General features: G+C 42.0%; 2 protein-coding genes and 1 long non-coding RNA gene across 3 annotated transcripts in view; 1 reads left to right on the top strand and 2 right to left on the bottom strand.

Moving 5' to 3' along the window:
- Nucleotides 1-19,657, bottom strand: part of ccm2l (CCM2 like scaffold protein) — a 36,221-nt gene extending 16,564 nt beyond the window's left edge. Inside the window, exons 1-4 of the mRNA XM_028582012.1 lie at nucleotides 19,421-19,657; nucleotides 2,714-2,881; nucleotides 1,040-1,123; nucleotides 22-205 (exon numbers count right to left, since the gene is read on the bottom strand). Coding sequence (XP_028437813.1) covers nucleotides 22-205; nucleotides 1,040-1,123; nucleotides 2,714-2,881; nucleotides 19,421-19,450 — 466 coding nt within the window. The 5' untranslated portion in view covers nucleotides 19,451-19,657. The remainder of the gene's footprint in view (nucleotides 1-21; nucleotides 206-1,039; nucleotides 1,124-2,713; nucleotides 2,882-19,420) is intronic.
- Nucleotides 4,682-6,206, top strand: LOC114559040 (uncharacterized). Its single transcript, XR_003693005.1, has 3 exons — nucleotides 4,682-4,763; nucleotides 5,926-5,983; nucleotides 6,167-6,206. It is a non-coding gene; the product is annotated as an uncharacterized LOC114559040 (long non-coding RNA).
- Nucleotides 19,658-33,109: 13,452 nt separating the features above from the next.
- On the bottom strand, nucleotides 33,110-132,621 carry xkr7b (XK, Kell blood group complex subunit-related family, member 7b). The gene is made up of 5 exons (XM_028583883.1): nucleotides 132,014-132,621; nucleotides 42,140-42,339; nucleotides 35,331-35,550; nucleotides 33,544-33,917; nucleotides 33,110-33,492 (listed from the first exon to the last, which is right to left on the bottom strand). Exons 1-5 carry the CDS (start codon nucleotides 132,619-132,621, stop codon nucleotides 33,110-33,112), a joined length of 1,785 nt encoding a protein of 594 aa, XP_028439684.1.
- Nucleotides 132,622-144,179: the final 11,558 nt, after the last annotated feature.

Below are 144,179 nucleotides of genomic sequence, written 5' to 3'. Positions count from 1 at the left end.
CCTGGGGGGCCCGGTCCTCACCTGTCTTGAGGACCAGCAGGTGCAGCGCGTCGTCTCTCAGGTAGGAGGCAGCAGCGATCTCGTGTGTGGGAATCCTCACCAGCAGCTTCTCGTTGTCTCGCCACGTCAGCAGCAGACAGCGAGCGGACAGACTCAGAATGCAGTCCTGATCCACGCTGGTCTTCAACGGCAGCACCTTCAACTGCTGCTGACCGATTCAACATGAGGGATTATTGGTTAGCAGTTATAGAATGTAATTAACCCTTGTGTTGTCTTCCTGTCGACCATGCAACCTTTTGGTTTTTCTGGGTCAAAATTTTAGTAGTTCTTTTTTTCGACATTTGTCACTTTTCCCAGCCTTTTTTGCGTTTTTTTTTTCCAAGTTTATTGTCACTTTTTACGATGTTTTTTTCGCCACTTTATTTATGTTTTTCGCTGCGTTTCTGGAGCTTTTTCTGGAGCTTTTTCTGGAATCTTTGACACTTTTTTCAATGTTCTTTTGTCATTTATTTTTCAAATGCTAAAAACTTTTACAGCCAAATTCTATGAAAGTGGTGAACTGATCATTTATTTTACTTGTGAACAGCGTTGTATGGAAGCATCCACGTTATTTTCTATTTTCTACAATTTGGTTGAAAGAAACACACATTTCTGATGTAGAAACCTTTTGAAAATGGGTCAAATTAGACCCGAGGACAAAAGGAATGTTAAGTACATCTACTCAAGAACTGTACTTAAATGTTGAGGTACTTTTACTTTACTTAAGACTTTTTTTTTCATGCCACTTTCTACTTTTACTCCGCTACATTTCAGGCATATCAAAATGTTAGTTTAAATGTTTACTAGCCGTAAAAAGACATTTTTGAATGAGGCTGCTCGCAACATGTGCGAAAAAAAGGGAGCAGCATTCTACACTAAAAATAATAGCCTAAATAATAAATATCTAATAGAAAAAGGTGTCTAACCTCAGCGTTATTAGTTACAGTGAATGCTTATTACAAATGACGTGTGATGTGAATGCTAGTTATTGATCACTAACCCTGGCTGTGTCCAGCAGCTGCAGCAGCTCGTCTCGGCTGGAGGGGTTCAGGGAAACCGACACCCAGGTCAGGTGACCGAGGAACTGGGGGGAGAGGTGAAAGGTCAAACAACTGCTGTCATCAGGTCACTGGTGACTTTTGTACAGAGATCTTCAACAGGGGGTCCGGGACCCCTCAGAGTTACATTTTTTTCTCAAAATTCGAACTGTCTAAGTGGTAAAAACCCCAAGAAGGGTAAAGGACTGTCTTGGAGGGGGATAGCAAAAGGGCAATTCTTTTTTTTTTCTTCTCGTATTTATGCGTATTATTGGCTTTGCTGGAGGTGCCATTGTTCTGTACAAGTGATACTGTCATATCGTTTGCTTTTTGTTTTTCTAGCTCTTATAGTGTAACAGATGTTGAGAGAAAAACAGTGGGAAACTGTTGTGGGTTGGGGGGGGAGGGGGAGTTGTTAAATACAAGTTGTAATGTGCTACCTATAAGTAAAAAAAAATCAATAAAGAAATTGTAAGAAAAAGAGAAATAAATGTCGGTAACACTTTACTTGAAGGTATCTACAAAAGAGACACTGTCATGACACATGATCCCTAACCCTAACCATAACCATAACCATAACTTGTCATGACAAAAACCAAATGACATTGTCATGTCACTGTCGTAAACATTTATGACTTGTTTATAATGGTTATGACACGTTCATGACAGTGTCATGTCACTCTTATGTAGATACCTTCAAGTAAAGTGTAACCAGAATGTCTTTACATGAATCCAGAATATTATTCAGTCCTTCCAGAGTTTTTTTGTGATTGTTGCGGGCAAAAATCCTTGATTATGCGGCACGTTTTCTTAAAAAATGCGATGGAATATGCAGGATATTTATGCAATTTTATGCGATGAAATTGCGGGAACTTGCAAAAACTGCAGTTTGATAAAAGATTTTAAAAAAAGTGTTCCCCCCCCAACACCCTGCTTTTCGATGATGTTCACGTCGCGTAATTACGTCACTTCATAACTTCACTTCATAACGTCACTTCATAACGTTCCCATGGCAACAGGGGAAAATGGCTGCTCTTGTGAGAAGTAAACGCAACATTTTTCAACTTTCTGCTAAGATATATTTGACTTTTTGGCAACGAAAATGCGGGGATTATGAAATCATGCAAGCCCCGCATATTATTATATCGGCAAGCCATGCGGCGAAAGTGCAGCGTATTTGAAAAAATGCGGCCCCCGCATAAATATGCGGACTTCGGCTGATTATGCATTGAATTATGCAATCGCATAATCGCGTTTTTCTGGAGGGACTGATAATTAGCAAATATAAACGAGCCTACTTTGTGAAAAGACATTGATGTTTGCTGGCCCTTTAGGTGACGTGGTCACTAAGGTAGCAATCCACACATACAGTTCATCCTAAGGATTCCCTGTGCCACGTGTAACATTAAAACTGAATTTTTTTAAAATCATGCCAACAATTATTGTTTTTTTTTTTACGCACTAAAAAGGTTACCTTATTGTAGGCCCAGTTTAAAATGCCACTTAATTTCAGAAATATATGTACTAGGGGGTCCCTGCTCCGTCTCTCTTTCAGATAAGGGGTCCTCGGCTTAAATAACGTTGAAGGCCCCTGGTTTAGTATATTTGGTTGCATTATTGTGTATTTCAGGTTCTACCTTGACCTCCTTCTCTACGTAGTCGAAGATGAGTCTCTCCGGGTGGATGAGGTAGTCGGGGGGGTAGAGAGGGACGGTGTGCAGCGGGCGCCGGTAAACGCTGCCTCGATCCACCGGCCTGCGACTCGATTTGGACCACACCAGCCGCTTGATAGGAGAGACAAAACTCTGAGGAGGAGGAGGCACAGGGGGTTGGCATGGGGCCGGAAGATATACGACATTAATAATAAGACATCTTTTTATTGTTCCCCGCACAGGACATTTTCAGGTGACCCATCTGTCGATCCAATTCTTTGGTTCATAAAAAGGTATCTGAAGGTTTTAATGTTGTGTGTATATTTATGGCTCCGAGAGGATGAAGAGTAAAACGTTTGCTGCCTATAGCCCCACCATTGGGCCAAAAAAGGGACCATATATCTCAACATTGTCAGTCGATCTTTTGAGCACATTCTTACTCCCGAAGGATGAAACCCAATGATCTTTCTACTAGCCACATGGCAAACTTTAAACTTTAAAGAGATAGTTCAGATGTTTTAAAGTGTGGTTGTATGAGCTACTTCTCCATAGTCACTGTAGCTATCACACTGACCTCATACAACCCCACTTCAAAATATCCAAAATATGCCTTTAAGCTCCATTAATGGAACATCTCTAAGAATGACCATAGCCGGTCTACGGAAAGCCATTCCACTCCCTATCCAGCCCCATTGTAACGAATTTGGTTGCAGTTCCACCAGAGTTCCACTGGGGGTGATCGTGGTCCAGTGCAAACTGAATGGGACTCTATGGAGCTAGACGGCTACATTTGTCTCTTTTGCCTGATTGTCGTTGAGAAACCTCAGATTTGATTGTAGTTTTTGCAAGTTGCAACATGGATTATAGGTCGAAAGTTGAATGAACGAGTACTTATGTCCTTTTGATTTCTTAAAGGGTGAGTCCCATAACACGCTAGCATTCTGCTAATGAATGCTGATTGGTCAGTGAAGGACTGATTACAACCAGAGATCCCGCTTGATGGCATCCGAAGCAGAACCAGAATAGAGTGAATATTTCGGCGTGGTCTTTAAAACATTAGCAAACCTCTTTCTAGCATGTGTATTAACAGGGAGAGCCTAACCTGTCAGCTGTGTTGTCGATGCCTCGAGAGAACAAAGGAAGCGACTCAAAGCTCGCCATAAAGCAGTATCTCTGGCCTTATATCTGTATGACGTCACTGACATTTTAAAAGACTTTTTAGAACAAAAAAGCCACTTTAAAAAAAAATCTAACACCCAGCAGTGTGTCTTTTCTTAGCCTCCCCTTTCGAATGCAACATTCAAATTACTAGACAAAAAATGATATCCTGAGAAAAGTGGATTTTGAGGGGTATAGCTCCATACACTCAAAAAACAAACTTGGGCATGTGTTTGATTAACAAATTAGGAGTTTGCTTGAATTACATGAATGAATGGTGTTCTTCATTATCTTCATTAAATGATTCATTCTTGTCTGTAAAACGTGATTAAAAGAAAATTCAGATGAATTTTTATCATACAGATCAATGCAATGAGAAGTGGATTAATCGAAACAACGGCCGCTTATACTGTCAGCTTGACCGGCAGCTGATTGGACGAACGCATCACGTGGATCTGGCTACTCCCGAATTTGAAAAGAACCTTAATGGCGGCTCGATCGGAGTATACAATCTCGTATTTTACGAAAATAGTCCACCGAAACGTTTTTCTGAAAACATTTTAAGCGAGAAATAGGCCATACAGTTGCTGAATCTGTCTTCATTTCAGATCGACAAAGGTCAGTTTGAAAGATTTTCGTCAGATTTTGAGAGGCGGCAAGCTGAGCCGGCCACTACTCATTTGCACAACGTTGGTTGGATTCAACTGATTCAACTACATGAGAATGAGCGGGCGACTCGACGCCCTGTTTCCCGCGATGCTACATGAATGAAATGAATGGGAAGCTGGGACATGACGCTGACGTTGGACAGGACACAGCTTTAACGGACACAGAATGACCAGCTACAGCTCCGTTGTTTCCCATCCTCCATCCAAGTGTAAGTAATACATACACTATATTTAAACATGAATTTATTTAATTTAACTTGGTGAGTAATAATAGTCATTGGCCCTTGTGAGACGTTTCTCAGTGCAGTTGTTTTCTCTAGGCCTAACGTTACAATATAATGTGTGTCACTCTTTCTCAGTTAGCTAGCTAACGTTAGGTAGTTGACGTTAGCTCAACTGCGCCTTACTAGGTTTCAATAATTTACACCCCGGGTACATTATTTCTCGTAATAGTTTTTTGGCTGCATGTAAAAAGAAATGGCGATAAAAAAATAAAACGTACAACCAAGTTTGTGTGCGGGGCAGGAAGAGTGCCAGCAACTAGTTGTAGCCACAGTCAAATGTATTTTGAACATGGTTTTGAGCGGTTAACGTTAGCTAGGCTTAAGTGACCATATCTTTTAATGCCATGATAAGCTCAAGCTATAGCGCAAGGCTGTAGCTAATACGTTTGCGGACTCGTTTTTAATTGTAACTTTTTATGTTTGTTTTTTTTTACAACAGAGTGTGACGACTACCATGCTACTCTAGCAGTGTGTGTGTGTGTGTGTGTGTGTGTGTGTGTGTGTGTGTGACTTTCGGTTAGGGGTCTGGCTAAATACTGTACAATTTAAACTGGAGGGCAACAGGTCTGTCGCAGCAACTCTGGCAAGGTAGCTAACAACAGAAGCAAGTTAAAGATAAATCTGTAGCTTCAAAATTAATTACATGTGATTTGTCTGCCTCTAACCTAAGATTAGATCATAAGTATGATTGTTTCCTTGGTATTACGTTTTCACTGGTCAGTCATGGAATTCATTTGGCCATTCTTGAAATTATTGATTTCATTATCTCTATTTGGGTTAATATAATTAGCTTTTTTCTTAATCTCAGACTATACTGACTGATATTGCACTATTCCTTCCCTCTATTTTGTTTCAAATTGTATTGTTATACTGTACACTTAACAGTATTCTTTTTTACCGTCATTTCTGTTTTTATATGTTAAGTGAGTGTTGTACTTTGAGAGCAAAGATTACGCTTGAGTAACGTCTGTTATGTGTAACTACAGATACTGAAATGCCTATTTGAAACATAAATATTGCTTATGTTTTCAACATTTAAGTGTTTATATTTTGTAACCAAAAATTCATTCACCTTTTATTTCTACAGGCAAGTAATTTAGAACAAGTTCTGTCCCCATGCTCTGAGACGTACACAAAATACATTGGTAAGTTAATATTTTTTATCACATTGTTTGTTTATCTGGTGCCATATGTACACACACCAACATTAGAGGATTAGTGATTTAGCTGAAATGCAGTGTTTAATTATTTTTGCAAACTGAAATCACTTTCATTCTGCGTGAAGATGAAGGATATTGCCTAAAGGAGTTTCCTTTTTCCCCCCTCAGGATGACACAATTCATACGAGACGAGCACGTGTCCTCAAGTCCTTGTGATTCTACTTGAACGAAGACCACGAGAAAATTGTCAAGGATTATATGGTGAGTTACGTATGTTTAGCAAAGAAGCTGTTAACCAGTTGGAAAGAGCACATATTTACTTGCTTGTAAGGACGATTCATCATGAATCAGTTAAAAATCAATTTAAATGTGTTAAGATTACAACCTGTTGAGATAGAAAAAAAAAAGAATCAATCTATCTCACACACGATGCAACCGCCTAGGGCTTGACTCTTAACATTACTTAACATACAGCAAGTAACCTTAGCTTGCTTAAACACAGTTAAATGCTGGCAGCTAAATGGTCTTTCCTGTGGCTGTATTTCACTGGAAAGGATTCCAACACCGGGACGTTTAAAAGTCTGGGCCTAAAGAGACAGAAGAGATTGCTGCGCTTTGAGACACCATAGCCATAGTTGGATAAGGGACTTTGTGTTGCATTTGGGTCCTGCTCCGTAAACTTGTGTTGCGTTCAATATTATTATGAAATATCCTTCTGTTTCTTCTTTTTGTCGTTAAAAAAGCAAATGAGTGGTGAGAAATTGTTATAAGTTAATTTTAAATCATGTAAATGTAATCATATGGCCTCAGCAAAAAAAAACAGGCCTTTCTTTAATTTTTTTTTTTTTTTTAAGATAAAATACTATTTCAGTTGCACTTTTGGTAAGAGGACACATCTCTTTGTTTTGCACAATTTATATAAAAGTAATGTTTTTCAGTCATTTCATTCTGTTAAAAAAATAGTGAGGAAATCATATCGTAAACTTTAAATCGTCAATTCGTTCGAGTGTATTGTTACATCCCTACCTGGTATGATAAATTCAGAGGAGAAATTAATGGTGATAAAGTTGAGGTATTTAAGGTGCAGTGTGTAAAAGGAATTTGTGGGGGGGTCAGAACAGACTTGGTATAAATTAATTATAATATTCGTAAGTGTTTTATTAGTTTGTATGTAAGTTTGGACTGACCATTTTAATCTATGAGCTGAAATGACGTCATAGCTTCAAGCAAACATAAAACATTTTACCTACAGTGGGGGAAATAAGTATTTGACCCCTTGCTGATTTTGCAGGTTTGCCCACTTACAAAGAATGCAAAAATCTACAATTTTAATCATATGTACATTCTAACAGTGAAAGACAGAATCCCAAAGAAAATTCCAGAAAATCACATCATATGAATTTATTAAAATTGATAACCATCTGATGAGGAAAAACAAGTATTTGACCCCCTGGACAAACAGCATGTTAATATTTTGTAGAAAAGCCATTATTGGCCAGCACAGATGTCAAACGGTTTTTATAGTTGGTGACAAGGTTTGTGCACATTTCGGCAGGGATGTTGGCCCACTCCTCCCTGCAGACAGCCTCCAAATCATTCAGGTTCCGAGGTTGTCGCCTGGCAACTCAATTTTAAGCTCCTCCAAAGATTTTCAATCGATTCAGGTCTGGAGACTGGCTAGGCCACTCCAGAACCTTGATGTGCTTCTTCTTCAGCCACTCTTTTGTTGCTTTGGCGGTGTGCTTAGGGTCGTTGTCGTGCTGAAACACCCATCCTCGACCCATCTTCAGCTCTCTCACTGAGGGAAGGAGATGTCGGTCCAGAATTCCACGATACATGGCCCCGTCCATCCTCCCCTCAATACGATGGAGTTGTCCCGTTCCCTTGGCTGAAAAGCACCCCCAAAGCATGATGTTGCCACCACCATGCTTGACGGTGGGGATGGTGTTCTTTGGGTTGTACTCGGTGTTCTTTGCCCTCCAAACACGACGAGTTGAGTTGAGGCCAGAAAGTTCTATTTTGGTCTCATCTGACCACATCACCTTCTTCCAGGCCTCTTCTGAGTTGTCCAGGTGGTGAATGGCGAACTTCATGCGGGCCTGTACATGTTTCTTCTTGAGCAGGGGGACCTTGCGTGTGCTGCAGGATTTCAATCCATGACGGCGTAGTGTGTTACCAACCGTTTCTTTTGTAACTGTGGTCCCAGCTGCCTTCAGTTGATTCATCAGTTCCCCCCTTGTGGTTTTGGGATGATTCCTCACCGTTCGCATGATCAGGGACACCCCACGAGGCAAGATCTTGTGTGGAGGCCCAGACCGAGGGAGGTTGGCAGTGGTGTGGTGCTTCTTCCATTTCCTGATAACTGCACCGACAGTTGATCTTTTCTCTCCAAGTTTTCTCTCCAAGTTGCTTTCCGATTCTAGCCCATGCCAGCCTTGTGCAGATCAACAATCTTGTCCCTGATGTCCGTAGAAAGCTCTTTGGTCTTGCCCATGGTGGTGATGTTGGATGCTGGTTGTTTGGGTGTTGACAGGTGTCTTTTATACAGGTAATGAGGTGAGGCAGGTGTATTTGATGTAGATAATTGGTTCGGATTGGGGCTGTGTCTTAAAGAAAGACTAACTGGCTTGTAGGAGCCAGAATACTTGCTGTTTGTCCAGGGGGTCAAATACTTGTTTTTCCTCATCAGATGGTTATCAATTTTAATAAATTCATATGATGTGATTTTCTGGAATTTTCTTTGGGATTCTGTCTTTCACTGTTAGAATGTACATATGATTAAAATTGTAGATTTTTGCATTCTTTGTAAGTGGGCAAACCTGCAAAATCAGCAAGGGGTCAAATACTTATTTCCCCCACTGTATTACATCCCACAGAACACAGACCTCAAGGCCAGTGCTTTCATGGAGCAAAATGATGGGTGTATGTCATACTGAAGGAGGGCGCGGAGCCTGAAGATAACCCAGCATCGGTGTCCTGATCAAAGGTGTGAAGGTCCTTGGGGAGTTAGGAAACATTGGGGACACCTGTGCTTTCTTATTAGTGGGAATGCTGTTCAACAGCATTCCAACTATTGTTATCCTGTTCTTTATTTTTCTTTTTATTATTCCGTACGTTTTTTGGCTCTGCGTAACTTCTGCATACTTTCACCTATTTAAACCATTCAACTTTTCAAATGTTCAGCTCTTTCAGCTAATGATGGGACTTCTTCAACTTTCTTTCTACTATTTATACTTTTTAAAATTTTAAGCGTTTTATAACTTTTTTTTTAACATTAAAGTCAATGAGAGCAGGCTTCAACTCCTTAAAATCTTCTTCTGCTTTAAAATGTATCTCCTCCTACATTCTTCCACCTACAGACGTGATTCAAACTTTAAAATATTCACAAAATATTCAGCTATCCGGGGTCTGCTTTTCAGGTTGATATATTTTACAGTTTTTGTGAAAAAGCTGTTTAATTTTAGTGATTATTTCAGGAAAGTTTATCGATTAAACATAGTGTGTATTGCGCTGCTTAGAGTGGTGATGTCATCGCTCAGAGGGTGAAGCTTCAAAAAAATAATCTTTGTCTCTTCTCCAAAAACTGCTCTCACGCCCACAATATCTACTTGTCATACACAATTTATACATCAAAACGTAGGTATTTTTGTCTAGTTTTGAAAAATATGCTCAGTTATGTGATACGTCTCATACTTTTGGCTCAGCGAGCTTCCAAATGATGAGAATAACAAATTTGCCTCCATCCGCTCCAATGATAAAAGAGGTCCATCTTTTCCAGCGAAGAGCAGAACGAACCACTTTTTTAAATCACTGATATGCCCACATTTTTATGTTTATCCATATAAATTTTAGACCGATATGTTCACAAAGGCCGTGTGTCTCTAACGGTCAAGTTGCTGTTTCAATAGCATGTACTGTTGTGGATTTATTAAGTCTTGTTAGAAGAGTTCTCCCACACTGTCTCTCACTAATCAGGTGTGGGGATTAATGATCAAAGAGAGGCTTTATAAGTGCTGAAGGAACATTGTTTGTCTGTTCTGAAGATAGCGCAGTGGTTATGGCACATGGCTAGGGTGTGGGGGGTCCAGGTTCAAGTCCCACTGTGGCACATCTGTCATGTTCCTGGCAAAGGTGTTATTTGACTATTTCAACTACTCTCACTACTTCAACTTATACTCTCACTACTTCAACTTATTTTTACGGTTTTAAGCTATTCATCCAGTTTAGCTTTAGCAATTCAGCTATTCATGTTTTATTCTGCAAACACACACATGCACACACGCAAGCACACACGCAAACACATATACACACACAGACATCAAAGGGAGGCTTTATAAGTACTCAAGGAACATTGTTTACCTGTCCTGACTATAGCACAGTGGTCATGGTGCGTAGCTGTGGTGTGGACGGACTGGGTTCAAATCCCACTGTGGCGCATTAGCCAATGTGTCCTTGGCCAGGATGGCAATTGACTTCTTCAACTTATTCTTATGGATTTAAGCTATTCATCCAGTTCAGCTTTAGCTATTCATGTTTTATTTTGCAAACACAATCACACACACACACACACACACACACACACACAGACCCACACTCAAAGACAGACAAAGTCACACACACACACACACACACAGTGTGTGACTAACTATGATCATCAGGCTATATCATTTGCGTTCCACTTCTGTCTGTCTGTCTGTCTCCTTATGTCTGTATCCCTCCCTCCCTCCTTCTTTTTCTTTTCTGTCTCCCTCACTCCCTCTCTATCTCCTTCCCTCCCTCTCTGTCTCTCTCCCTCCCTCCCTCCATCTCTCTCTTTCCCTCTCTCTCTCTCTCTCTCTCTCTCTCTTTTCTTTATCTCTGCCTCTCTCTCTCTCTTTCTCTCTCCCTGTCTCTGTCTCTCTCTCCTTCTCTCTTCATCCCTCCTCCTCCCTCCCTCTCTTACCCCCTCTCTTCCTTTCTCTCTCCATCTCTTTCTTTCCCTCTCTCTCTCCCTCTCTCTCTTTCTCTCTCTTTCCATCTCTCTCTCTCTCTCTCTCTCTCTATCCCCCCTCTCTCTCTTTCCTTCTCTTTCTCTCTTTGTCTCTCCCTCTCAGACCTCACAATAATCTACATAATTTGTCATTTTTCAACTTTTGAAGCCAACAGTTCAGTTTAGCGTCAACTTTTAGCTTTTTAATGAAATTCATACTTCTTAAAAAGATTTCCACTTTTTCTACTACTCTCACTACTTCAACTACTACAAACATTCACTGGCCAGTCGTTACCATGACAACAGATACACACCCAGATACTACAGGCAGGAATATGAACTTTAGTCTGCCGTCTCTCTTCTATTCTCTTGTTCTGGTCTGTCTGTCTGTCTTCTCTCGCTCCCCCTCTCTATCTCTCTTTTTCCATCTGCCTCTCTCTCCCTCTCTATCCGTCTCTCTCTTTCTCTCTCTATCCCTCTCTCTCTTTTTCTTTCACTCTCTCCATCCCTCCTCCCTCCCTGTCTCTACCTCCCCCTCTCTTCCTTTCTCTCTCTCTATCACTCTCTTTCCCTCTCTTGCTCTGTCTCTTTCTTTCCCTTTGCCTCTCTCTCTCCCTCCCTATCCTCTTTCTCTCTCTTTCTCTCTCTATCCCTCTCTCTCTTTCCCTCTCTCTCTCTCCTCTTTCTCTCTCTTTGTCTCTCCCTCTCTCTCCTTCTCTTTCTCTCTCTTTGTCTTTCCCTCTCTCTCTCTCTCATCCCCCTCTCTCTCTCCCCCTCTCTCTCTTCCTCTCTCTCTCCTTCTCTCTCCATCCCTCCTCTCTCCCTCTCTCCCTCCCTCCCTCCCCCTCTCTCTATTTCTCTATCTTTCTTTCCCTCTCTCTCTCCTTTCCTCTCTATCCCTCTCTTTCTCTCTTGTTTGTTCTATGCAATGGATATGGCTGATAATAAGTCTTTTTAGTCAATTTATTGAAACTTCCACTTTTGACAGTATTACAGTTTAGCTTACCGCTTTTCTACAAATGTATTTCAAGAAATGATTTTATTATTATATATTATATTATATTTTATTAGTGGTGTTCTTCAACTTTTCAATGAAATTCATATTTATTGAACCAATTTCCACTTTTTCAACTATTCTTCAGCTTCAGCTAAAGACCTCACAATGTTCTACATATTTTGTCATTTTTCAACTTTTATAGCCAACAATTCAGTTTAGCGTCAACGTTGAACTTTTTAACGACTTTTTCAACTATTTTCACTACTTCAACTTCTTCTTACGGATTTGAGCTATTCATCCAGTTTAGCTTTAGCAATTCAGCTATTCAGCATTCCCACGCATTTTCTGCAGGAAATGCATTTTCTAGTTTGGACCTTTTATCCTTTCTGAACCTGAGTTACCCGGCAGACCTCTACTACTATGCGGATTGTTTTTTTGTTTTTTCTTCCTAGTTTTCACAAGGACTTTTAGTTTGCTCAAATGGACGCAGACTGTAAAAACGTGAAGCTACACACCAGACGTCAAATGCACTTTTGAAGTGATGCAGAACATTCTCAGGAATCTGGATGGGCAGAGCTTGTCGTCCAAAGCACAATTCCCAAAAAACAAGCTCATGGAGTTTAGGTTAGGTTTAAGATATTTCTACTGATGCAAAAAATGTGTTTGTACTTTTCCAGAAGAAGCTGTTAAGTTTAGAAATGTTCTGATAAAAAAATGTTCCTTGCCGATTCAGATACCCAAACTTGTGTATCAGCCAATACCAAGTACTGATCCCATACCAGTGTGTGTTACATTTTATTATGTTTTAACAGCTGTACTATCCTTGTACTGGATGTGATAGTATTGCTATCATTGTTGCATGAGGCTCAGGTTAAACTTTTTGTGATCATACACAAACAATGCCATAGAACTTTTTTTTTTTATCTAGTTTGACAGTGAGTGTAACAGAAGAAGAAAAATTAAACTATTTTAAAGTAGATTTTCTTTCTTGGCTAAATTATGTATGGATCGGTGCATCAACTCCAGTATTTGCCGATACCAGCATTTAAGGCACTATTCCGATACTTATATCAGAAGATCTTGTTATGTTATCTGGTAAATTGTTAAGTAGCTAATTGCTAAAATTTGCTACGTGTGTAATGCAGGCAAAATGTTTTATAAAGCTCAATGTTGTATAAATAAAAATGTAAAATGGATTTGCATGTTGTCATTTTGTATGCATGTTTGGTCATATACAATACATTCTTGTCTTAAGAATGAAAACAACACTAATTTAACCAGCAAGATTGACATCAGTTCATTCAACAACACTGACATTACTATAACTGACAAAGCTTATATGAGTTGATTTGTCAAGGTGGAATTTTGTTCTACTGAAGTATTTGACCAGTGTAGAATACACTCAAATTGATTTAACTAAATTAACTAAGAACAAACATATACATTCAACAAGATGTAAATTTGTTGAATGCAAATACTAATATTATGTTTAACCAACACATGTATGCTGTGTTCAAAACACATGATGACGGTTAGTTGATTTAACATGGTTTGTTTAGATGGAATATAGGTGGCATGATAAAATCATGTTCATCCAATGAATAATTTTTTTGAGTGTAGAGTCCCATTCATTCTGCACTGGCCTGTGAGCGCCCCCTGTATGGATCAAGAGTGGAACTGCAACCAGTTCAGAAGCCGGAAGTAACGAGCGAGTGGAACTTCTTCCCTTATTAGAAATTCTTTGGAATGATTAAATCATTAGTATGTCGTGTATTTTGTCCAACGCTGTAGTACGGTGGCTGTAATTATCACAGCAGTCTCTAGCCAGTGGTGGGGTGTTTGGGGTTTGAATTTGAACTAGAGTATTATAGACGGTTCATTTGTGCGTGCATACCTAAGTGTGTGTGTGTGTGTGTGTGTGTGTGTGTGTGTGTGTGTGTGTGTGTGTGTGTGTGTGTGTGTGTGTGTGTGTGTGTGTTAATGCAGTACATCCCCTTGGCTGTTCAAACAGTGATTGACAGGTGAGCAGTGATCTCTGACAGCTCCCTGCTGACACTCACTGTCAACACAGCACACACTGTTAGACACCCACTGACACACACACACACACACACACACGCACGCACGCACGCACGCACGCACACACGCACGCACGCACACTAATATACTGTGGATGGAAGGCATGGCTGTTTTAATGCACACACACACAAACACATACACACACAAACACACACACACACACATGCACACACACACACATGCAGGTACGCAAGCAGGCACGCACATTAGTATAGAAGGCATGGACATTTTAACGCACACACACACGCACGCACACACGCACACTAATATACTGTGGATGGAAGGCATGGCTGTTTTAATGCACACACACACAGGCACCTAAGCACGCACGCACACACACACACAAACACAGTGAATAGAGAGAGGGGAAATGAGCTTTAGATTTACTTTTAGGCTACGTTCACACAAGTCTTAATGCCTGATTCAGATTTTTTGCTCAGATCCGATTTTTTGTTTGGCTGTTCACATGAACTTTTAAAATGTGGCCTATATCAGATTCCAGTGTGAACTGTTTGCGGTTTTGAAATGACCTGCATGCGCAAAAGAACAATAACGATGACATCAGAGTTAGGGGGGGTTATGGAGGAAGTCAGCATTTTTTTATTTTGTATTAAAATGTTTGTTTAATGGCAGCCATAACATCAATGCGCAGGTGCTGAAGAGGAGAAGACTGAAGCAGCCAATTTGCACGTCAGGACCGCTACGGGCCTCCACCACTCTGGCTTCGCCCTCGCACACGCTCCACCTCCCCGGCGGTGCGGCGACTCGGGCCGGTGGTGCGGCCGACCCGGAGGGACCGGGATTCCACAGCCGGCGCACGCCGGCTTTCACTTTCATTGCACCACGGGGCGACCTCGACCTGCGAGCGCGTTAAACTCCTTGGTCCGTGTTTACAGGCGGGGGGGGGGTTGCCGACATCACCTTTTTACGTGAGCCGATCCCCGCCCTGGCGATGCGACGCGCGGTTGGGTAACAATGAGGACAGTCCGCCATGGTTAACAGCCGCACTGGAAGCAGGGGGCCCCGCCCCGCCCCTCCCGGCGGGGAGAGTGGGCGCAGCGAGGGTTTTTGAGGTAAAAGTCACATCAAATCCGCCTTGGCTGTTCACACTGCGGTCGCATTGAAAAAAATCAGATCTGGGTCGGATTCAGGACCACATGTGGAAGTGGCCTGAATCTGATCTGAAAAAATCCGATCTGGGCTAGATTTGAGTGTTCACACTACTTGTGATTTGGGCCACTTTGGCCTGCAGTCTGAACGTAGCCTAAGAGTCAGAATCGTGTCCTTTCTGTCTTTCTGAAGGAAACAAGGAGAGATTTCTCCGGATCAGGATGAAGCCGGTGTCTGATGATCATCTCTGGAGTCAGCTGGAATTAACCGTAAGACAGAGGACGGTTTAATGAGTTTTGGTCTGCGTCTTGTTCCACTGTTTCTTTGAGGAGAAAGAAAGAAATAGGGAAATAACTGGATTTTGTAATGAATGTAACAAGTTGTCCAGGTCAGACCAAGGCAAAGGTGTTTTTCCTTTTGCTTTTATTTTTTTTCTTCTTCTTCTACATTGTCATTTTCTTACCTATATAAGAACTATTTATTTCTTATGGTGTTTTATTCTGAGTTTTAGAATCTATGCAAGCCGTCTAGAATATGCTCCTTATTAGTGAGAGCATGCTTTTAACCCTTGTGTTGTCTTCCCGTTGACCATGCAGCTTTTTCTTTTATTCATTTGTCCCTTTTTCCGACGTTTTTGAAGCTTTTTCCGACGTGCTGTAGCTACCCCTAGGTTTGCCATAGCACCCCCTTAGCACCCCCAAGAAATTGCTGTGGTTGATTTATAAATAAATAAAAAATCGTTAATGTGTAAATAGTAGGCTACAATTTATATTTGAAAGATGAATAAATACATTAATAAAACAAACCGATTATTTTTAGGCTAAAAAACACAGGTGATCGTATTCGGTCAAAGGGTGCAGCACACATTGAACTTTTGACCTTACTTCCGCAGTAACGTATTCACACAGAAGAAGAAGAGCTCAATATTTGGAGCCGTTAGGATTAGAGAAGTGAGTCTAACGCTAGCAATGGATAGTTTTTTACTCCCACAACGTCAAGGTGTGGAGACTTTATCACAACCTGTAAATGAGACTGAGAGATATGGTGAACCTGTCACCAAGCGGGACGAAGAAAAGCAGCCGGAGGAAGATGAGCTGACCGCGGCCGTGATTGCTGCTGAAGATACTTAACGTCACCCTGCTGTACATGACATCAGACCAGGGGATCGCACAGCCAGGCCACAGTGGGGGAGTCAGCTGATAGGGGTCCATGCAAGAACTTTACTCTTATCTCTGTCTCGTAGAAGAACATTACAGTGAACATGGCTTTTACAGAAATGTGAATAAATGGGCCACTGAATGTAAAGTTATACAGCGCTCTAGACATCGGTTTATTTTTATTTTTATTTAGATATATTAAGTCACAACAAATATGACTGCATTATTTTGACCATATCTGCAAGTGTGAAAACTGTGTTAGGATACATGCGCGTGTGTGTTTATGTGTGTGCTTGGCTGTGTGTGGTGTATTTGGCCTGCTGCATTAGGCCGGTTACACACTGGATGCGTCGCGCAGAGCGTGTCAGCCGCGTGGCGTGTCCCTTTATATTTCGGCTCCCATGTTAACAGGTTAGAGCTTACACGCTGCCGGCGTGAGGCGCCGAAAACGCGTGCCTGCTAGATGTCCAACCGACGCCTATTTTTCACGCAACATTCAAGCATGTTGGAAGCGTTTCCAGGCAAAATAGAATAGGAAAAGATGTGTATTTAGACACGAATACATATTAATAAATGACATGTTGATGTTTGAAAGTCTCTAGGTTTTGATATAAATGCAGATATAAATGTAATAAAAAAAATAAATTGATTTTCTAATATTGCACCTGTCAGTACAGAGCGAAATATTCTGGAGCCTATTTTGCCGTCAATACTGCCAATGTTGTCTTTGCTGTAATCAAATCAGTATATATTTATGTTTAACATGGTATTTCATTTTATCAATGGGAAACATACATGTGTCCAGACAAGGCTAGCAGCAGCAGCGCCACCTTTCTGGTGTGTAAAGACATAGAAAAATCCTTGCAGCTGATACGCAACAGAAACGCCACGCTCACGCCACGCTCACGCCACGCAGGCAGTGTGTAACCGGCCTTACTCTTCTGAGCCACTGTATGAGAGCTGCAGTAATGATGGTTTGAACCCAGCATGTTGGCTGGTATTTGGAATATGTTTGGTGGGCTAATCAGAGCTCTATGGAGCTGTTGTATCGGCAACTTTAAATCAATCTCTCTCGTTCGCTCGTTTAGTAAACCGCGGCGGAGGCGGGTGGGCATCTGCGCGAGTGTGTGTAACGTTAGCCTACTTGTGTCAAGGGAAACTCAAAATTTCAGAGCACCCTCACTGAAACTTTTTTTATGACTTTTTTGATGCTTTTATTCAACGTTCTTTTTTCAAATGCTATAAAATTTAATAAAACACCCAAATTCAATGAAAGTAGTCAACCGATCATTTATTCTACTCGTGAAGAGTGTTGCATGGTTATGAGTATTTGTTTGAAAGAAACCCACATTTGTGATAAAGAAACTTATTGAAAATGGGTCAAATTCGACCCGAGGAGAACAGGAGGGTTAAAGAATGAGGTGAATCTGCAGGTGGTTTTGTGTTGGAGCCACGGTCGCCACCAGAAATATGCACAGAGAAGTTTATCAGTGTGTGTCCTCAGGAAATGCAGCTAGCAAAAGCTAATGATTAAGAGACAAACCAGGAACCTACTAGTGCTTATCAGTCACAATAGCTCTGAGGGGTAATTTCTATTTCCCCTTTACTACGCTGCTCACTATATCAACTAAGGGGAAAAAAGCTCTTTAAGCTATAGCCAGACTGCTAACTGTTAGGCCTATAGTTAGTTGGCTCCTTAGCACGGCCACTTTAGGGACAATAAATTCACAGACTATTCCACAGTCATATCATCGTCTCCTGTCTTTCAGCTGACTGGAAACCATTCCTCTTTTGTGGTGGATGAATAAAACTGCATAGTGCAAGTAACGATTGTGTCCTCCAGTTTAGACTCTCTAGTCTCGCTTTGCCAGACCTTCCTTCACAGCACTGCGGAGGAAGGTCTGGCTAGTCCACACAGCATTCCGGGATGGGAGAAAAACGTGCTCTGGTTTATTGGCATTTCTTTAAACCAATCACAATCGTCTCGGGAGGAGCTAAACGGTGCCTCTGCAAAATAGCCTCGGGAAGGAACTTGTTTTGGTGGAACATGTGTACGTTCAAAGGTTGTTTTAGTCGTGCAACAGAAAACTCAGATTGGACAGATAGTCTAGCTAGCTGTCTGGATTTACCCTGCAGAGATCTGAGGACCAGTTAACCACAGTCCTCACAAATCCACCAGAGTTTAAAATTACAACATAAAGAAAAAGGAAGGTAGTGGATATCCTGGCGAAAAGACACGCATCTGGCAGAATTTCCTGCGGCACCGGAGCAATCCCGGAAGTGGACAGCGTGGATGTAGACTATGAACTCTGCAGATCACATGTGTCAAACTTAAGGCCCTTGCAAATTTTGATCCGGGCCACATTTCAATTTAGGTTCACAGCAAATTGTTTGCCCAAATAGTTGTGCTCCACAACAACAAAAAAGTCAGGGAACTGTTTTTCACACAGTAATTATGTGACACGCAAAGCAGATTTTGACAGATTTACCGACTTTGAGCCTCAGAAATCCCCACACAACCAGAGAGTTTACATCTTCAGGCTGGGAAACGAGTTGGCTGCGTGGTAGGCTGCTTTTAAAAACTTAGTTTTTTATGATTTGCTAAATTCTACGATGGCTAACAAACTTTTGTTGCCGACTTTTATAGGGCTTTATGTCGACCAAACTGTATGGGAGAAAGCTATATGAGACATGCAATAATACAAAGATATTTGACTTTTTCAGTTAAATAAAAGCATGTCAATATACATTATACTATCCAGTGCTAGCCCCCTGCTCTAGATCTTGTCTTATTCCTTTTAAAGATCAGCCTGTCAAGAGAGACAGTTTGCTATTGGTTGACAGTGTAAATATGCTTCAAAAGATTCACACTGACTTACACTGACGCTCAAAAGGATCTGCTGTATGACTTCACTCGAGCTTGTCTGGTTTGTCTTTAGGAAACTGAAACAACACTGAAAAGGCCTTCTGCTCCAAAATAATAGAGTCCCAACTCTTATCTCGGATGATGAAATATGACAAAATGTGTTTTGGAGAAAGTTCGGGAACAAACTAATCCCTATCCAAATGTCGAACGTGGAAACTCAGAGACGGAACACAAGCTACTGTACCTTCTTGGATTTCTTGGGTTCATAGTCCATCGTGGGTCAGTCCCCCTCTGTAGTAGTCCTGTTCTGGGTCAGACGGGTCCTTGTCCTGGGCACTCGTTGCTGAATGGGTTTTTAGTTTTGTTTCAGTTTGTCTTTTGTTGTCTTTTTGTCTGTCTTACAGCTGCTTTTCCCATCGTTCCTTCTTTGTCTCCGTCTCTCTCTGTTGGAGTTATTTCAGCTTCTGTCTCGGCTGCTCCATTCTTGTTCCTTTTGTTTCCACACTGATTGTCAGACCTCTCCTGACACACACACACACACACACACACACACACACACACACACACACACACACACACACACACACACACACACACAAACATCTACACACACATACAGAGACGAGAACAGGAAGCAGAGGAAGCCCACTTCCTGTCCAAGAGGAAACTCCACCAGAGAGTGATAAGGCCCATTCTCTGTGCACTGATTAGACAGACCTGTGTTTAAGCCTACACTTTACCCTTCATTTTGAGTGATTTACACTTAAAAAAGTTCTTTTTCACAATCCTGGTTTTCAAATTTGGTTTGGGAGTTCAAGCGTCTTTGATCGACTGTACTTACAATCAACAATCCTTTAACTTGGACTGTTGATTATTTAGTTTTCAACATAAAATTTGAGAACTCGAGAGGAAATACTAAATTTCTCTAACGTGCCAAAGACACCCCGTCACTGAAAACATCGCTTCAAGGAAGACTGGGAATATGCAGATTACCAGTGTGTGGAAGAAGTACTCAAATCTTTTACTGAAGTAGAAGTAGCAATCCCACGGAGTAGAATACTTTGTTAGAGGCAAAAGTCTTCTGAGTATTCTAAAGTTTACTGAACTAAAAGTACTGATTATGCAGAATGGCTCATTTCAGAATATTGAATATTAAATGTCCCACGGCATGAAAATGTCACTTTATGAGGTTTTTTAACATTAATATGAGTTCCCCCAGCCTGCCTATGGTCCCCCAGTGGCTAGAAATGGTGATAGGTGTAAACCGAGCCCTTGGTGGTCCACTAAGGTCTATATAAAAGAGACTTCAGATATAGTATTAGGGGACCATTAAGGTCTATATAAAAGAGACTTCAGATACAGTATTAGGGGACCACTAAGGTCTATATAAAAGAGACTTCAGATACAGTATTAGGGGACCACTAAGGTCTATATAAAAGAGACTTCAGATACAGTATTAGGGGACCACTAAGGTCTATATAAAACAGACTTCAAATACAGTATTAGTGGACCACTAAGGTCTATATAAAAGAGACTTCAGATACAGTATTAGGGGACCACTAAGGTCTATATAAAAGAGACTTCAGATACAGTATTAGGGGACCACTAAGGTCTATATAAAAGAGACTTCAGATACAGTATTAGGGGACCACTAAGGTCTATATAAAAGAGACTTCAGATACAGTATTAGGGGACCACTAAGATCTATATAAAAGAGACTTCAGATACAGTATTAGGGGACCACTAAGGTCTATATAAAAGAGACTTCAGATACAGTATTAGGGGACCACTAAGGTCTATATAAAAGAGACTTCAGATACAGTATTAGGGGACCACTAAGGTCTATATAAAACAGACTTCAAATACAGTATTAGGGGACAACTAAGGACTATATAAAAGAGACTTCAGATACAGTATTAGAGGACCACTAAGGTCTATATAAAAGAGACTTCAGATACAGTATTAGGGGACCACTTAGGTCTATATAAAAGAGACTTCAGATACAGTATTAGGGGACCACTTAGGTCTATATAAAAGCCTCCAAACAGCACCATGTCATGGGACCTTTAAATGTTTTATGCACTGTCGTCTAAACATCATGTTGCAGCTGATAAAGGTGGAGCTTATTTTAATGACTATATACACTGCCAGCTTGTTGTACTTGAGTAAATGTACTTAGTTACTTTCCACCACTGCAGATTACAGTGGTCATCCTCCGTGATTCACAGATGGTTGGTTTACTCTTTGGAATTAACCGAGTCCAAATTATTTAGGACTTGTCTTCTGTTGCAGTAAGCAGGTTGGACCACAGTGAGGCAGCGCTGTTACAAAGACCAACTGGAGGAAGGAGGAGACACACACACACACACACACACACACACACACACACACACACACACAATGCACAAATGCACACACACACACACATGCACGCACACACGTACACACACACGCACACACACACTCTCTCTCACACACACACACACACACACACACACATACACACCTATTGTCAGGGTAACCACTCCATGGTGACCGGAGGACTAATGGCTTAACGATCGTCCAGTTACCTAGGCAACGGGAGACAAAGATGGGGCATTTATCTTTTGATTGCTTTTGTTCTTGTCCTTTCTCTCTCTCTCTCTCTCTCTCTCTCTCTCTCTCTCTCTCGCTCTCGCTCTCTCTTTCTGTGTCTCCCTCTCTCAGCCCTGAGAAACTTGACATAACTGTATCAATATGAACAGAGCATAAATCAAAAGACACACACAAAGTGATTGATCAAAGTGATAGATTTTTCAAAAATCAATTTCATTCTCAAAGTAAAATACATAACTCAGTCACTGGATCCCAAGACTGAGAAAAGTTAGACTTTTTGCAACAATTTCTAAAAAAAAAAAAAAATGAAATAAATGGATCAAACTATTTCTGGGCATCTTTCTGATAACGCTGTCCAAACCTCTGAGCCTCAAGAGGGTGGCGTTTCCCACGGCAACAGTTGACTGACATCTGACAGCCAACGTTGCTAGGAAACGTTCCCGCGGTGCACTACTGACTGGAGAACATGAAAATGTGTAGACTGTTGCTTTTTCTCTTTTACAACAAGTCAAGGTTGCATTTCAGAGAGAGAGAGAGAGAGAGAGAGAGAAAGAGAGAGAGAGAGAGAGAGAGAGAGAGAGAGAGAAGAGAGAGACAGGGAGAGAGAGAGAGAGAGAGACAGAGAGAGAGAGAGAGAGAGAGAGAGAGAGAGAGAGAGAGAGAGAGAGAGTGGAAGCCAGTTAGCCTGGCTTGCTAACCTTTTTGTTAATGGCATTTCAACAGCTGCTGAGTTATAGCAGAGATTAGTCCTGTGTTCATCCTGTGCAGAGGTGGAATGTAACTGTACTCTACTTAAGTACACATTTCAGGTACTTGTACTTTACTTGAGACTTTTCTTGTCATGCCTCTACTACATTTCAGAGAGAAATATTGTACTTTTTACTCCACTACATTCATCTGACAGCTTTAGCTACTAGTTAGCCGACAATATAATTGCCAGCTGAAATGATTAGTCTGTTTGGATCCTTTTCCAGTTTAGAAAATGGAAGGATTTTTCTTTTACTTTTTTTTTAATACTTTACATACATTTTCCTGATGATGCTTACATACTTTTACTTAAGGAGCATTTTCAATGCAAGACTTTGACTTGTAACAGAGTATTTTTACAGTGTGGTATTAGTACTTTTACTTGAGTAAAGGATCTGAATACTTCTTCCACTACTGATCCTGCGTTCTACAAAGGTTCTACCGGCCTGGTCACACAACCATTTCAGATCATGGCAGTGGTATAGCAAAGCACTTCATTTCAAAAAATGTTACCTGTATTTTAATTCACAAACACATGTACGCAAGCAGGCCAGGCAGGGACTTGCGTGTGCAATGACTCACGCACACGCACGCACGCACACGCACGCACACACACACACACACACACACACACACACACACACACACACACACACACACACACACACACACACACACATACTCACCCGCTCTTGATGTTCGCTTTCTCTTTGACACACACTTTCACAAGCACACATCAATCACTGAACTTCAAAGTGCGTTATACTTTGACAGGTTTTGGTGCCGCATCAACTCTATATATGTGTGAATTTATGCATGTACATCCGTGTGTGTGTGTGTGTGAGTGTGTGTCTGCATCAGCGATATCAAAGAATCAGCATCCTTAAAACACCCCACGCTTCAAAATCACACACAAGGTCTGACACAAGACGAGAGGAAAAAAACAAACATTAGGATGAAGGAGAAGACAGGTAGAAGAGGGATGGACAAAAAGGAGAAAGGTGTATCTCAAGGATGTGGAAAGAAAGTGGAAAGTAGAAGAGGGTAGAAGAGGAGATTAAGGTCAAAGATGAAGGCAGGAGGCAGACAGGTGTGAAAGGAAGGAAGGAAAGGAAGGAAAAAGGAGAAAAAAAGGAAACTAAAAGGACTAGAAGAGGAAGACTAGAAAAAGGCAAGGGTGAAAGGAGGGAGCAAGGGTGGCATGCATCAAGAGGAAAAGAAGAGTAGACTACAGAAGAAGTAGAGAAATGAATGAAGAATGGAAAGGCAATAAATCAAAGAAAAGAAGTGTAGAAGAAATGATAGAAAAGAAAGAAAGGCAAAGGGGGAAGGACTGAAAGAGGGAAGGAAAAAAGGAGGCAGAGAAGAAGAAATAAATAAACAATGGATATAATGAAAAGAAGGAAGGAGTGCTATGAAGCAAATAGTGAAAGAACAAGAGAAGAAGGGACGAGGAAGAGGAATAAAGTACAGGACAGGAAGACAGGAGAAAAGGTTTAAAGGAAAGGAGGAAAAGAGTGAAGACAGAAGGAGAAAAGGGTAAGGACAAGACAAGGATGAGGGAAAAATAAACAAATAAAGGGCTGATACATTCAAGGCAGAATACCTACTTTGAGGTGGAAGAGGAAGTGAACGGGAAAAGAGGTTAAAGTTGAAGAAAAATGAGGAAATTAAGAAAGGAAGGAGCGGAGAAATAAATAAAGGCAAGGAGGGAAAGAAGAGGTGGGACGAAAATGAAGAACAAAAGGATGAAAAAGGGGATTACTACTCAGCTCTGTTCTCCTTCTGTCTGCTGTGAAGTAAAAAAAAAAAAAAAGGGAAAGAGTCGGACTGAAAACTCAAAAGCGAAAAAGAAAAGCAAAGAAAAGCGAGACGTGACGAGGAAGGGAGAAGGAGGATGGATTGTTGTTTGGTCGCTGGATCTCCCGAGACGCCGACCAAACAAACAGCAAATCCTCAGGATGGAGGGATGCTGATGCAAGGGAGAGATCAAAGGAAGTTGGTTTTAGGGAGAGAGTTCGTGCCGTCGCCTCGAGAGGGAAGACAGAGGAGAGCTGAGAGGAAACGAGACAAACAGGGAGAGGAGAGGTTGGTAAGAAACAGCCAATCAGATGGCTGAGATTCTGTCCCAGTGGAGCTAATGGCAGACTTAAGGCTACATTTGCATTGCTACTGTAGAGGCTAAGCCCAAGCTTTAAGCCCCTGAGGTGCTGTTCCATGGGTAGAGTAATTGACCCCCTCTTTACCTTTTTCATCAATGAAAGTCCGAGTCGTATTTGCAGTTAAAATCTTTGGTTCCATTTATTTCCATGAGATCTTAGTTGGGTTTCCAGACAAATCACTGCTTGTATGTATGCCTGTGTGGTGTTATGTAGCTCATCGTAAGTTCTTACAGGAAGACTTCAAATTTCTTCTTTCATCACTCCTAAATTGATCGGCTGTTCCGTGGCAGTCGCTTGTCAGCAGACAATCGGATTCAGCGGTGTCATTGTCAGTTAAACCAATCAGACTCAACCATGTATCACAAGCCAATCACAGCATAACATCCTGTTTTAAATCTTTTTGTCAGTTGTCGTTTCAGGAATAGAGTGCGTCCCGCCTCCTCCCCTTCATCCACCCGTCGTCTCACCCACGTACTCAGTGGATCGTCAGCTGAATGGCAATCTTGATTGGTTCCTGGGCGCCTTCATCACCACCACCACCAGTGTCTGGACTCCATCGGGGGATATGTTTGGGTTCACTACCCCTTTTATAACATATGGATTTGATGGAGTCTAACCTCCAGAGACTTTGCGCATTTCATTTTCATATTCTGTCTTGTACAATAAACATGTTCATAATTGCAAGGAAGTCTCTCCTGATTGAAGTGGTGTTGGTGTGCGTGTGGTCAAAAAACTGTATGTGCTTCCGGGCTGCACCCGAGGAACTAAAGATTGGTTCCTATTTATACCAAGGGCACTAATTGGCTGTTACAGTTACCTTTTGGTAAAAAAAACGATTATCTTTTTGCTACGTTTAAACCTCACATTCCCCCTGCTCGGGCGTTTCCGAGCCCCTAAACCGGAGAGACCTTTGGCAACACCAACACTGACGCCAACGTTTCGCAACCTGATTGGGTCTTATCGGGCATGACGTCTCTTTCTCTGAGACTAAGCTACTACCGTTACCTTGGCAACTACCAGCCTCCTGTGAATGCCCAGTATACGAGAATGATTGAGATGAGATGTGCGGTCTGGGCGTGTTAGTTTCAACGGAGATTAGCTCTTCTACTAAAAACCCTTGTGTGGCGAGACACGCGATGGCGGCATAGGAGACAGACGTGTTTGCGGGAGTTCCGCGGGCGCCCAAACATTTTGCAATATTCCGTTAGACATTTCCCTCTTTTTGCAAATGCTGACGCTGTATTATGTCTTTGGAACAATGCCCTCCAGTAGGCGAAAGAACGTCAAATTGGATCAACAGGCTATGGACACCTCGGCTACAGTTTTAGCTCAACATGGCGAGCAAGAAGTCGAGGACAGCAGCAACCCGTCTGAGCCTGGACTGGAGCCCGGATTCGCTAAAGCATTTGAGGAAATGACAAGAAAGATCATGCTGCAAATCAGTGAAAAGCTGGATCCTTTGACGAAGACAGTCGCGTCGCACACAACCGAGCTAATAAGAGCTAATGAGCGCCTGGACGAAGCAGAGGCCAGAATACTACAGCTAGAAAGCTGGATATGAAAGGTGGCCATGTCAAGCTTGAGGGTGCACACCGCTCCCTCGCACCCAAACCCGGGGATGGCCAGCGGCCGCGCCCGGTCATTATCAGGTTCCACTCGTTCCCAGAGAAGCAGAGAGTGATGGCGGCAGCGCGACGGAAAGCGGCGGAGGGCGACATTACTTTGGGCGGCAAGAGGATTTCTTTCTACAATGACCTCTCTGCTGCAGTGCTGCGGAGGCGAAAGGAGTTCGCAGAGGCTAAAAAGCGTCTCAGAGATATCGGCGCACAATACTCCGTGCTCTACCCAGCGAAGCTACAGGTGTCATTCAACGGGATAAAGAAAACCTTCCTTTCGCCGGCCGATGTTCTTTCTTTTGTGTCCAGTGTTGCAAATCAGGATTGAGGAGCATTTATCTGCTACGACGCGGTGGGTTATACGTGTGCTTTCACATATCTAACTTATGAAGACTGGAAGTCAGTCCCTGTTGTGTTTAAGACTTCATTTATGTTTAAAGATTCCACAGCAAATTACCCACCATATTTCGCCAAAAACACTGAGGTTGTGTGATAATATAAGTCCCGTGTGAATCAACATGTCTGTGATTTGGCAGGGTCGTATATCCTTTTTAAGGTTTTTATCATTCTGGTGAAGACGGATATGGGATCGTGGGGGGCTGCGGACACCGCCTTTCATGACCAACCTAGTCTGGACTGCTGTCTCACAGGAGACGGCTCGGAGACCTCCGTCCCCAAGTCTTCGCACTCCCCGTGGCTTCGTCCGAGGGCTGACGGTGATGCTGTGTGGGAGCCGCCGCGGTGGGGATAGGGTATGATAACCTCTACCGGGCCTGGCCCAAAAAGATACGGAACCCCCGACCCAAGTGCATTGCGGCGGCCTATGGCAGTCCTCTGCGCGCCTCTGGGTACACATAAGTCAGTAAAAAAAAAAAGCAGGCTTGGCTTATCCCATGTGAATGCGCCACACAAAACTAAGACGTGTGGGGGGCGGGAATTTTTAACTCACACAAGGTCCCCAGATGATACTAATCCTGTGTGAATAGGGCTTTTGTGATTCAGGGTCGTATTGGCTGCCTTGGCAATTATAAATAAGCCTTGCCAACTTATCTAGGGGATAATTTTGAGTAAAATACAGACTTTTCTTATGCCCTGCAAATGTGCTGTACGGAACAAAGACATGGGGGGGTCACTTCTAAATCACATAGGGTCCCGTGGTAACACTAGTCCCATGCGAATATGGCTGAAGTCAGATGAAATGTTAAATATTTGTAAAACCCACAGACAGACATAAAGGGTGACCAATTAAAAAAAGTTAAAATGACAAAATATGGAGATACTAGATTTCTGCCCGACGTTGTACGTCGTTATACGTTAGTAAATAGTTACTTTCTAGCTCTAATGGCGTAATAGAAAACCCAGACACAGCAGTGTATTTGGCCGGCTGTTCAGCCATGTTTACTACAGTATTGGTTCCATCTACAGTTATCAGCACAGCTTGTTGAGCTCTTTTTTTAAACAGCGTCATAGATATTTTCACCACTGTTTTTATTTTTCTGCTCGTTCACTCAGAGGATGTTTAAGCAGCATTATCAAAAGTTAACCCTTACATACATACTGTACATACAATATACACATACAAACCAAAGCACACATACTCATACATACACGTCCTAGTATAGCGCCACTCTGGTATATACAGATATATAGAATGATTAAAAAAAAAATCTATTTTCAGTTTTTACATCTTAATATAAGAGTCATACCAAAGACATGGCCACCGAGTGAGTAAACAATAGATAAATAGATATAAAACAAATACAAAAATAAATAAACATAAATACTTGCATCAATTAATAAAAGATGATTTGAGTTTTTAAACTCACTTACTTTTTCACTTTTTTGTTCATGTCGATATATAACCAGCGCACCACTTTAAACTGTTATTTTACCTCAATGACAAAGGACTGATTCATTGCCCGAAAAAGCTTCGCCCTTGGCCCACAATTGGGTGCTTGACATATGCATTATCTGTACATATCATGTTTGACATGACATAACCATTGTTGACTTAGAGTTGTTGTTTTCAGCACCATTAACATCGCAGTGACTGACACCACTGTACCGACATCCAGAAGTTCAGGTAGGACAAAACACCGTCAGGCTAATACAACTGTTATTACCAAGTTATTACCAATATTCCTTTTTTCAATTTGTATTCCTGATTTTTGAGCTTCCCATTTCGACCTACCCGAGTAAATTGACACAAGAGTTTCTCTGCAGAGGAGACACACATACGTCCAAAGAGCGCTTATATGGACACTTTTGTGTCCATATAAGTGTTTCTTGTGTTTCTTCATTGGGAATACAACCACAAACCCTATGAAGGTCAGAGTGCTTATATACTTGCTTTTAACAATGAATATGCATGTGCATGATGGCCAGGCCGGGTACCCAGTCAACACATTCTCATACATCGTTTCGTATGATATGCTACGAAAACGTATGTGCAACTTTTCCTACTACATCTTATGAAATAAGAGCATTCTATTGAACTGGTAAGTGACTGTGATGTTTTATGATGAGTAAGATTAGGCACCAAAATTACTTAGAAAAAAAGGATCGTCCCTAGTACGAACAGTGAATGAGGACAGCATGACCCAGTGAGCCTACAGAGTGTTATTGTTCACACCATCAGAAAAAAATGCAACTCATCTGCAAGACACAACTAGAAACATTAACAGGGTGTTGCCTGACACCCTCTTAACAAATGATAGCAACAATGTCGGAAGGTTTTGAAGACAATTTCAAATAACATTAACCATTGAGTAGCTTCCTTGATTGTTGCCATTTAACTTAGACGTTTTCAAAGACAATATTCTGGTGTCAGATTATGCCGTGATCTGCCCCGTAGTGGATACACTTTTTATTCCTCCAGGTAGACACAATGCTGCTTGCATCTCAGCCACTTATCTGCGTGGAAACATTGTTAAAAAGCCAATATATAAGCACTCTTAGTGACTTGCTCTACCCATCGACATAAAGAACACAAGGTTGGAAATGCTTCCCAGAAGTCCATTCAACACTTCAGAATATACACATGCATCACCAGCATAGAGGAGATAATTGCACCCGCACAGGATAATGCAACAACAAACACATTTTTGTTGGACCCAGGTGGCAGCAGGAGAGAACTGTTTGAATTTTTCTACCCAAAAAAGTAAACAGTAGATTGCTCCAATCTACAGTAAATGTTTTCTTCTTAATGTTTGTGAGTGTGGATGGTGAACAGGTTCATACATGTTGAACAGCTTTCTCTGGATGAAAACTTGTTGTTAAGTAGATATTCTTTTTTACACTATTAACATTTTGACGTAAAATGTTGATGTTAATACAACTGCACCCGCTTAAAAAAGGGCAAGGGAGGTGCCAAAATGAAAGTTGAAATGTCATTTTTAGTCACCCAAAGCTGCTGCTTGTCTTGCTTGATAAAAACTAGAATCTAAATATCTTTGAAACTAATTCATAGCAGTTTAATATGAGTTTTACTGTTCAATAATATTTTGGTTTTTGTGCTCGTGTCAGTCAACCATGAATTGGTGACCCCCTGAACATTGGCATCTTCTAAATGCCAATTGGGTTGCAATGTAAAATTCTTGGTTTGGTAAAACAAACAATTAAACTGTATCGTAACCTGGGAGTCTTTATCACTGCACAGTATCTCAAATGCATCTTCAAATGCGTTTGATGAACATGCTTTTTTGAGATGAATCAGGGTCACATAGGGAATTAAATGTGTTTAAGTGCAATGCTAAAAATTCTTATACTGTCTGCTGCCTTTATCTAAAACAATCACAACATTGGTTTAAATGTTTCTGGGATGGACTTAAAGAACTCCCACTTCATAACAAATCACAAGTCACCTTAAATGCACGGACTAACCCTAAAGGCTCTTAACGAAAATAAATGTATTTTAGAAGAACTTCAAAGATAGACTGACGTATGAGAGAGGACAGAAGTTAGCTTTGATGCTAGTGTTTTTTTTTTTTTAAACTGTTCTTCCTTCACGTACTGTTGCTGACCATGCGCGACTTTCTCAGCATCCATCCAGCTGCTCTCTAATTGATAGTTACACATTCACACCTGGGAGCTGCTGCGTTTAAACTTGGACCTCTGAAGTTAGTTCAACTCTGCAGACTTTGTTCAAGTTGTAGGTCCTTGCTTAACGTCATCACAACAGCAGCTTTCAAGAGGCAAAGACCATTTCATTTTTTCTGTCAGTCGACTGATGATGGCACTCAGTCTAAACCTGAAACTGCCAATATCTAATTTGAATCAAAGGCCTGTTCATGGTTTGTAAACAACGCCACCTTTCAAAAAGTCCAAACCCCTGTCAACCTCCTATCTGTGTCAAGAAACAGTAGCTTTTGCTAAGTCGCTAGCCTGCAAAAACATCCTGATATTTTGCATCTTTGAGTTTTGTTATCAGTTTTCTTTGCACATATATTGTTACTTCTATTTACCACTTTCTGGATGCATTCTAGTGTTTTCACATTCCAACAAACTTTCTTTAAGGTCTGTTGACAGGATGAAGAGAGATTTCTCTTTAGCTACTGTTCTCTCCACAAACCCTCAAAAAACACTGCAAAATGTTTTCACAGCATAGTGAACCCCTATTATTTTATGTATTCCAAGACAGGTGGATGACATGTAGACTCATATGAGTAAATGAAGCTTTTTCATCCAAAAGTCATTCATCAACTAACTACAGCTTATTATAATAGCTTATATCGGACATCTGCATTTATTCAGCTGTACATCACAGGCCTGTTTGTGGTGACTTACAGATGCCATATGGTGATAGCCATTGCAGAAGTCGTCCCCCTTACACCCTTACATCCAGTCCTGATTGATTTTTCCAAACAAGTCCGTTTTCAGGTGGAATGTAAAAAGTGGGACTTTAGCTATGGCTGTTTTTGTATCACATATGGATGGGTGACTGTTGTCACTTGTATGTCAGGCTTACATTTCAGAAACCATCTGGACTTGTGAGTCTACATTTGGCGCGTCCTTGTGTTGTCATGAGACTGGAGCCCAATGTATGAGATTATATTTCTCTTTAGACGCCATGGACAGAATGCTTACAGTTACCAAAGTTTGTGAGGGACATGCAATCTTCTGGAAGCATTATAAGTACCTTTTCCACTGTTATCATCACTGTCTCATTGCTAAAACAAATTACCTCATATTTACTGTATGTGTACGCTGCATCATTGCATTTCTTACATTATGAAAAATACTTAATTAGCAGCAAATTGATGATTTGGAGGTAAAAATAAAATCTAGATGTCTTAATTAAAATTGGGTTAAATGTGGTTAAAATTGAGTTGTCTACCTTATAGACATTTTTTCATTGTCCTTCACTGAAATGTATTAATTTAAGTGCTGTTGAAACATCATATTAACCTTTTTATATGTAACCATGGGCGATTTTAGACCCTTTTTAGGGGGGCTCATGTTTGTGCTTCTAGATAGAGTTTTCAAACTTGTCTGTAAGTCTGTTTGACAGAGGACAAACAAGTACAGTTTCAAAGAGCTTGAAACTGGTTTAATATCCTGTGTCACTGTAGCCAATGCTATCCACCTGTAACCCAGTTAAGGAAATGGTTAACAGAAACATAGTTTTGGCCAATTGGAGGTGGTTCTTAGCCTGGATGACACCAGACCCTTCTCAGCTGTAACTGAGAGTGGGTCTGGGCAAGTTTCATTCACAGCCCATTTCCAAAGGGACGTCACCAACAGACCCCGCTCAAATGCCTCTGGGCGCAATTGGTTGGACCTAAAACCAATCAGACTACGGGTGACGTAGCAGTGACAGCGGCATCAACGGGTTGCTGCGCTTCGGTGGCCGTCATGTTGAATGTAAACAAAAAGCTGCTCGCCGTCGCTGCGCTATGGCCATCGTGTAAAGCCTGCCTCAACGATTGTGATTGGTGCCTCCATTTGGAAAAATTGGAAATGGACTTGAATGGGCTCTTGGCCAGACTGACTTTCAGAGCAAATCTCAAATTTGCCGGAAGTTCGTCAGGGTTTTCCCAGGCTAGGGGGTTGGTAGGTGGGGGGATAACACTTTTGCAAGGCACTGTATCCGTGTCACATTCTCATTAGGGGCTGAGCCCCCCTAAAGGTCTGATCCTAGAATCGCCCATGTATGTAACCTAGATTTAAAAACCAACATAAACCAGACATCATTTTTTCAGCCAAATTTAACTCAGTTTTAACTGAGGCATCAAGTTATTTTTTGCCCTCAAAAGAAAATCCCTTATGCAATATTTATTAGATAGTCTCCATTCTCTACAGTGTTTAATTTGCTACCAAACCAAAAGATTGCATGTCCCGTGCAAACTCCAGTCTTTAAAAGTTCCCTTGCAAGTCTTTGTTGAGTCTCCGGGGTCCAAGGCTCAAGTTCATGCAGCAGACTGTTTCTCAATTATCTCAAACTTCCTGTTCTGACCATGCAGGACGAAACTAAATCTAACACTCCTTGGTCCCAGGATGAGAAATTACATTTCTCAGCTCCAAGCTTTTTAGAAAAGACGAAGATTATCCCAGTTCAGTGTTACTCCATTAACTTCCCACGGCTCATTCATGCTACGTACTCCTGGACTGTGCCCTAAGGGGAGAGCTTTGGTCCCAGATTGCGCTTCACATTTTACAATCAAGTTTTGACAACCTCGTTTTTTTTAGAGTTGGCTGACACTCGGTGTCTCCTTTCCATGTTTCTCCTGGCGTAGGTAGTCCTGGGATGAGAACTGATCTCAGGCTGAGCCTTGGTTCCAGACTGCACCTTTAAATTTAAAAGCCCTCTTTGGCTTAGACAGTTGTTTCATATTCTAATACCTCTTTGCTGCCCATCATGCTACTCCTGTACTGTATCCTGGGGCTGACGGCTGACGTGGTCTCCAGAAGCAGAATGGTCTTGCGGAGGCGGCGATCGATAAAGTGCGCATCCCAGGCTGGGTATCTCTTCCTCGGCAGGTCTATCCGGATCACTGGGCCCTCCTGTGCGCGGGATGACGACGAGGTCCTGTGAAGGAATGCAGGTGAGGATGAAGGAGAGGGACGAACCTGGAAGACGGGCAGGCAACTGTCCCTGTCTCTGTCCTTGTCTCGCTCCCCGGGAACCGGCTCCCCCGTGTCTTTAGTCCTGGGGAGAGTCCTCGGAGGGCTGGTAATGACCATGTCCGTTTGGGACCCTTGGGATGGAGTGAGGCAAGCGTCAATCACTCCCGCTACCCCTCCCGCACCCACCACACCCTCATCCACACAGCCTCCCCACTGTGAGCCCAGAACCGGCCCGTCAGGGTGCAGCCAGCAGTAGTACACCAGCATGAAGAAGGTTCCCAGGGCAAAGCTGCAGGCCACCAGGCACACCACCACTACGGCGTAGGAGTCGGAGGTGGGCGGGCCGCGGTAGGTGTACCAGGCGGCGGTCAGCGCCACGTTCTCGGCCAGTGTCACGGAGTAGTAGACGGTCATGCGGAAGCGGCTGGGGCCCTCCTTGACATTGAACCAGCAGAAGATGTAGATGATGCCCACCACCATGTTGTAGATGATCTCCTCCCACTTGGACATGCAGAAGTCGGTCTCACCTTGGATGATCCAGAACGTCATGACACACCTGAAAGACAATACAAAGTTAGTTAGTAACAATACTATGCCTCCTGTGAATTTTATGATGACTTATGAAGAATGTGGTGACTCATAAGGTAACTTTTTTTTTTCAACCTGGACAATATTTCCATGAATGCTATTTGTACCCCGCTGCACACAGCAATGTGTTCTATTAATACCCTGTCTGATACAAATATCAATGTATTCTATTTGCACCCCAGTAACTATCCATACTACTCATGTATTTTATAGGTGTAAATACTTTTTTGGAATATTGCTCTGTGGCCTGAATAAAATTGTTGCAGTGTCCAATATTTATTCATCAGGCAAATGCATGCACACAAAACATGCATTTTTCCTGATCAAGTTCTAGTACCAATATGTTGCCAAAGTCAGACAGTGTGAGGGAGTTTGTTTGCAAATTTTACGTGAGTGTGTGCGCAGTCACGGATAGCTTGTATCACGTGGATGCGCCGACAGTTTTGTTGTCATTACTTAGAATTCCTCATGGGGGAGACAGAGACTACGCACTATAACTTTAAATCAAGGATCTGGCTATAAAGGGATATTTCACTTAAAACATTTTAAAACACGACAAACGGATGCAAAAATGACCCAAAGTCAAATTATGACAAGTTAAGACATCGATATTGAATCTCAGAGACCACGTCCTTTCTGCACAAATGTCATCAATCTATAAATAATCAGAATTAAAAGTGTCCCTCCTTGGTGGAAGTGGTGGAAGTGCAGAGAAAGCTGTTTTTTTTTTTAACCACACGTGATTTAATACAGCTAATGATCGAGAACGGGTTCATGCTGAAAGAGGATATATGTACAGTGTTTACTTACAATTTACTTTAGGAAAGCTGTTTTTCTGCATAGTACTGTCAACAACAATGTATTTCAGTAAATACATGGTTGTATGACTTTCTAAAGGATCGGATTTACTAACCGTATTGTTTAAAACTATAACACGTTCTCACTCCCAGCATGTCAAAAAGCTGTGCTAGGTCAGGGGCCTTTGGTGTTTGTTACTCATGAAGTCTCCTTTAGCGTCTACTCTAGCCCTTTGGCGTCATATTAAGATGTGCTTGGTCGGGACTTGCACTTTTTGACAATGTGGGTCAGGAACGATTTTCCGTTATTTTTCAACGTGCAGGGTTAGTTAGGGTCTTTCATACTACTCTCTACAGTTGTCTCTCTTAAAACTACTTCATCTTACAGCGCTGCTGCTCTGCCTGGTGCGTTCCACACAGACACTGAAGGGGGATTGTTGTTGTGAGAACCACCTGACCAAGCAGCAGTAATAGACAACTTGGGAATAAGAACGGGCTGAAAACTATTATTAAAAAATCTAATTTTCAACTGCTAAGCTTGTGATTGTGGAGCCAGCCTCTTTGCAGCAGGCGACGTGGCGCACCAGTGGCTGACGATGAATATGCCGAAGTAGAGCTGGAAGACGGAGGCGAAGAGGGCGAAGGCCACGGTCCGCGCCCCGATGGTGAAGAAGTGCCACAGCATCTGGGTGATCACGGCCTTGTAGGACATGGGCAGCTTGTCGTCGCGGGAGTCCCGGAGAACCTTCTGGTAGGAGGCGATCATCCAGGCAAGAGAGACCAGGGAGGCCGAGGCCGAGAGACCTGGAGGGACGGAGGAAGAGAGAGAGTCAGAGAGAAAATATAAGAGGAAGGGGAAGGAAGAGGCACAAATAGTAACACATTTGGGTGATGAAAATGAAAGAAAGGGAGATGAGTGGCTACAGTAAAGTCTACTATAACAAACTGACATTAAACACCAATAAAGAGCTCAACAGTGTGGTTCTGAAAGTTAACATCCCGTTCATTTTCTTCATAAGGATTTTGATTATTAGCCATAATGTTTAAAACATCCTGAGCTGAGATTGTGAAAGAAAAGGTTTCTGCCCCTGTAGAAGCCACAAGTCTGTATGAAATCAACCTTATTTTAAGAAAAACATAAAACAAACGTTTTATTCACAATTGTATGGAGAAGTACTACACCACCCACAATCCTAAGCACTCCAGCGACGTCTCTGGTCGCTGGAGCTCGCTGTTACCATAGAAATGTTTACCGAACCCGCAGACGGCTAGTGAGCTGCTACCACTGAAGTCTAGTCTCTGTACGCAGTCTTATACCTTTGCCTGTTTTGCTGTTTTCAAAATGTTCTTATGCGTGGCATCAAATGTTTCGCAGTCACCGTTCATCTTGTAGCTGGTTGGCTTGGTTCCAGGCCCACAACTCTTCATATAAGCATTTAATGAAACGTCAATGGAGACATTGAAAGGGGAAAGTCACTTCCGGAACCAGAGCCCTTCAAAAAGTCACTGTCACTGTTGACTCTATTACAGTCAAATCAACTTGAACTTTGATTTGCACAAGTATCTCCAACGTGGAATCGATTGATGGGCTCTCAACTCACAACAGTGATATTGTAAGACACAATTATAATCTACCCCTCCAACGTTTTGCAGATATATCAGTAAAGAATGTACTGATATATCTACAATATATGTATTCAAAGCTATGTACGTTATTGTCCACTGCATCCTTTGACAGCTTATCCTCCATCAAACATCAATGGGAGAGGGCCTTGGGCATATCTCTGACTAATGTAAAGTGGGAGATGGTTACTAGAAACACAACAGCTTTATCTAAATGTGTAAGATGCAAAATTCTTCAAATTAAAGTACTACACAGAGCGTATGTAACCCCAAGCAGACTTAACAAAATGGACAACTCCCTCTCACATCTATGTTGGCATGGTTTCAGTGAGACAGGGACACTGATACACCTCATGTGACAGTGCCCTCGCAGTGAAGAGGTTTTTTGGAAAGAAGTTATATCTTGATTGTCTTCCATTCTTAATGTAAAAATACCACTCTGCCCACTTATCTGCCTTCTAGGCAGTAAGGTAGATAATATACAGTCAACACGCCCACACAACGCATTATCACTTTGGCCTTTTTGTCTGTAAAGCAAACTATTATGATGAACTGGAAAACTCATAAACCCAATTGCTTTTACACAGACAATTGGTTAAAAGACTTTCTAGACTTGCTGTCAATGGAAGGGGCTGTATTAGCCCTCTATGAATTTGCCCGAGGAGAAGGACCCTGGATCTCTATAAGGCTGTACTTGTATACAGTGGTGCTAATAAGTTTACATACCCATGCTAAAGTTGACTAAAAAGAGGAATAAAAAAATCATCTTTTGGAAATTGATCTTAATGCCTTAATTAAAAAAATGAGGAAAAATCCGACCTTTTAAGGACATATTTTTTTATTGTAAATAAATAAATGTTCTTCCTTAAAATACAGGGGAATTAAAATATCCCCACATCATCACATACCCTTCACCATACCTAGAGATTGGCATGGTTTTATTTCAGTTAGCCTAATAGCTAGTTTGATTTGCATTGAGAGATGATCTTATGGAAAGTACCCCATGCCAATCTCTAGGTATGGTGAAGGGTAAGTGATGATGTGGAAGGGCTATTTTAATTCCAAAGGCCAAGGGAACTTTATCAGGATGCATAGTATCCTGGATCCATGAAATAACTGGCCTTTAAAAACAAAAATCTGCCTGCCTCTATGGGAATTTAGCATAGGGGTGTGTATACTTATGCCCCCTGTATTTTAAGGAAGAACATTTATTTATTTACAATACATTATTCATTCACAAAAAAAATGGTGTCCTTAAAAGGTCAGATTTTTCCTTATTTTTTAATTAAGGCATTAAGATCAATTTCCAAAAGATGCTTTTTTTTATTCCTCTTTTTAGTCAACTTTAGCATGGGTATGTAAACTTATGAGCACCACTGTAAATTAATTTACTAATGGTTCCGCAGCTGCCCCCCTCCTCTCATCCCCCCTGTCTATTGTATGTTGAATTGTAATTTTTGATGAGTTTGTGGTCTTGTGTTGAATGTGTATGTGGTCTCTGAAATAAAATAAATAACAAAAGATTAAGTACTGAAGTACTGTATATGTACCAATTCACCGATTAGGTAATACCTAATTGCAGTGGAATGTATTTTTAAGGTAGAGCATGAAAGGAAAAAGTAGTATGAGAAATAATCTTAACTTCACTTACAGGCTTTTCCCGGAGCTTTTAACCGTACCTCGCAACAAACATTTGGTAGAAAGCTTTAAAAAGAAAGCAAGTAAGTCGCCCTTGACTTCTGTTGTTTTTTTGTCAATTGTTTAAGGTAGTTCAGAAACAGTGATGCCATAACACATGTTGACTATCAAAGAGCACTGACAAGTTCATTTCTAAACTGTACGTCCCACTGAGTACTGTTTACAAGGACCACTAAAAACATAAAGAATAATTTTACATCAAATGTAATGGCCAGTACCAAATTTGGCAGATATTTGTTAAGATGTATTTTTCCTGGACCACAACAAATGAATCAATTGCTAGTGAAAATCACACAATGGGACCATTACTTATGTGATCCTCCAGTGCAGACAATAGATGGTGTCATGTCTCAAAATGACTGAATTACTAAAATGCCATTATGTAGCACCTTTAATTGTTTTTCCCAATAGCTCATTCATGTGGACCAGAATCAGTTTCTTCTGAAGTCAAACTATGTAACTGTGAGGTGCACAGCGAGCCGCCCAGAGCGTAGTTTGAACACATTAAACATTCATGTGTGTTAATCATGCAGTCTTGTCTCAAATTACCCATGAATCACACTGAGAGGGCATTAAAATTTGAGCAGAGAGAGAACTGCACCGAACATTTTAATGGCATCGATGTGACCAACTTGCACATTCCTCTCATGTAAAAAATGTACTGCTGTTTGAGTTAGATGTTTACAAAACTACAGTAATATTACTGCTGTTAGAAAAACCTTTCTGCTTTGTAGATGACTCAGAGTTGCAGTTTTTAGGTCCATACGGTCACTGTTAAAGGGACAGTCTGCTTCAGTATGCTCTGATGAAAACAACACAGGTAACTAGATTTGGGAGGACATCATTCTCCATTGTGGCTATAAATCAGTGGAATTCTCTTCCTACAAAGCTAATTTCATGCACAAACTTGCACTCATTCACACGTTTAGCAAAGCATTGGTTGTTAAAGCAGACTTGCTCCCACCAGTGAATTGATGTGAAAATGACTGTGTGTTTATGGAGGGGGAGGGGAGGGGAGGGGTCTAGTTTAAGCTCTAGATGGGTGGGATAGGGGGAAAATAAAGTCTGTAGATTTGCATGACTATGTATCTGTAATACTTTGGGTTTTTTTGTGCACTGTCCCTGTTCAAATAAATAAATTACAATTACAATTGCAATCCCTCTGCAGCATGGTACAACCCTTTTCATCCTTTTATAAAATCAGAAAACTTGTCATTTTCTTTTCATTTTCCTCTTAAATCAACTATCAATCTCAATTGTATCAAATGGCTTCAAGATAATGCAAGACTTTGTGCTTCATTACATTCACATTGTACTCAGTTGATATGCTGATTGCTGTGTTTTTATTCTAATCCAGTTTTGTGTCTGTTGTAGTTGAAACACCTTGAACGCCATCTCATGGTCTTCGGCATGAATATTGATTACAAGAAAAAATAACAACAATGTTTGTGCCAACAAAACACAAAAGATACAAAGTGAGTTTGAGTGATACAAACTTGAGTTCTTCAGTTGTGGAATTCCCTCAGTGGCGGTTCTAGACCATTTCAAATGGAGGGGCTAGGCTGGAGCCACATGGGATTTTTGGGGGTACCAAATATGTTAAGCCCAAGTGTTACCATAGCACCAACCCTACACTGGTTTGCTTCTACAAAAGACTAGCGATACCCATATAACAAGAAACACAAGAATACTCATTCAGCGTCAACCTACATTTATCTATCACTGCACATGGACAATATCCCCTCTTTGGGGATGAAGGTGGGGTAACGAATATTTGAAAATATTTGCCACAGTTAAGCGTCAGGTAAACTTGAGCGCGCCACCGTGCGCGGGCCGCCGTAGATGGCGCGCACGTTACAAGCACTCATGTATACATGTGCGGTAGTTTGAATGCTTGTCATAAAAGTTTTCTGCTGAGAAGATTCAAGATGGCTAACGCTCGTTTCGCTTCGGAATTCCTCGGAGAAAGACGACAGTCCAACCCCTTGCGGGCGGGTTGAAAACATGCGAAAGTAGCTCCTACTACTGGCTGTAGTCCATGGCCTCTGGGCAAAAAAATCTTCCGATGACGCAAAAATCGTCGTTTTATGTCACCGGAAGATTCGTTTTTCAGAGCCACAATACAGAGATCTCTCGTCTCAGGAGGACATGAGGGAGGGAAGCACGGTCATTCGAAAATACCACCGTGTTTCTACTGCTACAAAGCTTAATGCTAAATCGGTGAAGTGTGTTTTGAGAAGTGTCTTTTCCTTGGTTGCATGTTTTACAGTGCATTTTAGCTGCAGGAGAGGTTTTTCTGAATGTCTTTCATGCCAACATCCTTTACTTGATACATTTTGTCCTTTTATAAAAACAAAATTGAATGCGAGATGAACCCAAGCTGACCACAGCCGTGACCTAAGGAACAACCACCTCGGGTTGATATTGGAGTTTATAAGTCAGACCAATGAAATGGCATTTCCTGGAATGCAGCTTAAGGAAAAAAGACCAAAGCAGCTGCAGAAGAAATGAACCCAAAACAAAGGGGATTATGGGTAGAAAGAGACAGAGGCCGTTTTTTTTGTTTTGGAAAGCCCAGGAAATCCAATACATTTGCGAATGTTCGGGGAGTTGTACTTAACAGATGACTCGAATGATTAATTGGCAGCACTGACAGCTGATCAGTTTGATTGGTTGGCTGATGGATGAATCAATAAGCTCTATCAGAACCAATGTGAGCGGCAGAGTCTGGACTACATAAGTGGCCACATTTAAAAACATGAATGCCTATTAGCAGATGGTAGGTTACCCAAAATAGACAAAGTATGTGTGTGTGTGTGTGTGTGTGTTCTGATATTTGCATCTTTATGAGGACTTTAGACTTTGAGAGAGAAAGAGAGGACATTTTGTCTGCTCCTTTACTTCTTCCAAACACCATGCACAAACACATGTGCGGGACTTGAACCAGCCACCCTTGGGTTCCCTAGACCAGTCGCCACGCACTGAGCTGATGCTGACCAAAAGATAAACTAATTAAGACTGGCTAGGTAACGGAGGCCGGCAGGTAGATGCCGTTGGACATGAATTAGAGATGACTTTCTTGTCTCTGGCATCAAACACAACACAAGATATTCAGACCTTCAGGGTGATGTTGACTTTACCACGATTAACTCTAGCAGCAGGGCTACGACTGTGCGCTGGCTTTCCCCGTCACACATGCCCCGTCACACATGCCCCACACGTCGCAGGCCGCGTCCCAAGATGCAATCGAGTTCTTAATCTTGTCTTTCCAGCAGAGAAACTGAGAGCCAGGCACGTCTTTCACTGTCCTGTGTCCCGTCATAGAATTTGAGTGTGGACTAACTTGCAAATTTGGGAATGTACATCACTCCGTTTGTCATTTTTTTTGGTGGTCACGTGTGTTCTTAGGCTACATGTGTGTCCCACGACTGTGTGTTTTTTCAAACGTCTGACTTCACCTCTGTGTCGCCAGGTGTGTGTGAATGCTGAGAGTGTGCAATGTGTGTGTGTATCGGAGTCTGAGAGTGAGTGTGTGTGTGTGTGTGTGTATATGTGTGCAAGAGAGAGTTTTGTTTTATTCATCAAAGGCCAATCTGCTTCTTGTAAGAGGTGCATGAATAAAGCATAGATTCTCCTATTGATATCTGCCCTCAACACACACACATAGACACACACACACACACACACACACACACACACTTATTTAAACCTTACTCTCTCTCTCTGCAGTAGCCTTTGTGACGATTGATAAAATCCAATGAAATTAAACATCATTTCCAAGTCCAAATGATAATTCCAAATAAAACGTGGTTATTATTTTCATAGATTTCTGTCTTCATTGCATTGTTTCAATCAGTAATAAAAAACTTTGTACTCAAAGTTTACTGTGGTAAATGATCTGGCTTGTTTACAACCCTTCTTGCTCAGTCTTGCTGAGTCATGATAGCGATATTGCTGTGTCCCAAATGTTTTGCATATAACTTGGTGGACTACAATTTTATCATATTAATCAAAGGCAACCTGTCAATCAAACTTTAGAAAAGGGTTGAATGCGGAGGTTGATCTCACTCACCCTGCAGAGGGAGGACGGTGTTTCCGTGAATCATGATGCTCAGCTGGAGGACGAGCTGCGGGGCCGACTTCAGGAAGGCCTCCAGGAGGCGCAGCATGGTGATGTCAGCGCTCTCAAACATCAGCCGCCAGTGGAAGTGGCGACGGGGCCTGTTGCTATGCAAACGGCTCTGGGCGCCCAGGTAGAGGGCGTGGATGTACCTGTAGGTTGAGAGGCACAGCAATTTAGAATATTTATATCTGTTGTTTAATCAATTTTCTTTTTTATTAAAATTGCCATTTGTTCTTGCTCCCACAGTGTTTATTATTTATATTTCCTGTTGCTGTGCGCTATTTCAACCAATCGTATCTTCTTCAGGCACAACATGATATTATACAGTACATATCTCAAAATGATGACAATCTGCAGCAGGCGACCAAACTGAAAAGCCGTTGGCAACCACACATGTATCTTCAGAAAGCAATGAAGTGATCAATCATCGCAGGTTTCAAGACAACATGATAAACAGCCAGATACTGCGTAACCTCTGTGGGGCTTGGCCAACGCCCAAATACAATGGAGGTGAACATGATTCGGTTTCGTACTCTTGAATGATGATGTCCTGCATGGTGTCTATAAACCAACGCTGTCCTGATTACTCTGGATAATCCACAGCAGTGATCTCACATACGCAGATGAAACAACAAACGGTGTGTGAAAGAAAAGAAGAAAGATTTTCTAGCGTTAACATTAAATGTTCTAGGATGTTTAACATTGTTTTTTCTCATTTGGCAAATGCACATCTTACTCTCCTTTAAAAATTACATCAAGTGTGCACACTATACTATAAGTCATCACTCACATTCAAACGTGTAAAACAGGATATCAGTCAGTGAGGCTTTCCGTTCACACTGGGGTGTTTTTTTTGGGGGGGTTGGGGAGGGGGGAGGCAGTAATTGCACCGCTTCCCAGCATTGGACGTTTGATGGGCTTGCTAGAAGTTATACATCTTATTCTTCAATGACCACTGACAGGCAAAGAAAACAGGCTACACCATCTTACAACCGCGATGGCTGCACCTGATTGGACGAATGCTTTAATCGTTGGGCTTGTCTGCTTCCCGATTGCTAACCGGACCAACATGGCGGCTCCTTTGGAAACTTTCTCTTACTTTACGAAAATGTGTTTCTGAAAACATTTAGGCTATAAACTACGCAGCTGCTCAATCTGTCTTCCTTTTAGATTGACAACACTCTGTTGAAAAGATTTTCGGGAATTTCGGGAGTTTCGAGAGGCAGAGATTCGCAGTGAGGCCCCTGATTTGTATTAAAGTAGCATGGACCTCCACTTCATGCAAACGAAGGAGGGTGCAACTCGACACCCTGTCTCTCGAAACTCGCTACCAGAAATGGCTAGAAATGGTGAGAGGTGTAAACTGAGTCCTGGGGATCCTGCTCTGTCTTTGAGAAAATGAAAGCACAGATGGGCCAATCAGGAATCTTCTCCTTATGAGGTCATAAGGAGCAAGGTTACCTCCCTTTTCTCTGATTTGCCCGCCCAGAGAATTTGGCGCACCCATGAGAGAGAGAGACATCATGGCTTTCAAACGAGCAAAGTGGCAGTCGGTCAAGGCCACCCCACTCTCCACCTTGCCCCCCTCTCTCCTCCTCAATAGCTACAGACACAGAAATGGCACATCCTAAGGAAAGCTCATTGTGGGTCTGGCTCTAGTGGCTGTAATTCTGCACCAAGGCTGAATTTCAGGAAATAGACTTCAGATACAGTATTAGGGGACCACTAAGGTCTATATAAAAGAGACTTCAGATACAGTATTAGGGGACCACTAAGGTCTATATAAAAGAGACTTCAGATACAGTATTAGGGGACCACTAAGGCCTATATAAAAAAGAGACTTCAGATACAGTATTAGGGGACCACTAAGGTCTATATAAAAGAGACTTCAGATACAGTATTAGGGGACCACTAAGGTCTATATAAAAGAGACTTCAGATACAGTGTTAGGGGACCACTGAGGTCTATATAACAGAGATGTTCACAAGTCATTTTTTGGAAGTCCAAGTCTTTGAACTCGAGTCCAAGTCAAGTATCAAGTCTTTGAGGGGCAAGTTCAAGTCAAGTCTCAAGTCTTTTGCCACTAGTCCAAGTCAAGTCTCAAGTCTCTGGCCATCTGATCTGTGGTTAACACTGTATTGTTAAAACTTATGAATTCAAAGCATGTCCTGTAGCTACCATCCATACAGTACAGTATACAAATCAGTTGTAGGATAACTTCATGGGGTCTACTTAACACATCCCTCTAACCCTTATTATTAGTATAAATATAAACCTAATTCTGTCACATCACATGGATATAACTAAAGATACAATATGCCTGTTCCCAGCATTAGCACAACACGTTGCAGTGGTTAGCTTGTTACCTGTGGCGATATATGCTAAATGTAACGTCTCTTTCACTCCAAAAAATGTCGAAGTGGAAATCAAGAGAATAGTGGCAGCGCCACACCAGTTACAGAACAACATGCATCTCAGTCTCGGTCCAAATTACGCACAATGAGCAGTTTGAACTGACTGATGTAATGCAATTTATTTATTTTCTAAGTGTTAGTAGGCTCAGTGAAACTGAGTCCAGCGCGAGGGAGACCGGACTAAGAGGAGGAGAGGTTAGTGAGGCCGGCGTCTCCACGGCAGGTGACGGTGCACACGAATCCGCTGCGCCACGCATGGATTAAATAGTTAAATAGTAAATAGGACTACAGTAACAGAAATATGTGCAGAATTAAGAAAGTCAAGACGGCCCAGTGTTTGGTGGACCTGGTACACCTTGTTCACTTAATAGTCTACAAACCATCCAAGGGATCAATACGCATCACATGAGTTTGCCCACCCGACACACAGCGTTTGTTCCTGGAGATGGATCCGTGCGTCCCGCCTCCTGTGCGCCATGGACGTCTGAGCCTCAGCAACTACTAACTAATCAGATACAATATGCCTGTCCCCAGCATTAGCATAACACTTTGTGATGGTTAGCTTGTTACTTGTGACTATATATGCTAAATGTAATGTCTCTTTCACATTACTGTGTGAGTGACTGACCTATTTGGGTGCGTTTGGAGATGTCTGATGAAGTTCGACGTTGTTGATCCGGTGCCACACTGCATGTAACTGTTCGCTTACTGCCACTATTTACAAAGTTATTGAAAGCAAAACTAATGACTAACTCCGGGAGGACTTGGTGTTGCCATCGTCACTGCATTTTTTTTTATGTGAGGGGACATACAGCCATTGACATACAGCTCATCATACGTTTTCCCAACTTATATGCGTCAATAAAAGAAAAAAGAAATACATGAATACATTGAGATTTAAAAAGCATTAATTGCATGAAAACATGTTGTTGACGAGTCTCGAAACCCGAGTCTGAAGCCTTTTGGGACGAGTTGCAAGTCAAGTCTGAATTCTTTTAGGTCGAGTCCGAGTCAAGTCTGAAGTCAGCTGTTTGTGCGACTTAAGTGCGGCTCAAGTCCAAGTCTCAGACTCTAGTCCCCATCTCTGCTATATAAAAGCATCCAAAGAGCACCATGTCATGGGACCTTTACATTTAACAATATATTAACGTTTGAAAGTACTTTCCCAGAAGGAACATATGGCATTTTAAAAGTAGCCTACATTTACGGAAGCTAGCTATGGGTAGACTACCAAGAAAGTGTGATATATTTATGTCCGTTTCGGAGCGATAGAGGGAAAATATTTCAGTCGACACATTAGGTGGAACCGAAATGAGGAACCGAAATTTGCGTTCTAGTCTGTTCCGATTCCTACCGGTTGCGTAGGAACCAGTTCCATAGTGGAACCAGGTTTCGGTACCCAACCCTAACAATGAAGGCAGTCAATAATGCTAAAATAACTCAGTTTTGCTTCCACATTTAAGAGCAGCAGTCTCCATTTAAACACAATCACAGTACAAAGGTATAACAGTATAAAAAAACCTAAATGACATCTTCCAGGAGAAAAATGTGAACCCCTCAGCACGCTGTTCTCCTGGGAGATAGACACCTCCGAGTGTTTACCCTCACCTGTCACTGTTCAACTGAGAATGTGCTTTTGTTTCAGCTGTTTCTCCGTGTCAGTGGCGGTATTGGTCGCCAGGTTGCAGCGGGTCAGCTGACGCACGCTGGAGACTAGCCGAGACATATTGACGTGAGGGGAGGAGGGTGCCGAGCTGTTCAGAGATCTGAAACGCTTCTGTTTGCCGGAGGTTTGATTTTCACCTGCTGGTGCAGCACGAGGTCTGCATTAAAGAGACTGTCAGCCGGGAGCAGGGCTGGAGTGTGATGGAAAAACAGAAAATAACTTTTTGGAAAACTGACGTGGAAAGTTAACACAGAGTGTACTGTATATTGCCGTTGTGCATGCAATGATAAATGCTGACAGCAAAATACAGCATCGTTTATGTACATAAGTGGAAATCCTTATTTTATTTGTGTGTTCAGTTTATAGTGAGTGGTGCTGCTTAAAACAGAACTGTATCTGTTGGCCCCTTATGAAGGGTCCCCGAGACAAACCTGTGGGGTCACTGCAGAGACCAGATTTTTTTTGAGCTTTTAACTTGATACATTACAGTTCTTAAAAATCTGCCAGTGGAGTGAGCATATTTCTTAAAGTTTACAAAATGTAATCGTTGCGGGTTCCTGCACGTGTTTTAGAATAAGATAGAGATTTGCAACACTGACGATTAAAGTTTTATGCTAGAAAATTATGTTTTTTAAAACTCAAAAAGTGGGTACTTTCACATCTTCAGGATTCTAGAAATCACTGAGGTAATAATCTGTGACGAGGGGGTCACATCTTAGATGGATTTTGGGTATGGGAGGAAGGAGTGATGCATCATGGGAGAGAAGCGGATGGCAGACAGTCGTAGTAGTGCAGCAGGACGGACGAGATGTGGAGGAGAAATGGAGCTCGCTTGAGGAAAAGTGAGACGACACTCACTTCCTGCGCTTCTGCATCCCCAAGCAGATTTTAAATAGAGAGGTAAAAATAACCCAGACGTGTATGTGCACGCACGCACGCACACACGCACGCACGCACGCACGCACGCACGCACGCACGCACGCACACACGCAGACACGCCAGCCCATATGATGCTGTTCAAAATATAGACTTGCATGGATACGTGTGTGTGTTAGATGCACACGGCATTTCTACACATGTAAATACAGACACACCTACGATATGTCTCACACACACACACACACACACACACACACACACACACACACACACACACACACAGACAGACAGGCAGACAGGCAGGAAGGCCAACGAGGCAGCCTGCTGGAAATCTGTAGCTCTGCAAATAATTTGCTGTCCAAGCACTGCTGGCACTCTTCCATTCAATCCTTTAGTCTCTCGGTCTCTCTCCCTCCATCTCCACCTCTGTTACTCTCTATTTGTCTGTTTTTTTTTGCATTTCACTCTTTTATCTCTTTTATATCTGATCTCTTTATTGATCTTCTCCTTTCTGCTGTTTCTTTTAGCAGGGTTTGGGACAGCAGTGTTGGTGGCTCAGTGGGGGAATTACAATGCTTTAATGTTTCATCTTGCGCCATTTTCACCTCAAATTTTTCATTTGTCCAACACTTTAGCACCAAACACCTGCAAAAGAATTATTATATAGGCTATTTCACACTGTTCCTTAAGGTCTGAAAATGGCCCGGGTGCTGTTCTATGCGCCCTAATGCAACCCTGTGAATTAGCCCTAGAATGAAACGAGAGATTTTCTCCCTTTTATGGTATGCTCATGAATATTTAGATTAGCTGCGCGCTGATTGGTTGGTTTACGATGAGCGAAGCTGGAGACATTAGGTGTTAAATCGTATATGTTTGAGCCTGAATCAGAGGAAGAATCTGATGTAGAGGAGCAACCAGTCGCCCGTAGATTGGAAAGGACTACGTCAGAGTGGTACGTTTTGTCATTTAGCATTTACTTGCACCACGACCGGCAGCTCGCGGGGCTCTGTACCCAGCGCACAGTCACCTTTTCTGGGCTAACTAGACCACCAACTACCGCTGACCTGACGGAGCTCAAGCTCGCGATGAAATGTGAAAAGTGTCAGCATTCCCTGTACAGCCCGGAACACTGCATTTATGACCATGGTTCAATTTCAATATCCTTAAAAAGACTTCCAAACTTTCTTCTTTGTAATTCCCGTGGAAGTACACAGAGCAGCTAAACTAGTGTCTGAGATCTACGCTGGGCTGTATGTACATTTTTGGGCGTGGCAAAGGTACAGACCAGAGCCAAATAAGGATTTGTTGATTTGCATAGGAATGCAAGTCAATGGGACTTTGAGGTTCTCTGTCCATTTTACCCACCGAACTGTCGTTATTCAACTATGACAAGGTAAACTCGGTTTTGCATTCTATCACCTCTTTAATGAATTATTGCAATTAAGGTATTTCAAACATCATGAGTTCTGATTCATTGATGATGTTCATGTCTTCTTCATTGGTAAGTCTGTAGTTAAAGTGACAGGCTAAAGAAACTGAATTGTAGTTCTGAAATCATGATTTACTAAAGAATTGTAGTTCTGAAAACATGATTTACCCCCCGCCTCTACACCCACCTGCCTCTGGCTATTTATCTGTTTTCTCTTTTTTCCCTCACTTGTCATCAGTCTCAGTGGTTGAGTATCTTTCATCCTCTATCTTTCTTTCAGTGTTTTATTTTTTCTCTCTCTCAATTTATCTTCATCTGTCTGTTTTTCTGCCTCCTTTCCTTTGCTTGTTATCTCTCATTTTGTTTCTCTCTCAATCCAATTTCATGCAGCTATTGTCTCTCTCTTTCTCTCCGTCCAATTTATTTTCCTCTTCCCTCAGGCGTTCTCTCTGCCTCGAGCCTCCAATCTATAAAATCTATATGAATCCTCTCCTCTCCACTCTCTACTCTTTCCTCCGTTACTCCTCTTTACTCCTCCGCTGTATTCTTACTTTATCCTCCTCTCCGGCCCAAAGTCTACTATCTACAAGGCCACAGTTGGACCGTTGAGACCCTGAACGTTTGTGAAAAGAGCTGAAGTGTGTGTGTGTGTGTGTGTGTGTGTGTGTGTGCAGAGAATTGCTGCCAAGTGTGATGGTGTGCCAAGAATTAACCCGAGGAGAGAGAGAGTCACACACAGAAGAAATTAAACTGTTACACACACTGCATTTTAATCCTCTTTTAATGACTATTACAGGTCAACAGTGGAAACGCAGCGATCAGCAGCGAAAAAGGAGACAGAGTCAGAGATTTGTAATTTGACTGAAATCCCCGGAAGTATAGCAGCGCTTTCGCCATCAGCGCAGTCTAATCGAGCAAGCTGTGGGATCATTGTGTCCCTAAAATGAAACTATTTGCAGCGTTATTTCAGAACATCTGAAGATCTGGAGAGTTAACTGTGTACATTTACTCAAGAACTGTACAAATTTAAGCTATACTTGTACTTTACCGGTCTCTTCATTCACTTTCTACTTCTAATCGACCATTCAGAGGAAAGTATTATACTTTTATGTAACTTCCCTACATTAATCTTCAGCTTTAAGTTACTTTGGGAAATAAGATTTTGGCCAACTTTTACATCTGAACATGTAACAAGTACAGCCGTTCATCGATTGACCGAAAATGAATTGCCAACTACTTTGATAATCGTTTGTTGAATACATACATATTTCACGGCTAAAAATTCACAAAATTTGCTGCTTTTCCTTGTATTTAATTTCAATAGATTTTTTAATCATGTTGAGGTTTGGACTGTCGGTTGGACAAAACAAACATTGTGAAGGTGTCACTTTGGGCTCTGGATAGTCTCGCATTGCCAGATCTTCCTCCATAGCGCTGCGTAGGAGGGTCTGGCTAGTCCACACAGCATCTGGGATGGTAGAAAAAAACGTGCTCTGGTTTATTGCTATTTCTTTAAACCAATCACAATCATCTTGGGCGGCTCTAAGCGCCGGACGGAGCAATGGCGCCTCTGAATAGGAAGGAAAGGAACTTGGGGAGGGTCTGGCAATGCGAGACTACCCAGAGCCCAAAGTGACACCTTCACAATGGTGGTTTTATCCAACCGACAGTCCAAACCTCAACACGATTAAAACATAAATTGAAATAAATGCTGTGTGGACTAGCCACAACTTCCTGGGGACACGGCCACGGCCACGGGACACTGTAGTGCAAACCGTGCGACTGACCCAACAGATTCTCACGAACGGATTGACATCGTACGAAAATATATGCACAATAATTCGTATGATATCCTACGAAACTACCGCTACCGTCGGCTGGTCACGTCGGTCACATTTAGATGTCAGATGACAGAAGTGAGCGTCATGCAGCGGCGCCGGTTAAGTTTAGGCAGCAAATGACTAGCTCAGAGTAGAAGGAAATTTGTTGTTTGGATTAAAACACCGATCCCCTTAAATAGTACTCCGGGGGAATGAACACCCGTTTTCTGGGTGAAAGTCTTGTGTTTTTTAACCTTAACTTCTTTCAGGGCATTAAAATCCGTGCCCCCTGCTTGAAAGACCTGTTCTTTATGACTCACCAATCCGCCCTGGCCTGCTCCCTATGCAGACCACAGCCAGTTAGCACAGGCCAACTGTTATACAGCAGCAGGCAATGCGCTGCATGCTTCAATAAATACGTGGAATGCATACGATGATATGATTACAGTGCTTTACTTTTTGTAGCTATATGTATGAATGGTTCCTGAGAACAGCCTGGGCTGTCACCCGAGGGGAGCGCTGCTTGTTTGCTACCAACGGTAAACACGGTTTCCTTTCACCATGACGACAATGATTCACTAGAGCAGGGACTCTGCTGTCCGGTGACCCCCCCCAGGGGGCCGTGAAAAGCTTTCAGATTCATTCATTTAGATGATCTTTTTTGAAAGTCAAAACAACCTAAAAAGAGGCCAGAAGGTATTTGTCGTTGCTGTTAACAGACTTACATTTGAATGACGACTAAGCGTGCGCTTCCGTTTCATAATTACCGTCATTATAATAATAATTATCGTCACTGCTAAGGCATCAATTCACAGGCGGCAGATTTCTCATCATTCCGGCTCATTGACTTGAAATTGATCAGCAGGCGTACACAGCGAGAGGCGGTAAACAGAAGGTCAGGAAACTGATTTTAGAGTCAGGAGTAATTAATGATCCGTTTTTACCTGGAGGAAACAAACCAAACTAATAATAACTATGATGGAAATAGAAGGGGATAGTTGCCACCAGGAGGCTGTAATAACTGTTAATTCACTCTTTTATTCCCTAACGAGTCATTTGATCTGCTGCGAACAAGACGAATGACATCTCCGTAGGGTTACATGACGTCATAACGCTGCGGCCATGACGGAGGGGGAGGGAATAAAAACAGAAGCTGTGGTCGAAACGATTCCCTCATTCACTACTCCCTATGTTCTTTATGATCAGCACGGTGTCCCAATGGTTAGCACTGTGGCCTCACAGCAAGAAGGTTGTCCCAGGCCTTTCTGTGTGGAGTTTGTATGTTCAACCCATGTTTGCGTGGGTTGTCTTCCGGGTGCTCCGGTTTCCCCCACCATAAAAAAAAACATGTACTAATCAATGCCCTTGATCAGATCTGGAGTTGGTCCCCGGGCGTTGGAAATGGCTGCCCACTGCCCCCTTGAGGGATGGGTTAAATGCAGAGAATTAGAATGAATTTCGCTACATATATGTGTATGTGACAATGAAGTACCTTTATCTTACGTGGTGTGTATTATATAGTGAACTATACGACCAAACCAGATTTTGGAAACACTCACTGAAAACATGGAGGCGGGCGCGCCCTAACCTGACTGGATGGATGGATTGCTTCGCATTTGCTCAGCATATCCATCTGGGAACTTTTGGGAAGGGGCGTAAATCCTGGTTAGCTGATTGTATAAACCATCTGTCCATCACCACCTATGTTGGTTTATGATCACCTATTGTTTAGACTGACAAGTCTCTTCTCGTTGCGTCGCACCTAAACCCACCTCAAAACCAACGCTGATTGGCCCGGTCGTTTGGTGAAAGGCTCCAAATTTTCTCTATCTCAAGATGCCAGACTGATCTGCGAATGGAAAACTGGAGCTCGCCAGATCAGGACGGTCTCACGAGGCTACTGGTTTCCCCCACCATCAGAAAAAACAAACAAGTACTAGGTTTTCCAGTCAATGCCCTTGATCTATCAAAAGGTTGTATCTTTGGCTGTGGCTCGGGTGGTAGAGCGGTCGTCTACCAATCGGGAGGTTGGTGGTTCGATCCCTGGCCCTGCAGTCCCGTGTTGAAGTGTCCTTGGGTAAGACACTGAACCCAGAGTTGCTCCTGATGCTGCGTCATCAGAGTGTGAATGTGTGTGAATGTTTATCTGATGAGCAGGTGCAGCACATTGTGCGGCAGCCTCGGCCACAGTGTATGAATGTGTGTCAATGGTTCTTTGAGTAGTCGTTAAGACTTGAAAAGCGCTATATAAATAGAGTCCATTTATATATGTTGTATGTCACATTTCCACCGTTTAGAAACCAAAGCACGCTCCATTTTTCCTTTTCATTTTTCTAGTTTGCTTCTGCTTCTTCTTCTCCTCGGCCACATTGAATTGTGGTATACGGAGTAAAATGTAGGGTACATTGAATGTACACTCAAATTAGCTGTGCATTGTAGGTATTTTATAGTGGACTATATAGTGAATGAAATTAACCGGGGAGAATTGGAACACCACTACAACATGGCGAACACACTACATAGTGGACTATTTCTGTGATAGGGAACGGTTTCCAACACAGCTAGAGAGAGAGAGAGAGAGAGATTGAGAGTTTATTAATAACTCGTCCCTGCAGTTGATCAAAGACTCGACTGGAGTTCTGACCCGCCCCCTCGCCAGTCTCCACGGTGATAAATTGGGACCATCAGCAGGCTTTTAACGAGCCGGCAGCCGCTGATCTATTAGCTCGACTCACACATTCCCCACTTCTCCACATGTCTATTTATCCATCAAATCTTTTCAGCCCAAAACCCTCTGTTCGTGCCAATAAAGCAAATTTGAATTGAATTGAGAATTGACAGAGATAGAGTCATGAGAGAGCATCAACCAAAACAAATTTCCAACAAAATTAAAAGATGAATATGCAGAACAATGGAGAAATGAAAATAAATTACAACACAAACAACTCTGTTATCAATCCCTGAACAGAGATATTCCAATTGGCAGAATAACTCAACAAAAAATCCACATGAAAAGTCAAATTTAACAAAATACAGAGTCAGTGACCAGGAGCTGGAAATTGAAAGATGTCACCATTTCAAATTGGGGAGACCAAGAGAGGAACCTGTCTGTACACACTGCCACTAGGACATCCAAACAGAATTACATTTCTTATGTTCTTGTCTCAGACCAGCACTGCTTTCCAAAATCAGATGAAAGTCAAACAAATTATTAATCAAAGTAAGAAAAAATATCTGGAACATCGGGATGATCAAACAAAATCACAATCCAAATTACTATTAGCATTATTACTACTTGTCACTAAAAATAGATTATGAATTGGCAGAGTACGTCAGTGCTACAAAGCAGAGACAGATTCTTACCAAGTACAGGCTCAGTGACCAAAGCCTCGCCTGGCTTCCAAAAGAGCAGCGGATCTGTGGTCACTGTACGACTGCTGAGGTTGAGACAGAGATGGACTTTCTCCTACGCTGTCCAAAGTTTGAACAGATAAGAAAAGGATATTTTGTGCAAAATTCCAAATTTTGAGCTCCCTTAAAGACGCAGCTTGCCATGACGTGAGGGAGAGCGAGTCGGACACCTTGCCACAATGCCCGACCTAATGTCTGTACGTAATCCAATGAATTGTAAATGCGTAGACTGTCTGTGTGTGTGTATGTGTGTGTGTGTGTGTGTGTGTGTGTGTGTGCAAAAGAGAGAGAGAAAGTGAGTGTGTACACGTAATTTTTGATGTTACCTGTTACTGTTTCCCTTAATGCTGTCAATGTTCTAATTCTTACTGTAAAAAAAACATTGTTATGCTGTTTTTCTTGTGCTTTGGCTGCACTGTACCTACAGTCATGGTAATAAAGCAACATTGGATTGAATTGAGAGAGAAGAGAGAGAGAGAGAGAGAGAGAGAGAGAGAGAGAGAGAGAGAGAGAGAGAGAGAAATAGAGCTTTTTTTAACCTTCATCACTTGTCTGAAGAGGCTCTCAACCTGCCTATTATCATGCCAGCAATCAGAGGCAATTTATTACCTCTCTATATGTGCGTGTATTTATGTGTGTGTGTGTGTGTGTGTGTGTGAGAGTGTGTGTGAGAGTGTGTGTGTTTGTGTGTGTGTGTGTGTGTACACATTTACAAACTCCATGATCAAACGTCTCTTATGAAACACACTGTGCTGGTTCTCACTTCTGATTGGCTGATTCACATTGGAAGCTGTTGCGCAATAGCTAAAAAAGAACCTGTATAAATAAATGCTGCGGTGTGATTGGCGACTGGAGGATGTGGCGTTTTAGTTTGACATCCTTGACCGGAATTGGCCGGTTTTCACCTGCTCGGTCAGTCTGACATATGCCGATTTCATGCTGGTCAAAGCTACAATTAACTGACAACATAAGTTATACGAGTTACAGTTCTCAAGGATGCTATTGTCGAAACCTCGTGAATTAACCTGCAACATGTCATCTGTTTGGAGATTCTTCAGCGTGTGTGCAGAAGATAACAAGTTTGCAATATGCAACCCCTGCAAGGAAAAAGTAGGGCGTGGAGGGACGACACCAAAAACCAAAATCAAATATTTTCAAATTTTTTAGTGTAATATTGGATGTGAAAATAAGGAAATGGTTCTAACATTGCACTTTAGATGTGTGTGAGTTTCCCACACCAGGAGTAATTTATATAGTTCTATTTTATAGTGATCCATTATCTGTTCAAAACATGTTCTATGAAAATGTAAAATTTTCTATTAAAGAAAAGATAGAAAATAAATATTTGTGTGTGCTGTAAAGTGGATAGAAAAAATGAAATCGGAATCGGCTTTAATCAGTATCGGCTTGCCTAACTCAAAGAAAATCGGAAATCGGAATCGGCCTAGAAAGCTGTTATCGGTGCATCTTGAACTATAAAGTTTTTTCACTGTCAATTATGGTAAAAAAATAAATAGATTTTTGGAAGCTGGGAATCTAAGATAGGAATTGCGATTCTTACATGCTTGTCAAAGCTATACATAGGTAGAAAGTGCTGTTACAGTCCTCCCCGGCTGCAATGACGGTGGAGAGATGCTGAGAGAGCAGATGCAGAAGACCCGGAAACGCTGACCAATCAAAGCAGACTGGGCTTTTTCCAATAATTATGCTTCAAACTCATAGTGTGAGAAGTACCGGAGTGAAATTGGAGTGGGATGTAGCGGAAAATAAGGCGATGATCCAACTTTTATTTTTTAAATCTGCTCTGAGCTTCTTCAAAAATCCTCCAGCTCACACTCTGCTGCTCTGCCCTACTAACTGTTATACTGCCGAACGGCATGCTGGGTACAATGCACTTGCCGTTGCTCGCTACAGTACATTCAAGAACAGATGACCAGAGGTGTTGCATTGTAGCAAACTCAAACAATTCAAGCATCAGCGATCTAGCTTTTAGATTGAGCGCTTTTTGTTCCCAGAAATAGCCTGCTCCCAAATAGCTGTTAGCAAATGACGCGTGTGCTCTAGCATTGCTAGGGGACGCAGCTATGTCCTGGCAGGTTTGTTGCTCAGCACCCGAGGAAGGGCAGGGTCGAGTGTGAAGCTGTTAGGATGAGCGCTTCTCCAGAAGGCTGCAAGCAGCGATACCGAAGGGCCAAGCAATCGGCCAACCCGTTCCCAACAGGCACTGCAGCAGTATTTTCAAAAATGCAGCGTTGATATGGAGCCACACAGGCATACGTTACTGTATCAACATCATGGCAGAGCACGAGCAGATACCACCCAAACACACAAACACATATGTTTACATGCAGGCAGACACACACAGCCAGCTATAATCCCACACAGGCCCATTTACACATGGAGTAAATATAAACACTTACACATACAGCACTAAAAGCGATATCGTCTTTTTTGGCTAAGTCCTGGATCTTCGCAATCCTACCTACAGCACCTTTAAGTACTCTAGCGCAGTGGCTCTCAACCTTTTTTGAGTCGTGACCCCTCCCAGAATAATGAGGATGGTGTTCACAACAATCTTGCTCAGAATGTATTTAGAAAAGCTCTTTTAGGGACTTTGGGGACTCTCTAAGATGCTGTGTTACTTATACTGAGCTACAAGTAAACTGTGCTTAAATAGGTCACAGATAAACATTTCACTGGTCTCAGTAAAAGATTCATTTTCAGAACTAGGACTCTGCCCAGTAGCAATATTACATTTAGTTTTTAAATACTTTGAGTCCTATATGGGAAATAGAAATTCTCACTCAACATTAAAGCAACTGACTTAAAGGGAACTGCATCCATTTTACACATCAAAGTGTGTTTACAGGTTTTGGGGAGTAGTAGTGCATGTGCAATAAAAGTTGTATAAAGTTACCTCATGTTATGCTTATACGCTAATGTAATGTAGCCACCACGTTTTGACAATGAAGAAGGGTGTGGGTGGGAAAGCGTGGGGAAAAAAGTCCATCATAAGTCAAACTAAATTGGTGGAGTAGATATTTTTGAAAACGGATATTTTCCTCTACCTGAGAACGCCTCCTAAGTTGCTGATTTTGTGTTACCGCGTGGACACGTAAAATTGAGTTTTTAGGAAACGATGACATCATAATTTGCGCATGCCCATTGTTGCTTTGTGTAACGAACATGAGCAAGCAACTCTCATCTCAAAGTCACATTTCGGTTTTGCCACAGCACCTTAGGCTGAGTTGTTCGATAAATAGGTATCAAAAATGTATTAATAAAGAAATAATTCATAATTGCTACTATTGTTTCACTATTGTTAGACTTGTCAATGCATGCAAAAGGGGGGAAAAAAAGCTCACTAGGCATGCTCATGCTTTTTGTGCTATTCGAAGCATCATTGACATAGCTTTCATCGTCACCTACTGGCTCTGTGTGCGCTTGAAGTCAATTTTCAAGTTCTAGTGTGGACAGAGATATTTTGTAAAATGAAGGTTGTGCGGCCAGAAATGTATTTTGAAACTATCTGTTTTCAAAAAGATATAGCTGCGGGTAGACTAAGGGCCTAAAAGAGTCCTGAAAACTTACATTTTTTCGATTGCTAAACTCCAGTCTGCACAGCAGCAGTTCATGTGGACCAAACTCTAGTTCGTTTTTCATTGCCTGACAGTTTTCAAAACTCTACACACTTCTCCCATGACTTTAACCACAACCTGCACAACACTGTGGAGCACTTTGTTCAAATGCTAACACACTGCTGTCAAAACTGTTAACCACACATTCAAAACAGAATAGATTTCAGTCTGGTGCCTATCAAACACTGGTGATTGCAATTTTAGCTGAAAGCCTAAGCAGGTGTCTTGTTTTAGACTAGTTAGTGAACATATACGGTATTTATACAGAGAAAGCTCAGAAAGCCTTTTTTGTTTGAGATTACAATTTTTTACAGTTGCTAGGACGCATTTCTCAATACTTGGGTCACTTTGTCAAAACTCTTCACACAGTGAGCACAACAGAAGTATATGTGGGCTAAAACTGTGGATCATTTATCATTGCTTTGGCACAAAATGCATTCAATGACTACATCTTTCAAATGACATTCATTCTTTTCTCACTTCAACACAACAACTGGCAAAACTCTATGTACCTACAGGCCAATTTGCACGTGCTAACATACTGTTTTCAAAACTGTTAAACTTAAGTTCAAAACAATAACATAATAAAAAAAACTGAATAAGACATACATTTATATATTTCTACAGTACTATTGTAATGAAATATATTTTGAATCGAAAAATTAAATGCTATGAAAACAACTGGACAATTGGACCGACCACAGCTGATTCTCATTATGGCTGAACACCTACACAGGTTACTCTTTCATATTTCATTACAAAAGGAGACAACCTCAGAATAGTTTATATTTAATATTTATATTGTGACGTAAACATGGACGAATTATTGTTGAATATTGTTAAGAGTTTTCCGGCAAACCAACAGGTAACTTGTATTCTGCGTGGCATCTGAGAAGAGAAGAGATTACAGAAGTAAATAGAGCAAAGCCTGCAAACCCACTTGTGTGTAATTGCTTTTGCCTTTCTGCTCAGGACTCAACGGCTCCCTCACACAGGTGGGAGACGTATAGGATGTTCACTCATGTGCAGGAAACTGCAGTTGTCGATGTGGTCATCAGAGACAACGGCATAAAACTCACTGAGATTCGCGCCAGTCTTGGCAGACAACGTTACTTTTGAAAATATTCACAGTGTAAGCATAACAACTATTTCTAGAGTCCTGAAAAACCATCAGGTCAGGGTGAAGCAGTTGTATACTGTGCCTTTTGAGAGGAACTCTGAACGTGTCGGGCATGTCCAGGTAAGATCACAACACTGTAAAATACAGAACTGTTTTTGAACAAAACCAAAAGACATACATTTTAAGTAATGTATACTACTGCAATAGCCTAACTCTTATGTTGCCTTGTGGATTGATTTTAGAGAGTCATGGGAGATTGAAGGCAGGCACACACCCCGCATTTTTGTCTCTGTGGATGAGGCGGGTTTCAACTGAGGCCAAAACATGGTGACGAGGAAGGAATGTGATTGGGAAGAGAGCCACAGTGGATGTCCCGGGTCAGAGGGGTGCCAACATCACAATGTGCGCAGCAATATCCACTGATGGACTGCTGTTACAAAAACCACTAATTGGGCTGTACAACACTGAGAGTCTCCTTGCATTCCTGCATGAATGCATGCTGGATGCCTGGACATATCAGCAGAAGATTGCCAGGGATGGATCAGGCATGCCAGAATATTCTTCCCTAGGTGTATTGCCCTAGATGTTATAAAATGTGATGTGGATGAGAACCTGTGGCCAAACGCAGAAGACCGAGTAGATTAGCATTCCTATTGTATCTGTATCAGTGGATGGTGTGTGTATACAAATTCTTGTATTTTGGAATTTGATTTTGCAAATAAAAGACATACAATATATTGAAGTGTACTGCATCATGTCTGATTCATTCCAGTAACATATATTGCAGTGCATTCTAAACAGAGAAGTGACCTTGTTTTACATAAGAAAACATTGTATAATAATACCTGTTGTTAGTGTATTTTAGGTCATTGTTTTGTGGCTGACATAGTTTCTTTTCTAGTGTTATGGGAGAAGGAGTTGATTTGAGACACGTATGAAGTGATTTGGTAGATTCAGTGCATTTTTGGATGTGAAATGAACTGCTGTGCCGAGCTGAAAGTTGGTTAAGAGAACTGTGTTAAGAGTTTTGAAAAAGTGACCTAAGCATTGAGAAATGTATCCTAGCGACTGTAAAACAAAACTGAAACAGGCAAAAGAGCAAAGATACCAACATGTCCAGGTAAGATGTCTGAGGTTATGTCTATATCTATATAAATAAAAGTGAAAAACACTATGTCTTTACGATAGTAAAACTGTGTTCTTACTGTTTTTCAGAAAGTAATGGAGGTGAAAGCAGTGGAAACACCACATTCATTTGTATTTAGAGATGATGCAGACATCCAAAGTGATGAAGAATACTTGCCATATGATGCTGGAGAGAGGCAGGATTAGTCACGCTATTCTTGGTTATGTATGTACCTTTAGTTTTTTACCCCAGTAATTCCATAAATTAAAATACTATATTGCACTGAGTTAAGAGTTGTGTAGCTTTGAAGGAGTTTTGCAGCTGACGTGAACTGTTTAGCTCAGGTGACTGTTGGTAATGCAGACTGTGGTTTGAGTTTTGCACATGTGGCTCCAGTTGAATCGAAAAAAAACTCAAAAAGTGGCACCAAGAGTCCCGACGCCGTCCTGTTGGGTCCCAGCTGATTGGGTCCCAACGTCAAGACCTGTAGAGTTCCCACTGATGTGGAGCCAGGGAGGACTGCAGTGCAAAGCGTTGACCTGGGATCCAGTTCATAGGGTCCTGTGGTTTTGGGGGATTTGGATCTGTACAGCGAGTGCAGTGAGTTTGAGCCGCTGACGGTGAGTGAGTGTTTGTATGGAAGCCCACACAGAGCAGAAATAATGTCTCCTCTCTATCTGTGTAGAGCTCAGCTGTCAACACCGACCTACTTAGACTGGCACAGCACAGAGAGAAGGGGGGGCGGGGGCGGGAGATTATGGAGAGGAGAAGGAGAAGAACTGAGGTTATGAGATTATGTGAGAGAAAAGGCGAAGAGGGGCTGAAAGATGGAAAAATGCAAAAGGAGGAAAAAGTGAAAAACTGGAAGAGAGAGACACAGAGACAGGGGAGACATGAGGACATGATGTATGTGGTTAAGTTTCTGTTTGTGTGTTTGTGTGTGTGTGTGTGTGTGTGTGTGTGTGTGTGTGTGTGTGTGTGTGTGTGTGTTTATGTGTGTGTGTATGTGTATCTGTGTGGGTGTTTGTGTGTTTGTGTGTGTGTGTATGTGTGTATGTGTGTGTGTGTGTGTTTATGTGTGTTTGTGTGTGTGTGTGTGTGTGTGTGTGTGTGTGTGTGTGTGTGTATGTGTGTATGTGTGTGTGTGTTAATGTGTGTATGTGTATGTAGTGTGTATGTATGTGTGTGTGTGTGTGTGTGTGTGTGTGTGTGTGTGTGTATGTATGTGTGTGTGTGTGTGTGTGTGTGTGTGTGTATGTGTGTGTGTGTAATGTGTGTATGTGTATGTGAGTGTGTGTGTATGTGTGTTTGTGTGTGTGTGTGTGTGTATGTATATGTGTGTGTGTTAATGTGTGTATGTGTATGTGAGTGTGTGTGTATGTGTGTTTGTGTGTGTGTGTGTGTGTGTGTGTGTGTGTGTGTGTGTGTGTGTGTGTGTGTGTGTGTGTGTATGTGTGTGTGTGTGTGTGTATAACAGAGGTGAACGAGCATAGATTGCTGCTGCCAAAGCTGCTGAGCTGGTGATCAGATAAGATCATGTCGATCGCTGAAGTGTTTAATTGGGAATTGTGTGTGTGTGTGTGTGTGTGTGTGTGTGTGTGTGTGTATGTGAGGGTGTGTGTGTGTGTGTTTCCGTGTGTGTCTGTGTGTGTGTCTGCATGTTTGTGTGTGTGTGTGTGTATAACAGAGGTGAACGAGCTGCCAAAGCTGCTGAGCTGGTGATCAGATAACATCACGTTGAGCGCCGAAGTGTTTAATTGGGAATTGTGTGTGTGTGTGTGTGTGTGTGGGAGAGGGTGTGTGTATGTGTGTGTGTTTGTGCGTGTGAAGCGGGTGATGCTATCACTTAACTCAAGGGCTCAAGTTTGATCTTTTATCTCTCTCTCTCTCTCTCTCTCTCTCTCTCTCTCTATCTGTCAGGAGTTTCAGAGCCATCGTTCTGCTGTGTGACGACTTCAAGGAGAAAACGAGGGAGAGAGAGAGAGAGAGAGAGAGAGAGAGAGAGAGGGGTAACAACAGCAGAGGGGAGGAGGGATAGATATGCAGGTTCTAGGGAAACGTCATCGAACGAGGTTAATGAGGAGAAAAGAAACGAGAATGTGGAAAGGAGGAGAAGAAGAAAGTAAAAAGGAGAGCAGAGCTGCGAAGATAAAAGAAGAGGCGTATTAACGACGAAAAGAGGGGAAGGAGAGAGAAAAACAGGATGAATAAAAAAAATTACAAAAAAGAAAGAAAAGGACAGGTAAAAAGAACAAGAGACGAGAGAGAGGAAAGGACATGAATAAAAATGAGAAACGCAAGAAATAAAAGGAAATAAAGAAATAGGAATGAAAAGGGGAAAGAAAAAGCAGAGAGTGCAGTAAGGAGAGAAAGGAGAGAAAGGAAGGAGGACAGATAGAGGAATCATAGAATGGAGGAAATCCAAATGACAGGGAAGGGAAATTCAATGAAGCCAAAGCAAAGCAAAGGGAATAAATGAAAGGGAAAGGAAGGAAAGAAAGGGGAGAGGAAAAAAAAACGACGATGAATAGGAAAAAAACGAGGCTGAAGAAAGGACAAAGGAAACGGAAAAAGAATCAAAAAGGTTAGCGCAGGAATTCAAAAATGAAAGAAAGAAAAGGGAAAGAAAGTAGGAAGAAGAAGAGATGACAAGAAGTCAAGGAATGATCTGAAGAGAGGAAAGGAGGGAGGGGGAAAAGGATGAAGAGACAAGGTACGGTACACAAAAAAAGGCCAGATAAAGAAAGAGGTGAAGAGGTGATAAAGAGAGGTGAAAGGAGTTGAAGAGGGAACAGAAGGGAGAGACAGAGAGGAGAAGGGGAGAGGGGAGATTTATGGCGTGAAGAAGAGGTAATGAAGGGAGAGAAGAAAAGGTAATGGAGGGAGAGAGAAAAGAGGAATGGAGGAGGAGATGATCGGTGAGCTGCTGCCTGCGCTGATCAATCACTGTTTATGGAACGATCAGAGAGGGAGAGAGAGAGAGAGACGTGGAGGGAGAGATAGATGGAGGGAGAGAGAAAGAGGTACAGAGGGAGAGACGTGGAGGGAGAGGGAGGGAGGGAGAGAGAGAGAGAGAGAGAGAGAGAGGACAGATGGAAAGATATTTATTACAGAGAGAGAAATAAACGATAATGGGGCAGTTAAAGAGAGATGGATGCCGGCGAGTCAAATTCTTATTTCTTTCCCTAATCTTTGCTTCTTTTTGTTTTGTCTCTGCGTTTCTCTTCTTCCTCCTTCATCCTTTCTACCTCTCATTCATCTTTGCTCGTGTCCCTTCGTGGTCCCCTAATACTGTATCTGAAGTCTCTTTTATATAGACCTTAGTGGTCCCCTAATACTGTATCTGAAGTCTCTTTTATATAGACCTTAGTGGTCCCCTAATACTGTATCTGAAGTCTCTTTTATATAGACCTTAGTGGTCCCCTAATACTGTATCTGAAGTCTCTTTATATAGACCTTAGTGGTCCCCTAATACTGTATCTGAAGTCTCTTTATATAGACCTTAGTGGTCCCCTAATACTGTATCTGAAGTCTCTTTTATATAGACCTTAGTGGTCCCCTAATACTGTATCTGAAGTCTCTTTTATATAGACCTTAGTGGTCCCCTAATACTGTATCTGAAGTCTCTTTATATAGACCTTAGTGGTCCTCTAATACTGTATCTGAAGTCTCTTTTATATAGACCTTAGTGGTCCCCTAATACTGTATCTGAAGTCTCTTTTATATAGACCTTAGTGGTCCCCTAATACTGTATCTGAAGTCTCTTTTATATAGACCTTAGTGGTCCCCTAATACTGTATCTGAAGTCTCTTTTATATAGACCTTAGTGGTCCCCTAATACTGTATCTGAAGTCTATTTCCTGAAATTCAGCCTTGTTGCAGAACTACAGCCACTAGAGCCAGTCCCACAATGAGCTTTCCTTAGGATGTGCCATTTCTGTGTCTGTAGCTATTGAGGGGGGGGGCAAGGTGGAGGGTGGGGGTGTGGCCTTGACCAACTGCCACTTTGCTCGTTCGAAAGCCATGATGTTTCTCTCTCTCTCTCATGGGTGGGCCAAATTCTCTGGGCGGGCAAAGCAGAGAAAGGGGAGGTAACCTTGCTCCTTATGACCTCATAAGGAGAAGATTCCTGATTGGTCCATCTGAGCTTTCATTTTCTCAAAGGCAGAGCAGGATACCCAGGGCTCGGTTTACACCTATCACCATTTCTAGCCACTGGGGGACCATAGGCAGGCTAGGGGAACGCATATTAATGTTAAACATTTGTTGACATTTTCATGCCATGGGACCTTTAAGTTTAAGGGGCACTCCAGCTATTTTGTATGACAGGTCCATAAAGCGTAGCTGACGTGCATCTCCCTAAAAAATGGAACTACACGTGGGGGGGCCACACATACACATTCTTTACATCGTCTACATCCTTAGGTACACTGTTCTCTCGGGTACACAAAGGAACTAAACAAAGGAACTTTTATTTAGTTTCTTCTCTGTTTCTTTCTTCCTTCCTTCCTTCCCTCCCTCTCTGTCCTTCCTTCCTATCTATCATAGTCATTCCTTCCTTCCTCTCTTTCTTATTCCTTTATTCCTTCCATACTTCACATTCATCCTTCCTTCCAGCCTCTCTTCCCCCCACTCATTATTTCCTTCTTCACATTTTTTCGTTTGTTCCTTCACTCCTTCTTTCCTTCCTCTCTTTCTTATTCCTTTTTTCCTTCCATTCTTCACATTCATCCTTCCTTCCAGCTTCTCTTCCCCCCACTCATTATTTCCTTCTTCACATTTTTTCGTTCGTTCCTTCACTCCTTCCTTCCTCTCTTTCTTATTCCTTTTTTCCTTCCATTCTTCACATTCATCCTTCCTTCCAACCTCTCTTCCCCCCACTCATTCTTTCCTTCTTCACATTTTTTCGTTCGTTCCTTTGTTCCTTCCTTACTTCCCTCTCTGTCCTTCCTTCCTATCTTTTTCTCTCTTTCCTTCTTTCCATTCATTCTTCACATTCCTTCCTTGCTTCCTTCCTTCCAACCTGTCCTTCTTTTCCGTCCTCACATTGTTTTGTTCCTTCCTTCTTTCCTTCTTCACCTTCCTTCCTTCCTTTCTCATATTCTTTCCTTCCTTTTTCTCCTTCCTTCTACCCTCCCTGTCCTCCTCTTCTTCCCTTGCTTCCTTCATTCCTTCCTCCCTCTCCTCCTCCTCCTTCCTTCCCATTCAGTATTTCCTTTCTTTCTTTCTTTCTTTCTTTCTTACTTTCTGTCATCTTTCACCACTTTGCTTCAGGATCAAGAAGGTAACTCTGAGATGTAATACTGAGTGGACTAGGGCTCTCCTCCTCTCTCCTCTCCTCTCCTCTCCTCTCCTCTCTTGTTCCCTCCTCTCCTCTCCTCTCCTCTCTTGTTCCCTCCTCTCCTCCGCTCCACAGATTTGGAAGGTTATTACGTTCAGAACATTAAATCAGTATGAAACATTTCAGCAGTCAGTCCCAGCTCCTTTCCACCCGGCCAGCCTTCCTCTACAGCTCCACGAGGTCCTTTTGCTTTTTAATCACATTCATCTCAAAACTGCTTGTACAAACCGCCTTACATGAAACGAGCAGGAATGGAATAAAATAAATTTAATTAATCTCACAAGGGCCCAAAAGAATTAAAAAGATAACACATGAAATTAAGAGAACGAGAAAGCATGAAAGACCAATGACTTCACCTAAAAAAAAACGCTGGCTTTTAAGTCTTAAGAAAAGATTTTAAACCATGATGATCACAACCAGATCTTTAATACTGAAGCTGTTGTGTAGGATTATGCAATCCCTGTATTTATGTATTTATACTATTTTCTTCTCTACGATGATAAACTTCCATGGAGAGGTTAGCTCACCTGAAAGAACCTAAACTCTGTTACAGAATCAGTCATCTCGCTTGTTGAGTTCTTTAAAAAGGAGACATCGGAAGTAAATAGGAACATTAGTTGACGAGCGGCAAACGGCAAGAGTTGAAAAGAAGATCGTGATCGGCAGCAAAAGTACGCGGAACTGATGACCTACAACACCCGAACGGCAGCCGGTAAGAAACCGAGCTCTAAATGAACTGAAACTGCTGATAACCGCTTCTGTATATGATAACAATGTGTACATTTTCCTTCCTTGTGTTTAAAGGTTTTTCACCTGTTACTGTTACTGCTATTGCTAGGAAAGACTTAGCTGTTAAGCATCTTAAAGACCTACAAAAATCCAAATGCCTTCCTTTGTTGGTTGAAGCAATAATTCAAATGGAACTGTCAGGTTGAACTGCTGAAGTATGCCAAAATAAAAGGTGGAGAAAAAAAAAAAGGAAAAAGAAGTGTTTGGTGAGTGAGTGAAAATCCAGTTCTTTATTTCGGGGTGGATGCATCAAATCCCTTTCAAGTGGGGAATCTGCACAACAATCTGCAGAGACTTGACAGCAGAGAGTAGCGTGAAAGTGTCAGGGCCCCACCTCCCTGAGCTGTCTCCCCTTCCCTTTTGTGTGTCTCCCTTGCCTCTGCCCCTTTTTGTGTCCGTGTTGTTTGTCTCCGTCCGTCTCTTTTTGTTCCTCAGTTTCCCGAATTCCCACTACCACTGAAGGCACCCCGGAAACCAAGGCTGCTGCAATCACTACGATCTACTACACCTGCTCCAGTCCACGCACCTGGGGCTGATTGCCACTCTCCCTATATTAGGGAGAGGTCTGCTTTCAGTCCCCGCCAGAAAATTGTTTCAGCCACGTAACTATCAGTTGGGTTCCTGTGCATTATTTAGCTATCTCCAGTTCTAGTCGTTATCCTGAGTTTCCCGTAGTTTTGCTTTTTTTTTTCCCTCATCGTGTTTTTGTGTTCTGCCTCCTAGACACCGTTCTCCCTCCACCGCCGGCCACTGCCTTGGTTCCCTCCTCAACTGGATCTTCTGTTTGGACTCCCCGTGCCGACCTCTGCCTTGCTCTCCGTGTCTCTGGACCCCCAGCCTGTTCCCGACTATTCTCGTCTGCCGTTTTGTACTTCTGCTGAGCCACAACCTACCCATACTCACTCCCATAACCTCCACGACGGAACACCATCTACATTATTCATTTTCTAATAAACAGTAGTATTATTGACCTCGCCCTGTGTTCTGCTTTTGTGTCCTACCCCGTCCAGAGCGTGACAGAAAGACATGAAATGCCGCGCCAGGAGGCAGGTTGGGGTAGCGCATGGGTCAAACGCCACAGGGCTTTATTTTACCTGTTCTTGTCCCGCGTGTCACTGAAACGTACATTCTGTAACCCCACCAACCATCTCTTCCTAAACTTGACTGTCCCGTTCTTGTGCCGCACGTCGGTCAGTATGTCGCTAAAAAACACATGAGCACGCGTCCGTATTTGACGCCACGGGAGAGTGAGAGTGCGTTGCGGCGGCGGGCCAAACGGTAGATTTCTGCAGCGGCAAATCATTCGTGCCGACAGCAACGAGACGGCACAAAGAAAGTCTGAAACTGGCTCTTACACCGCACCTTTGCACAACAAGGCAACTCTCTCTCCGGCCATTTGATTTCTCTCTTCATTGCTGCGAATATTGCACTTTTGATACTATTTTTATCGTTCGTTTTTAATCAGGTTATGAATTGCTCGTTGTTTGTGTTTGTGTGTTGTACTGTGCGTTCTGAGTGTTTATTTTTTCTTTCGAGGAGACGTGTAAGACCACATGACTTCCTTTTTTTTTTTACGTGGATTTTTGACTATTGAGCTTGAGGTTGTGACGGCAGAAATGTTTCAGCGATCAGTAAACGTCGGTGGTGTCAAGAGTCAAAGCTGCTTTTTTATTAAACACCAAATGCATTACATGCACGAAAAAAAAAACAAAAACATTTATTTCACTTCCTCTGTTGTCTGTAATAATAACATATTGATTTCGGGGTTTTTTCTTTCTTTTTTTAAGAGCGTATGTGTTTTCTCATTCACTTCAATATATTCCATGTTTTCTCGGAGCAACATCTAGAGGCCATTAGAGGAACTGCAGTGTCTACATCCATCCATGGCGGTTACTGCACACAGTGAGTTTGTCGTTGTCGATAAGATTAGGCTAAAATAAAAAAATAAAAACTTCATGTGTTTACAGTTTTTTTCCGATTGCTAAACAACAGTGGGCACAACTGGAGTCACATGTGCAAAACTCTAACTACAGTCTGCACTACCAACAGTCACCTGAGCTAAACAGTTCACATCAGCTGCAACACAGGCTCAGTGCAGCCAAACACTATGCACAATCCTCACTGAGATAACACACACACACACACACACACACACACACACACACACACACACACACACACACACACACACACACTGAGATAACACACACTGTCACTCAGAACACACTGAGATAACACACACTGTCACTCAGAACACACTGAGAGTAAAAACACTAGCATCAAACACCAATACACAAATTACAAACTTTTTCATCTTTACAGTTTGAACAATTTGAGTGACTTGACACTACTCAATAGTTTATTTAAGGAAAAAATATAGATTGTATAGCATACCAATTTTTACATAAGGTAAAAAAGAAGGAATGAAAATCAGCCGTTTTCTTCAATAAAGTAATTTGTCTCTAGTAATTTATGGAATTACTGGGGAAAAAAAACTAAAGGTACATACGTAACAGTACCAAAGAATAGTGTGACTACTACTGCCTCTCTCCAGCATCATGTGGCAAGTTTTCTTCTTCACATTGGATGTCTGCATCATCTCTAAATACAAATGAATGTGGTGTTTCTATTGCTTTCACCTCCATTACTTTCTGAAAGACAGTAAGAACACAGTTTTACTATTGTAAAGATATAGTGTTTTTCACTTTTTTTATAGCTGTGTACATAACCTCAGACATCTTACCTGGACATATTGGTATCTTTGCTCTTTTACCTGTTTCTCTCAAACGGTATAGTGTATAGTGTATAGTGTTGAATTGTTTCATTCTTATTTGGTGTTTGTATACAAAAAAAGTCTTTCTGATCTTTCTCTGTATAAATACCGTATACATGTTCACTAACTAGTCTAAAACAAGACACCTGCTTAGGCTTTCAGATAAAATTGCAATCAGCAGTGTTTGATAGGCACCCGACTGAAATCTATTCTGTTTTGAATGTGTGGTTAACAGTTTGGACAGCAGTGTGTTAGCATTTGAACAAAGTGCTGTAAATCTACAGTGTTGTGCACGTTGTGGTTAAAGCCATGGGAGAAGTGTGTAGAGTTACTTAAACTGTGTTCAAGCAATGAAAAACCAACCAGAGTTTGGTCCACATGAACTGCTGCTGTGCAGACTGTAGTCAGAGTTTTGCACATGTGACTCCAGTTGTGCCCACCGTCGTCTAGCAATCAAAAAAAACTGTAAAATGGAATGAGCAGTTTGAACTGCTTCTGTGCGTCACCTTCAGCAGACAGACAGAAGAAAAAACAAAAGTGGTGGGTTGTGTGTGTGTGTGTGCGTGAGTGTGTGTGGTGTCTAGGACTTGCTGTCCAATATAGCTTTTCCCAGCATGCCGCTACCATGGTTACACAGGGATATGAGGCACCACGGAAACCAACAGAGACTTTTGAACACGCTCGGTGCTGATCACCTGGCTGTCGCTCTCTCTCACACGCACACTAAGGCCTGCACGCACGCACATACACACACAAACACGCACGCACGCACGCACGCACACGCGCACGCACACACACACACACACACACGCTATAAATATCCATGTGCCACTCAAAGTGAATCAGTTGTCTATCCCGAAGCTGCTGTCCCACATAGCCACTCAACTGAGCTGTGTGTGTGTGTGTGAGTGAGAGAGAGAAAGAATTATTTTAAGCTGTGTGTTTGACAGACAAAACGGGTGAAGAAGAAAGAGAGTGATCGTGTGCGTCAGAGTTAGTGTGTGTGTGTGTGTTTCTGTGTCTTTCTGTGTGTGCGTGTGTGTGTATTTCTGTGTGTGCGTGTGTGGTGTGTGTGTGTGTGTGTGTGTGTGCGTGTGTGTGTTTCTGTGTGTGTTTCTGTGTGTGTGTTTCTGTGTGTGTTTCTGTGTGTCTTTCTGTGTGTGCGTGTGTGTGTGTTTCTGTGTGTGCGTGTGTGGGTGTGTGTGTGTGCGTGTGTGTGTTTCTGTGTGTGTGTGTGTGTGTGTGTGTGTTTTCTGTGTGTGTGTGTGTGTGTGTGTGTGTGTTTCTGTGTGTCTTTCTGTGTGTGCGTGTGTGTGTGTTTCTGTGTGTGCGTGTGTGCGTGTGTGTGTGTTTCTGTGTGTGTGTGTGTGTTTCTGTGTGTGCGTGTGTGTGTGTGTGTGTGTGTGTGTGTGTGTGTGTGTGTGTGTGTGTGTGTGTGTGTGTCAGAGTAAACATTTCATCCCCCTGCCAATGATGCAGGCACCCCCTCGGCCAATCCGTAATGAGTAAACAGACGCGCCTCCCCCCCCCTCCCAGGCCAATCACAGCAGCTTTAGGAAAGCCAGGAGGAAGTGAGAACAAGGCTGAAGAGGCTCTGAAGTTTCACATCAACCGCTCGACGTAATGGCAATTAAACTGTTGATTGTGGCGCCCCCTCAGGCCAATCAGTGCAATATTTGAAAAAGCTGGAATGGAAAGAAAGATTGCATCATTTCCCAGAATGTTAAGTCCAAAATATCCTTCAGTAATACTGCAAAAAGGGCAAATATTTCTCTCCCTATACAAAGGTCTTTTACTGTCTGATCTGTCCCGTTTGGTCAACTGTCAAGCACATGAGACGGAATGAATGTTCTTTTTCTTTTCACTCTAGCATATACCTGAGTCTTTTCTTTTTTCTTTGATCCATAATCTTTAAAATAATCAGGTTGTCACTATTCTACGGTACGTTTTTCTGCATGTCAACAAGTCCTATAAAAGCACCGAAAACCAACAACGTGTTAGTGCGTCTCTCAGTACCTTCTGACTTCCTGTCTGCGGCTCTCGGCTCTAAGCATGAAGACAGACGCCTTTGAAAACAAGTCGCAAATATGTAGAGTTGTTTTAAATTTTCAAACAAGGCTCACTACACAAATGCACTCCAGGCACTAACGTTAGGGAGAACATTGCCATCCTTGATAAACATCAAAAAAGCACGAGACAGGTTGTGTTGACTTTCATAACATTTAACTGGAAAAACCAAGGGGGTAAGCTTCGCTTCAGAACTCGAGCCATCATGGCGCCATTTTGTTGCTAACTGGCCATCACCTTCTGTTAGCATTCCGCTGACCGCCATTCTTTTTTTACGTCACTTGACTGCGAATAACTTTACATCTGAAGCGTTTAAAGACTCTATTTGTCCGTTGTTTAGTTCCAAAGAAACACAACAATGTATAAAAGGCTCCATTACCTTGTACCTCACGTTATGGCTCCGTAGCAGACGTTTTTGTAAAAATAAGCTAACGATTGTGTCATAACCAAGTGACTTACTGTCGCACAGTAGAGGAATTACCGTATAGTACAGGAGAAGCTCGCAGGCAGTTTCGACTTACATGAGATGTTTAGGTTTAATTACTAATGTTAACTAGCATGTTAGTGATCAATGATTAGCCTGTGCCCATGTTATCTCCTTACATACACCTACAGTCTCCGTATCTGTAAGATTGGGAATGATTGAGATTTCTCTCGGCACAGCTACCAGAAGACTTACAACTTTCAGACACGTTGCTCACGTCACATTCTCTCAGTTGGAGGCTGCGCAGTAAAGCTGGCCATCACCGGAAAAGGGCTTCTAATAGCCTTCACTGGTCTCCGTCCAGAGCAACGGAGTCTATTGGTCCATTATATACTGTCTATGGGAAAAACAAGCTGTGCCGACAGATTCTGTGGTGCCTTCAAGTGCTGGTAGGAAGCTCTGGACTTCCAAAAGTCAGCAGCCAAACACTTTGGCTGAATCTCGCCGTTATCTTATCCGATATCTCCTCTCTCCCTCGCTTGAACCGGAAGTTGTTCTGGCCCTCCTTTGTGAAGGCCCTCTCGAAGCTCTTATTCCTGCCCCGCGGAGCGAGGATGGAGGATGGATCTCTGAGGAGCTATGAGCGAGGAAACACGAAAGCAGCCTTCCCGGGAAGCCGTGCAGCTGAAAGCCGTTGCTAATTCCGCCCCTCCCCACTATAAAACACATTTCCTCATTTTCAATCTCCTCGCATGGTTTCGCTAGCCTGGAAATCCAGACCCAAATCCAAAAGATTAGAAGGTCTGGCAACGAGTAATAAAAACGGCCCAACTCGAGGGGCATGCACCAAGCATGCACTAGAAAATCTCACAGCACGCAATTGGATAACACTACGACCAATCACAACACCGCCACCAGTGGGTTTTTCGCTGAGCTCCATACGCTTAGCTACCAGAGGAGCTAACTGCTAGATTAAACTCTTAGCTACCAGAGGAGCTAACTGCTAGATTAAACTCTTAGCTACCAGAGGAGCTAACTGCTGGATTAAACTCTTAGCTACTAGAGGAGCTAACTGGTAGATTAAACTCTTAGCTACCAGAGGAGCTAACTGCTAGATTAAACTCTTAGCTACCAGCGGAGCTAACTGCTAGATTAAACTCTTAGCTACCATCGGAGCTAACTGCTAGATTAAACTCTTAGCTACCAGCGGAGCTAACTGGTAGATTAAACTCTTAGCTACCATCGGAGCTAACTGGTAGATTAAACTCTTAGCTACCAGAGGAGCTAACTGGTAGATTAAACTCTTAGCTACCATCGGAGCTAACTGGTAGATTAAACTCTTAGCAACCAGCGGAGCTAACAGGTAAATTAAACTCTTAGCTACCAGAGGAGCTAACTGGTAGATTAAACTCTTAGCTACCAGAGGAGCTAACTGGTAGATTAAACTTTTAGCTACCAGAGGAGCTAACTGGTAGATTAAACTCTTAGCTACCAGAGGAGCTAACTGGTAGATTAAACTCTTAGCTACCAGCGGAGCTAACTGTTAGATTAAACTCTTAGCAACCAGAGGAAATAACTGCTAGATTAAACTCTTAGCTACCAGAGGAGCTAACTGCTAGATTAAACTCTTAGCCACCATCGGAGCTAACTGCTTGATTAAACTCTTAGCTACCAGCGGAGCTAACTGCTAGATTAAACTCTTAGCTACCAGCGGAGCTAACTGGTAGATTAAACTCTTAGCTACCATCGGAGCTAACTGGTAGATTAAACTCTTAGCTACCATCGGAGCTAACTGGTAGATTAAACTCTTAGCAACCAGCGGAGCTAACAGGTAAATTAAACTCTTAGCTACCAGATGAGCTAACTGGTAGATTAAACTCTTAGCTACCAGAGGAGCTAACTGGTAGATTAAACTTTTAGCTACCAGAGGAGCTAACTGGTAGATTAAACTCTTAGCTACCAGAGGAGCTAACTGGTAGATTAAACTCTTAGCTACCAGCGGAGCTAACTGTTAGATTAAACTCTTAGCAACCAGAGGAGCTAACTGCTAGATTAAACTCTTAGCTACCAGAGGAGCTAACTGCTAGATTAAACTCTTAGCCACCATCGGAGCTAACTGCTTGATTAAACTCTTAGCTACCAGCGGAGCTAACTGCTAGATTAAACTCTTAGCTACCAGCGGAGCTAACTGGTAGATTAAACTCTTAGCTACCATCGGAGCTAACTGGTAGATTAAACTCTTAGCTACCATCGGAGCTAACTGGTAGATTAAACTCTTAGCTACCATCGGAGCTAACTGGTAGATTAAACTCTTAGCAACCAGCGGAGCTAACAGGTAAATTAAACTCTTAGCTACCAGAGGAGCTAACTGGTAGATTAAACTCTTAGCTACCAGAGGAGCTAACTGGTAGATTAAACTTTTAGCTACCAGAGGAGCTAACTGGTAGATTAAACTCTTAGCTACCAGAGGAGCTAACTGGTAGATTAAACTCTTAGCTACCAGCGGAGCTAACTGTTAGATTAAACTCTTAGCAACCAGAGGAGCTAACTGCTAGATTAAACTCTTAGCTACCAGAGGAGCTAACTGCTAGATTAAACTCTTAGCCACCATCGGAGCTAACTGCTTGATTAAACTCTTAGCTACCAGCGGAGCTAACTGCTAGATTAAACTCTTAGCTACCAGAGGAGCTAACTGGTAGATTAAACTCTTAGCTACCAGCGGAGCTAACTGCTAGATTAAACTCTTGCCGTATCCAGTCGGCAAAACAGCAAAAACGTCCTTCTTGCAAAGGAACGATTTGAGCGCCGTCTTCTGTTCCTCTTTTAGATAAAAAGCCAAGTCTAACTCGTTCATTGTAGCAAATCCTTTTCAAACAACTGGTGTTCATCCGTAGCCATCTTGCAATGTTTACTAATGACTTCAACGTCCCAGCGCTGTCGTCAACAGTTTAGCACGCCTCTGGCCCGCCTATATCAGATACACAGATGTGATTGGTGCAGCTCGGCTACAAGGGCACAGTTAATGAGCATCGTTACCGAATGCCTGAGTGACTCACTGAGCAAATTACAATTGTGCTTTCGCGAGAACTCTGGATTTTCAGGGTAAGCTTTCGCGAGGAAGGGAAGCAAGTAAAGGAAACATGGAGGCAACTTAAGGACCTGGGATGTAGCCCGTCACTGCAGTAAACCAAGGAAACAAAATGCCAACCTTCTGAAAAGCATTGTAGAAATGTGCTGGCCTCTTCTGATTTTTGATTTTCTGATCTATAATCACCACAGCCCATGAATGCATCGCAGCACAACAACAGGTGTCAGCTGCAATCACACAGCCAGCCTGAAGCAGACTTTTCAAAAGCAAACGTAGCCTAGTAAAGAGATTAAACTTAAAAAAAACCCCAAAAAAACACTGCTGTGAGTCTCGAATAAGGTTATGAAAGAGTGAAGAACAGGGAATTTATCGTTCTGAAGCCGAGAGCTCAGCAGCGCCGGAGGGAGGCGGTGTAAAACAGATGGTTGATGTGTTAAGTATCTAAGTATACACTCAGGAACAAAGTCTTATTCAAGCAGTAGTCGTTTTTAATGTAGAAGTCTATTATCTCTTCAGTGGAGGTGCGTCACTGGTGAAACCTTGGAGATGCTTGAAAAAAGCAGAGGCTACTACACACACACACACACACACACACACACCTACAGCGTGCTGATATGATATTTAGATGCTGCAGAGATCTTCGTACACACAGAAAATCAAACTCACACCCACAGTTAAGCATATAATGCTTTAAGCATCACGAAATGTCATTCCCCCCCCCCTTCCCAAACAGTCACCATGGATACTGACCCACATTTCAGCCAACATGGAGATCTGCTTCTCATTTACATTCACCTCAGATAAATACTCATCGGTGGCTGTCGGCGTCTGAAGAGACGAAAAAAAAGCGCCCTTCAGCTACACACCTACATGGTTTATCGAAAAGTATGTAAGGCCGAAAATTCTGCGTAGTGGATGGGTCAAACACAGGACTTTCACCCAGGAGACCGGGGTTTGTGTCCCGCTTTGCACGTTTCCTAAAGTCGCTTTCTTCTTAAAAGGTGCCGTAAGTAGGATTGCGAAGATCCAGGACTTAGTAGAGCTGGGCGATTTGTTTCTCTAAAAAAATCTGCGATTTTTTAATAAAAAACTCAATTTACGATTCAAGTCAATTTCCCCCCCCTTCCATTTAAAACAAAATAACTACAAACTGTAAATATATATATATATATATAAATGCGATTTAGCTGCGTCTACATCAACTTGTTTGGCGCGAATAAACCCGGCTACAGTGTAGTTTGGTCAGAAGTTGGCGCTCTAGGCTTACGCATGGCTGTCATCAGCCAGTAAACAGAGCAGAAGAAGTAGAGGTTATGAACCAGAAACATGACAAGGTGCCTTTGCCATCTAACCATCCATGTGGGAAAAAATTAAGGGAGGTCTTCAGGAATTTGGTTGAATTGAGCAAGTTTTTTTTTGATTTCATGTCAGCGAGTGTGGGCCATGTTTCATGCTGTCCGGAGACGAAGATGACGCATTATGGGAATATCCAGGATGAAGGCGACAGGAAACAGGTGATGAGTCCTGTGAGTTAAACGTTCACTATTCAGGGCGACGTTCAGCCCCGACAAAACGGTGCGTTGTACACTCTGTTTCAATTTCAATTTCAATTTTATTTATATTATCAAATCATAACAAGAGTTATCTCAAGACACTTTACAGATAGAGTAGTTCTAGACACACATAATTTACAAAGACCCGACAATTCCAGTAATTCCCCCTGTCGGTAGACGATCCGTTCTGCCTGCACGATCAGTTCTGCACATGCGCAAAATGTTCGCGCGTGCGCTGTTGTACGAGGATTTACGACACTGCACGATCTGTTCCACGCTTCCGGTCGACAGCCAAGCTAACGTTAGTTACGCTTCCGGTCGACAGCCAAGCTAACGTTAGTTTAGCTAACAGCTAATTCGGCTAACCGCTAGCTGAGACAGCATGTAATAACTTTAAAAGACCCTCAAAATAAAACGTAAAAATAAACGTTAACATATATAACAGCTGTTACGTCAGTTCTACTTTACTTGTGCTCATTTAAAATACAATCACTCAACACTTGTCTTCATTGTTATTACTGTAAAGTCTTAATGTAGCTGTAGCCTGCTTTTCCCATTAAGTTTGACTTAACGTCATTTTAGACTGAATCTAGCTGTCAGCTAGCGGTTAGCCGAATTAGCTGTTAGCTAAACTAACGTTAGCTTCCCGGTGGAGGCTAGCCATAGGCTAGCGTGGGAACAGATCGTGCAGGTCGTAAACAGTAATATCTTGCGCATGTGCAGGACGGATCGTGTACCGACACGTTGTGTGCACAAAGCGCTCTGCCTTTTTATCACCACGTGTTTAGAGACCCGTCTCTGCTGATTGGGCAGAGTCACCTGTGACACAGCCAATAAACGAGAGACACACCAACCAAACGAGAGAAAACACATCTCAAAGCAGTTGCACACAGTTTCGCGCCATTCCGAGGAAACATGTCGTTCAACACGGAAGCCGTGTTTAGATTGAACGTACCCCAGAACTTATTCTGCAAAGTTTTTTTTTTTTTGAGATTCTATTTAGGGCATCAACTCTTTTCTTGCATCTTTGCAAATTTTGCACTCAGCTGCTTCTGTTGCTCTGAATTAACCTGCAACACGTCAGCTGTTTGGGAATTCTTCAGCGCGTGTGCAGAAGATAACAAGTTTGCAATATGCAACACCTGCAAGGAGAAAGTAGGGTTTGGAGGGACCACACCAAAAACCAAAATCACATTTTTTTTTTTGTGGATGTGAAAAGCGTCACCCGGATCGTTGCTCTGATTGGTTGAAGGACTATCCAATGCGCCCAGAGGCATTTGAGTGGCGTCCGTTGGTGACCTTTCCCAGACCCACTCTCAGTTACAGCTGAGAAGGGTCTGGTGTCAACCAGGCTAATGTTTTTCTGATGAACAGGGAAATGTCACGTAACCTCTACATAGTTATCAAATGTAATTACAGATACACTGTAAAAAGTGTGTTTCAGTAGTAGTTGATGTAATGCGCTTTTGTAGGCTGCATCAACTTGCATGTACAGCAACATAGTATTCTTGCTGTAGTAAAAGTAGGGTTGGGTACTGTTTGGATTTTTACGATTCCGATGCCAAACCGGTACTTTTAAAACGATTCCGATTCCTAAACCGATTCTTGAAAAACTGAAAAATTACATCAAAGAAAGGCTTATTTTTTTTAAACTGAAAATTATTTAAATATAACAATATATTAACGTTTTAAAGTACTTAAATATATAATAAGTAAACCTAAGTCACCTAACACATAACTACAATAATACAAAATAAATGTTGTTGAGTTGGTATGCCAACCAGCTTCAAACTTTAGCAGTTCTTTAGCAGACAAATGACCATGTTTGTCGTCTCTGGCAAGATAGGACACCTCTCCTGACTTATGGCATGTCCTGCACAGGAGAAAAATTCAGATGGTGTCCAAAGAGGCCTGTACACACCCAAGTATGAGTTTGAAAGAGCAGACAATTTGGGGAGGCTGTCTCGCTTCCCCCACCACCAGGCTACAGGGTCTTGTCCTGAACGACAGACAACTAGCGATCACGTGCAGTGAATGGTTAACATGCTTTTACGTCCGTTTCAGTGAGCCCAGAGGGAAAACATGGCATTTTAAAAAGTAGCCTACATTTACGATAACGTGATACCTAAATTTGCATTCTAATCCGGTCCGAATAACCCGGTTCCATAGTGGAACCGGGATTCGGTACGTTGATGGGTTAAGCTTCCCTTCGTATACGTTGCGTCTGACGTTTTTGCTCTGGAGTTGAGCCGCTGGGGTTTTTGGACTGTCTTTGACTCGGCGCTAAAACGACAAGTCATATATTGTGCTTATATAATGCATTTTATTCAAAATGAAATGAACCCACCCATGTAGTCCATTTAACTAGAGCCATCAATGTGTTATATTCAGGTGGTCGGATATCAGTATTTACTTTTTGAATCAGTTTGTACTGTTGTAATTCTGTTTGTTTTTTAATTATGGTGACATTTTTGGGTCTGTCTTTGAACATCTTGGGACCGTGTGAGAAGTTCTCTCATTGGAACATGGCATCTCTTGGTTCTCAGCGTGATTTGTAAATTCATAAACAAAGCTAATTTCACACCCCCCTTCACGTGTGACCGAACAAAAAAGCTGTTTCTGTAGTTTGGTTGATTTTTACAGCAGGTGTTGCTGCTTTCAAACCGCGGCGATTTCATTTTGGAAACAAACTTGTGAAATGTTCAGCCAGGATTAGTGGAGGCGTTCTGGTGGCTTCAGAGTGATTTGGTTGTTAAAAATATATATATATAGGAGCTAGGCAGAAGCTACACCGACTGACGGGGACAGATTCATTCTATAATTTCAAACCGGAGACACACTGAGATGAGAAACGGCACATTCACTTTGACATCCTTGGATCAAACACAGCACACTTCTTTGCACACACACGCACACATACACACACACACACTACAATCAGCTGCAGCGCTAGACACGGTCCAGTGATATAAGATGCCATTAAACCATTAGCAGCCTGCTGATTATCTCTGCTCCTCTCCTCTGTTGTTCCGCCTCAGTCTGAATGTTTGTTCATGTTTGTGTCGCCGTGAGAAAATTAAGTGTGTCGGCTGTGTCTTTACGTTGAATGTTCTGCATATTGTGCCACGCTTGCACCGGTTCCAGTATCAGTTACCAAAACGATCAACCCCATCAGGTATGCGCCTTCCTCTCACCCTCCTACGGCTTCTATTGAAAAAAATCACAGGGCCGTGTGCAAGTACACTGTCTCAAACCATCTCTTTTCATCCATTGCTGCTCTAATTTTTCCTCACGTTGTCCTTGAGGTTTGGTGAAAACGCAAACCGAAGTCGCTTATGAACTTAGCGTCTGGGTAGAGCGTGCAGGGGGCCGGACGTGACGCGGATTACACCAACAATTTTCCGTTTAATGGAGGCGGAAGCGATGGAAACACCACATTTATTTGTATTTATGGATGATGCAGGTGCGTGGCAAGAGAGGATGTGGTGTGGATGAAAACTGGTGGCACGACGCTGAAGAGAGGCAGGATTAGTCACACTATTCTTTGTTACTGTTACGTACCTTTAGTTATTAACGTTTGTGGTAGTTATTATGTAAATGACTACAGACAAAATAAAAATATACATCATAAGCAAACTGATGATTTTCGTCCCTTCTTCGGTACCTTAAAAACTGGTTATGTTCAATTATAAAATAAATCCATGTGAAAGAATTTCACTCTCCATTAAAGAAACTATTGAGTAGTGTGAAGTCACTCAAATTATTCAAACTGTAAAGATGAAAAGTTAGTATTTTCTGTATTGGTGTTTGATGACTCTCAGTGTGTTCTGAGTGACAGTGTGTGTTATCTCAGTGAGGACTGTTCTGAGCCAGTTCAGAGACGTGTGTTAAGAGTTGTGTAGCTTGGAATGAGTTTTGCCAGACTGATCTCATGAATTGGCGTATGTATGACACGACAATTTGTATGCCGTTTTTTTGCGTGTTATCAAGACGTAAAATTGCATTTTTTGCGTGTATATCAATGCAAATCGGCCGCCATTGACCTACATTGCGAGTACCGGATGGATAAAACACAGGACTTTCACCCGGGAGAGCCAGGTTTGCGTCCCGCGTGTGAAGATTTTTCAGCCGTTTTTATTTATTATTTTTTTTTTTTTTTTTTTTTAAGCCTTACCCAATGTTTCTTTCCTAAACCCAACCATTTATTGTTTTCCTAAGCGTGTTTTTGTCGTTATTTTCCGTGTTTTTGTCTCTGTTTTGTTACTAAAGCCTTTCCCCGTGTTCTTTTCCTAAACCCAACCATTTTTTTTTATTTTTTTTTAACAGGCGTGTGACGTTGTTCTGTACTACGTTGCGTTCTCGCGATAACACGCAGCGTGGCGAGGCCACGTGGTGGGTATGTTTACATCAGCTGTATACAGCGTAGGCATACACGTGGATAGATGAAAATGCATACAATAACACGCCATTTGGCTGTATGAAAGTGGCGTGTATATTTACGCAAAGTCATGATGCCATGTTGGTTTTGCAGCTGACGTGAACTGTTTAGCTCAGGTGACTGTTGGTAATGCAGACTGTAGTTTGAGTTTTGCACATGTGGCTCCAGTTGTAACTACATAGTTGTACTTCATTTTTTCACATCAACATTTCACATTTTTGTATTGTCCCAAAGTCAATAACAAAGTCAAACTGTGCAAAACGCATGTTTTATTCTTTTTTTAAGATTATTATTATCATTAAATCGAAAAAAAAAAAAAACTGTAATACTACGTCATCTTGCAGCGCTGCAGTCGTGCTGCTGCTCTTCCCGGTGCGTTCCATACCACGGAGCCCCAGACATGACATCAGGAATTGTGGCCACGAAATGTTAATTTGTGACCTGCGTGTAAATCTTGCTGATACCGGTGCCAGGTAATTCATAGCCTCGTGAGACCGTCCTGATCTGGCGAGCTCCAGTTTTTCCACTTGGCATCTTGAGATAGAGAAAATTTGGAGCTGTTCGCCAAACGACCGACCAATCAGCGTTGGTTTTGAGGCGGGTTTAGGGGTGACGCAACGAGAAGCGACTGTTCAGTCTAAACAACGAGGCGGCTTCCACGGATGAGATGAGCGTAGCTATCGCGCATGATTTATCCGAATTAGAAAGTATTTCTTCATTGAAAGAAGAGCAAAAAAACGCAACTGGAGGCTTTCTATCACCAACATAGGCGGTGATTGACAGATGGTTTATCCAATCAGCTAACCAGTACTTTCACCCCTTCCCAAAAGTTCACCAACGGAACGAGACTGAAAGTAAATGCAAATCATTCCATCTGGTGGAGTCAGGCATGATATTAAAACAAACGCACAAATTAGTATTCCGTGGCCACAAATTTGTATTTTGTGCGCACGTTATACCTATTTCGTGGGCACAGTATAGGTATAATGTGCGCACAAAATGCTATTTCATGGCCACAAATTAGTATTTATAGTATTATAAATATATAGTGTATATATAGTATTTATATACAATTTAGTTATTTTTCCCACACGCTTTACAGACGCTGAAGGGTGATTTTTGCTTCGGTCTCTGACGTTGAGAGCCACTGACCAAGCGTCAGTTTTCGATGGGTTGGTATTCCCCGGACAATGAGCTGCTCTATTCACACATTGGCTCAATCGGACATTACGCACACCTTGTACTGACAATTATGCATTTGTGCTCTCAAACATCGTTAAAATGCTAAGCCACCGCAACAGCAGCCCAAGTGGGAAGAGTCACGAAGTCCGCCAACTTCGTCAGTAATGTTCCTGACGTTTCCTGAACTTTTGCTAACATTATACACCATGAGCTACTCAGTGTTGAGAATGTTACTTTAAAAAAGTAATTAGTTATAGTTACTCACTACTTGTTCCAAAAAGTAACTGAGTTAGTAACTGAATTACTCTATAATAAAAGTAACTCATTACCAGGGAAAGTAACTATTTGTTATTGTAAAAAAAAAAAAAGAATTGGGATTTTTTTTTAGCAGTTTTCACAAGTCAGTTGAAATGAGTAGAACAGACAGGTGTTTGTATATAACTTTCGATATTTATTGCACGTCGACAGACAGCAAGAGGTTTATCCTGCACTTCAAGTATTATCTTTGTAAGAAAAGTAAACAGTTAACAGTTACACCATATAAACTTATATGACACATATACTTTTAACAACATACCTGCCTATCATACGGTTGACTTCAGCCTGTGTCATAGGTTTTTGTTGTGAGGCAGAAAGATCTAGCTTTTGCTGCTTGGAGGACTTTGCTCCGAGTCCTTCTTTGCTAGCAGATGGCGAGCGATAATCTGTGGTGGAGGTATCGGTGTTTTTGGCTACTAGCTTTGTAGATGCGTGTGTCGTTGTGAGATGCTTCATTAAATTAGAGTTGCTTAAAACGGATGTCGACAAAGTCTTTGCTCTTGGACATAATGTACACATTACATGCACGTTCTTGCCTTTGACCACAATGAATTTGAAGTGGTGCTTATAGCTCCACCTTGAAAATGCCAACTTTTCCTCGGATTGCTCCCTACTCGCCATTTCTGCTGCTTCATCGAATCTCTGTTTACCTGTGTGTGTGTGTGTGTGTGTGTGTGTGTGTGTGTGTGTGTGTGTGTGTGTGTGTGTGTGTGTGTGTGTGTGTGTGTGTGTAAAAACACTGGCTCTGATTGGCTACCATGAAACATGACTCTGCCTTAGCCAATCATAATCGCTTACCTCGTTATTAACCACCTCCTCACTAGCTGTGAGCCAGGGGTGCATTCGGATTCCACAGTTTATTCAATCAATGCATAGTAACGCACCGCATTTAATGTCCAGTAACGTTAACGGCGTTGTAACGACAGGAAAAGTAATTAGTTAGATTACCCCGTTACTGAAAAAATAACGTTGTTACCTAACGCAGTTCTTTTAAACGGCGTTATTCCAAACACTGGAGGTACTGGACATACTTAGTCTGAGTGTGTTGTGTGTCACTGTGTTGAATTGTTCAACGGTGCATTTTGTTGCTTATGAATTCAACTTTTCATTGGTAAGAGGAAGAACGTTGCACAGTCTGGCTTTAAAGGATGATTCGGATTTGATAAATCACCCAAGATTTGGAGGGGAGATGGGAAGTGGGGCACGTGTCTGAAGGAAGGAGCAGTAACTCAGCTATTATTTTCATGAATGTAATGTTATCATAGCCGAAGACCAATGAAGAAGAAGAGCCCAGAGGAGCACATCAGTTGGAACCCCCACTGACAGTTTCCGCGCTGCAACTTCTTCCCGACCACGAGGGCGTCTCCGTGCCAGATCGCAGCTGGAGGTAAACGCTGTCTCCCCGGAAAAATACGTAATCGGATTTTTACAAGGAGAGATGAAAGGATGGAGGAAGGCAGGAAGGGGAGAAGGGAGGGGAAATGGGGCACGTGTCTGAAGGAAGAAGGAGTGTAGCGAGGAGGAGGTGGGTTTCTAATTAAAGAGGCGAAATAAACGGGAAGGCATCGTGTGGAGATGCAGGTGATGAAAACGCAACGAGAACATGACTCGGTGGAAAAACAGACAGTTGCGGAGGAATGCGAGAGAACGAGTGATAATGAACCATATGCATTGTTCTCTCGCTCCCTTTTCTCAGCCTGGATTTTCCTATGCACCTTCGCACACATTTTCCGCACCTCTTCTCTCCATCCACCCACGTGCACAAAAAATTCCCCCCCCAAACTCATCCGTGTTGCCTTGATCACACACAAACACAAAAATGCACACACACACACACACACACACACCCTTGTGTCATGGGTGAGTGAATGAGCCTAATAGAGTCGTTATCGCTGCAGCAGCTGCCAGTCCATTCATATCATTAAACTAACTCTGAAGGACGCTAATGAGGAATACACACCATGAATAGACCAGGATGAGACTCTCTGCGTGTGTGTGTGTGTGTGTGTGTGTGTGTGTGTGTGTGTGTGTGTGTGTGTGTGTGTGTGTGTGTGTGTGTGTGTGTGTGTCCTGTAATCACAGTAATCACAGAAAAGACAGAGAGGATGAGTAAAAGATGAGAAAAAGGGGAGAGAGACTGAAATTGAATTTGCAGGAAACTCGCTTTACATCTGGGGGGGGGGGGGAAGAACCCCAAAAGCGTCTACTGATTTGAACAACTCTAAATATCTCATTGACCTGTTATGCAAGAGACCAATTCAAAACGTGAAAAACTCTGAATGCACAGATGCACGATCAACACAGTACAAACAAACGAGTGAGAACAAGTGGGTCTGATTTGATCAAGAAGTCAACCCAACCAGTCAGTGACATCCACCCCTGATCTGACATGAGATTTAAAAGAGATTCTGGTGGCGTTGAAGAGAGCAGAGATAACAGCTTCAGTTCCCCGCCGTAAAGGGCCGTCTCACAGCGAGGTAAAGCCGTGAAAATATTCTAAATATAGCGTCCGCTTAAACTGATATAGATGTTTTTAATTTCAATTCAATTCAATTTCAATTCAATTTTTTTTATAGTATCAAATCATAACAGAGTTATCTCGAGACACTTTACAGATAGAGTAGGTCTAGACCACACTCTGTAATTTACAAAGCCCCAACAATTACAGTAATTCCCTAAAGAGCAAGCATTAGCGATGGACTAAACACTGAGAGATGCAATTGCAACCTGTAACGCGCTCGAGATTGTATTGCAATGATTTTATTGTTCTTCTTCCACACGTGAAATACAATTAGCACTGCAGTTACCAAACGTACCAGTTACCTGGGGAGTAGAAATAATTGCGTTAGTGCGGCGGTCAACAGAAAGTGTTCACTCCCAGGCTCACCCCCTCCGTCCCGCCAAAACCCAACACGCTCAGGTGCAAAGGTGAATGAGACAAACATATCATCACTTCCGCTCAAACCGCCATGAAAACGCCCACCACCCACAATACGAGTGCACAACACAACAATCAACAAACAACACAAATGAGACCACAAACAATGTAAGATAACAGCGCCTACAACGACTATGGAGAGGTAGCTCATACAAGCCACACTTCACAATATACAGTCATTTTACCTCGCAGGACCCAGGAGATGCTGGTGCTACTGTGTGATAATGGTGACTCCAAACCATCCCTTTAAAGGTCCCATGACATGGTGCTCTTTGGATATTTTTATATAGACCTTAGTGGTTCCCTAATACTGTATCTGAAGTCTCTTTTATATAGGCCTTAGTGGTCCCCTAATACTGTATCTGAAGTCTCTTTTATATAGACCTTAGTTGTCCCCTAATACTGTATCTGAAGTGTCTTTTATATAGACCTTAGTGGTCCCCTAATACTGTATCTGAAGTCTCTTTTATATAGACCTTAGTGGTCCCCTAATACTGTATCTGAAGTCTCTTTTATATAGACCTTAGTGGGCCCCTAATACTGTATCTGAAGTCTCTTTTATATAGACCTTAGTGGTCCCCTAATACTGTATCTGAAGTCTCTTTTATATAGACCTTAGTGGTCCCCTAATACTGTATCTGAAGTCTCTTTTATATAGACCTTAGTGGTCCCCTAATACTTTATCTAGCAAGGTGGAGGGTGGGGGTGTGGCCTTGACCAACTGCCACTTTGCTCGTTTGAAAGCCATGATGTCTCTCTCTCTCTCATGGTTGGGCCAAATTCTCTGGGCGGGCAAAGCAGAGAAAGAGGAGGTAACCTTTCTCCTTGTGACGTCATAAAGGGAAGATTCCTGATTGGTCCATCTGAGCTTTCATTTTCTCAAAGGCAGAGCAGGATACCCAGGGCTCGGTTTACATCTATCACCATTTCTAGCCACTGGTGGGACCATAGGCAGGCAAGGGGAACGCATATTAATGTTAAAAAACCTCATAAAGTGAAATGTTCATGCCATGGGACCTTTAACACCAATGTCACACAATAACACGGACAAACTAACCAATGGAGGCAGCGGTAGACCTGCAACTCCTGTGTTCTGCGAATGATGACTTTTTGTCAAAGGAGTCTGGTGGCTTTGAAGAGAGCAGTTCCCAGTCTGAAAGGGCTATCTGACGGATAGGTAAAGATTATTTTAGTTTTGGGGGCATTTTAGGCCTTTATAAGACAGGACAGCTAAAGACAGGAAAGGGGGAGAGAGAGAGAGAGAGAGAGGGGGAGTGACATGTAGCAAAGGGCCACGGGTCGGGAATCAAACCCGCAGCTGCTGCGGTATGGACTGAGCTTCTGTACATGGGGCGCACACTCAACCAGATGGGCTAGCCATGCACCACGCTGGTGAAAATGTTCAAAATATAGCGTCTACTTAAAGTGATATAGATTTTTAGGTGTCGAAAATGCGTTTAGCTTCCATACACAGGCACTCTGCCTAAAGGGGTTACTGCCTCCACACTACTTTGGGAGCACCATACCAAGGTGAAATCCTAAATCCTCTAGAGGTAATTCTAGCTCCGAGCCAACACGGCTAAAAGTTCGGCTTTTGACTGCTTTTCTGAGCCTCGGTCATCACACTGGCAAAGTTCCTCTCATTGCTCATCTCTTTTTTTTTTTTTTTTTTTTTTAGGAAACGGCACGCGCTGCCTTGGTTATCAGACGTTTCCGTGGGGTTTGACTTTCACCCGGCTGACAACGCAATCGCACAGAACCCAGAGGAGAAAGACTGACGCCTGTGAGCTCCAAACAGGATGATGCAAACAGAGAGAAAGAAGACGACGAGCTGATAAAATAAACCAAGAAGATTCACAGACGATACCTGGTGGACGATACTAAAGAAGATGGATCGAGTGGAAAGAAGTTTGTGGTAAATAAATGGGCGGAAATGGCTTTTATCATCTTCAATCGGAGGAAATACACACTCCAACAACATCAAACATGTAATTCCCCTATGGGCGTGTGTGCTTGTCTGTGTGTGTCTGTGTGTGTGTGTGTGTGTGTGTGTGTGTGTGTGTGTGTGTGTGTGTGTGTGTGTGTAGGGTTTTTCTGGCTGTGTTCCCAGGAAGCAAACTGTGGTCAAGCGAAGGTAATTAAAAAGAAAAACTCGTTAAAAGCGAGACACGCCCACTGGATTTCAGTCTCTCTCTCACACACACACACACACACACACACACACACACACACACACACTCTGCCTCACTTTGCAATTCTTCATCTGTCATACTCACTTGTATGGATGTAACATGTCTCTCTCTCTCTGTGTCACACACAGACACACACACACACACACAGTTCATTGATTTTCATTGTTTCATGCATCCATCTTTCTGACAGTCACTCCTCCCCTCCTATGACTCAACTCCCTGATGTGTGTGTGTGTGTGTGTGTGTGTGTGTGTGTGTGTGTGTGTGTGTGTGTGTGTACATTTGTATATCCGAGGCATCCTGTTTGTTCAGACTTTCTAACACACTGAAATGGGTTGAGTGTCTTTGTGATGGCTGACAGATTGATGGGCAGGTTGGTGTGTGAGGGAGCTGCCGTTGTATCTGAATAAATGTGTTTAGAATGAGTTGACGTGGAATAATGTTGATCTTACACAGTGGTAGTGTAGTGGTCCAACAATCAATACGTTTTACTTTTTTCATTTTATTTAATGATTTTAGCAATGAATCAAATGACTACAGTATATTAATGTTAATCTCTCGTAGCAAATAACCCACCGGTCATTCTCTCCACCTCTGCAGCGCTATGGAGCTTTTTTTTTTTTTAGCCTCTTTTAGTTCAATGTTTTGGTTGGATAATCACCTGCACTTTACGTCACTGTTGGCCATTTTACAAATCAGTTTTTTGATTGATAGGTTGAATTTCCATGAAAATTCTGTTGCACGACTAAAACTACTTTTGAACGTACACATGTTCCACCAAAACAAGTTCCTTCCAGAGGCTATTTTGCAGAGGCACCGTCATTACACAAGAAATACCAATAAACCGGAGCACGTTTTTGTCCCATCCCGGAATGCTGTGTGGACTAGCCAGGCCTTCCTCTGCAGCGCCGTGGAGGAAGGTCTGACAACGCAAGACTATTTCTAAATAAAATGTGTGCATTTTTGGGAGGAAAAATATTGAAAACACCTCACATTGTAATGCAACCCAACACAGCAGATATAGATGTACCGACGCTGTGAGGATCATGTGTATGTGTGTCACAGAGTAGCCAGGAGTCACATCCTCACTGGAAATGTCACTCTGTGTGTGTGTGTGTGTGTGTGTGTGTGTGTATGTGTGTGTGTTCCAGGGTCAGAGTTAATATTACAGTACACATGCTCATATACAGAATTTATAGACACACACTCCCTCCATCACTCTACTATCGACCATATCTTTTATTTACCTCTCTATCTTTTTCATATTCTACCCACCAGTCTACTTTTTTCATCTCTTCGCTCTCTCTCTCTCACACACACACACACACACACACACACACACACTTCTGCAGACTCTCCTGTTTTTTATAGTCCATCATCCTGCACTATTTTCTTTTCGTGACTTTATCTCTGCATCTCTCTTTTCACTCGTCTACCTCTTCACTTCCTCCTTTTTCTGTCACTCTGTGAATCACGTACACTCGTTTCCCATCTCGCTCCTTCGCCATCCTTTTATTTGCCTTCCTGTTTGATCTCCAGCTTTGTATTCTGCATGGATCTCTTTCTAAATCTTCTTTTCCAGCCCCCTCCGTCTGGCTCTCTTTCTCTGTAATTTCTCAGTCTCTTTCAGCCGCTCTGTCTTTCTCACTGTGATTTCACTCTTCATCTTCGTCATTTTGCCCTCTCATCAGCGAGCAGACGGCTGGGTTTGATGAGGGAGATGTAAATGTCAGGTTGTGTTTCTGCAGGGAAAGATGGCCTTCAGAGTGAACATGGCTTTAATAACGCCTCAGGCCAGAATCAAACGGGGTTTCCTCGGGCTCCACTCAGGGCTTCCAACCAAAAAGAAAAGTCACTCTGCTCACATCACATCATATTAAACTTTTTTTGAACAAATAGTCCCAGATAGAGTAGCAAGAGCTAAGTAGCCTACCTGAAATTCCAATTAAATTTCTGTTAAATTGGGCCCTATTGGTAGACTCAAAACATTTGCTGAATATTGCTTAATTATGCATATTCTTCTGAACAAAGTCTGCATCTGGAGCGGGCTCTCTTGTGGACTTAATGAATGGAGGATTTGGACAGACTGAGGCAGTCCAGACTTCACGGTTACTAACCCATAAAGTCAGCGAGTCTACGAATGTGTGACGGTGCGGACAAGTGGATCGAGCCCTGTTTCCCTGGAGCGGGAACTAAATGTAGACCTCAGTTCCTGAAAAGAGAAGTAAAGCTCCTGAAAAAGGATCCTGGATTTTTGGTGGGGAGGTTCAGTCTCCATTTAACACTGTTTTGAGATAACTAGGGCTGTTCTCGATTGAAGAAAATCTTAGTCGACTAACACTCATTCAAATGTTTCGACTAATCGATTAGTTGATTTAATCGACAGATGTGTAAATCTGAGTTTCTCGACAAAGAGTCATGCAAAAGCACCACTTTAATTCTTGTGTTTACCAGAGATGTGCTTGTACGTTTCTTGGAAATAAGTCATTCAGCATGAAAAAAAAAGCATAAAACATGACTAAAGAAATCTAAGTTGACTAAGACCAAAACGGCCGATTAGTCGACTAATCGACTAAGAGGGAGCAGCCCTAGAGATAACCCTGTCTCCTGAAAGATTACGTTCCCATACAACTAAACTGCATTCTTAGTTACGTTTCGAGGGAAACGTATCTTCTCCCGGGTTACATGTCCTCCTACCATCGACAGGCGCACGTTGTGAAACGGCAGCAGTTTTAACCCTTGTGTTGCCTCGCCAACGACTTTTTCTGACGTTTTTGTTGCGTTATTCAACGCATTTTTTACTCATGGTCAATAAACCAAATTTATATGACATTATACCTAACTTTGAGTTAAAAAAAAATTATTATTTTATTATATTTTATTGACTAATAGTTAAGATCAGAGGATGTTGAGTGGATCACATGCTGGGTTATGTCAAAGTTAAGTCAGGATGCTGTTCTGAAACCATGTGCCAAATGCTATCAAATTGAATAAAGCACCCAAAATTCAATTTACCTGCGAAAAAGTCTATGCATCCATGTTATTTGTTATGTTTAGCAATTTGGTTCAAAGAAACCCATATTTTTTAGATAAAAAAACCCGAGGGATAGCCTAACATGCGGCTTCATGGTTCATGTTGTGAATTGAAACAAAAAGGACTTTGTTAGGTAAAGCAAAAGATCACGTTGTGGGTTAAAATAAGGAAAGCAAAGCAAAGTCTCTGTGAAAAAGTCTGATTATTTAAATGAAATGTTTGACCGCAGATATACCTTTTTCCTGTATTTACTTTCTGGCTCCCGCCCCAGATACATCTAACCAATAAGTAAGTAAGTAAGTAAACTTTATTTATATAGCACCTTTCACAGACAAAAGGAGTCACAAAGTGCTTTACAGTAAAACAAAAACAGAGCAAAGACAACACAGCTATATGGCTAAAAATGCTTGTCTAAAAAGATGAGTCTTCAGGTGTTTTTTAAAGGTTTCCACAGAATCCAACGCTCTCAAGGCTAAAGGGAGAGAGTTCCAGAGCCCTGGGGCCACCACCGAAAATGCACGATCACCTCTTGTTTTAAAACGTGTTCTAGGAACAATTAAGAGCTCCTGGCTTGAAGACCTCAAAGAGCGACCAGGAGTGTGTGCGTGCAGTAGATCCTGGATGTACGAGGGCGCTTGGCCATGTAAGGCTCTATAGGTAATAGTTAAAATTTTAAAATTCACTCTAAAACCAATCGGTAGCCAGTGAAGAGCCTTGAGCACAGGAGTAATGTGAGACCTCCTGCTGGTCTTAGATAAAAGTCTTGCTGCTGCATTCTGTACGACTTGCAGTGAGCCCAAGGATGATTTGTTTAAGCAGGTGTACAGTACATTGCAATAATCCAAACGAGAGGAAACAAAAGCATGAACAAGCATCTCCATCTCTCTTTGAGAAACCACAGATCTAATTTTAGCAATGTTCCTGAGATGGAAAAAACAGGAACGAACCACAGACTTCACATGACTGTTAAAACACATAGATTTGTCAAAAATGACACCCAGATTACGCACAGCATTACAGTCTGAAACTGATAGAGTCCCAATGGCCTGCCTAATCCTAGGGGTAATATTATCTGGGGCAAAGATCATCACCTCAGTTTTGTCAGAGTTTAATTCTATTCAGCTGGCTCGCAACAACCTTTTCTAAAATTTTTGAAATAAAAGGCAATTTAGAAATAGGCCTGTAGTTTTTAAACAAAGCTGCATCAAGATTGTTCTTTTTCAATATGGGGTGGACAACAGCATGCTTAAAACAGCTAGGGACCTGGCCTAGCTGAAGAGATAAATTTAAAATTGAAACCAAACATGGTCCAAGCAGCAGTATTGTTTTTAAAAGTAAAGATGTTGGTAAAATATCAACAGGACTTTGGGAAGGTTTCATTGAGCCCACTAGCTTAATTAAGTCATTCAGGGACAAGGGGCAAAAGGAGTCCATTACCGAAAGTCTCTGATGAGTAACAATATGGGCGCTTACTGATGGAATGATGCCTGCCCTGATAGCACTAACCTTGTCCACAAAATGAGACAAAAAATGGTTGCAGTCCACATTTGAAAACACAGGGACAATACACTTAGTGGGAGAAACAATGTTGTTAATAGTCTCAAACATAGCTTTTGGATTGTTTTTACAGGAAGAAATCAGCTTAGTAAAATAAGAGGCTCTAGCCTCCTTGATCGTTTCATTTAGGTCAATTAAGAGCTCTTTAAGATACAGGCGATGGACTTGGAGCTGAGTTACTTTCCATAAAATAAGCTCTTCTTACGTGGTTTGTGATGATGTATTTTGGTCAAGGGGGTAAGCGAGCGTCTGGAATGCGTGGCTCCTATGGCGCCATTTTGATGCTAACGAGTGATCACCCGCCGTGAGCATCCCATTGACTGCCATTCATTTTGACGTCACTTTGACAGCGAATAACTTTACATCTGAAGCGTTTAAAGACTCTATTTGTCCGTTGTTTATTTCTTAAGAAACACGACAATGTATAAAATGCTCCATTACCTTGTAGCTCACGTTATGGCTCAGTAGCAGACGCTTTTGTAAAAATAGGCTAACGATTGTGTCATAACCACGCGACTTACTGTCCATAGTAGAGGAATTACCGTATAGTACAGGAGAAGCTCGCAGGCAGTTTGGACTTAGGTTTAATTACTGATGTTAACTAGCATGTTAGTGATCAATAATTAGCCTGTGCTTATGTTATCTCCTTACATATACCTACGCTCTCCGTCTCTGTAAGATTGGGAATGATTGAGATTTCTCTCGGCACAGCTACCAGAAGACTTAGAACTTTCAGACACGTTGCTCACGTCACATTTACGTCGTCTCTCTCAGTTGGAGGCTGCTCAGTAACGCTCAGCCAGCACCGGAAAAGTGCTTCTAATATCCTTCACTGGTCTCAGACCAGAGCAACGGGATCTGTTGGTCCATTATATATATGTCAATGATTTTGGTACACTTGGATTTTTCCAGGTGTGAAACCAAACCGAACCAGGGGAAAACGCTCCAAGTTTCCAAACTCAACGACTGATCGGGACCACAGCAAACAAACTGTAGGTGTGAAAACGCCCAGGGACTTTCAGCGGAGAGCTTTGCGCTTTTTTCCTGATAGTTTAATATTAATATAGAACATTTAGATCACAAATCAATTCTTTTTTTCAGGGATATAATTTCTGCTTGGTGCAATGATGTTTTGGAGTCGCTGTTGTCGTACCTCAGCCAAAACTTTGTGTATTATTAATTATTGTTTCAATGAAGAGTTTTAGTGGCACATGGTCTCCGTGGTGATTTCAGATTTAGTAGTAAAAAGTTTCACTGGAGCTTTATAATTCTGGACCGAAGAATGAGCGGAATACAATTTCCATAAAAGTCAACTCCTAAAAGTGATTTAGAGCCTCACAATGATTCTCAATACTACTATAGAAAGGGCTGCCCCAACAAGTAGAACTATACACTTGAATTAACTCTCATTTTATGATATATTAGTCTCTTTGAGTGCAGATTAATGGCTCACAGCTTGAGACTATTAAACTCCAAGTTTAACGTGATCATTAATTAACTTTTAAGTTGAGGTCATTTCAATTTCTAATAATTTTGTTGTTGAAGTGGATGGGGCAAAATGTAGAGATCCCAGAGGTGGAAAAAAAAAAACATGATGATTTTTTTTATCACAGTCCTATAGGAAGCAAAGAGACTAGAACATCTCTGCTGAGCTTTTTTAGTTGTTTCCCTCAAGTTTGGAGTTTAAATTGAAGCTTGGTTTTACTATTTTAAGTTGAAGGACACCGGAGACACCTTGTGTCCAAACTGGGAATCAAACCTACGACCCCCCAGCATCATAGGTGCGTTTATCTATCCACTGACTGATACAGTAGCAGTGTGTGAGTGTAAACGCTGTGTGAAAAAAGAAGAATCAGTGAACATACTTGCGGCTGTGTGTGTGTGTCTGTCAGAGATGTAAAAGTGCTTAAACAGCAAACAGCCCACGGTGGAAAGAGCTCCAGTGGGAATACTGTGATGTCGCTAACGCCAACCATGCCTCTGTGGGCACGAAACAAGGCTAAAACACTGCATCCACACTAGCGCCCCCATGAGGCTGTAATGTTGATTACACGGCAGACTACAACATTACTGGACGGCTGAAAAATAAAAAGCCAACTCTGCTCCGTTCGATCGTGAACCCTGGGCCACCCTGGGCCCACTCCTCTGGAGCCCTCGTGTTGGCGTTTAGCACGCTAACATGCTAACATTTACTGGATGAAACATTTAACGTGCAGTTTCAAGTTGAAGTTAATTCTTGAAACTCAATTTCAACCCAACATGGGTAAGGAGAAATTTGAAAATGTACACAGACGTCATCTGGTATGTGATGTGTGCGGTATGTTGTGCTTTGTTGCTGGGTACACAAGTCTGCACAAGTCTTTTTAGATTTAATTTAACATAACTTAAGAGCTATGGGCAGGACAAAATCTCAAAATCACCCAACAGTGTAGTTTGGTTTTACTTCACTCCGCTCTTAAAACCACTGCAAAGTGTTGGCACGCATCAGTGTCAACTTAAAATGGCGTTAGATTCATCTTTAGATTAGCCTCTACTGATTGGTTAGGGAAAATCAAATCCCCCTCCCCTACCAAAATCGGTTCCAGTGGAGCCAATGTCAGACTGACGACAACAAGTTGACAATTCTGTCCAATATCAGGACCCTCATGTGAGGAGGGCCCAAAAAGATGCTAGAATGAATAGCTGTGGATGCGGGGAGGGGCCCTGCGCGGCCATGTAAGGCTTGTATCATGTAGACGCGCCGAAAGTTTTGTTGTCATCTATCTATAAATTACAGGAACGTCTGTCTGTCTGTCTATCTATCTGTGTGTTATGCGCATATCTCTCGAACCGTTAGTCCCATGGATTTAAAACTTGACAGGTGTCTTGCTACGGGCCCGAGTAAGTGCATTGCCAAGTTTGACTTTGTTTGGATTAGAAATACAAAAGATATCGTTAAATATGTATAGGTAAAAGAAGCACACATTGGCCGCTGGCCACTCCCCCTCTCACGCTGAGGACCAGAGACAAGATAGAGAGCAGCGGAGCTTTGGCAGCTAAAATGTGACATACACCTCAGACCCACAAAACTGTGCAAAGTAGCACTACTTTGGACTGTCTTTGACTTTGAATAAACCAACGACAATTCCCGAATTTAAGAACGTTTCAGAATCCCTCACATGCAAAGCACAGCCAGCTACAGACAAGTGGCAGCGAGACGTATCTGTATATATGTGTGTCCGTGTTTGGGGGTAAGGTAACCTGCACATCACACACATGCAGAACGCTTTACAACAGCAGGGGGGGGGACTCTTTTCCTGCTATTGTATTAAGTTGCTTTGAGCTGGCAGAACATAACGTAATCTCACAGTTGAACCGGGCAGACACAGCAGTTTCCATCAGAATCACCCTTGGTCGGGTCTACTGCTAACTTACAACACTAATAACATTACCATCGCCAAAATACCCCCCGCAAACCAAATCCCCTACTTCACCATTAACCGTCAAGCCACTGACGGTTTCGGGTATGGAAATTAACACCTCTGCTGAAGTGTTAAATTCGTTAACGATCATTCGACATGAGACAAAGTCTCTCATGACGGGCCGGGTGGGTAGCGCACTGCCATGAGTCCATGACGCTAATGTCTGATTACTCCACATTTTCATTGTGATATTTCGTGATCACATTTTGAATCTGCCCCATTCTCTGTCAGGTAAATACTAGGGGTGTGACGAGACGCTTACTCCACGAGACGAGACACATCACGAGATTGGGTTCACGAGAACGAGACGAGATTTAAAAAATTTTTTTAAAGAAATCCTCAATGATGAAATATATGAATGGAAAATAGTTTTTTTATTCAACTGAAAAATCACAAAATGCAAAACAATTTGTGTGCATTTTGAAATCAACTATTAATGATGAATGTTATTTAACTTTTTTTTACTATTTTAATGAATCATATGCAGTAAAGGACGTGCAAACACTGCAAAATGTTTTGTATAAACTCTACCAACTGGCTTCTGCCTTGTACAATTTCACATGAGAAACTCCTTTCCACAAATTGAACATAAAAAAATAAACAGTATGTGTAAATAAAATAAATGTGTAAATAACAGAAAAACTTTAAATGCAAACAGTAAGTGTATCAATAACCAAAGTACTGCTCTCTCAAAACTACAAGTGCAAACAGAAACAATTTTTTTCTATAAGATAAACTACACAGAACAGCCTAAGATATGGTCATGTTCTTTTTCAAGAATATAAGCATGTCGACTATTTCTGGCAGCAGTTGAGACCTTTGGGCAGTAACTATGTCTCCTGCAGTAGAAAAACACACTCACTTGGAACAGAGGTAGCAGGGATGGAAAGGTATGCTTTGGCAAGTGGAGACAGCAAAGGATATTTAGGAGTTGCCGAAATCCGACATTTTCCACCACAGAAAATGGCCTCATATCAGCTGCAATGAAGACGCCTATGTCCCTCGTTATTGCCGTGGCTCTTGCACGGCAATTATTTGCAGAGATGCAAAGGCTTTTAGAGTTGTTTGCCCTTTTAATGTTTTCGTCGCGGGTGCAGTAGTTAGTAGAGAGCTTTGGTGGTGCTGTAAGTGTTTTTGCATAGTGCTCGTGTTAGCCGCGGTATACGGCATTTTTTTCTTACAATGTTTACATATTGTGTTCGTCTTGTCTGTCACTCTTTCGCCGTTTATTATTTCCGCAGGAAAACCAAAATGTTTGCACACAAATGATTTAAAAGTTGCAGGGGGATCTTCAATAGTAATTTCACGCTCCATCACGCTGACATCACATCGCCTCACGAGACAACTTTTCACCTCGACGAGAAATCTCGTCACGTTTTAATCTCGCGAGATCTCGTAAAACGAGATCTCGTCACACCCTTAGTAAATACAGCAGTAGAATTGTCTTCCTCTGATGTACACGTAGCCTACACTATAAGTTAGTAGTAGGCTATGCAGTGGAGGTGCATATTAAGTGGTTTGGGGTCCTTCTTTAAGTCATTTTGGGGTACAATTTGGTTCGAAGAATTCCATAAGCAGCAATACCACAGGCCAAGCAATCGCCCGTTCCAAACAGGCACATTTTCAACGGGCACTGCACTAGTTACTTAGAATTCCTCATGGAGGAGACAGCAACTACGCACTACAGCTTTAACTAAGGACTCAACTTGACTTGACATAACCTGTTACTTGATTTGACTTGCCCCCCGAAAAAATAACTTGCTTGAGACTTGGACCAAATGACTTGAGACTTACTTGGGACTTGAATAAGAACATTACCTTGTGCTACAGTGCATCCTCGTTTTCCTTACATGCTTTTCATGAGTAAAATGTCCTGAAATGGACTTTTTCTAAATGCTGTCAGTTCTTCCCAGAGGAGAACAGCATTGCAAGGTTGTGTCTTTATGAAATCTAGCTTCTCATTCAGTTGGGATCACTTCATAAGGAATTTAATCCCTAGCAACTTAAACATTTAGGCTACAGCTCGCCACCATTTGAACATCCACAAAGCTGTACAGCCCAAAGGTTAACATCACTTTAATTGTCCTTCTCCGGGGGCAGGAACCCAGCGTTACTCCTCCTTCTTCCCAGCGCCGCTCTGAGGATTTGAACCTGTGACCCTGACCTTTGGGCTGCTGTCGCCCTCAGTTCCAGGCTGCAGGCTCATGCTGCTCTGTTATCTCTGCTCTGAGTGAACACGGGAAAAAGAAGAAATGGGAACATTGTGACCCTCAGAAGAGAGACCAAAGTCTTACTGGCTCGTATCACTCTGTGGGCACTTACTCAATACTGCAAGGGATTGTGGGAAATTGGGACATTTTATTGTTTCTGCTCCAATCATCTCTATCTGCTCGCCTTTTCTCACCCTCCTCTCCTTACTCTTGTTTTCTCTTCGTCTCTCATTGCTCATCTTTTCTTCCTTTTGCCCCATTACTCTCTTTTCTACCCGTTCTCCTCGTCTCCCATCCATCCTTCACTCCCTATGTTAATTATTTTCCCATTTCCCCTTCTCTCCGTCTTTCTCGCTCCCCTTCATCTGTCTCGCTCACCTCCTCATCCTCAACGTCATCCCTGGCTTCCTATCTTAATTGCTCTGCCCACAGGAGGACACAGTCAGGCCAAACTCCCTGCCGGCTGTATTGTCAGCACCAGTTTTATTGTAAGGAGCCAATATATAAAGAGAACAGAGAGAGAAAAAAAGAGAACATTGTAGAGACCTTTGTTTCCCTTTCAGCGTGGCCTCCCAGCAGAGTCCAGTCCTACCGACAGCTAGTGCAGCGAGGAAAAGAAAAGAATCTTTGCTTAATGCCTCCCATTTTTAGCTTTCTCATGTTTGAAGAACATTCAACTCGTGGTGCGGTAGTTGTCACGCAGTTGGGGGACATCCGCTACACTTTGAAAATGGCGCAGGATGTGTAATGACGTTTTATGACAAAGGATGTCAGAAAATGAAAAGGTACATGCTTTTTAAATTTACATTTTAAAAAGAAAAGAAAATGCATGTCCACACTCTCTCTTGGTAAAGTTGTGGAGCCAATCTATTTCCAAAATTGGGGACTGATCCAGCACACACACACACCTACAGATTTCTTCCAAAAGACAGACCCATTGTTGGGGTACGACGTGCATCAGAACACCCTTCCCTATTGTACTCTCTGTCACTGTTTAGTGTAAAGATGCATGTCATTACGGATTGACTCATGTAGCCGGCTCAAAAAGCCGTCACTGTACTATGCATGTTGATGCTCCAGAAAAGTAGCAACATTAGCAACTAGTGTGTTAGCACACCACGCTACTTTACCTCAACCTGTACGTCAGTCTTTACAGTGTGTCAATACAACACTATGCATCAGGTGTGCAGTGTTGAACTGTTTGTGTGTTAAGCTGGATTCACAGTTGTGCATAAAGGCGTTACAGCGTAGCCAGTAGCCCGTAGCTACTGTGTGTAGCCGACGTATCAAACAGTGTTGCAGTCAAGACCACCCACACCGAGACCAAGTCAACACCAAGACCGGAGTGTATTGAGATCAAGACCAAGACTTTGAGGGGTTGAGACCGAGACGAAACCAAGATCACACCAAACAACTGGCAAACGACTAAAACTAGATCCCTAAAAAATGCAGTATATACACAACTAGCTAATATGCATGGCGAATATTCGCTAAATTACTTTGGGAGAGGGGTAGTCTATATCGACGATGTTTCATTTCCGGGGTTGCTCAGGTGCCGCCGGAAATTCTGCCGGATGTCCCTCACCTTCCTCTTTCTTAGTGTTGGCGTTCTAACCTCCGGTGGATTTGTGAGGACTATGGTTAACTGCTCCTCAGATCTCTGCAGGGTAAATCCAGACAGCTAGCTAGACTATCTGTCCAGTCTGAGTTTTCTGTTGCACGACTAAAACAACTTTGAACGTACACGCGTTCCACCAAAACAAGTTCCTTCCAGAGGCTATTTTGCAGAGGCGCCGTTGCTCCGTCTGATTGCGATTGGATAAAGGAATGCCAATGAACCAGAGCGAGTTTTTCTTCCATCCCAGAATGCTGTGTGGACTAGCCAAGACCAAGGTCTGGAAATGTGAGACTAGATGAGGGGGGGGGGGTAGAGGGGGGGGGAGAGATTTCTAGTTTTGCTAGCTTTATACATGCTTCCTTTCTAAATGCAAAAAAAAATTTGAGATGGTCCCAGCTGTCTGGGTCAGCATTACATTGCAGAATTTACACACTGCTTTTCTTTTAGAGGTTGTTTTGTAAGTGAACTCCTTCCGGTTTAGGTAGTCAAACTGTATTACCGAGGATTTGGCTGACATCTGCCAGACAGCCAGAGCTTCTTCTCCTGTCCCAATGTGTTCACTTTCTTTGGAGTGAATGTTAAAGGGGGCCGGGAGAAGCGGTTAACAATAACACATTTCAAACTAGAAAGGAGTCAAGTTATTGGTTGCATTTGAAGCAGGAAGTTTTACATCCAATCACAGTAATGACGTTAACACATAAATCAGTTGTGGACTTGACTGTTGTCTTCGGGTCAAATTTGTCCCATTTTTTAAAATGTCTATATCTGAAATATGGGTTCCTTTTTAACTACCTAATTTTAATTACCCAAAAATAACATGGATGATTCCATACATCGCGTTTCGCAAGTACAAGAAAAGATAGGATCTCTACTTTCATTGAATTGTGGGTGTTTAATAAAAAATTAAAAATTGCATTTAAAAAAAAAAAGTTTAACATTGACTGAACATTGACATATACCCTTCTGTAATTATCCTTGCTTTAATAGGAGTCTAAATAATTCATAATTTCGGTATTAGGTATAATTTCCTGTAAATGAGGTTTATTGACCATGAATTCCAAAAATGAGTGTAACCCTGGTAATAAGTTGGTGTTGGTGGTGTTTGCACATGGTAGTGAAAAGAAGCGTTAAAACGTCCAAAAAAAGAGCCAAAAACATTGACAAAAAAGAGAGAAAAGTGTCGATAAAAGAGATGAAAACGTCAGAAAAAGTGTTGATTTTTCAGGACGACAAGTAGGTGGGCGAACGGAAGACAACACAGGGGTTAGAATAAAATCCAGAGTCCTCTCCGAGACCGAGACAAGAGAGTTAAAATGTTGTCGATTCCGAGACCGAGACCTTCAGAAAGTCTACAAGTCTACAGTACTACAATGCTGGTATGACATAATTAACATCTATGTTCATTTTAGATCAGAGCTATAATAGATTAATCACTTGTGAAAAAAATCATTGATTGCATCCTAATTAATAAACAGTGACTCACTGACAATACAAAATGGTGCACATCAACTCCCGCTGCACATTTTATTGCCGTTTGTGTTTTCAAACTGTAATTGTTTGCAGCATTTTGAGCTAAAAACCCCATTCGCAGAGATTCTCTTCAGATACAACGTGGTGTTGATATTATATTCAGATCTCCGTCATTTTTAAATCTTCTTTCTCATTCTTTTCTTTGTTTCCCCCCCCACCGCCCACCCCCGTTTTAGATTACATTTATTTCATCTTTTTTCTTTGGATTCACTGGATTTGGTTTCATTTCTTGACGTGTTTTCAGGTTTGTAGGACGGACACTGCTCTGTTTGTTTAAATGAAGAAGTGAGACTTTAATTCACCACGCACCTGTTTCTGTTTGTGTTCTAATTTGATTTAGGGGATTATGGGTGTGTGTGTGTGTGTGTGTGTGTGTGTGTGTGTGTGTGTGTGTGTGTGTGTGTGTTTTGTAGTCTGTATTAATGAGACTCAATGTTACAGGTCAGCAGGTTTACATTAACCTGTGTGTGTGTGTGTGTGTGTGTGTGTGTGTGTGTGTGTGTGTGTGTGTGTGTGTGTGTGTGTGTGTGTGTGTGTGTGTGTGTGTGTGTGTGTTCCCAATTACTGCACGGATCAGTAGGTATGTATGCATTCAGGTGCACTTTAAAATAATTGACATTTTTTTTCTGTGTGTACATAATGGACTGACCACTGCATGTAACACACACACGTATGTACGTACGCACACAGGCGCGCACACACACACACAAGCACCCTCCTCAACATGTTTCCTATTTTCTGCGCAAACTTCCCTGCAGACAGAAGTTACAAAAAACAAGAGGACACACTACAAGAAGACCAAAACAAATCAAGGCAACAGAAAAAAGAGAGCAGATATGAAATATTGATGGAACAGGAGGGAGAAGGAAAGGTGAGAAGAGCAAGGAAGCCCAGGGCTATTTCTCATTGTTTTTGTCCCTGGTGAGAGAGAGGGAGGGGAAGGAGAGAGATGACAAAAGGGAAAAGAAATGGGCAAAAAAAAAAAAATCCGAGCAGAAGAGAGGAGAGAAAAGAAGACGAGAGCGGGAAGATACATATTCTGTGCATGATATGCGTGAGACCTGAGTCAAACCTGAGTGACAGACATGACAGACAGCAGTCAGAAACCTGCGTCACATTCATCACGTTCAGCTTTAGTTCTGTGCGACGACTGCAGAAGTACTGCTCACCGGATTGTGCCAGCTCAGTATTAAAGAAAAGAAGAAAAAAAAAATAAATCCTGCAAGTTAACCAAATGAGCTGTTGAAGGTCAGAGAACGGCACCGCCAGTGCTGGTAGATTACAACTGTCTCTGTAAATAACAGAATTACTGGTGACAATTTAAGACAAGTGCTTATTACTATTACTAATATTATTAAGCGTACATACAGAGCTGATAGGTCCATGTAGCGGAAATACAGCATTTAAAAGATGCTTTTATATAGACCTTAGTGGTCCCCTAATACTGTATCTGAAGTCTCTTTTATATAGACCTTAGTGGTCCCCTAATACTGTATCTGAAGTCTCTTTTATATAGACCTTAGTGGTCCCCTAATACTGTATCTGAAGTCTCTTTTATATAGACCTTAGTGGTCCCCTAATACTGTATCGGAAGTCTCTTTTATATAGACCTTAGTGGTCCCCTAATACTGTATCTGAAGTCTCTTTTATATAGACCTTATTGGTCCCCTAATACTGTATCTGAAGTCTCTTTATATAGACCTTAGTGGTCCCCTAATACTGTATCTGAAGTCTCTTTTATATAGACCTTAGTGGTCCCCTAATACTGTATCTGAAGTCTCTTTTATATAGACCTTAGTGGTCCCCTAATACTGTATCTGAAGTCTCTTTTATATAGACCTTAGTGGTCCCCTAATACTGTATCTGAAGTCTCTTTTATATAGACCTTAGTGGTCCCCTAATACTGTATCTGAAGTCTCTTTTATATAGACCTTAGTGGTCCCCTAATACTGTATCTGAAGTCTCTTTTATATAGACCTTAGTGGTCCCCTAATACTGTATCTGAAGTCTCTTTCCCAAAATTCAGCCTTGGTGCAGAATTACAGCCACTAGAGCCAGTCCCACAATGAGCTTTCCTTAGGATGTGCCATTTCTGTGTCTGTAGCTATTGAGGAGGGGGGGCAAGGTGGAGGGTGGGGGTGTGGCCTTGACCAACTCCCACTTTGCTCGTTTGAAAGCCATGATGTCTCTCTCTCTCTCATGGGTGGGCCAAATTCTCTGGGCGGGCAAAGCAGAGAAAGGGGAGGTAACCTTGCTTCTTATGACCTCATAAGGAGAAGATTCCTGATTGGTCCATCTGAGCTTTCATTTTCTCAAAGGCAGAGCAGGATACCCAGGGCTCGGTTTACACCTATCACCATTTCTAGCCACTGGGGGACCATAGGCAGGCTGGGGGAACGCATATTACAGTCTTTCACAATCGCTATGACACTTTTTTCAATACTTTTAACAACTTTCCTAAACTCTTAACGCACCAACACACCTACAACACACAATTGGCAAAACAGTTAATTTCATGCTCAAAATCACACATTGTAAACTAAACTCCAACACCGATTTTCAAAATACAATAATTCACTAACACAATACACTGTGTTTACCAAAACAATGTAATCATGTCTCAAAATCAAATAATTCTTCCAAAACACTAACACATGTTCTCTCCCAACCGGAACATTTAGTCAATCATAGCACAATGTCATAAAAAACACTAACATCAGATGGAATTACAGAAACTACATTATTTTATGCATCAGGTCTGCCCCTATACAACAGAAAAGTGACTGTATTGATCATAGATTGTGTTTTGGACTGCAGTTTCTGTTGAAGCCTCTACATTTTTGTTTTGTTGGGTTTAGCAAATTTTTTTAAAGATTATTTTTTGGGGTTTTCTGCCTTTATTCGACAGGACAGCTAGTTGAGAAAGGGCAGAGAGAGAAAGGGGGAAGACATGCAGGAAATAGTCACAAGTCGGATTTGAACCCTGGATATCTCCGTCAAGGCATAAACCTCCAAGTATATGTGTGCATGCTCTACCCACTGAGCCAACCCGGCCACCATTTTCTTTCTTTTGCTGCAGAGATTCAATACAAAAAATGATTGACACATCTCAGATAGCTTTATAGAAGGTACGGTTTGTGAAAAAAAAGAGACAGAGACAGAATTGTCCTGGTACTCCTCTTCCTCTCCCTCGTGAAGGCATTTTTCTTATTTTCTGTGTTCATCTACAGTATGTTGTTCAAATAGGTTATTTTTTACTGTATTACCATATGATCATGCGATTGAAAGAACCTCAACACCTGAGTGTGTTTCCTAGAAGGGAATCAGCTGTGATCGATCTATTTGCATAACTTCAATCAGCTGTTTCTCAATAAATGCATATATAAAATGCAGGGGATATATTTGTGTTTCAATTTACAATTTGAACAGCTGTTCACTTTGACTTTAGCCTATAAGTTAGGTTTAGAACATGATGTTATCTGTTCTGACATACAGTGTGAAAGCATTTGGAAATTTGGCAGTATAGATCCATTGTTTTTGTCTTGGTGGAGCTTGTGTGTAAAAGAAGTTCAAGCATTTTAAATTTGTGTTAACTGTATGCATTTTGTGTCAAAACAACAAGAAATGTGTTAATTGTATAGGCTACACAGACGGATGTTGTGCTAACTGTGTTAAGAGTTTAGGAAAGTTGTTAAAAGTATTGAAAAAAGTGTCATAGCGATTGTGAAAAACTGTAATGTTAAAAAAACCTCATAAAGTGAAATGTTCATGCCATGGGACCTTTAACATAAGTTCAAAGGTAAAACTTGTTCCATCGGCGTGCGCAACAACACATGGAGGCAGCAACTGAGCCGTGATCCATAAAAAAAACGCCACCGCACATGTCCACATCCATCACGTTACACGCATTAGGAGATAAGGCTCGCATGATTGGTGGACTCTTTTAAATCACTTCTCAAAACTCATTTTTTTTATAGACTTGTTTTAATGTGATGACTCTTTTTACTCTCTGTTTATTCCCTTTTCAGTGTCTCATGTTATTGTTCTATTTGATCTCTATCTGTTATTGCTATTGATTTCCATCTATATACAGTATAGACCAGAGATCTTCAACAGGGGGGTCCGGGACCCCTAAGGGGGTCGTCCGAATTACTGCGTGGTGTGGGCCACCAAATTATTTGTTCATTTTGACGATTTTTTCCTAAACCTAACTGCCAAGTGACGCCGATAGTCGCCAAAGGCGTCTGACCACGCGTCGGTATTTTACGCGATGGGAGCGGGAATGTGTTGACTAAGAACACCTTTTTCAAGTGGACTTGGGCACAGATCAATGTTCACCCTAATCAAACAAACTGGACATGGGTTCAAGTGGACTCGGTATCCGGCCCAGGTCCCTGATGTAAATGCCCCCTCACTGCCATATAACATTATATTTTATATATTTTATATTTTGAATTTTCACCTATATTTTACTTCACATCAATGAAGATGAGATGTCAGTGGTCAGATGGGCTGATAGTCAGGTAGGGCTAGTAATTCACCCCCTGCCTCTTACAGTCAGCTTGTCAGGGCTGTTGTTCATTTGACCCCCTCCCCAGGTACCAGGTCTGGTGAGCTCTGCTGCTCATCCCACAAATGCATGTTCCTTACAGATGGGGCACCATTTGAAAGGGAACTAAACAGGCTTTCCAACGGTATAAGATTTATTGCCAAAAGGCATTGTTACCACAGAGAAATAATCTACCAAACACAAATTTCCTTACTTTTTGTTTTAAGTTATTTATATCAGTTGTTGTTTCATGTTTTTGTATGTACTTTGTGTTTTGTGTGTATGTGTGACTGTTCTGCTACCAGTCTTGGCCAGCATACATTAGCCATAGCCATATGTCCATCTTGTCTTTTTATTCCCTACCCGATGGTCCCTTAATGGCTCCTCTTTTTAGCCTCATATCCATCCTCTCTTCAGTCCCAGAGAGAGAAAGAGACAGAGATGAATATGCATCAGGGTTAAGCTCTCAGTTAGAGGTATTCTCCTCTTTTCTTGCTGTCTCATTACTCCTTTGCCTTTTCTCCCAATCCCTTTGTTCCCTTTCTATCCTTCCCACCTCTCTCTCTCTCTCTCTCTCTCTCTCTCTCTATCTCTCTGTTAATGAAAGATATTTTTTCTTGGATTTGTCTTTAAAGAAAACATCAAATGTCTAAGTCTCAGCTCTCTCTCTCTATCATCTTTTTTTGTACTATATTGTGCTCTTTTTATTGTGCCAGTCTCTCCCACGATTGATTATGAGCATTTTCTCTTTTTGTCCGCCCTCATAGTCAAAGCGTTAACACGCGGCTTCATTAGCGACACACTCATTCTTTTACTTCTCTCTCGCTTTTAAATGAGAGGCGACTGAAATCACACGCGCGCGCATGCGAGGACGCCTCGACAGAAGTATTTTGTCTGTCAATTGCAGACATGTCTCCTCTCTCGCTCTCTCTTTCACCCAGCGGAGTGCAAAACACGAGGGAACAAAGAGAGAAAAGTGGAGAGGGAGGAAAGGGGTGAAAGAAAGGGAGACAGCTGGACATGTAGAGAGAAAGAGAGAGACAGAGACAGAATCAAAACAGAATGAAAATGTCAGATTTTATGTTATTGTCCACATGTCAGGATTTGCAATCTGCAGCGGGTTTGATTGACAGAAGGGGAGGGCGGGACTTGTTATTTAACAGCCAAAAGAACAGAAACTAGAGAGCAGAGAGCTAAACCTTCACTGAGGCGGCACAATCATTAACACTTGTTCTTATTGATAGAAATGTTGTTAATCTGAAGCACTTCAATAGTTTAGGTCAGACTTCTGCCCACTGAGTTATAACCAATCAGATGTACTATACAGCCAAAGGAATTAGAAGTCATTATTAACCACCGCTCTTCTGGTTTCAGGCTTTCCACCAGATTACAGTAAAAGATCACGTTGGGTAAGATTTCCCTTCAGTCGGGGGCTTGCTCAAACCATGAAAACCAGACCATCGTTATTCTCATTTTCATAGAAAAATGATAAAATAAAAATAAAATGATTATAGTGTGATTTTAGTGAGGATCTATACAAAACAAAGACATTTTCTTTAGTCTGTACGATACGATTTGTAGTTTGACACATATTTTGCCTTTAACAAATATTGTGCCCCCCTGCAATTTGGATATTGCACTAGTCCATATTGCGATTTCAATAAAACTGTGATTCATTTTGCAGCCCTAGAAAGTATAGTTCAATTCAATTTTATTTATAGTATCAAATCATAACTCTGGAGTTATGTTGCCAGAGTGCCAAAGATGAATTTTCAGTGTATGTAAATTAAGTGGACAATAAAGTATTTTTCTATCTATTTATCTTATCTATCTTATCTATATACAGTACAGGCCAAAAGTTTGGACACACCTTCTCATTCAATGCGTTTCCTTTATTTTCATGACTATTTACATTGTAGATTCTCGCTGAAGGCATCAAAACTATGAATGAACACATATGGAATTATGTACTTAACAAAAGAGTGTGAAATAACTGAAAACATGTCTAATATTTTAGATTCCTCAAAGTAGCCACCCTTTGCTTTTTTTGATAACTCTGCAAACCCTTGGTGTTCTCTCAATGAGCTTCATGAGGTAGTCACCTGAAATGGTTTTACCTTCACAGGTGTGCCTTGTCAGGGTTAATTAGTGGAATTTTTTCCCTTATTAACAAAAAAGCAAAGGGTGGCTACTTTGAAGAATCTAAAATATAAGACATGTTTTCAGTTATTTCACACTTTTTTGTTAAGTACATAATTCCATATGTGTTCATTCATAGTTGTGATGCCTTCAGTGAGAATCTACAATGTAAATAGTCATGAAAATAAAAAGGAAACGCATTGAATGAGAAGGTGTGTCCAAACTTTTGGCCTGTCAAGACACTTTACAGATAGTATAATTACTATAATTTACAAAGACCCAACAATTCCAGTAATTGTATAGTATATGTCTGCATGCTTGCAGCCATATAGTGCGTCACCTGTCGCATGACATGCCATAAAAGTTTGTAGAATTTCTCAAAGATTTCCTGCAAAGAGGTCACCACTATTTGGTGCAAAACGTGTTTAAGAATTAGAGCAATTTATGTCAACTACAATCAGCTACAATACACTATTTGGCATTGTTGTTATTGTGCTATTTAAATACTTTGGGTACCCATATTTGGTGACCATTGGACCATATTTTGTCAAATTCCAAATAGATGACCCTCACCTGTGTTTGAGGAGGAGGGGGGGGGGGGGGCACTTGTTGTTGGGACATTTCATGTACAACAAGTAGAGTTTCAAACCACATGTTGACCCATTGGAATTGGGATGGTATCAGTATGTATTTAGCAGTATTTTTAGTAACTGAACTGTAAAAAAATCAGTCAGCTTTTGTGAGTTTTATGAGCATCCAAACATCTGGCTGGGAATAAAAAAAGTCTGTCTCGTTGAACTTAAACTGTGAATGCAGTTAAACTGTGTCATGCTTTTACTCATAACATAAGAGTACACTGAGCTTGAAACTAAATAAATCCATAAATCCATTAAACAATAAAGCCAAACACATTGAAGAATCCACAATATCCCAAAACTCAAAGAGCTCAGAAGTCAAACCTGAGGCGAGAATTTCCTCCGAAGAGGGTTTCCAAAGCTCGATTCCAAAATAAAAGCTCCAACATTTGGAAAAAAAAAAGTGACACAACCTTTTGGACAATTGACCAATAATCAAGGTACTTTTAAAATTAAAAGTCAGAAAACTTCTGTCCTTGTTTGACCGAGGTGACCGACGTTACACACAGGATCATACCGTAATTCCTCAAATAAAAACCGGTAGTCAATTAAAAGCCAAGCATCTGATAGTGGCCGGAGGGTGTGGTCAACATGGAAAAATTAGTCTGGATAATCTTTCATATATTATTAAGTAAAAATAAAATTCAAGTTCATCGCAATGTTCATTTCTACCAATTTAATTCAACAGATTCAACAATATATTCATTTTTACCACACATTTAGTTTTTCTGGATTATGGTAGTATTATTGTCCTACCGGTATTTTAGTCAACGCGGCTGTATGTGTTACTCAGTGTGTAGTTTGTAGTAACGTAGAGGTGCCAACAGATGGCATTAGCTACATTGGATGTAATGCGGGTCTCATTTAGTGCTAGCAGAGAATGACGGGCTCTATTGCTAGTGACGGACTTTTCAACAACAAAACGATAAGAGTTTGAAAGTATGCAGAGGAAAACTCGGGTGAAAACGCTGCGAGACGTTTCGACGTTGACCCCAGGAGAATCCGAGACTGGAAGAAACAGAAGGAGGAGCTGACGAGATTAGCCGACAAGAGCAGAGCACGGCTAGCTAGCTGGAGGTGGGAGGAAACACGTTAGCCTGGAGCTAGAAACAAAGATAGCTAGCTACCGTCTGTAACGTTAATCAGATACTGGTGTAACTACTGTATGCTCTTATTGTAATATACCAGCAATACCGTAGTACCGGTATTTGAAATAAATACCCGGTACATTTACAGGGTTCAAACTGACACAATGGTGGTGTTTGATTCATTCTGATTTGCTAGTACTTCTGGCTGGTGATATTTTTAGTTTCTTAAAAAATGAATGATCTTTGTCCACCGGAACGCTATGGCTTTTCATTTAAAACAGTTTATTTAAAACAATTATACTTACAGTGTCAAACAGATGGAATTAGAAATAAAGACCTGTCTCTCGGTAGTGGGCTTCGCCCGTGCCAAAAGATGCCGCCCCGGGTGGGCATGACACATGGGGGGCGGCACGAGCACTTAAAAAAAAAATCCTCAACGCGGTTTCATCGAGTTGATAGGCTTCTGTGTTCGTGTCGGCTGTCTGAAATGCAAACATTTTTTGACAATTGTTTTTTTTTTTTTAAGGGAGTGCGCCCGTGAACACCCACGGAGAAAAACATAACTCGACGCCTATGTTGCTTGGTCTCCCAAATGGAATGGTCCAGACAATGGGATGATAAGGATCTATCGGAGATCTCCCCCAACTTTTGGACTGCTCTCAGGATTGCACTTACTCTGTCAGTCACTGTGGGGGTGGTGGTGGTGGTGGTGGTGGGGGGGGTCTCGCCCTGGATGTAATTTAATTCAATGTAGAACCGCCACTGCTGCTTCAACTAAAAGCCTGGTACCTTCTGCAGTTCAAGTAAATAAAGGCCCCGGTTTTTATTTGAGGAATTACAGTATTTACTTCTGAGACTGACTACATGACTAATGTTTTCCTCCAGAATGGAAAGAAGAAAGTTTCAAATTCAACTTCCTTTTCTGTGAATTGACTCCTGAGCATTTTCATTACTTCTCTATTAGATTGGACAGGATACGTGAGGAGGAGAGGACAGCTTTAATCCAAATACTAGAGCTTTCTGAAAAAAACATCAAGACAAATTCACCCACAATGAAGGTGTAAATTAGGCCTGTAACAATTATTACATAATTGTTATATTGTCAATTTTACGTAATCACGGTTTCTTTATTTAACCGCAAGTAACTGCTAGCATTAGTGACTGCTGATGGTATTTCTTGATTTTGTTTAGATGAGCCAAATTGTCTTATATAAATGATTATTGGTCGGACTGTTGAGCTAAAGCTATGCTAGTTGTTGGCACTTGACCCTGTTCACGTTCATAACAACAACAATGAGAAGGGTGGGACAGTTAGAAAGATGTTTTATGATAATAAAGAGCCGTGGTTTACTTCACAGGCTATGTATTTGTCTTATTACATAATCTGGGTCACATGACAGTGATATATAACCAAAAGATGTAATCAAAACTTTAATTAAAAAAACTGTTTCTAAATTTGACTGAAAGACACAATTACATTGTTGATCGCAATTACTTCTGAGACAATTCATTGTAGAGCAAAATTTGGAATTGTTACAGCTCTAGGTGTAATGAATAAAATGGGTCTTCTACAAGCTTATTTCATTATTTTCTCTCCTGAAGGAAAAAAAGCCTCTAAAAACTATACACTACACTTTCCTGACGCCGGAGGCGAACGGAGAGCAGGGTGAAGCCCGGCGAGTCGAGTCCAGAGAGGAACTAAACCGCGGGCAGCTCGGTGATTGATTTATCAGGCCTGTTCCTTCCGAGCCTCGTTTCTCACTCCAAACAGGAGAGTGCTGATCAGACCTGGGTGTAAATCACCAACACAAACACAACCACGCACAGTTCAAATGGCTGGAGGCTGAAATAGTTGTACTTGTGACAGTATGCTGCCTTTAGCAGCTTATCCAATTATTGATGAAGTATGTTTTATGTTTCGTGTGTCTCAGAGTCGCTGCCAAGATCCAACGTTTCGGGATTTGTTCATCGTTTCAAACGGGTCTGATATTTCTGTGCATTTCAGGGTTGGAGGTGCTGGCTACTGCGAGATAAACACGTAATCAGATGAGATGGCACACTTAACCCGCTGTCCCATTCTCACTCCCCAACTCAGCGTCAGATACCGACGCAAAAAGCCCCCCCTTCAGGGTCTGTATGGAACGCACCGGGCGGAGCAGCAGTATAAAGAGAGACAATGGTAGAGAGTAGTATGTAACCGAAAATCAGCGTAAGGAGGCGGGTTGGGGGTGGTGGATGGGTCGATCAACGTAAGACTTTAACCCAGGAGACCTTGGTTCGTGTCCCGTTCTTGTCCCGCGTGTCACTGAAACGTACATTTTGTAACCACACCCGCCATCTTTTCCTAAATCTCTTCTTGTGCCGCATGTCAAATAAACGTACGTCCCGACCCAGAGCGCCAAAAAGTGACGCCAAGAGTCCCCACGCCAAGAGTCCCGACCAAGCTAAAGGAGACTTATTTGTGTCAATAACAAACGCCTAAGGCCCCTGACCAAGCGTGGCGTTTTAACGCGATGGGAGTAAGAATGCGTTGACCCCACGGGAAAACAGTCAAGGATCTTTTATTATTGTGTAAAAAAAGTGTATTGCGCTTCATCAGGCTCGTGGGAATGTGCAGCTTGTCTGAGGTTTAAAGCTATAGTGCTGGGGTATTCAACTTAAATTGCAAGCGGTCCAGTAAGTCAACCCTCGAACAATTCCATACCTACAAATATGCTTTTTCTCTAGGGCTGCCACCTCTTAGTCGATTAGTCGACTAATCGGTCGTTTTGGTCTTAGTCGACTAAGATTTCTTTAGTCGATTAGTCATTTTTTATGCTTATTCATGCTTAATTACTCATTTCCAAGAAACTTAAGAGCACATTTATGGTAAACACAAGATTTAAAGTGGTGCTTTTGTGTGGAGAAACTCATTTTTACAGATGGTTAATTAACTACATTTATATTGTGCTTTTCTAGTCTTAACCACCTCTCAAAGCTCACAGCTCTGTCAATTAAATCAACTAATCGATTAGTCGACAAAATCCTATAAGTGTTAGTCGACTAAGAATTTCTTTAGTCAAGGACAGCCCTATGGTTCTCATGCTTTTTGCCAGACTAAAGGAAAATTTTTTACTGAACAATGTAGCCTATGGTAGGGGTGCATAATATATCGACTCAATATCGTTATTGCGATATCACGTTATTATATCAAAAGTGTCAAAAAGTATGCAATATTTTTTTTGATTTTATTTTTATTGTTTCTAATATTTCCTGTTCTGTAAACATGCTCTTGATTTATTGTGTTTACACTGTACAACCAGTAAAACATGTCATGTTCTGTTCATGGTCATTCATTATTTATTCATGTTTTACCAATCCAATATGACTTTCAGTTGAAATAAACCTCGTGTTGCAAGAAAACTTGTTTTATTTGTTATGAATGTATTTCCCCATAGCTGTACACAACTACAGAGAGAGTTGTGTGGAGCCGGTAGTCTTAATTAGCTTTGGAGCAACTCGTTTGGCAGCGGCTTGAATGTAACGGACGTTCATTAATATCAAAAATAGCAGCGCACTGTAGCTTTAAACGCACACCCACATGTTTGTGTAAAATATGCCTGATGACCTCAGACAATAAATATGGGTTCTAAGGTCGGGGATTCCGACAGCGAGATACACAGGTGGTTTTTCCCGGGGGACTGAGGTCATTTGGGGCAAATAGATTCTGTTTTCTTTCTCCTAAACTCTTACAAAATTAGATCACCAGTTTGCACATCGGTCCGGGGTTTGTCTAGACAGTTTAGAATTTGCTCAAAGACTCGGGGGCAACCACTTGAGTCACAATGTCGGACTGCACGTACAAAAAAAAAAAAAAAAAAAAAGACTATTGAATCTAGCTGGTGGTGTTGCATCATGTTTTTATTTGGGGAGTGTGAGTGTACGGTGTCTAATAGATGGTTCAGGGCTCCACAGGTTAGGCTTAACCGGCTGCAGAAATCTGTTACTTCACAGTGGAGCTGGCCGTAAACAAGCGATATGCAACAGAATGGTTCAAACTGTTTCCGAGCTGCTGCTGCTGTGTGGCTCGTTGTGATGACGAGATGGCGTCTATGCTGGACAGCGAATTAGTAGCAACGAAATCAAATTCAATTGTTAGACCTGGAGGCCTACCGTTTATCTCTATCCTAATCTGTATTGTTCATCTGGAGTCAATTGTTTGGCTTTTTCTAATCGGTGTCGGGGTGCAGGTTTTGAAAATTGTTTGAAAAATCAACCCATTTATATTTGGTACACTAGCAATGGCTCAATTGATTAATAATGTGAAAGGCGTCGCTTTTAGGGACTAATCCACAGAGTTTCTTTTTTACAAATGAAGATTTCTGCACACAAAACACACGTAACACAATGTTTTATTATAAATGACAAGCTGACATATATAAGCCCAATATAAGGGCCTCCAAGTCCAGCTGAAATGATCAGACCATTAAACACACAACTGTTTGGATCCTTTCCACTTTCTAAAATGGGAGGGTTTTTTCTGCAGCGACTTTACGTTTAATACTTTAAGTACATTTTCCTGATGATACTAGAGTATTGTTACAGTGTGGTATCAGTACTTTTACCTAAGAAATGATCTGAGTACTTCTTCCACCACTGATACACACACACACACAGACACACAAAGACACACACACTTACACACAGACACAAAAAGGAGACAGATCAGAGAGTGTGTGAGTTTAGAGAGCTCAGAGAGAGAACTAGAATTCACAGCGATACAAATGTTCCTCTGGGCTTGGAACATAAAGTTCACACATTGAGGAGAACGTTTCTGAATGTGTTTGTATGAACGATAGCAAGAGAGAGAGAGAGAGAGAGAGACCAAAAGAGAGACAAATCTGCAAAGTGTGTGTGTGTGTGTGTGTGCGCGTGTGTGTGTGGACCTGCAAGGCACACGCTAATAGCATGCATCACTGAAGCGCACACAGGGATAAACTAACAAACCCTGTGCAGGCCCGAGTCCATGTTCTGTCCTAGATTACACCATCTATCTATATCTAGCTAATATATCTATCCATCTATCAGCATCCACCCCTCCATCCCTCCGTCACCAGTTTCCTGCTGTGAATTTACTTACTGAAACCATGAGGAGAATATGAAGGTTAACACAAAACTGGTAAATCTGACAACTACAAACAGAAACGGAAAATGTTCTGAGGCCACGACTGAACTTTATGCATCAGTAACTCACTGATGACATGTATTTCGTTGCCATTTAGCTGGTACGACTAGTGGAGGTTGGACTGACCAATACGAATTATAAGACTTAATATGGCTGATTGACTTTGTTGGCTTATTTATTTCACAGGACGTTCGCCATATGCCACATATTGCTGATATGAGAGTTGTCGTCACACTCTGTGGGTCCGAGTTTAACGCTCTAAGAGCAGGGCGGAAAAAAGGCTCCGTGCGCATGGTTCAAAAAGGGTTGTACTTAGTGTCTTCATTAATTCATGGGTGTGTTTTGGGCAGAACATGCAATAAACCAATCAGAGATCATCTCCCATTCCCATCAAAAGCCAGACGCGTTTGGACCTTGGCATATTGCTATTATGATGGTGGATTTTCTAAGCAGGAAGGAAGGAGAGCTTTTCAGGAGAAGAAACTGATCATTTCATATGCAGTATATATTATGATATGATCTGCTCGCGTGCTTTCTCTTCACGCACAAGCAGATCATATCATATCATAATGCTATTTCACATTGTACAATTTTTATTTGTAATCTTCTGTGTGTGTAAAAAGCCTATTGTGCGCCCGGTGTGCACAAGCCTAGGCGCATTTTTTTACTTTTATAATGTATTAATTTATAAGGCCTGTGAAGCAGGTTTTCTGTGATAAGTGCTATATATAAAAACTTTTCCTTACTTTACTTAAATATACATACGAAAGCTGATTGTTTGGTGCTGTTTGAATACACAAACCTGAGTTCACCACAGTGTCTTTGCACATCTGCACATTGCACATTGACAGCGTGGCATTTCCAGAGATGGAACGAGACTCTATTACTGCGATATAACCAGCATACAACCTCGCCAGACAAGAACATTGATATTAGATGATTCTGCGGAACCCCAAATAAAGTTCAATGCCAACGTTCTTGAAATCTTTTCTTTCTGCAATATCTGTGCATGGCAACTATCGTGAAGGTTGGGGAAAGATCTGTTAGAACCACGAAAAGAGGAACACAAACACCCATCCGCCACTACGACCGCAACACCCGCATTTTCCATCTCGCTACATAAAGGACACTCTACTTTCTTTGCCACTGAATGTTGACATTGGACACAAATCACAAGGTCCAGAATCATTGGATATCACACAGACCAGGAGCCAACCATGAGCCAGGATTCACGCCACGTATGGACTGTAATTGCTAAGGTTTGCAGCTTTACATGTATGCATGTAGACTGATGAAAGAAGCATGTAGGAGACCTCAGTTAAAGTCCTTCTGTCTTACTTTAAGTGCCTAAAAAAAACATGAAACTAGGGCTGGGCAATATATATATCGATATTATGACGACACTGATATATGAGGCTAGATATTGTCTTAAATTTTGGCAATCGTAATATGTCTTTTCCTGGTTTTAAAGGCTGCGTTGCAGTCAAGTAATGTCATTTTCTGAACTCACCAGACCGTCGTAGCTGTTCTATTATTTGGCTAACACCCTTAGTCAGTGTATCCACATTACTGATGATTATTTATCAAAACTCTCATTGTGTTAATATTTTGGGAACACACCAATAGTCAACCCGACAATATCGAAATCGCTGTATTTGGTCAACGATATCGTGATATTTAACGTTTTCCATATCGCCCAGGTCTACATAAAACCAGCCATTCAAAATGTTAAATATACAGTTCCCGGTCCATCAGCTGATAGTGATCCCATTCACATGGGGAAATGGAGATATTCTGACTGAGCAGTTAATTTGGAGCAAAGGGGCTGTAAAACGAGACAAACTTTCTTGATCCCTTTGGGAGAAACTGGGTCACTACCGCGGCGCTGCATGGGGCTCGGAGCGAGCGGCGAGGTGCTTCACTGTCCAGGAGGCCGGGGGTGTTTACACGCAGAACACTGTGCTGTTCCACTTGAAATCATGGATTGGATTTGTGTTGTATGTATGTACCATGTGTGTCATCATCCATCCATCCATCCATCCATCCATCCATCCATCCATCCAGATGGGGGAAAGATGTGCACTGAAAGAATGTCAGGAAAACGCCTAAAATACGCCAGTAGTGTTGTGCTTCATGTATGACTGCATACAGTTAGAGACGTGAAAAGATTTAGGGATGACAGGATTGCTTTAAACACACACAGGTCGCACAATCAGGCAATTTCAGTTAGCTTTGCTTTGCTTTTGATTGCTTTTCAGACTTAACTGGTGAAAAAGAACCGAGCAATTCTAAATTTAAAACTGTGCCTGCTCAGCCTTAATGAGCTATCAGCTGACGTCTTTAGTTTCCACAGCAATAAGGCCGTGTGTTCTCAGCAGTGGTGACTGCCGTTTCCGGCGGTTGCATTGCACAATTGCAAAACAAATAACTGATAATATATCATGAAATTAGAATGAACATAGTCAAAATTGCCAATTATTTCGCAATGAATGAATTAGTGTGTAGGCTGCGGTTTGGAATCTATATTTAATTGAAGCGCTGATGCTGGAACCTCACAATCTGTAAATTGAACGGCTGCAGGTTAGGTTTTGGAACTGATGAAAAAGGTTCACTGGCTAAGGAACCAAAATGATATGTGAAGCTTTGGTGTGTGTTGGTGTGCGTGCATGCTTTCATTTTGTGTCGGTGAATTCATTATCTATTTACATCTACTTTGATGTGTGTGTGTGTGTGTGTGTGTGTGTGTGTGTGTGTCCACCTGCAGGGCGAATGCTTATATCATGCTTCCCTGCAGCACACATTAACTTAATATGTGCAAACTTCAAGAACTGTCCTACATACAACCCACATACACACACACACACACACACACACACACACACACACACACACACACACACACACACACACACACACACCTGTTCAGAGTATGGTGAAGGGGTTGATGAGACGCTCGTGTCAGACTTTTCAAACTTTTAAAAGCGACATCCTTCCACCCCTCCAACGCAACCCACCTCCATTTTAAGTGTACAACTGAAAGCAAAAGCAGGAAGACAGAGACTGTAAACAGAGACAGAGAGCGAGAGCAAGTGACAGAGACAGATTGGATGACAGGGGTAGCTAGCAGGAAATGCTATATCCCTTCACACACACACACAGACACACACACACACAGGACATGTGATTGACAGCTCCCTCAAGGCCTGTAGTGAATTATTCAGCACAGTCTGACGGGCCGACAGACAGGAGAGCATACAGAGAGACAGAACATCAGTCAGAGACACAGGCAGAGAGGAGGACAGACAGATGGTGAGACAGACAGGCAGACAGAGAGAGACATACAAACAGATAGGCAGGAAGCCAGAAGGCTGTGGATCATCAAAACCACCCTCCAGGCAGAGTTTTATTCATAATCGATACCTCTATTGAATTTTAAATGAACCTATGTGCATGTTTACACTCCCAGGATTGGAAATTCTTAAAGAGACACTTTTTTGAAATTTAACGTGTTCCCTTCACATGCTGCTGTAAAACCACAAGGGAGGAAAAGCCACAACCCCAAACAACAACAACAACAAAATCTTGGACTCTAAAGCAGCGGTCCCCAACCCCCGGGCCGTGGACCGGTACCGGTCCGTGGGTCATTTGGTACCGGGTCGCTGAGAAAGAAGAAATAACTTACATTATTTCCGTTTTATTTATTATCTGAGTCCGAACGATGTTTTATTTTGAAAAATTACCGGATTCCCTCTGATACATCCGTCTATGACTCACTCTTGACGCTTGTCTCGGTCGCGTGATACGTTGCCTCTAAAATTAAACCCACAAGCTAGCAAAATGAGTAAAAAACAAACGTCTTTGGAAAGTTTCTTTGCGAAGGGGAAAAGGCCCAGTGAGGAGACAGAAGAAGAACCTACGAATTCCAAGAAAAAGAAAGCTGCATTTAACAGACAATACCAGGAGTCCTACTTAAAATAAGGATTTATTGCCACAGGTGATTCCCGCGCACCAAGCCCGCTCTGCATTATATGCGCCGACCGGCTCTCTAATGAGGCAATGAAGCCTTCAAAAATGCTTCGCCACTTGGAGACCAAGCACCCTGCATTAAAAGTCAAGCCTTCGGAGTATTCTGAAAGAAAAAAGCATGAACGAGAAGGACAGAAGCAATTACTGAGGGCCACCACATCAACAAATGCGAGTGCACTGAGAGCATCATACTTGGTGGCTAATCGTATTGCTAAGGCCAAGAAGCCATTCACCATTGGTGAAGAATTGATCCTTCCCGCCACTAAAGACATTTGCCGTGAACTTCTAGGAGAGGCTGCGGTTAAAAAGATAGCACAGGTGCCTCTTTCGGCTAGCACCGTCACTCGGCGCATTGAGGAAATAGCAGAGGACATTGAAATTCAATTGTTGGAGAGGAATAATACATCACCGTGGTACGCACTCCAGGTTGACGAGTCTACAGATATTGACAACAAGGCATTACTACTTGTTTATGTGCGATATCTTTGTCAGGAGGATGTGCATGAGGATAGAAAAAAAGTCACCGCCGGCAGCACATTTCAGTGGCGAGGAATGGGTCGCAAAACTCGCTTACTTGTGCGACATATTCAACCTGCTTAATGAACTCAATCTGTCACTTCAGGGGAAAATGACAACTGTCTTCAAGTTGGCAGATAAAATAGCCGCATTTAAAGCCAAACTGGATTTGTGGGGACGGCCCGTGAACAGAGGTATATTTGACATGTTTCAAACATTTGCGGGGATGTTGGAAGACACTGAGCCCGAGCCTTCATTCTCCCAGCTGGTGCACGATCACCGGTCTTTGCTTTTAAAAGAGTTTGAGCGCTACTTCCCAACCACAAAAGACCCACGAACTGCCAAGGAATGGATCCGCGACCCATTTGTCAACAAACCAGGTGAATCCAGCATGTCTATGCAAGAAGAAGATCAACTGCTGGAGATCGCAGATGACGGCGGCCTTAAAAGTATGTTTGAGACAACAACACTGCCGGTGTTCTGGATTAAAGTCACGGCAGAATACCCTGAGATTGCCACAAAAGCACTGAAAACCATGTTGCCATTTCCGACATCCTATTTGTGTGAAGCGGGATTTTCTGCAGTGACAGCAACCAAAACAAAATTACAGAGTAGACTGGACATAAGCAACACACTTCGGGTGTCATTGTCTCCCATGGGACCGTCTCGTTGCAGAGAAACAAGCTCAGGGCTCCCACTGATTTAGCGTTATGGTGAGTTGTATTTTTCATGCACTTTATATTTGTTTTTGTGTTGTATCTTATTTTGAAGGCATGTTTAAACGTTACCATAGCGACCAGAGAGTGTTAGGGGGCAAAGGGGATGTTACCATTGACATATATATAATGGACCAATAGACCCCGTTGCTCTGGACGGAGACCAGTGAAGGCTATTAGAGGCACTTTTCCGGTGATCTCTTGCTTTACTGCGCAAATCTCAATCATTTCCAATCTTACAGAGACAGAGAGTGTAGGTATATGTAAGGAGATAACATAAGCACAGGCTAATTATTGCTAACTAACATGCTAGTTAACATTAGTAATTAAACCTAAACAGCTAATGTAAGTCGAAACTGCCTGCTAGCTTCTCCTGTACTATACGGTAATTCCTCTACTGTGCGACAGTAAGTCACTTGGTTATGACACAATCGTTAGCTTATTGTTATAAAAGCGTCTGCTAAGGAGCCATAACGTGAGGTACAAGGTAATGGAGCCTTTTATACATTGTCGTGTTTCTTTAGAAATAAACAATGGACAAACAGAGTCTTTAAACGCTTCAGGTGTAAAGTTATTTGCAGTCAAGTGACGTAAAAAAAAATGGCGGTCAGTGTAATGCTAATAAGAGGTGATCGCTACGTAGCAACAAAATGGCGCCATCGGAGGTTTGCGTTCTGAAGCGAAGATTACCCCCTTGGATGTTACTCATGTTATGTTGTTTGCGCGAATTAACTGCTAATAAAGTTGCATACGAGTACACAGTGGATTCACGTTTATTATTATTTTTAGAAAATACCACAGATTTGCCGGTCGTATCATTTTATTTTGTGTATTTATCCCCCACACCTTAAAGGCCGGTCCGTGAAAATATTGTCTGACATTAAACTGGTCCGTGGCACAAAAAAGGTTGGGGACCGCTGCTCTAACGCATCACGGCCAATAACAAAGGCCAGCCAATCGGCTTTCAGCTAACAAGTGCCAGTTAGCCTCAGTCAGTTTCAGTACATCGGTTTACAGAGTCCAAATCTCCGTTATTAGATACAGTAAAATGGATAAGAACAAGGTCCGAGGATAAGACGGACCCTGTTTGGCTTGGACCTCTGCAACCTTCCATGGACCTGCTAACCTTTTTCCTTTTTATGGTCGTTCTTCTGACTCCAATCTCCTGTTTCCTGGGGCAACCGGCGTTTTAAAGAGTCTCGGAGTGACAGGCCCCGGAATTAAAATGAAAAGTAAGAGCAATAATCACAGAGAGTCACTTCATTTGTGAATGAACAGTGAATGAATGTGAATAACCCTAACCAGGCATGAGACCGGCAGTCGACAAGTACCTCAAGGGAAAGTTGAAAAGAACTTTGAAGAGAGATAGGGAACGCGCACACGCACACGCACACGCACACACACAAACACACACACACACACACACACACACACACACGTTTGAATGATTCAGCATATTGACAAGGAGGCTGCCAGTTAGCCACTCGGGCTGATTATTAGCCGCAGCCGGACGGACACGGTTAACGGTCGGTCCACCTCAGCTGAGTGACCATTTGGAACCGATTCAATAACAGTAAGAGATTGATTGGTCTGGTCTAGCACAGGCAGGAACCAATCGGATTGTCCTAAAAACTGCAACGCTGGCCGAGTATTGAGCTCCAGGCTGCAGGCTGATGCTTTGTAAGTCTGTCCACCTGTCTGTCTGTCTGTCTGTACGGGCTCTATCTCCCTACCAGCTATTCTGTCTGTCTGTCTGTCTGTCTGTCTGTCTGTCTGTCCAGGCTCCATCTCCCTACCAGGCTTTCTGTCTGTCGGTCTGTCTGTCTCTCTGTCTGTCTGTCTGTCTGTCTGTCTGTCTGTCTGTCCGGGCTCCATCTCCCTACCAGGCTTTCTGTCTGTCTGTCTGTCCGGGCTCTGTCTCCCTACCAGGCTTTCTGTCTGCCTGTCTGTCTGTCCAGGCTCCATCTCCCTACCAGGCTTTCTGTCTGTCTGTCTGTCCGGGCTCTGTCTCCCTACCAGGCTTTCTGTCTGCCTGTCTGTCTGTCCAGGCTCCATCTCCCTACCAGGCCTTCTGTCTGCCTGTCTGTCTGTCTGTCCAGGCTCCATCTCCCTACCAGGCTTTCTGTCTGCCTGTCTGTCTGTCCAGGCTCCATCTCCCTACCAGGCTTTCTGTCTGTCTGTCTGTCCGGGCTCTGTCTCCCTACCAGGCTTTCTGTCTGCCTGTCTGTCTGTCCAGGCTCCATCTCCCTACCAGGCCTTCTGTCTGCCTGTCTGTCTGTCTGTCTGTCCAGGCTCCATCTCCCTACCAGGCTTTCTGTCTGTCTGTCTGTCCGGGCTCTGTCTCCCTACCAGGCTTTCTGTCTGTCTGTCTGTCTGTCTGTCCGGGCTCTGTCTCCCTACCAGGCTTTCTGTCTGTCTGTCTGTCTGTCTGTCTGTCTGTCTGTCTGTCTGTCTCCCTACCAGGCATTCTGTCTGCCTGTCTCTGTCTCCGGCTACCTCCCTACCATTCTGTCTGCCTGTCTGTCTGTCTGTCTGTCTGTCCGGGCTCTATCTCCCTACCATGCTTTCTGTCTGTCTCTCTGTCTGTCTCTCTGTCTGTCTGTCTGTCTGTCTGTCTGTCTGTCTGTCTGTCTGTCTGTCCGTCTCCCTACCAGGCTTTCTGTCTGTCTGTCTGTCTGTCTGTGTGTCCGGGCTCTGTCTCCCTACCAGGCCTTCTGTCTGCCTGTCTGTCTGTCTGTACAGGCTCTGTCTCCCTACCAGGTTTTCTGCCTGTCAGTCTGTCTGTCTGTCTTCCTACCAGGCTTTCTGTCTGTCTGTCTGTCTGTCTGTCTGTCTTCCTACCAGGCTTTCTATCTGTCTGTCTGTCTCCCTACCAGGCTTTCTGTCTGATTGTTTGAAGATATTTCTTTCCTTTTAAAACAGGATAAGGGGACTGAATGTCTGAATTAATAGCTGGGGATGATGGGAATGTCAGATGAATTGGTTTTTGGTAGTTATGATCAGGACTGATTTGATCTCGGTGAAAGTGGAAAATATTATTAATATATAATATTCTTGTCTTCCAAGGTAACAAGAGGGAGTTAAAAAAAACACACAAAAAATAAATATGCATCAAAATGCATATTGCATCAAAGCTTAAAAAAAAAAAAGAGAGAGAATTCCCCCTAGCATTTCGTATACAGAAAATAATATTTTTTTGTGGGGTTTTTGGCTGATGCAATAAACACATTTTGAAAGGTGCGACATACGGTGAAAGACACTCAGGGCCAGATGTACTAACGCTTTTGCGCCCACTTCAGGCGTATTTTATTTCGCAACGTGCGCGTAAAAGCATGGCGAGGTACGTACAAACAGGCCGCGCTGAGGTAAAAGCACAGACTGCACTCACATGAGGGTCAAGGGGAAAGTGGGGGAGGGAGGGGAAGCGTAAAGTGCGCCCAATTATGTATTTACAAAAAAACGCCCGTGAAAGCGTGCCTCTATTTTGCGGTGAAAATTCTCTGCCTCTAAAAAGCAGGTGTAAACCAGCCGCAAGCGGGTTTCCTTCGCGTACGCCTCCTGGAGAAATGGCGGCAGTAATCCGAGCAAGACGAAGACATAGGCCACGGAGACGAGCTGAAAAAGGTTTTTGCCACAAGGATCACACTTTCTCAGTTGAGTGAACACAAACTCATTAAGCGTTACTGATTAGGCAGCCATGCAGTATTACAGTTACTGGAAGAAATCAAAGGTGACATCGAACCTCCGACTCAGCGTTCACGTTCCATTCCAGCAATTGTTAAGGTCCCATGGCATGGTGCTCTTTGGATGCTTTTATATAGACCTTAGTGGTCCCCTAATACTGTATCTGAAGTCTCTTTTATATAGACCTTAGTGGTCCCCTAATACTGTATCTGAAGTCTCTTTTATATAGACCTTAGTGGTCCCGTAATACTGTATCTGAAGTCTCTTTTATATAGACCTTAGTGGTCCCCTAATACTGTAACTGAAGTCTCTTTTATATAGACCTTAGTGGTCCCCTAATACTGTATCTGAAGTCTATTTCCTGAAATTCAGCGTTGGTGCAGAATTACAGCCACTAGAGCCAGTCCCACAATGAGCTTTCCTTCGGATGTGCCATTTCTGTGTCTGTAGCTATTGAGGAGGGGGGGGGGGGCAAAGTGGAAAGTTGGGGTGTGGCCTTGACCAACTGCCACTTTGCTCGTTTGAAAGCCATGATGTCTCTCTCTCTCATGGGTGGGCCAAATTCTCTGGGCGGGCAAAGCAGAGAAAGGGGAAGGTAAAGGTACTTTATTTGTCACATACATGTAGCAAAATTCATTCTCTGCATTTAACCCATCCCTCAAGGGAGCAGTGGGCAGCCAATGACAGTGCCCGGGGACCAACTCCAGATCTGATCCAGTGCCTTGATCAAGGGCACTGCCTGGAGAACCTAGTACATGTTTTTGATGGTGGGGGAAACCTGAGCACCCAGAGGAAACACAAGCAAACATGGGGAGAACATGCAAACTCCACGCAGAAAGGCCCTGGAATGACCTGGATTTGAACACAGAACCTTCTTGCTGTGAGGTGACAGTGCTAACCATTGGGCCACCGTGCTGCTAAGGGAGGTAACCGTGCTCCTTATGACCTCATAAGGAGAAGATTCCAGAGCGGCCCATCTGAGCTTTCATTTTCTCAAAGGCAGAGCAGGATTAACCTGACTGCCAGATGGATTGCTTTGCATTTGCTCAGCATATCCATCTGGGAACTTTCCGTTGGAGAACCTTTGGGAAGGGGCGAAAATACTGGTTATTTGATTGGATAAACCATCTGTCTATCACCACCTATGTTGGTGATAGACGGGTCAAATCAACCAATCAGATCCACGAAGCGTATGAAAATACAACCACAAGCCCATCCCTGCTGCTGCAGGCAAAGCATAGCTCGTTAGCTCAGCAAGCAAGCAACATGCCGGTAAAGGATATTTACCGTTTGTGTAACGACAATGTAGGAATAAAAGGCACCATTTCAGGTTCCCGGACCATATTCCAAAAGAAGGATCCAAGAGAAAAAAGCATTAGCGAGCGGCCAACAGAATTAGAGCTACCGCTGTCTGAAAATACTGGTTAGCTGATTGGATAAACCATCTGTCTATCACCACCTAACCCAACTCAAAACCAACGCTGATTGGCCCGGTCGTTTGGCTAACGGCTCCAAATTTTCTCTATCTCAAGATGCCAGACTGATCTGCGAGTGAAAAACTGGAGCTCGCCAGATCAGGACGGTCTCATGAGGCTAGAGCAGGATACCCAGGGCTCGGTTTACACCTATCACCATTTCTAGCCACTGGGGGGCCAAAGGCAGGCTGGGGGAACTCATATTAATGTTAAAAAATCTCATAAAGTGACATTTTCATGCTATGGGACCTTTAAAATAGGGCCCACAGTGTATGGGTAACCAGATAAAAATCCTTTAAAATAACACATCAATTAATCCTTTTACCCTTTATCACACCCAGCAAAATAAAGATGACTTGTGACTTCCTCAGCGAACCCACGTTCTCTCAAAGTGCTTCATCTGTTTCCGCTTCAGTTAGAGATTTGCAACAATTCCCAGAATGCCTTTCAACAACCCTCCGATAAAGGGGATGTGACCTTGCTGCTTTTCAGCTGTGGATTTTAAATGGAGATGGAGGAAGCGATACCAACGGCAGAGCGAGAGTCTCCGGGGCCGAGAAAAGGTGAGTCGACCTTGATTCAAACCTCAACCTGTCTTCACGCTGCAGTGCATTATGGGCTCTGTCTTGCTATCGTGGCTGTGCTCAAGTGCATCTCTTTTTGAGATGGACTAATCCCCTCCACCATTGATTGATGGACGCAAAGACTCAATGTTTTACATTACTGAATAATAGTCTGCCCTCGCACTGCCGGAAATGTCCTCTACAGGAAGTTTAATTATTGTAATATTCAGGTAAAAAACGTGTAATCATCTCTAGCTGCTCTGTTTCCTTATCAGCATTTACATGGATTATCCTTTATTGACTCACTAAAAGATGCAAACTAAAGAACCCAAGATAAAATTCAGCAAAATGAGTTGTTTTTTTTCCTTAATCCAGGGATTCCAATACTATAAAACAAGGGCTCAGGGATCAGTTTACCGAAACCTCACAAGGAAACGGATCTCACTTCAGTGTGGTTTTATGTTTTTAATCACGATTTAAATCCCAATACGTGGCAAAATCCTCCAAGGTTAATTTGAAGTCCACAGGGTCAGTTTTTTTTCACTATAAACAGGCTGCGTATTAAAAAAATGTTTAGCCAACAGGACAGAAACACAAGGCGCTGCTCATCTTCTCTGGATGAATACAGGTTAAATAGAGAAGAAATATGCATCTAATACTTCCGACTATCTATCAAATTCACTAGATAGATAGATAGATAGATAGATAGATAGATAGATAGATAGATAGATAGATAGATAGATACTTCATTGATCCCCAAAGGGAAATTCAAGGTCCCAGTAGCTTAAAGACATCACACACAACATACACATACATCATAAACAGGATAAGAAAATAACAAATCCAAATGAATAATATGGGCAATAAAAGAAAAGATACTAAATAAAAAAATCCACATGAATGTGTAAGCATGGGATGCTTGCAGTGACAGGGCAGGTAGTGACCCTGTGATTGAGTCTGCATGGTGAGGTGCTCTGAGAGAGGGTGTGTCATGGTAGGTAGTGCAAATAAGTCCAATAGCGCAAGGATAAAGTCTAGAGACCAGCATTAAATATGGACAATATAAGAGAATAATGTCGACATAGTCATAAAAAAACTATAGCAGTGCAAGGATAAAGTCTAGAGACCAGCATTAAATATGGACAATAAAGGGGACAGTAGGAAAGACACAAATCAACAGTCAACATTAGAGGTGTTAAGTAATAGGGTTACAGCCATTGTTCAAGTATTAAGTCAGACCTCAGTCCAGGCTGGGGGAAGGAGGGAGGGAGGGAGGGAGGGAGGGGGTTGTGCATATGGGCTAATATATCCAGTTAACAGCAATAAACTGTGGGCCAGTAGACAGTCAGTACATAACTGTTGTTATAGGAGGTAGTGGAAGTGGCGGAGAAGCAGCAGAGGCAGACAGACTAACTAGAGAGTCTGAGGCAGACAGACAGAACAGAACACTGCAGAAACTAAGGGAAAAAAAAACAAAGCTGCAACTAACAATTATTTTTGTCTGCAGATTATTTTCCTAATTAACAGTTTGGTCTATTAAATGTAGCCAAAATGTTCCCGCAACAGAGATATTAAGATTAAAACAATATAAAAGATAGCAAATACTCATATTGCAAAAGCTAGGACAACGTGTTCTGTACTTTTGGTTACATGCTTTGGAGTCTGGCCCTCTCCGGGGTCTCAACGTGGTCTCGCTGTGCCAGACCTTCCTCCACAGCCCTAATAAAATTGAAAAGCATCAACCTCCTGTGCTTAAAAGACATTACACTGCGTTTATATTTGAAAAAGCAAAAACACATGTTGCCACTGTAGTCTGGAAGCTACGGAAGCCTTAAGAGGCAAGTGAAAGAAAAAGATCTGGTGATCCATAGTCTGATCTTTATTGGTGTCTCTCCTGTGTTTTTGAGTCCACACAGCATTCCGGGATGGGAGAAAAAACGTGCTCTGGTTTATTGACATTTCTTTAAACCAATCACAATCGTCTTGGGCGGCGCTAAGCACCGGACGGAGCAACGGTGCCTCTGCAAAAATAGCCTCGGGAAGGAAGTTGTTTTGGTGGAACATGTGTAAAGTTGTTTTAGTCGTGCAACAGAAAACTCAGATCGGACAGATAGTCTAGCTAGCTGTCTGGATTTACCAGGCAGAATTTTCGGCGGCAACAGAGCAATCCCGGAAATGGAACGTCGTGGATATACAGGTAGACTAGTTTCAACATGACTATCCTGTCCAGGTGCATAAACCAAGGTCCATAAAGTAATGAGCTGCACAGAGGGCGGATCTCAACCCCATCCAACACCTTTGTGATAAACTGGACTGGCGACTGCGAGCTAGGGCTGGGCAATATGGCAAAAAAAAATAAAAAAATAAAAAAATATATATATTTTCCCATTTTGATTGATGTTCATCACGCTATTATTTGTTTGCTGATACTGCCCGTTCAAAGAGTGTCCCGACTGAAGCCGGAAGAAACCAGAGGTTTAATTACACTTTAGAATATAGTTTATTAACATACCTTTACAGCAGTGGTTCTCAAACTTTTTTTAATAATGTACCCCCCTTTTGAATTGTTTCTTTATGCCAGGTACCCCCTGACCAGCGCTAATCATCTTCGGTAGATGAATATATATTTCGGTGTATATAAACAGGAACAGTACAGCGCTGTCAGCGATAGATTTACTAAACAACAGCCTTGTAACTGAAAAGAACATTTAAATGCTAATGAGAAAAAGAGACAAAAACTGTAAAAAAGACAAAAACTTGGAAAAACATGGTGGAAAGAAGGAAGGAAGTAAGGCAAGAATAGGTCGAAATAGTATCAAAAACTTCAAAAACAGTGACATAAGAAGAAAAAAGCGAGAAACTTGAAAAAGTAGGACAGTAGAAGGAAGGAAGGCAAGATTAGGTCCAAAGAAGGAGACACAAATGTCACATTTTTGGTAAAAAAAAAAAAAAATTCTACATACAGAGGAACAATGTTCTCTCTGTTCTTGTAACTATTAAACATTTTGTTAAATATCTCACGTACCCCCTGCAGTCCTCCAAAGTACCCCTAGGGACACACGTACCCCCCATTTGAGAAACACTGCTTTACAACACTCAGCACGTTTTCTGTTGAGGACTCACATGATTGCACATTTGCATAATGAGATGGGTAGAAAATCACAACAAAAAGGTATCCGAAATACCTGAGATCTCCTGTGTATTTTTTCATACTCTGCCGAGCTGCTACAACGCAAAACGATGCCAAATGTTCTCAGGTGACTGACCCGAGCTCACAAATTCCAGCTGGGAGAATTAAAACGCATTTCACGTGCCAGTTTCATACTGCAAGATTGGACTTCGTTGAACAATTGTGAATCTAGAAAACGAGACCTTTTGCCAATCACGTTGATGAGAAGATCAGATGGAGAGAGGAAAAAAACTGCAATGAGAATGTTCAGCTGCCGGTAAAACTCTCCACAGATGCTAACTAAAGTCTCAGCTCGCCACATTTAAAAACTGGAGTCGGACTCAAATCCCTGTCACCCTGAACACCGCCCAACTCGCCCGGCAGCGAGGATCACATTAAATCCAACTCATTCTTATTCTCCAGCTCTTGGGCATCTTATTGTCGTTCATTAATGCAGTTCATTACTGAGTCTGCATGCAATTATGCTCGTGTCAATTCCCATGTGCTCTATTTCTGTATATTTGATATAACATCCCTTTAAAAAAATCAAAAGTGCTTTCTTGTCTTCTTTCTCTACCATCACAGAGAGGTCAGAGGTCAGGGAGTTAGCTCGAGGACACTTCAGCGTTGGGGGGGTGGTCGGCTCATTTATTCACCCTGAGAAGTGATTTCAATCCTCTAAGGCACGTGTGTCAAACTAAAGGCCCGCGGGGCAAAATCCGGGCCCCTCGCAGATTTTGATCCGGCCCGCATTATCAGTTTTGGTTCGCGATACATTTTGGCTGGCCTAGTTGTGATACAATCCAAAAAGACGGGAAACTGTTTTCAAACTGCAAATACGCAACACTCAGAGCACAAGTTGACCGATTTGCCGACTTTGAGACTTAATTCTCCCAGAAGCAGAGTTTTCATATTTAGGCTGTGAAACAGGTTGTTGTGAGTCGGCTGTGTGGTAAGCCCCCGACGTCGACTTCAAGGCAGCGCTGCGACCGTTGACTTCAAGGAACCTAACCCAAACCTAACCCTAACCATTGCCTAATCCTAGTGCCGACGAGGTTGGGGGCTTGAAACACCAAACAGTGTGTGCTACCTGCTTCTAAAAATGTCATTTTATTTGACGTGCTAAACTCTATGACGGCTGATGACGTTTCTTGCTGACTTTTTTAGGGCTTTATGTTGAGCAAACTGTAAGTGAGAAGACTATATGAGCCACGCAAAAATACAGTCAAAGATATTTGACCTTTTCTCTGAAATAAAAGCATGTAAATCAACTCTCCATGTCTGGCCCTGGATGTGAAGTTGAGTTTGACACTCCTAGTCTAAGGGGTGGAAATCATTACAGTCAGTTACGGAGGAAGGTCTGGCTAGTCCACACAGCATTCCGGTATGGGAGTAAAAAACATGCTCTTTCTTAATTGGCATTTCTTTAAACCAATCACATTCGTCTTGGCCGGCGATAAGCGCTGCACGGAGCCCCGGTGCCTCTGGAAAATAGCCTCTGGAAGGAACTTGTTTTGGTGGAACATGTGTACGTTCAAAAGTATTTTTAGTGGTGCAACAGAAAAAAAAAGATTGGACAGATAGTCTAGCTAGCTGTCTGGATTTACCCTGCAGAGATCTGAGGAGCAGTTAACCATAGTCCTCACAAATCCACCAGAGGTTAGAATTACAACACAAAGGAACTGTAGGTAACGGAAATCCGGATATTTTATTTCCGGCTGCAACGGGGCAATCCCGGAAGTGGAAAGTCTTAGATATAGACTACAATGAGAGAAGTTTTATCCTTAATGTTAAATGTTTTTTTAATAGCCCTATGTTCCCACAACCCTATGGTCCCACAGCCCAATGGTCCCACAGCCCTATGTTCCCACAGCCCAATGGTGCCACAACCCTATGGTCCCACAGCCCTATGTTCCCACAGCCCTATGTTCCCACAACCCTATGGTCCCACAGCCCAATGGTCCCACAGCCCTATGTTCCCACAGCCTAATGGTGCCACAACCCTATGGTCCCACAGCCCTATGTTCCAACAGCCCTATGTTCCCACAACCCTATGGTCCCACAGCCCTATGTTCCCACAGCCCTATGTTTCCACAGCCCAATGGTCCCACAGCCCAATGGTCCCACAGCCCAATGGTCCCACAGCCCAATGGTCCCACAGCCCTATGTTCCCACAGCCTAATGGTGCCACAACCCTATGGTCCCACAGCCCTATGTTCCCACAGCCCTATGTTCCCACAACCCTATGGTCCCACAGCCCTATGTTCCCACAGCCCTATGTTCCCACAGCCCTATGTTTCCACAGCCCAATGGTCCCACAGCCCAATGGTCCCACAGGCCTATGTTTCCACATTTCTAAGAATTGTTTTTCACTGAAAATTAGGCCCTATGTTCCCACAGCCATATGTTCCCACGTTTCTAAGATTCTTCTTAAAATTAGGCCCTATGTTAGGGTTAGGGTTAGGGTTACATTCCACCTGTAGTCCATTGCTACTGGATAATAGGTTGGGTGTAATTGGCTACCACATTGGGAGAAAGCCAATGCAGGTTACACTGCAAATGGCTAATAAAGTGAATCTGAATCTGAATCTGAAAGGGGGATCAAATCTGATACAAATTTATGAAAAAAGGAAATGTGGGAACATGGGGCCTAATTTTCAGTGAAAAAATAAATTCTTAGAAATGTTTAAATTCCATACAACGTACAGTACATCCATGTGATTTTTGGGCAATTTGGTTCAAAGAAACCCATATTTCTGATATTAAAAACTTTGAACACAACACAAGGGTTAAACATGTGCTGCTCCCTTGTTCCTTTTACAAACACTCTTTCAAACTATTCTAAATCAAAAGGACTGAACTTATATGACAGTTGAATCTCACTGAACGTTTGGTCTGGCAATTATTGGAGTTTTTTTTCGGCTCCTAACAATCACAAAAACAATGTTCTTGTGTACAATACGTTTGGCAAGTAAACTCTTATTTTGTCTTGTGTTCTGAGGAGGAATTCAGATAAGTTCAAACAGGAAAAGCATGTAGGGCATGTTCACATTTCCAGGTGTTTTCACTGCTGATTTGTTTCACTGTTGTGTAATCGTGTTAAATAATTAGGATTTCAATATGGACCGAAATAATTGTGATTGTGATGTTGTCCATAACCAAGCAGCCCTGCATTAACGCAAACACTAGTAAACATGTTTGTACATCAAGTTGTAATTCCTATTTCTTTCATTTTAATGCTCATTAGAGAGATTTCCTAGTGATTTTCACTGAAATGTAGACTGGACACGTTTCATACTGTACACAGCATGTGTTTTGAACTGACAACTTGATGACGTGTGAACCAGAAGTACAGTATATCCTGATAGTTAATTATGTTTCCCAATGTTTGAAATAGTCAACACGTTGTCTCCCATCAAGTGAACGTGGCTCTGGAGGAATGTGAATCAAAGCGGAGCGCATATCTGACGAGGATAGGACATTAGTTGGGATGGGTTTGGAGGGTGGAAGGCTGCTTTAAAGATTTTGCCCTGGCATCCTCTCATTTACATATATTCCATTTCACTGAGTGTGGAGGAAGAAAAAAGATAGTTTCAAGATCACTAACATGACCAGCAGAGAGCTTTGAAAATATACCTGTCAGCTCAATTGAATGGATTTTATACAAAAAAATAAACACTTGAATCACAAAAAAAAAGTAAGGAAGTAGAGAAATTCATATTTGTAGCCTACTATTACTGTTATTACTATTACTGAAAGTCTGTGCTACAAATTCAGCTCTGAAAAAAAGAAGAATCTCACTCTTTCCTGGTCGATTTCTGCACATTTCTGTCACAAGTGTGGATGAGAAGGGCAGGTAATATTTCGGTGGGGGGGGGTGTAGTCGCACACACAGATGCACATGAACGGGCATGGACGCACGCACACACGTAGCGAGCACGTAGGCTACACACACATCTCCAGCACTGTCCTGTTGGGAACGCTCGCATGTGCACCGTGCACATATTGAACACACAGCAGCACGTGTGGACCCCCCCCCCCCCTCCCAAACTCTTGGTCCCTGCACCACACCAGCGGTCTTACCTCCACACTTGCCCCAGCTGCAGAACATGAAGCACCGTTTGAAAGACCCACATGCAGACGGTGCAGCACCTCCGTGGGGGCTCTACTCTCCCGACCGTCGCAGGCGGGGCAGAGGACGTGTAAACCGGGTTAGCATTCGCGGCGTTCCCCGCCGCCGCGCAGCCACCGCGCTGCTCGCTGTCCTTGGTGCTCAAAGTGTTGTCGCTCGCCGTGGTTGCTCCGCATGCCGCGCCTGCCGCCACCGCGCCGCTGCCGCTCGATGCTCCGTCCCCGCAGCTCAGCTCCGAGTAGTCGTACACGAACCACCTGAAACTCAAGACCTGGACGACGGCGGAGGGCACCACGACGAAGACGAGCGTCAAGCCGAACCACCAGTAGTCGCCCCTCAGGTAGTAGTCGGCGGCCAGCCACAGGTCGGTCGCGCCGTCGGAGAAAAAGACGAGCAGGGCGCAGAGCACCCAGCAGCAGTCCAGCGGGGTGTAGGGCTTCCCGCCGCCGGCGGCGCTGCAGCGGGGCCGGGCGGCGGGGATCCCCGGCTCCGAGTGGCTCCTGGGCGTATTGTCATCTTCCACAGCACACACCGCTGCTCCATCCGACTTAGCGGCCATGTTGGTTAGGATAGGAGAGAAAGACAGAGAAAGAGGTGGGGATAAGGGGGAGAGAGAGAGAGAGAGAGAGAGAGAGAGAGAGAGAGAGAGAGAGAGAGAGAGAGAGAGAGAGGGAGGGCTGGCTGAGTGCAGGAGAGAGAGAGAGAGAGAGAGAGAGAGAGAGAGAGAGAGATTACATCATAAGTAACTCATCATCAGCCAATTAATTGCGAGCCATCGTTACTAACCGCGCTTTTAACACCATGACCCAAGCGCGATATGTTTCCAGGACAGATGGACAATTCTGCAAACAATTCAGACCTGCAGGGTTTTCAGTTTTTTTATTTATTTATTTTTGGTTCCTGTCATTAAAAATCTCTCTCAGTTACATGACGCTGTCTCTGCAGCAGCAGCACTCTGTGACACATGACAGGACTGGTGTAGAAAGGTGGTTTTAGTATCAGTTTCTGACTGGTAGGCTACCTGTGCGTGTTCTGCATGTCCTCTCCACGGCAAGATGAAGCTCTCCTCCGGACATGATCTGTGTGCATTGACTCAAAAACCATGACCCTCCTGTAATCAATGAGAGACTGTGAGACAAAACGCTTTGTAAAAGTTGCTCGAAGCGACATTATTTGGTTGTATTTGTCAAGAGAAAAAGGCGTGAGGTTTTGTCCTGCTTCACATTCAGACAGATGTTCAAATAAGCTTCTAACACCCCCTCCAAGGGGTTTTTCCTCTCTTCTCTGTGCACACACTCGGCATACTTGTAAATATCAAAGTCTTCGTATGTAGTATGAACAGAAGGCTCCATCCATATCCATGTCTAATGTTGAGAATTAATGAGCCTCGACAATACATTTTGAACAAATCAGGCAGAGTAAACGATAACATGTTTGTGCCCTATTTTGTGGGGGCCAAATTACTTCCTCTTTAGGCTTAGGACTGTTTGAAAATGGCAACAGATTTTACGTGGATAAATGCATTTATAAGAATTGTGAAGGTTTCTCTGTTATATTGTTAGGCGCAACACTGGTCCCTGCTCCATTCAAACCAGGGGACTGGTGGTGTCTTAACCCCTAAGCCACCAGGGCACTCTAAAGTTAACAGTTTATATTAGGGATGTACCAAAAACTATTTTTTGAGCTTCTTAGCTTCGGTACTTACCAACAGTGAACATTCAAACAGTCACCTGTTGTTACACAAACTCCCAGGCAGTTAAGTGCTTGTGTTTTCATTTTTCACTTTCATGTTGTTCAAAACTTTTTTTGTGGCAGCGATCGAGGCCACGTTACTCCTGATTAGAGTAACATTAACGGGACTCTCACGCCGCAATATGGACTGACGAGTCTGCTGTTTTTTTTTATGATTTTCGTCCACCGCAGGGTTTTCTTACAGGTTTTTCAGGGTCTTACAGTGACTTTTGCTGCAGGAATTCAAAATAGGCTAAATGGAAAGACCTGTGTTTTTGTCTTGACGAGTGATGACCGATAGCCCTAGTTAATATATTGGATTATTTTACAGTAAGGCTTAGTAATTTGCTAAAACAGCTGGGCACTGTAGTTTTTATCAAACAAATATGCCTAGTGGAAATAAAGTAAATAGTTGGGAAATATTTTCAGAAGTGGATTTATCCATATTTGTGGCTCACTAATGTGTTTTTGAAGGAGCTCTTTTCATCCTTTGACCTGCGTCCCACACATTGAGACAATGTCCTGGTTTGTGATTGTCTTTACAGAAGTTTTCAGAAGTCAAACCATGCAGGACTACCTTGGAAATCCATGCTACGTTTACACGTGGCTGGCTATTTTCATAAACGGACATTTCAACCTCTCCGTTTTCAAAAATAACATCGTGCACAGCTGTCGGTTTTCAGAAAAGAGTTTGTTTACACGCACCAGTGTATATATGCCGTCAAGAGCATTACAAACCCGTAGGTGGCAGTGTAACAACGTTAGCCAATCGCAATTCCGAAAATAGCAACAACAGCAACGAATAATTTCCTCTCACTTCCCTTCCTCGGCTGCCTAAACCTCTGTTTGTCTTGGTTTGCATGTAAACGTGCAAACAAAGTTTTCCAAAATCTCCAATCTGGCCGGAGATTTTAGAAAGAATCGTTTTCAGAGGCGAATTCTCCGTTTGCGTGTAAACGAAGGGCACAAATGAAGGGAAATCTCAGTCTCAGTTTTTTAAAAGAGTTCTCATGAGTCACTCAGGCATTCAGTAACGATGCTCATTAACTGTGCCCTTGTAGCCGAGTATAGTATGTGAGCGTATCATTTTTCAGTAGTGTATATGAGAGCAGTTCAGTAATATGTATGAGAACATTTCACTTGTATGCGTGGGAGATAATTGTAAATAATGTCCCAGATGGCCCCTCATACTGGTCACCTTAAGTGCACAATCCTTGTTGTTAGGTCTTTTCATGGGATTTGTGAGGAAATAAGACACTTGTCCTTTAAGAGTTCATCATCATCATCATCATCATCATCATCATCATCATCATCAGCTGTTAAAGGAGGGACGTTTATTTCTCAGTACTGTCTCATCTTCCTCAGCTGGCCCCGGACCAGCAGCTCTGTCCTCACAGGCTGCCTTTGTTTTTGCAAAGTGCATTTGTCTGATTGTAACCAAGCTGACAAGACACAGAGCAACTGGTCTGTTTACAGCAGTGACTATACTAATTGAAAAGATCCCATAAATTTCTGAGCAGAATAGGCAATAAAACTCTTTGGTGAATTGCAGCTCTGCGCTTCACTGCCCTCAATAAACCAATCAGCCGCCGTGTTTCCACATCGGGGCAGAACAGGGCTTATCTGAGCCGGGGTCAATCCAAAATGTCTGTAGAACAAGATATAAAGCCCGGTTTGTTAATCTGGAGTTATCGCTGCTCTTACGAACCACTTCAGCAGCAGACACATCCACATTGCCCTGTTTGGCCCTGGTGTGGAGATAACCATGATTTGGCAAATAGTTGAGGCTGCATGAAGATAAGAGGCTGTATTACAGAAACTTTCAAACTCTGAAAATCCTGTCTGATCTTATCATGAACATTTCATCTTTTTTTTTTTTTTATTTCAAATCATCTCAGAGTTTTAACTTATGAGTTCAGATACTATTTGATGTTTGTGCCCCCAGAATCAACGTGATTTAAAAAAAACAAAAACAGTTTAGCCTCAATTCCATCCCAATGGCATACTACCAAGAAGCCTCTCATTGGATAGCAGCTACTTGTAACATCTGTACACCCACATATTTCAATCATGTAAATGGTCTAAACAACGGACACTACAGTGGCTCAGTGCAGTTTAATTCAAAGTGTATATTAAAAATATACAGATTTGTCTGAATATTTTTTTGATAAAAGATGCCCCTTATGAGTTTGAGACTATAAGGAGCTAATTATATGTCCCAGATAATCACTGCTCCAACACGATTTAGGAAAAACCGAGCCGCTGTCATATTGTATTGCAATTGTAGAATTAAAAGCATGCAACTTTGATATAAAAAATATAAGTTTGTAGTTGTTTAGAAAGTTCTTAATCACTCCTGCCAGGGTTAGAGGTTAAAGCCCCACTGGAGCCACACTCAGGCTAAACATGTACCAGGTAAAGGAGCATTCCGGTGTGCCAGTTTAGCTGGGGATCATGTTAACTGGTGATATTTGCATAAAATCAGTGAATATTCAACAAGGCACTGTCTACTTGTTAACAGCGCTCTGCTCTGCTTCCACCACCTCGAGTGTCGGAGGTTCACATTTTCACAAAGCCCACAGTGAGCGACAGAATACGAAGACAGAATATGAAGAAAGATCTTGCCGAAAACACGCGGACATCAGCGGTTCATGTATGCATGTCTGCTTAAAGGTCCCAAAAAAAGCATACATCCATGAATGGGGATGGCTAGCAGAAACAAAGCTCTTTGAGCAGAAATGAATAAATAAAGCAATCTTTTGAATGGCATGTTGAGTTTCAAAGCCCTTCCAGATGGTTCTCTCCACAAGACCAACGCTTTTTGCATATAGTGTTGATGTGACCGAGTTACCATCGGAGTACATCCAGTCTCAAATACCACTTAAACACTGATCCTTTTTAAAGTTCATAACGAAAAGACAAAAAAAACTCATTATATGTTATAATTTGCGATTATTCGCAAGTTTAAATTTGGACAATCACGCGATTAATCGTGATTACAAATTTGATTGACAGCCCTAGTTTAAAAAACACCCCCCGGGAGTCGCAGTGTTCTCTTCCTTCTGCTTTACCTTAACTCACACTCTCCTTCCCTGACAAATGAGGGTCATTATGAGTTTGAGAGCGCAGGGAGCTAATTAGAGGTCTCAGATCAGTGCTGCCGCCGCTGTGATACGCTTTGGTGATTCCACAGACTCTGAGCTTCAGAGCGACTTGAAAACATCTGCACCAGTCCACCACCGTTTCCAAAGGAATGATTTTCATATCTTGGAAGCTCTCATTGGGAGAGTGACAGAAAAGATGGGAGAGTCGCATAATAAAGGCGACGTGTTGGATTCAAACCAACAACTGTGTGCATCCATGGTGCGGTTGGAGTCTGTTAAGTTGCCAGCACACTGCAGAATTTCTTTTCTCCAAAATAGCCAAAAATATTATTCTTATTAAAAATAATACATTAATGCTGTTTCTGGCTTATATATACCAATAAAGCATTGTCACAAAATAATGTATTTTTAAAAAGGTTAAAATAACTTTTTTATTCACTAAATAACATTCATTTGATATACACTTTTGTCCAAAGCACAGAAACCTTCACAGAAAAAAGAACTAAATGTCATCAAAAGTTTTAAGGGCATCTCAGTTCAGTGCCACAGTAGAGCTTTTGCACTACAGACATTGGCCTTTATGCTAAAGGTCCCATATTGTAAAAAGTGAGATTTGATTTTTTATTATAAAACAGGAGGAGAAGCTATATAAACACTGTAAAAGCATCAAAATGCTGAATGCACACAGCCCGTATTCAGAAACTGTGTCTTTTAACCTTTGTGTTATCCTCGGGTCAAATTTAATCTGTTTTCAAAAAAAAAATTCATCATAAATATTGTTTTCTTGGAAGCAAAATGCCCAAAATAACATGGATGCATGGATATACTTTATGGAAACCCATACAAAGTTCTTTGCAGGTCAATTTTATGATTAATTTGATTGAATTTTGGGTGTTTTATTCAATTTCACAGCATTTGAAAAAAACATGTTTAAATGGTTTCAAAACAGTATCCTGACTAAACTGATGATCAAAATAAATTTTTTTGTTGCTTTTTAATATATATATATATATATATATATATATATATATATATATTACAGCATGTAAACATATTCTAGAAACCCAAAATACAAGCATGAACCTGAAAATGAGCATAATATGGGACCTTTAAGGAAACAACAAACTGAAGATAGAACACCTAAATTGCTCAAAAGTTGAGAAGGAAGCTCAGAAGAAAAGAAACCTAAGTGAGAATTCAAAGAAATCTTCAAAGAAATTTTTATGGAAAAGAAAGCTTGAAAGAAATGACAAATGGAAATCTTGGAACGAACACAAGCTCAACAGAAAGCTTAAAATACATTGAAAAATTCAGACGGAAATTTGAAGGTTGGGTTGACAAATACACTGAACCACATCTAGCTGTAACTGAAAGCGTGAATGAAAGAGTGACATAAAACTCAGAAGATGGCATGCTTTAAAGAAAGAACAAGGGATATAAATCACCTAAAATATAATAATAATATAAAAAGGAAGCTTAAAACAACAGCAACACTAATCAGAAAAATTTAAATGAAATATGGAAGTAAAGAAAGCTGAAAATACAATGGAAATATGAATGAACGAAAAACAACCCAGAAAGCCTGAAAGAAAGTTAAGGAAGCAGGATTGAAAAAAACAAAGAAAGCAGATGGAAGACTAAAAAGATAACTTGACTTTGCGCATTCTCATTTACAGTTTCTGTTTCTGTGGTCAGATAAGCAGACTGAAGAGCCTGAAGCTTTCACTGTCGAAATCAGTCAGAGGATTAGAAGGAAACAGATACTTCCCCAGAGTCATTAAAGAAAACCAAGTCCATAAATGGAGTTCGAGAAAGGGATTTATTACATGGAGAATTACATGGAGCCGGCTGATCTGAGGCTACGTTTACATTGCTCCATTTAGTTTTTTGAGCCAAAAGCGAACTCCATGCACACAAGTGTTTTTTAGCTCCAGCAGAAGAACTAATCTCCGTTTAAACTAACACGCCCAAACCGCACATCTCATCAACATTCTGGTATACTGGGCATAAACTTGTATAGCAGCATGTATACGCCGTTCCATTGCTGGTCGTTGCCATGGTAACGTCAGTAGTTTAGTCTCAGAAAACGAGACGTCGTGACCGATAAGACCCAATCAGACGTTGGCGGTGTTGCCAAAGGTCTCCTTTTGCGGCCGTTGGGACTGCAACACAACCCCGCGGATTCCAAACCAAAATGGGTCAGAAGGGTTTCCAAATGTCTCTGGTTTAGGGGCTTGGAAACGCCAGAGCAGTGTGCAAAAATACTTGTTTTTTAAACCGAAATGTAGCCTGAGAGACCCCTCTTTAGTATCCAAAAATGTCTCTCACAAAATCGCTTCATTTAGTTTTTCGAAGCATGGATGGTTGAAATTCCATTATCAGTTTGGTGTGTCTGAATGCCTGAAGGGTCTGGGAAAAACATTTAAAACTGATCAAATCAGATCAGATCGGGTCTGCACAGAGAGAAATAATTATAATATAATAGCACATGCAGATTTCCTGAGATTTTCCTGATTAACATGTTATTCATGTGTCCATTTTGGCTCCATGGTTCTACTAAATAAATCATGATAAGTGATGGTAGGTGAGTAGCAATAAGTGACTTTCTTGGGTACATAAAGTGGCTAGTTTTTGTTTCTTACCATGTGGCTTGTAGGCTACTGTTGATCCAAACTTTTAATAAAATGACACCAAATTATGCCAAATAATTATGCTTTAGTTAGGGTTATATCTTGAATTAATTTAAGTAAGCAATCACAATAACTGCATGTGAATACACATTCTCTTATTGACAATAAACTTCAGTTGAACAAGAAGAAGTAATTTCTGATTTTAACTGGCAGATTTGTGAAGAGTCTCACTCCACGTTGGCGTTTGATGTGAGGTTGGGATGGGGTTTCCTATTTGGAAAGTTGTGTAGTCTACATCATACGCAGGTATACGCAGTATACCCACTAAGAAAGCTCCAGGATTTCCATATACCCACTTAAAAATGCTCAATGACACGCAACAACATATTTTCCATTATATTTCTTATATATTTAGAATTGACATCAATTGACATTCATCTTTGCATAGGCTAAATAAAGGTATTTCCACAGTAAACTGATTGATAAAAGTGTATCAGAATGCAGGAAATTAAGACTTTCAAAATTTCTCTGGTGGAGGGCACCCAGACCCCCCCAATATGATACGCGACCAAAGTCCCATTCTTGCCCATATATATATATTTTATATATATATATATATATATATATATATATATATATATACAGTATAGTATGCCCACTACAATACATTAGACTACACCACTGAACTCACCTGCAAAAACCTGACAACATATTTCATTTGTTTTCTACTCGTATAGCAAACATTGTGAAAGACCAAAATTTGTGCTTATTTTGTAGCCTTAACTCAACCACACACCGGATGCAAACCGGTGATCATTTGATATCGGTTGAGATGGATCGATTTCTTTGTACTCCCGACCATCCATCTACTTCACTATGCTTTTTGTGGGGTACAAGAACATCACAATCCCCGGACTGGAGAAAAAAAAAAAACGTTGCCAAAGAACATAATACAGGCAGCAATTATGCCTCCTCAATAATTATTTGGCAAAAGCATCAAGTGATATTTAAATGTAATTTCTCAAAGTCAGGGTTGAAGCTCAGACTGGCTCCAGCCTGCCGACCCTACTCTGAATAAGCTGCCATAGATAATGAATGGATGTATCCAGTGATTTATATTCTCATTTACTGGAGACATTTCTAAAACCAGTCATAGTGAAACAAAAGCTTTACGTCAACTCATATCAAGTACCACACAAGACTTCAATTTCTACAGAATTATCCAATCCTATGGAATCTTTGTTTTACCAGCAGACACCAGTTTTGCAGTTATGCGGGCTCCAGCTGAAAGCTGCATGTGAATAGAATATAAACTGCTGAGTGGAGAGCTGTCAGTTAGCTCGGTCCCCATCTGCTAGCTTAGCTCATTATGGCCCCTTAAATCCATCCATCAGACTTTTCTGCCTCCTCATCACAGAACATCCAGTGAGCAGCTCCTCAGCTTACTCTCTTAGAGCTTTTATATTATTAGCTTGGGTCGGACAAACAGCAGCAAGCTTTTTTTGTGTGCAAAACCGAAGTGCAATTTCAAATTGAGTGTGTCTTTTTTGCTCTTCTCTTTTTGCAAACTCAGTTAGCTATTTTGGCAAATGTCAAGTGTTTCTGAACTATAGTTCATTAGAAAAGTGATTTTACTGATTGATGTCACTCAAAGAATCCAAAGCACTAGTGGTGGGCCAAACATGTTTAAACATCATTTGCTCTTACCAGTGTATCGCTGTGTGTGCTTTGTCTACAATAATCCCACCAATCGGTGCCAAAAAACGTCCCAGTAAAAAGTAGAGTAGCTCCTTCTGTTAGGTAGGAAATATCTATCAGAATGGACTAATTCCTCTCTAAATGTAGTTAAAAGTAGGGTAGCTCATTATGACAGGTAGGAACTATCTACAGTATATCTATATCTATCTATATATAGAAGTAGAAGATATTTCCTACCTGACAGAATCAGCTACCCTACTTTTAACCAAATGTATAGAGGAAGTTGTCCATTCTGATAGATATTTTTAACCTGACAGAATGAGCTACTCCCTTTAACTACATTTATAGAGGAAGTAGTCCATTCTGATAGATATTTCTAACCTGACAGAATGAGCTACTCTACCTTTAACTACATTTATAGAGGAAGCAGTCCATTCTGATAGATATTTACAGAAGGAGCTACTCTACGTTTAACTACATTTATAGAGGAAGTAGTCCATTCGGATATATATTTCCTACCTGACAGAAGAAGCTACTCTACCTTTAACTACATTTATAGAGGAAGTAGTCCATTCTGATAGATATTTCTAACCTGACAGAATGAGTTACTCCCTTTAACTACATTTATAGAGGAAGTAGTCCATTCTGATAGATATTTCTAACCTGACAGAATGAGCTACTCTACCTTTAACTACATTTATAGAGGAAGCAGTCCATTCTGATAGATATTTACAGAAGGAGCTACTCTACCTTTAACTACATTTAAAGAGGAAGTAGTCCATTCTGATAAATATTTCCTACCTGACAGAATAAGCTACTCTACTTTAACTACATTTATAGATGAAGTAATCCATTCTGCCAGATATTTCCTACCTGTCATAATGAACTACCCTACTTTAAACTACATTGGTGGATGAAGTAGTGCATTCTGATAGATAGTTCCCACCTGACAGAATGAGCTACTCTACCTTCTACTACATTTTTGCAATCTGATACATATTTCACATAGAAAAAATGAGTCACCATCCTTCAAACTACATTCACAGAGGAAGTAGTCCATTCTGATAGATATTTCCTACCCAGGATCTGCTGGGCCACGCATTAATGAAATAATAAAACAGTAAATACAGTAACAGAAATGTGTGCAGAATTAAGACAAATAGACGATGTTCTACACAACATAAGTGTAAGAAGTGGTTAAAACGTAAAGGCTATGCCAATTTTCCTACCACTTTTCCACATTCTGTTTATAATCCAAACAGCGCTGTGAAGCTGCTGCATTCGGCCCAGTGTTTGGTGGCCCGGGTTGGGTTAATTTCTTACACATTGTTCACTTACATACACATCATCCACGGGACCAATTACGCATCACATGAGTTTGTCCACCCGACACTGCGTTTGTTCATGGATAGACCCGTGCGTCCCGCCTCCTGTACACCATGGATGTCTGAGCCTTAACAACTACACACTCACAGAAACAAGTGCATTTTCCATCCCGATCATTTTTTCGCACAGTGAGTAAGATAAATAATCTGTGGGAAACAGATGGCTGAATGTAGCCTATTTTCTAAGTGGATTTTTCATTAATTTTACACTCTCATGTTTAACAGAAGTTAAGTAGCCTGCGAATTAAACAGTTATTATTATTATTATTTAGTATGAAAGGTGTAAAATATTATCCACATAAATGATCAAACTTTTATGGAGTATCAGCGGATATAATTACGTTTTTTCATAGTCCACGTTATAGACGTATGACAGTAACTGAAGTGAAAACTTTTAGTTTAAGGACGTTTTTGGGCTCACTTCCTGTATTTGGGTCAGATCGCGTTCTCACCTAAAGTGAACCGAACTAGAGCACTTGAAGGCGAACTAAGACCCCTGTTTCAAGGGGAACCACAGTTTGGTTGTTTGGTCTGCACCAGAATTCAAATGGGCTTTCACACCACCCTAAACCAACCGAACCATCTAATAAAACACTCCAGGGTTGGGTTAAAACGGACCCAACAGGAGACCGCCTGATCAGTCAAGCAAGGTTTACACCCACCTTAAACCGAATATAAAATAGTGACTTCTTGAGGATCCTGACCAGAATTTTAAATACAGTACTGCTGCTTTTGTTGCTTCTAGAAGATAAACGATTCCAGGTTTTTCGGCTCCGAAGACATCAGATGTAATGAAGTGTGTTGCTGCTGTTTCACCAGAAAGTTTTTTTTTATTAAAGCAAGGGCTGTAATCAAGATTCTCCACCATAACCAGGGAAGATGTGTGCAGCAGAGACGGCTCTCTCATCAGTTTCTCTCATCCTTTTTTTTCCCCCGTGCAGTGACAACTGCCGTCTTTCCCCGCTCGGCTGGAGATGAGAGGGGAACAGAAAGGCCAGTAGCACGGTGTTAATGTTAAGGTTGGATATGCTGGGTCAGGCAAGCTGAATGTAGAGCACAGCAATGTCCTCACAAGTTAGGACTACACAAGCCTCTGAATGCGTGTATGTGTGCGTGTTGATACAATTCTATCTTTGTGAGGACAGGTTTAGTTCTTCAGTGTGTTTTGGAGTTTCATTTTTAAAAAGTGAGGGCATTTTGTCCAGCCTCATTTCTTTAAAGTGCTCGTATTGTGCTTTTTGGCTTTTTCACTTTCCTTTATTGTGTTATATATCTTTTTTGTGCATGTAATAGGTTTACAAAGTGAAAAAGCCCAAAGTCCCCCCCAAAGGGACTTACCATCTCCAACAGAAAACACTGTTCCCAAACTGCTCCAAACAGCTCTTTTGTAGTCCAGCCTTTACTTCAGAGACAAACGTGCGTGACTCTCTAACACACGTTATAATGCTCGCCTAGCTGCTAGCATGGCACACCCTCATACTCTGCTTCTGACTGGCTAGTAGTCCTTACCTAGGACATTCTAAGACAGAAGCGAGATGCCTCACTCTGTAGCTAAAACAGAGAGCTCAA

This window comes from Perca flavescens, chromosome 7 (genome assembly GCF_004354835.1).
Source record: "Perca flavescens isolate YP-PL-M2 chromosome 7, PFLA_1.0, whole genome shotgun sequence".
Classification (NCBI taxonomy): Eukaryota; Metazoa; Chordata; class Actinopteri; order Perciformes; family Percidae; genus Perca; species Perca flavescens.
Note: the sequence above shows the minus strand (reverse complement) of the source record. Positions and strands in the feature narration are given on the sequence as shown.

Bases quoted from the DNA above. Each gene is read 5' to 3' on its own strand.
- xkr7b (XM_028583883.1), bottom strand. From the start codon at position 132,621: ATGGCCGCTAAGTCGGATGGAGCAGCGGTGTGTGCTGTGGAAGATGAC. The intron at 42,340-132,013 runs GTAAGACCGCTG...CTCAACCTACAG, and splicing joins CAGCTGGGGCAAGTGTGGAG to GTACATCCACGCCCTCTACC. The intron at 33,493-33,543 runs GTGCGGGAGGGG...CTCCATCCCAAG, and splicing joins TGTGGATGAGGGTGTGGTGG to GGTCCCAAACGGACATGGTC.